This window comes from Eschscholzia californica, unplaced genomic scaffold (genome assembly GCF_041429995.1).
Source record: "Eschscholzia californica isolate CP2 unplaced genomic scaffold, dmEscCali1.0.p SCAF_4, whole genome shotgun sequence".
NCBI lineage: Eukaryota > Viridiplantae > Streptophyta > Magnoliopsida > Ranunculales > Papaveraceae > Eschscholzia > Eschscholzia californica.
The window spans coordinates 55098865-55235711 of record NW_028238461.1 but is presented as its reverse complement, the minus strand read 5'-3'; the positions used below and the strand labels follow the sequence as shown (position 1 = coordinate 55235711).

Here is a 136847-nt window from a genome sequence, read left to right as displayed (position 1 = left end):
TAAAAAAAACAAACCCACAACAACAATTAAGGGATTGGCAAAGACGACTCAGACAAGAGTCTCGTAATACCTAACCTCAAATCCAAGGTTAGGACTAATTTCTTCTTCTTCTTCGTTACAAACCCTTTTGTGCTCTTATCATCATCATCTTTATCTAACTCGAATTGGGTATGTTTAGTTTCGCCCAAATTTGGTTGCATTGACTTCCTACCCTGTCTAAAGTCTAAAATGTTGCAGATGTGCAGAGAGAAGAGAAAAGTGTACAGACGGCAATTAGAGACGCTGCCAAAAGAATTGACGTGGTGGTCGTCGTAGTGGAGTTAGAGTGTGGTCAGAATGAAGGTGGCGTGATGCTGGTCGGAGGGGCTAAAATCAAACCTTTCAACTATTAGAAGAATTCTCCCCACATTTTCCTTTCCACGCTGTCAGAATAGTCTCACACGCTCCCATGTGAGACTATTCTCACACGCCCCCTCACGTGCGGCATTCTTTGAGTCTAACACCGTAACACGTGTGTTTTTTTCTTTACGGGTGACGTGGAGCAAGTGTGGCTTTTAAGCCTGTCACGTGTGGACCTAGCTCTGATACCATGTTAAGTTTGTGGTCATCCAACTCAAAACCAATTGGCAATGAGTGGAGAGGACCTATATCTTATATTCTTGATTGCTAGTTACCCATTTTCCCATGTGAGACTATTCTCACAGTAGGACCTCTCTATCTATTACCAATTAGCTTTGAGTTGGATAACCACAAACTTAACATGATATCAGAACTAGGTCTAAAAGTGATAGGTTAAAATGCCACTCGTGCTCTACGTCACCCAAAAAGGAAAAAAAAACAGTTCAAGAACTAGTGGAGGGCGTGTGAGAATAATCTCACATAGGAGAAGGAATGTCTAGCAACCTAAAATATAATGGGTAGGTCATCTCCACCCATTAGTCATTCTCAATTGGTTTTGAGCTAGATGACTACAAACTTAACACACGCAAATCATTGTACACCCCGCAACCAAATCTGTGAAGGAAAAACCCCTTAACAAGTATATTTATGAAAAATTATTTGTTTTCATTGACAATAAGATAACTTTCAACAAAACGAAAAGACAATAAGATAAAGAAAAACAATAGCAAACACAAGAATTCACTTACAAGGACCTTTTATTCATTTTGGGTCCTAAGTTAATCAATTCACACAAAACCAAACACTGACTTCATAATCAGAAAAACAGAGGTTTTTTTTTACTATATGGAAACACTATTAGGAATTCCTTTACCTGTAAGCCCACCAAGTTTGCTAAGATCACCAGTGTTTGGAATCAACAATGTATATGGCACATTTACTGGCCCAATTCTATTCCTCAAGTTCCCTTGTTGATTCATATCTATTATTCTTTCTTCAATCTCCACCAATGTCTTACCAAATTCTTTAAATGCTTTGATTGCTTCTTTATCTGATGTCCAATGCTCTGGATAATCTCTCTGTCCTAGATAAACTGTTGGAATCGGAGCCTATTTTGGCTCGAGCCGACTCGTCAAACTCAGAAACGGAACGCACCATTGCGTTCGTCTCGTCGAGCTCTTCAATTTAGAGCCAAGAATCACTCAAATCCGATTCCGGATGAATGAGAAATTCAAGGTTAAAGTTTGACCGAAGATCGGTTGAAATAGGTACTAAAACATCAAAAGGGGCAAAGTTAAGTGAGGGACCATCTGGGCGAAGCGAGCACGTCCGGATCTGGACGGCTCGCGTTCCACCCGTGTTTTCAAGGGAAGATCTAACGGCCGCGCTTCTCTCCGCGTCAGGACAGAGGCGGGACTTGCAAGATCTCACATATGACGGACACGTGGCTAGCGCGTAGGGCAGATTTCGGTACAGATCTCGGCCATCTAACGGCTGCTGCTTCTCCCGAGCTTTTAAGGCCCATCCAACGGTCTAAAAGCTAGCCGAAAATCCCAGTTATATAACCAACTCTTCTCAAAGAGTTGTGTCCCTAAAAACCAAGAGTTTTGTCCCCAAAACTCTAGAGATGTGTCCCCAAAACTCTAGAGATGTGTCCCAAAATAATATACCTATTCAATTCCTATAAATACCACCCAAACTCACTTCATTTATCATCAATTCATTATCTTCTCTTCTTCTCTTCTCTCCTAACAATTAGAAGTTCTGGTTTGCCTAGAATATCTAATTAAGGGAGTAATTCTAGAAGTTCTGGTTAGACTAGAATATCTAGAAAAGGAAGAAAGAAGTTTTTCATAGGTCGTCTAGAATATCAATTCAATTCATTCTCTTCCTCTCTTCCCTTCTAACAGTTAGAGGTTCTGGTTAGCCTAGAATATCTAATTAAAGAAGTATTTTTTAGAGGTTCTGGTTAGACTAGAATATCTGAAAAAAGGAAGAAAGAAGTCTCGAGTGAAATCTGAATTTCCGAAGCATCTAGAAGATCATCCGCATTAGTCAAAGAGCTCATAATACTGACAAAGGTTCGTCCGCTTTCAGAATATAGAAGTACCATCTTAAAATTCTGAAAGGTTAGTCGTTGTATCCCGAAGGCATTCACCCTAACGTTTGGTACTGTTACGGGGGTGTAAAATGTCTTAAGGAAAGAGAATTTATTCTTGCCTCGACTCCATTAAACACCTATCTCGGTTAGCCCGAAAGAAGGAATATTGATTAATCATTATTCTTTATTAGTTTATCTCTCTATAAGTTAGAGAAAGGAAACTCTGTCCAAATCAAGCCAAGACAGAGAGAAATCGACTTCTCGATTGATAACCAGAGAACAACAATCTTAAGACATTTTACATATATAACAATTATTTCTCTGGTTATAAGATTTTGATCTGGGTTATTTTCTGTGTGTTTCAGAAAAAATGGCAAGAACAAGAACAACCCTACGGGTTCTTCAGCCTAACACCACATACGTGGAAAACCCAGAGATGTTCAAGGGAACGGACTTCGCTCTGAAGCGGAAGCGTCCATCTCGAAACAGAGGCAAGTCAAGAAAAAGGCAAAGGCCTGTCGAATGCTACAAATGTAGAAAGCGAGGCCACCTAGCCAAAGATTGTCGCTCCACATATGACAATCAAGGGGAAAAAGCCGATAACCAAGCTTCATTAGCAAAAGACACCGAAAATCGGAATCACCGTCTAATGATTACTGAATTCGAAAAGGCGTTTGATATACTTCATAAGATGAGCCTCTGTACAGAGGCACATGAAGATAACCTGGTTAACAACCAGAGATGGTGGGTCGATTCTAAGACAAATCATCACGTTTGTAGTGACAAAAGCCTATTCTCTTCCTATACAGAGGTAGCCGAAGAAGAGACCTTAGTCAAGGAAAACGGCTCGACCACCCAAGTCAAAGGAAGGGGAAAGATCGTGTTAAAATTCACTTCCAAAATAGAGGTGACTTTGACCGATGTACTCCATGCTCCAGACAATCAAAAGAACTTGATTTCTGGTTCCCTTTTAAGTGAGAACAGGTTCAGACTAATCTTTCTGTCAGATATCGTTATCATATTTAAGAAAATGATGTATATTGGAAAGGGCCACTTATGTGGGGGGTTATTTCAATTAAATGTTACCCATGTAATGCCGAAGGCACCTATTATTAATAAAATTAATAATTATGCGTATATTTGAGTCTTCCAATATTTGTCACGAAAGATTAGGACATGTGAATAATAAGTCATTAAAGAAATTAATGAGCTTGGAGTTAAATTCCGAAACTCAAAATTTACTCAAAGACGTACATGTCAAACATGTATATAGTCAAAAATGACTAAAACGTTGTTCAAGTCTTTAGACTGAATTCACAATGAACTCTGTAACCTAAAAACGGTTCAACCATGAGGTGGAAAAAGGTAATTCATTACCTTTATCGATGACTCCACTTGTTTCTGTTATATTACTTACTGAAGTGTAAGAAATCGAAAAGTTCGAGCTTTATAAAATCAAAGTAGAAACTCAACTTTGTAAAAGGATTGAGGCTTTGAGAAACGAATAAGATGGAGAGTATGAATCTCCTTTTCGCCGAGATATACGCCAAGAATGGCATAGTTCATCAAACGGCGACTCTTTTGGTAGAATGAAAGCATAGAACATTAGAAGGGATAAAACTCGATCAGTGGAGATTAAAAATCGATGATCAATCTAATCTCGATGGATTTTATGAAGTATTTCACTAAAATCTATTACTAGCCATGAACAGAAATAAGGTTCAACCCATGGTGACCATAAATGTTGACTTAGTTAATGACTCTTAAAATATCTTCTCGATAACAGAGACATCGAAAAACTAAGCGACATCTTGACCACCAAGTATCGACATAAATACTGGGTGTGAAACCGTATATCGAGAATACAGAGAGCGATCAATGATGAATACATGATCCTACAGGTTCAATTCGATGACGAATCGAAGAAGACAGCCACATAAGTAATCAGAAAAGTGTGTCAGGACAAATGTCAAAACCTAAACGGTTAGACAAGGCCGATGACAGAATGTTCTCGTTATACAAATAGCTACGAGACGATGAACTGAGGTAATGAAAATTCCGTGAAACATTCTCGAATACAAGGTTGACGAAGAATGCAAAATTCTGAAATCAAACTTGTCTTCGAGAAAGTAAGTTATTTCGTATAACATATTCAGGCGGTAAATAATTCTCTAGAAGGTCCTTAGGCCTGTCTAAGAATTACAAGGAATCCTCAGATGTGTTAAACGGAAGGACCTTGGCTGAAAGATCTCGAAATCAGGAGTTATTATAAATAAATCCTTAAGTCTTTGTAAGGAGGTCCCTAATCATTATAGAATAGTCCTTATAAATCCTCATAGTAACCTAATCTTCTTGGATAGACAAGAGAGTTAAGGTTGATAAGACGTAAAGTTGAATATTACATCATTCGGTCTAAACGTGACTCGAATAATAAATTCAAGGGTCTTGGTAAGATTTTCGATTCAAGAGTATGAACGAAATCTAGAAACGATAAAGGACAAAATAGGGAATGATAACTTTGAGGATCATGCGACCGTTTAAATCTATCAAGAGAGTATATATGATTACGACATATAACTTAAGAAAGAGTTAAAAGAGGAACTCACCTTGTACTATATCTCAAGGTTCTAATGATCATAAATCATCATGTTATAGAACAAAACTAAACACACTACACTAAAGAAATTGTGTACGGAAATAGTTTTGTTAAAGAGGAGAATCCAATGGTTACCCTAGAACTGTGGGGGCAGATATTATTACATATCTGAACGGTACCCTATATGGAATAGTATTAGATTCCACCCAAGTTGATGAATAAGAGAAAATACTCTTAAAATGTGGGGGGGACCCGAGAAGGAACCGAAAAGCCAATTATAAAGAAATAAAATGGCATATAGAACTGCAAATTCTCCTGAAGATATAACGTCATAATGACGTGAAAAGAGGGAAATTATAAAGTACCTCGGAAACCAGATTTAACCAATAAGAGTGTTTGGTCAATAAGGTTTCATTGAGTTAAGAACTATGGTTATATTCACTAAGTTGTGACAAGAGTCGGAAATCAAGTGTGTGAATATAAGTAATGACGTGAATGTCCAATTCACTCAACAAATCTGGAAAAACACAAATTGAAAGAACTTCTCCTCCTAATCCTAAACTAAGTAACGAGATTCAACAGTGAATCATCTGTTCAAAAGAACAGACAATACTAGTTAGGAATAAGAAAGTGTTTAAGAAGATATGATTCGATGCTTTTCCAGATTGAATCGTTACTCATGATTGATAATCTAAAGTGCATGGTTAAACAGAGAATGGTAGAATAACCACTCAAAAACCACGATAAGCATAAATACTTGAATTTGAACAAATTCAAGAAAGAGTTATCAGAGTAACAAATAGTTCTTAGGTATCTGAGCAGACTCGTATTAATGTTTGTACATGTCATAAAAGAAAATGAAGATATGTGGACAACACTCGAATCTCAGATACAAAACAGTGGATATGACAAACCACTAAGGGCTACGATATCACAAAATCCTCAGAGGCAGACGTGCATAGCTGGATCAACAATGTAATCCTAAAGGCCTTGATGGATACATTGTTTTGAAGAAAGCAAAGGAAGTAGGTGAACTTCCTGGAGGATATTTGTTTGTGATTGAAGCCAGTGCACGTAATAAACCTAAGTAGTTGTTGCGTAGGCACTAATACGGTAAGTCTAGAGAATTCAAAATAAATAGACTAGCACCGTAAAGCAATTGCTCTCAAGGAATGCATAAATTAAAATTATGCTCAATCCTAAGTTACCTGGCGGATCCGTAAAGAACAAGGGTGAACAAGAGAGTTGAAATTGCATCATCAAGGGGAATGTGGCAAAAACGCCTAAAGTAAATGAGTAAAGGCATGGTGAAACCCTACCTAGATGACTGGAGATCCCACGATCTAGGTTCAAAGGGCAACTGAAGCTATATCCTGACTCGACAGTAACACTGTAAGAGATTTCTATCTCTTACCCATTCCTAGGATGACAACAGTGTTACCTGCATTGAGAGGTTAAGCATTAAGCTTTTAATGAATCCGAAAACTTAGAACTTGATTCTAACGTGAGGTATAGCAGGATACCTTATTACGGATAACCTATATGTGTGTGAATTGATGCCGGTTCTATGGGAAGGTCGTCTAGGCCGACTTCTCTAAAGCACACACGAAATCGGGAATGTTCAGGGCCGAAATGAACACAACCGAGAACCTAAGTAAGTAAGGGATTAGCTGTGTGATAGCTATTTTGGATTACAATTCCCAGGACTCAGTTCAAGACGTAAAGTTCACTGCCGTCCTTGTAAACCTTGTAGTTATTCACTTGGAAAGGTTCAAAGTCGAAAGACTACCTTCTTCCGATGCAGCGAAGTTCCGCTTATGAGCTCTGTCAGTGTCAGTATCAGTCTGTCAGTATAGTATGTCTGCATATATCATAGTAAAACCTCAAATTTTCATTCATGTGGGGGATTGTTGGAATCGGAGCCTATTTTGGCTCGAGCCGACTCGTCAAACTCAGAAACGGAACAAACCATTGCGTTCGTCTCGTCGAGCTCTTCAATTTAGAGCCAAGAATCACTCAAATCCGATTCCGGATGAATGAGAAATTCAAGGTTAAAGTTTGACCGAAGATCGGTTGAAATAGGTACTAAAACATCAAAAGGGGCAAAGTTAAGTGAGGGACCATCTGGGCGAAGCGAGCACGTCCGGATCTGGACGGCTCGCGTTCCACCCGTGTTTTCAAGGGAAGATCTAACGGCCGCGCTTCTCTCCGCGTCAGGACAGAGGCGGGACTTGCAAGATCTCACATATGACGGACACGTGGCTAGCGCGTAGGGCAGATTTCGGTACAGATCTCGGCCATCTAACGGCTGCTGCTTCTCCCGAGCTTTTAAGGCCCATCCAACGGTCTAAAAGCTAGCCGAAAATCCCAGTTATATAACCAACTCTTCTCAAAGAGTTGTGTCCCTAAAAACCAAGAGTTTTGTCCCCAAAACTCTAGAGATGTGTCCCCAAAACTCTAGAGATGTGTCCCAAAATAATATACCTATTCAATTCCTATAAATACCACCCAAACTCACTTCATTTATCATCAATTCATTATCTTCTCTTCTTCTCTTCTCTCCTAACAATTAGAAGTTCTGGTTTGCCTAGAATATCTAATTAAGGGAGTAATTCTAGAAGTTCTGGTTAGACTAGAATATCTAGAAAAGGAAGAAAGAAGTTTTTCATAGGTCGTCTAGAATATCAATTCAATTCATTCTCTTCCTCTCTTCCCTTCTAACAGTTAGAGGTTCTGGTTAGCCTAGAATATCTAATTAAAGAAGTATTTTTTAGAGGTTCTGGTTAGACTAGAATATCTGAAAAAAGGAAGAAAGAAGTCTCGAGTGAAATCTGAATTTCCGAAGCATCTAGAAGATCATCCGCATTAGTCAAAGAGCTCATAATACTGACAAAGGTTCGTCCGCTTTCAGAATATAGAAGTACCATCTTAAAATTCTGAAAGGTTAGTCGTTGTATCCCGAAGGCATTCACCCTAACGTTTGGTACTGTTACGGGGGTGTAAAATGTCTTAAGGAAAGAGAATTTATTCTTGCCTCGACTCCATTAAACACCTATCTCGGTTAGCCCGAAAGAAGGAATATTGATTAATCATTATTCTTTATTAGTTTATCTCTCTATAAGTTAGAGAAAGGAAACTCTGTCCAAATCAAGCCAAGACAGAGAGAAATCGACTTCTCGATTGATAACCAGAGAACAACAATCTTAAGACATTTTACATATATAACAATTATTTCTCTGGTTATAAGATTTTGATCTGGGTTATTTTCTGTGTGTTTCAGAAAAAATGGCAATTCCTCTGAATCAACCGAAAGATCAAAAAATTAATGAGAAAAATGAGTCTCTTGACAATGCATAACCGAAATGCTTTTGTTTTGGTTAATTACCTCTTAATGAGATCGTTAGGGAGGGCTTGTTCTGGGAAAACCCACTGTGTTTTATAGATAACAGCAGACATTTCCATGCAAAATTTCCCTTGAAATTGAGTTTTTTCGAGTCCACCATCTGCATTATTGAGAATCTGACGACCTATGGCGTTTAAATTCATTGTATCTCGATAATGAGGTTGTAGAAGCTTGAAAATCGGGTGAATAACACTCAATTGTCTATTAGTAGCAATGATGATTGGCTCCATTGCTGCATGGGTGTTCAACCTAAATCACAGAAAACAGTTAGTATTTGACACTCGGTTAAGAGCATTGAGCAGAGCATTTTTTATCTGACTCTCGTGTGTCTGACTCGTCTGAATAGATGAAACATGTTGGTTTTGAATCAGACATAAAATATTCCAAAAATGACTATTATGCTCCTCACACTCGGTTAAGACCCAGATTCAAATTCAGATAAGTCATACTCGTGCAAGTCAAATTCAGATAATAAAAACGCGCACAGCCTTAAGTCTAAATGCACCGTAGTTACAGAACAGTACCAATGACTGATAAGTTGATGAACACCAGAGTCGTTCACGGCAACGTAAGCTTTAGCAAGCTGCCATATCGAGCCTTCAATTTCGAGTTCTTGTTCTTCTTTGGGTGGTGTATAGACCTTATTGACTGCACCATATTTCTCGCCATCCGGGTGCACCAAACTCAACTCAATAGCTAAAGGCTTCAAGGTCCCATCATTTTGCAATAAAAGGACTGTTCTTGTAGCATATGTTTTTGTAGATGTTGTATTTATTCGGTTCAAGAACGGAACTAATGTGTCATGATGGTCTAATATAAATAGTTTATTGGTGTTCAAAGCCTGCAAAAATAAACTTCAAATTTTCAGCTTTTACCCCATTTGAGTAGCTCAGTAAGTGGGTGCAAGCGAAAGTCTACTAGTAGTAGTACCTCTTCTACTGTTAGGCCATTTAGGTTCTTCTGAATATGTTCTTTTGTTATCGAACTCGTATGATCTATTGATCTCCATATTGTTCAGGATCAAGCTTGCTAACTGGTGGAAACTCCTGCGAATTATTGAGATAAAAACAAGAAAACCATTTCAATATTTCAATCTTGAAATCAAATGGGTTCTATACTTCTATTAGCATTTTAAGTTAAGTTTATGTAGTATATACTTGGAGAAGGCGGATAACGACGGGGTTAAGCCCTGCAAGCATTTCTCGACCGAATTCTTCATCAGAACGCCAACCGAACTCATTTTCTGAAGATAGATCAATACAAAGAATATATTATACAGCATAAGTTGATTTGGATTCAAATAAACGTCGAAGTACCTTTGATGACATGAGGTAGGGGAAATTGTAAGACTTTTTCATTGGTACGAAAAACTTCTCTTAGACTCCGCAATGGAATGGCGTCTCGAATTTTATGCAATATCTTTCCGGGAGAAAGATTAATTCCTCCTTTGTAGAGGTTTAGAATGTCTTCGAAGGTGTCGAATTCATTAGGTGTTCTATCACATATTCCTTTCATTCCAGAGAGGAAGAGTTGAGCTATAGACTTTATAGAGTTTGCTATAAAATCTGATTTCTTCAAGTGGTTAAATTTTTCATCTCTTGGAACATAACTGTCTAAATTCAAAAAGAAAAATCTGCTCTCACAAGAAGGATCTGTTCATACCAAAAAATACTAGTTAAAACCCGAAAACAATATATATATATATATATATATATATATAAGAGACCCGTTTTTGTTGGTTTTCGGCCCGTTCTTCCTCTCCGTGGGTAAGGTAATTCGGTTGAGTTTCCTAGAGTCGGGCGAGCGAAGTTCGGCCCTTTGTCTGGATCTCCTAAATCATTGTATAATGCATAGTCATAGACTCTGTCCCACTCCTTGAGCTCTCCTTTTCCATCTCCTCTGAGGTTTTTAAGCTCATCTTCTCTGTATTTTCGAAGAGGTATTGGTGTTTGAAATGTTGTGTAACTCAGCAAAAACATACATGAATTTCAATCTTAGTTGCTCAAATTTGAATTTCAATAACATTAAAACGAAAATACGACATTTGTAATGAATTCTTTGTTGAAATCGTAGATGTTTACCTTGTTAGTGAAGAAAACACGATTATAGTTGTAACGATAGGCAGGATAGACCCAAGAATCGCAAATAAACTGAACGGGACCGAATCCTGGGACGTCATAAAGAGTGAGTGTCTTGAGGAAAAACTCGTTGTGGTGATGGTTCTTTATTAAAAATGCCCCGGGGAACCCAAACGATTCATCCCACTCGAACGTTACCCCAAACTCGGACGACTCAGCTTTTGCTGATGATATATTCTTGATCCATTCCTCTAAGTAGGCTTCTTTCCCCAATTTTCCTCTCATTTCATTATCTACATCGTTCAAAGTGCAAAATTTTATTAGAAAGTCGTTCAGATCAGACGAGTTACATAATTTTGCTCCGACTATTGGTTTCAGATCAGAAGAGTATCGAAAATAGTCACACATTTGGCTAATCTTGTATAGTGAAGAGAAATAGGCTGACAGAAAGCCCCATCTCTGCTGGCTACTCTAGTCCAAGGTGGTAAAGAGGACAGGAGGGAGAAATAAGACAAATTAATAAAAAAATAAAAAAGTAGACAGAGGAAAATGGGACAGTGTCTGGCCAGAATATGTGGTGGGATAGGATTCAAAGGCAGAAAGTGTTGTACTTTCTCTCTTTAAGTCATGCCTGTCCTTGTACGATAAACTATCACTCTTGATGGTGAAACTACAAAGTGAAAAATAGTCATAAGAGAAACAGAAACATTATTTTCAGTTTGAAAGAGGGAGAGAGAGACCGGGGTCGCCGTAATCGGCACTGATAAGCTGCAAAGAGACACGTTTGCCGAAGACCTCAAAAAGACGATCAATGACAGAAGCACCAAGATCAGTATACTCCATAGCATTCTTCTTCATTAGCTCTACTTTCCCTTTTATGTTTATTATCTTTGTTTCACTTAATAAGTGTTCATCTTTCTCATCGTTCAATCCGAAACACTTATCAAACATCGCCATACTCAGATTCTATTACACTCCGATTAATCTTCTCTCCAAACCAAATAGCCAAGAAGTTGAGGAATTTAGCTAAAACTTTGATTCTTAAATAAAGTAAGCTTAAAACTGTCTCATTCATGTGTTTATTTAACAATAAATCATTAAAGAAACTAATTAATGTGAACCCTTAATTAAATCTGGTTGAAAAGTTCATCTGATGTGGTACGATGTTCATCTCACCTAGTAACCATCATGATGCAGGGGCACCCGGCATGGAGACTAATTCCATGACCGGACCCGGTCATGGTCCAATCGGCCAAAGAGAGAAGACTTAGAAAGTTCTTATTTTAGTGTGTTTATTAATTAATTTTGGTTTAGGAATTATGCTATTTTAATATTTCCAATAATTGGAAAGGTCCAGAGTTAGTCCAGTTATTTAGGCAAGTTGCAGTATTTAATTATTTAGGAATTCTAATTCAAGTCTATCTAGGAAAGTCCAAAACCCTATAAGAGGGATATCTAGTTTGTCTATTATTTTCAGATTTGAAAGAAAAACCCAATTGAAGTTTTAATAAAGTTTATTATTTAGAGTTATTTGATCTTTACTTTCATTGTTCTTATTTAGTTATTCCATATCTTTAATTCCGCTGCGTTTCTACATCAAGTGGTATCTAGAGCCATAATTTTTTTTTTTTCTTCATCACTTTTATCATCATGGTTAATACTACTACTACTACACCAACTAAGGAGAAATCACCAACTTTCTCTTCTGAATGGGACAACATTAAAGAAGGGCTATCTGCAGGAAGAAAATTGGAAGAAGGGTTCAATGAGTACAAAAAGGAAACAACAGAAAAATTCGACAAAATCGATAAAAGATTCGATCAACTCAATGACTCCATCACCATCATCTCCAAACAACTTGAAGGTATGTGTAAAAACCAAACTCCACCTCCTACCACTATCACACATCAACCCTCCCCACTAACGGGCACCACCACCACCACAACCACTCGGTTTTCCCCTCTAGGTTTCTCCTCCGAACCGACTACACCACTCTTCGGCCACACCATTAGCCACCCTCCACCGATTATAACACCACCCTTCACCACCTCCTATTCACCAAACACATTTTTTCCAACACCTAGCTACCCCCCCTATACCCACTCTTCAACACCACCATCATTCTCCTTCCCCGAGCCGACGACAACACCACACAGACCACCACCCGAGAGCCACCTCTCGGCCGATCACAATACCCTCACCACTCCACAAACCAACAACCGAAACATCACCAACCTAACCCAACCAATTGGCCCTTTAGGAACCGTTACAACCCATCAAGACCCACGTACCCTTTACCCGTATAACCGATACCCATCATTCCCAACAAACCCAATCGAAACCAACCCACCGTACCATCAACATCACTACCAATACAACCCTCCTACCGAAACACGATCAACCACCACACCTTTTGATCCGGTCACACCACCTTCACAACACCGTCGCCCCCTTGAAACCGAACCACACCACAACCTCCCTTTCCAACCCGACAACACTACCAACCAACGTCATCAAAACCACCCGGTCAACCGAAACCGAGACCACCTCTCCACCAATTCTCTAAACCGTGACCTTACTACCACTCTCACCCGTCCAACCAACATACAACAACGACAAACTTTGGGAGTACAAAGCAACCAAACCGAACGTGATCACTGCATTCCACCCACCGACATCGAATCTCCAAATCCTAGTTCATCATACCGTATTCGAATGGAGGTACCTTCATATGATGGTTCGATTAATATTGAAGATTTCTTGGATTACGTCTCTAGACTTGAGATATTTTTTGATGTTATGCAAGTTGAAGGCCCTGAACAGGTACGTTGTGTAACTGGTTATTTATCTAAAACTGCTCTTACTTGGTGGAAACAGGAATCTGAGAATCGTCGTTTATTAAACCTTCCACCTATTTCTTCATGGTTAGAATTGAAACCATTAATGTTCTCCCGTTTTCTCCCTCCGGATTATGAGAACCAACTATGTGTTGATTATTTACGTTGCCGCCAAGGAAGACGTTCCGTTGAGGAATATGCTTCGGAATTTCAAAGACTTATTACTAGACTTAATCTCCCAGATTCAGAGTCCATGAAAGTAGAAAAATTCAAGGACGGACTTCGTAATGATATTAAAGATTTGGTTAATTTGAGGGCTTTTAATTCGGTTTCTGAATGTATTAGTGTAGCTCGGTCTTTTGAATCTGATTCACGCTCAATTTTTCGAGGACATAGTACGAGAAATCAAACAGTCAGAACTCTACCAGATGAATTAGATCAATCAAAGCAGGCGGAAGACGGTACTAAATCACTAACAGAAAATCCTTATAAAAGGCCTCCACCAGTTAAGTGTTATCGTTGTTTTGAAACAGGCCACTATTCTAATGCTTGCCCCTCTCGCGGTAAAGCTAATTTGGTAGAAAAGAAAGCTGATTCGGATACAGATGAGGATCAATTTGAACGAATTAACACCATTCCCGACAATGGTGATAGGGTTATGTTACTCACTAGACGAGTTCTTTTCACACCTTTCAAGAGGAATTTATCTCAACGAAAGAATTTGTTCGTTACACGGGGAACAGTACTGAATAAAGTTTGTACTATTGTGATTGACAATGGTTGTGTAGAGAATTTGATTTCTACTAAACTAGTCAATTTCTTGGGTATTCCTACAGTGATTAAATCAACACCATATAAAACAGCTTGGATTCAGTCCGGTACTACTACAAGAGTTGATCATATGTGTACTATTAATCTTTCTATTGGTTCTTCTTATGTGTCTACAGTTAATTGTGATGTTACAGATATGGATTTATGCCACATCATATTAGGACGGCCATGGCAATCTGATGTTGATGCCACTTACCGTGGTCGTTCGAATGTTTATGAATTTCCATGGAAGAAGAAGATTGTGACATTATTACCAATTGAAGATGGATCGGAAGAACTACATTCTCTTCACAAACGGTTCGGGACGAACCTTTTGAGGGAAGAGGATGCTGATGCAGGGGCACCCGGCATGGAGACTAATTCCATGACCGGACCCGGTCATGGTCCAATCGGCCAAAGAGAAAAGACTTAGAAAGTTCTTATTTTAGTGTGTTTATTAATTAATTTTGGTTTAGGAATTATGCTATTTTAATATTTCCAATAATTGGAAAGGTCCAGAGTTAGTCCAGTTATTTAGGCAAGTTGCAGTATTTAATTATTTAGGAATTCTAATTCAAGTCTATCTAGGAAAGTCCAAAACCCTATAAGAGGGATATCTAGTTTGTCTATTATTTTCAGATTTGAAAGAAAAACCCCATTGAAGTTTTAATAAAGTTTATTATTTAGAGTTAATTGATCTTTACTTTCATTGTTCTTATTTAGTTATTCCATATCTTTAATTCCGCTGCGTTTCTACATCACATCATATATAGTACTTATAGAAATAATATAAACAACATTGTAAACTCTAAAATTCCTAGGCACGTTTCCTTCTTGAAAGGGCACTCATAAACTTGAGAAAAATGTTGCTACGCCCCGCCCACTCTCGAGGATGAACCCCACCACTCTCCCAGTTAAATTATCCAGTGACGTGGTCGGGCGAGATTTAGAAAAAGAGAAAGTAAAAAAGTTTTCTCTATTAAATCTCGTCTGACCACGTCAACTGTTCAAGATTCACCCAGGAGAGTGGTTGAAGATTATATCAAAACTGTAAATTTAATAATTAAGATACTTCTTGCTGAAGGAGAATTAAAAGGAGATGTTTTGATCTGGTCAGTCAATCGATTTCAACTGTCAAGATCAAAATAAGAGCGGATATTCAAGTGTAGCTGTTGTATGAGGAAGGACCGAAGCCTGAGTTCCACAGTTTGACTAGACGCAGTTCATATGTGGAGAATAATCGACACGTGTAGTTAAGAATATTTTTCCGTTCGAATTGCTGACCACTTGAAAGGACGCCCGTAAATTTAATAATTAAGCTTGTGAATCATGTGCCCGATAATTCGAATCACTCCATTAATCATTTATTAATCAAATTCATGGTTTGCTAGTTTTGATACTTTTATGTTGATAATGCTAGATGTATGTATGGTCCTCCTAAATAGAGAAAATTAGTCTTCAGTACCCTTATAATCCTCACTTCTGGGTTTAGTTTCGTTCACAGAGTCAATGAGATTGGAGTACAGTCATGTTTGTACGCGTAAATATCCTTGCAATGACAAAAAAAACTATTTTGGTGTGGTTTTGGTCCCACTTCTAATAGTAATACTGAGAATGTCCTTCATTGCCAACTCATATTTTTTTTTTTTGTTGAAAGATTGCCAACTCATATTTATGATCACTTAAAAGTATTTGCAGACTGTGTCCAAAATCCGTATATTTTTGTGCTTGTAAAAGTATTTTTGACGAGTTCGTCCAAACATTTTGATTTTTGCAGAGTGATTTTGCCATTTTGATTCTTATGACGCATTTTCTTGCTAACGCGATCTTATCCTAATTTTTGTCATTCTTGATCCTCCCAAACTATATTTTTTTTGTGGGAATTTGGTTTCAATGTGGGATAGTCATCCTCCCAAACAAGTTGATGATTGATATATGGCTAATTTTCAAATGGTCCCACAACTTAAGGTCAATGGATTGCTTTCGAACAAAAAAATGATCAATAGACAACTTCGTGACATCGTGGATTAGACTATGTACACTTTGGTTTATTTTAAATCGACTGCGTTAATGGAAATGATTGACATGGTTTTTTTTCCGATGAAATGGTTGACATGGTTAATGGTGAGTGGTGACAAGTCAATCGGGACCTAATGAATAAATTACTAGGTTGTGGTCCAGGTGCATTCTTTTACAACATCGACAAATGACAGTATAGTAATTTAAGGACAATAAAATATTTGTTTGTGTATATATGCCAAATTTGTAGAATCCTTCAACCTCTTTTTATAAATGTTTACAAATATTTGATTACATTTTCAAACTTATTAGTAAATGGGGCTAAAATAGTGAGTTTTTTTTTGTTGAACTAACTAAAATAGTGAGTTGGTCTTAGATTTGCTTCATGTACTTTTCAATTGTATTGGGGCGTCTGTATCTAATTGGGTTATTTAAACATTGATCCTCAGTTATTTAGTGATATTAGGGCAATAGGGCTACACTTACAAAATAAAAATATATATAACTTTGATCCTGGTTTAGATTTTCCGTTAAATATTAGTTAAGTGGTTCACGTGCCAGCTACATGCGTGACAATGCCCATCATTAAACAAGTGATCGAGGTTGTGCCCCCCACCCCCAAATTACATATCCAATCTTCTATGCCGATTATCAGCCGGAAGAAATCACAAGTCAGCCATTGGAATGTGCAAATAGAAGGGGGGAAAAGTGGAAAACAGGAATTCTTCAGTTGTAACACAATCAAATTTTTAGCATCTGTAATCTGATTTGATTAGAGAGAGAGAGAGAGAAAGAAGAGGGAGATGGAGAAAGTGAAGAATATGTTAATGCCAAAAACAAACCCACAACAACAATTAAGGGATTGGCAAAGAAGACTCAGGCAAGAGTCTCGTAACATTGAACGTCAAATCCGAGGTGGGAGTAATTTCTTCTTCTTCTTCTTCTTCTTCAATAGAAACCCTTTTCTGCCCTTATCATCTTCTTTATCTAAATCGAATTGGGTAGTTTAGTTTTTGCCCAAATTTGGTTTCATCGACTCCTACCCTCTCTAAAGTGCAAATTGTTGCAGATGTGCAGAGAGAAGAGAAATGTGTGCAGAAGGCAATTAGAGAGGCTGCCAAAAGAAACGACATGGCTTCTGCAAAGGTACCATTTTGTTTCCCACCCTACTTTTAGCTAAGGGTTTCCTCTTAACTAGTTCGAACTTACTATAAACAGTATGGATTCATCAAGGTGGTTTAGTTCCCCCCCCCCCCCCCCCCCCCCCCCCCCCCCCCCACCCCACCCCACCCCACCCCACCCCACCCCCACCCCTCTTAATGTGGTTGTCAGAATGCATATCATAAACTCACATTCTAGTAATTTACATTTTAAGTTCATGGTTTATGTCTGAATTTATGGTTCATTTCCCATTCTGTATGAATCTAGTCGAGGCTCGACAATTGCGTAACTAAATGATGGTAATGTCTTGTTATAAACTATATGCTTGCTAATTGGACTTGAGTTCATAATCTTCCCCGTGTTCGGTATGTATGGTACCTTTGTGATTGCTTGAATTATACTAGCTGTTATTTACTCGGCATTTAAACTTTTGTCTATTTCAAGTAGAAACCTTTTCATGGTTTCCACATTCTCATAGTCTTTATTCTCCTTTTCTAATATATGTTTTAGGCACTTGCGAAGGAAATTGTGAGATCTAGAAGGGCTGTTAACCGTCTTCATGAAAATAAGGCACAAATGAACTCAATTTCGATGCACCTTGGTGAAAGTGTCGGTAAGGTGCTTTATATACTGAAACTTCAGCACTTAGTTAACCCATATCTCCGTTAGTGGAGTTGTTTTTCTTACGTCTGTACAACTGTTACCTTGCGTCCTTACTGCAGCTCAAACTAGGGTTTATGTCTGCGTACCTGGTATTGTATCTTGCTCTACCAAAGTTAGTCATCTTCAGTATTTATATACACCGGTAGTATTATAGTAATCTCAATGTTGAAGCTATAGCAAAACATAGAGGAGTCATCTTCAGTATCTTGTTATTATTGGGTGAACATGTAGAAAACTTGATGACAGTATTGCGCCTAGAGAGAGAACAGAGAACCGTGTGCTCATGGGTAAATCATATCTGTCTCCGGGGAATTTCTTTTTGGGGACCTTAAAAAAAGTGGTCACATGTTTATGTCAGATAGGTTGGTGTTAAAACCTTGGAGGATTTTCCCTCCCCTTTTATTGGCATGGCTTTAGATAGCCTGGTTCGGCTTCTCAGTGATGTCTATTGTGTTGATTCCCCTCTTAACAAGAGGACGATCTGTGTTGGTTCTTTCGGCTTTCTTTAAAATTTTATATCGTGTTTGTATTGTTCTATGGATGTGCAGCAATTGCTCGAACTGTGGGTCATCTATCCAAGAGCGCAGAAGTCATGAAGCTTGTTAATAACCTAATGAAAGCTCCAGAAGTGGCTGCAACGATGCAAGAATTCAGCAAAGAAATGACTAAGGTAATGTAATGCCATTTTTACCATTGAACTTAAATGTTTGAACTCTTTTATGTAGTAGCATTAGGTTAATTGAACTGTAGGCTCACCAAATATAAGTCTTCCAGGCAGGGATAATCGAAGAGATGGTAAATGATGCTGTTGATTCTGCATTAGATTCAGACGATATAGAAGAAGAGACCGAAGAAGAAGTTGACAAGGTTTTGACTGAAATAGCAGGCGAGACTACAGCACAACTTCCTGAAGCAGTAAGAAGAGAGAAACTAAAGCAACCTGCCGAACCCGAGGAAGAGGTACACACTAACGACTAATCGACTATACTGCATTCTCCTTTTCGTTCTGTTTTTGTTCTTCGCGGGTACAGTTAACACAACTAAGGGATTTTTTGTATAACAAATTTCAGGCTGAGGAAGCTGATGATGAAGAAGAACTAGAAGCGATAAGAGCACGACTCGCCAAAGTGAGGTCATAGGTCATTCATCGTTATACCTTCAGTTCTGCTCTCTGCTTTTATTAGTAGTTGAAGTTTGAGTATGTATTTAACCAAATCACGAAACCCTTCAACACGAGTTTGGCAGGGGTTGGTTCAACACTTAACTGATGCAATATATGAATATCTGTAATCTATCAATATAAACGAGCTATCTTATTAATTCAGGAATTGGCCCATTTAGGTTGGGGTTGCCACTGATCATGTTTTAATGGTTGCTAATATGATTTGGATAGACAATAATCCAATAACCACAGTTTCTTCATATAAAGAGATATTATGTTCCTTTTCTCCTTGCTATCGATGTCTGCAATTCATTTACATCACCTATCTGTCAGGATATGAAATTTCGGTTCTAGTGAAAATTTTGGTAGGCATGGAAACAGAAATATTTCGGTCAATTCGACCGAAATAATTCGAAATTTAATTTCTTCCTTTCTCTCTCCACATTTCGAGAACGACTGTGGAGAGAAAGATTAAATTTTTTTGTGAATTAGATCTGAAATCTGACTCAAGGTCCTAATTGACTCGAGTCGGACTAAAATGTTTGTATTTGTATGGTTTGTGATATTGCCCCGTCTAAATAGTTGACTCGTGCTAATTTTGAATCTATTTGAGCTAGATATGAAATTCTCTTAAATCAAGAAGCCCGAGTCAGGTTAACCTAAAATGACTATCTGAGAGTTCGGAGACAACAGACAAGGAATAATTCAGATTCAGACGAGTCAGATTCAATGAGAATTGAATTTGAATATGGAGTCAACCATGCATACAGGGGAATTCTTCTTCTTATTGCTAAAAACTTGAGCTTTTTACATGAAAGAGAAGCTGATAATTCCTGGGAAATGTTTACTCCATGAAAATTCAACACCAATATTGTCTCTCTTGGAAAAATGCTCATCAATCAAACAAGCATTACAAACCCATACTCAAATCATTGTCAATGGTTTGGATCAACACATTTTCTCTCTTAGTCGACTCATCTCCTTCTTTGCTCTCTCTGGTTCTCAACTTGGTATCGATTACTCTCATCGTATATTTTTAACAATCAATCAACCTAATCTATTCATTTGGAACACCATGATTAGAGGTTATTCTCGTAGTGAATTCCCTCATGAATCTCTTATTCTATTCAAATCCATGATTAGTAAGGAAAAAACAGTCTCTCCTAATGACTTCACTTACCCATTTTTGCTCAATTCATGTGCGAGATTATCGAGTATAGAATCAGGAAAACAGATTCATTTACAGATAATCAAGAATGGGTTTGACTCAAATCTCTTCATTATGAATTCTTTGATCAGTTTTTACTCGAATTTCGGTGAATTGGACTATGCTAGAAATATATTCGATGAAAGTCCCGAAAGAGATCTTGTTTCGTTTAACACAATGATAAATGGGTACGCTAGAGGGAATCGATCATCTGATGCTTTGAATCTCTTCGGAAAAATGCGGGTTTGTGGAATTGATCCTGATGAGTTCACAATTGTTGCTCTGCTTTCTGCTTGTTCGTCACTGAGTGATGAAAAAATAGGGAAGCAAATTCATTCATTGCTCTACAAGAATTTGAGCATATCTAATGACTTACTAAAGACTGCTCTTGTTGATATGTACGCGAAGTTTGGTTCGATGAAAATGGCGGATCGGGTGTTTAATACAATAGGAACTCATAAAAGTACTGCAACTTGGAGTGCATTGATATCAGGTTATGTGAGATCTGGAGAAATTGAAATAGCGAGACGACTCTTTAATCGGATGGAAGAAAGAGATTTAGTTGCTTGGACAGCCATGATCGGTGGGTATGCTCAAACCGGGCAGTATTCCGAGGCGTTGGAGCTTTTCGTAGAAATGGAGTCCTTGGGGTTAAAACCAGATGAAGTAACCTTAGCTACTATCCTTTCAGCTTGTGCAAGATTAGGTGCTCTTGATTTTGGGAAAAGAGTTCATCGAACATATATAGGGACTGTATTATACGATCATAATATGATAGTTATAACATCGGTTCTTGATATGTACGCAAAATGTGGAAACATAGAAACAGCAGTTAATATATTCCATGGAGTTCCAAGAAAATCAAGAACTGTTTTTCTCTTCAATGCCATTATATCAGGTCTAGCTCAACATGGGCAGGGAGAAACTGCCATTGAAGTTTTTGAAGAAATGGAGTTTGCAGGTTTAAAACCTGATCAGATTACATTTGTGGGTATTTTATGTGCTTGTAGTCATGGAGGTCTAATCGAAGAAGGTAAAGAAATTTACCATTCAATGCTTGAGAATCACAAGATCAAACCACTGACTGAACATTATTGTTGTATGGTCGATCTTCTAGGAAGAAACGGGTATTTAAAAGAAGCTTATGAATTTATAATTAATATGCCGATTGAGGCAGACTCGATAATTTGGAGATCTTTTCTAGGTGCTTGTAGAATCCACGGAAATATCGAAATGGGTGAGATTTCAGGTAAAAGACTTCTCGAATTAGACCCTAATCACGGAGCTCGGTATGTTCTTTTATCCAACATGTTTACAGATGCAAAAAGATGGGAAGATGCAGGAAGAGTAAGAAAAGTAATGGAGAAGAGAGGCATCAAGAAACCACCTGGTTGGAGCTATATAGAACTTAATGGTACTATAAACCGATTTGTGGCTAGTGACAAATCAAAACCCGAGTACAAGGAGATCGAGTTGATGCTCGAGGAAGTGACAAAAAGATTGAAGTTAGCTGGTTATGTTCCTGATACTGCTCGAGTTTTGTTCGATATCGACGAAGAAGAAAAAGAAACTGTTGTTTCTTATCACAGTGAAAAACTTGCTCTGGCATTTGGACTAATAAATTTGGGTCCTGAAGAGATTATAAGAATAGTTAAGAACCTTAGAATTTGTGGGGACTGTCATTCTGCATTTAAGATTTTTTCTAAGGTTTATGGAAGAGAAATTGTAGTGAGAGATACAATTAGGTTTCATCATTTTAGAGATGGGGTTTGTTCTTGCAAAGATTATTGGTAATAGGAATTGAAGATTTTATCTCTCAATCAAACTCGTTTGAATCAAATAGACTACATCGGACAAAAACAAACAATTTGAAATTTCGGTCGAGTCATTAGACTTAGTAGAGTCGGACTTCAGATCCGACTTTCTGAAAAACAAATACTACTAGAATATAATCAAGTTATAAAGAAAACAATGAGCAAGAGTTTCAATATTGATAAAGAAAACAAAGTTCACACATCTTATCAAAGAGATGCTACCAAATAAATTGGTGCATGACAAACAATAACTGACTCAGAATAAAAACCAGAAAATAATACAATACTCCTAAATGACAATATCTCTCCTTTCTTCTGTAATTGAAATAGGGAATTTAGCTTTATCATACTCTTCTCTCTGACTGAAGTATAATCATCGACTTAAGCCTTTTCGTACTTGAGGGGCTTGACAGTTTCCCAGGTGAAGTCTGGGTCGTCACGGCCGAAGTGACCGTAAGCAGCAGTTTTCTGGAACCTGTAGTTTCCACCTCTCTTCAAGTCAAGGTTAATGGACATCATTCCTGGCCTGAAGTCGAAGTTCTCCTTGATTAGTTTCAGAATTTCCTTGTCGGGAATGGTTCCTGTTTTGTAAGTGTCGACGAACACGGATAAGGGTTCAGGAACACCAATAGCGTAAGAGACTTGGACAATGCAACGACGGGCTAGTCCAGCTGCTACAATACTCTTGGCAGCTTGTCTAACAATGTAAGCACCACTTCGGTCCACCTTTGTTGGATCCTTGCCAGAGAAAGCACCACCACCGTGAGCTCCCCATCCACCGTAAGTGTCGATAATGATTTTCCGACCGGTGAGTCCAGCATCACCATGTGGGCCTCCGATAACAAAACGGCCTGATGGGTTGAGGTGGAAGATGGTTTTGTCATCAAGGTACTTAGCTGGGATGACTGGCTTGATCACGTGCTCTTTCAAGTCCTTGGCGATCTGATCGTTGGTGACGGTCTCATCGTGTTGAGTAGAAATGAGAACTGTGTGGACTCTGATTGGGATCATAGCACCATTGTCGTTCTTGTATTCTACTGTCACTTGGGTCTTTCCATCGGGCCTCAACCAGGCGCAAGTTCCATTCTTCCTCACTTCAGTGAGCTTAGCTCCGAGTTGAGTAGCAAGGACATGAGTGAGAGGCATCAATTCAGGGGTTTCATCGGTTGCATAACCAAACATGTGACCTTGATCACCTGCTCCAATCTCCTCGGGCTTCTTACTGAGATGGCCGTGAACACCTTGAGCAATGTCAGGACTCTGTTGTTCAATGTTGACAAGAACCTTGCATTTGTCAGCATCAAGACCAACATCAGCTGAGACGAACCCAATTCCTCTGCAGGTATCACGAACAATCTTCTCGTAGTCGACCTTAGCCTTGGTGGTAATCTCACCAAAGACCATGACCATGTTGGTCTTGGTACAGGTCTCACAAGCAACCTTGCTCTCTGGGTCTTGTTCTAAGCAAGCATCAAGGATAGCATCAGAGACTTGATCGCAAAGCTTGTCGGGGTGACCCTCGTTGACAGATTCGGAGGTGAAAAGAAAGGTATCCATCTGTTCATTATAAGAAAGTTATTGAGAAAACTTCTAAGCAAACAATTTCCATGTTCTTAAAATCGAATGGATTATAGAATAAAACCGATAACATCACATTTTAATGTAACTACATTGAGCTCAGGTAAGATCAGATCCAACAACCCTAGCTAAATGAATCAAATGTGTGTTTATCGATCAAGGTTTTGAATATCATTTTGATTACTCTTGAAATCAATAATCCATATGAACTCATTTTTATAAATATCAAACCATAATTCAATATTCTTAGACAGGGAGCTATAAATTACTAGATCTGTAACAGATCTAAAGAGACAAACAAAGATAAGCATTCAGATTATACAGATCTAATCAGACAAAAAGATAAAATAAATAAAAAGATTAAAAACAAAAAACAGAAGGAAACTTAAATTTGTCTTAAAGAAGAATAATAAACAATAAATTTTGACGTATGTCTCTTGACGACAAAGCAGAAAACACAATTCAAAGACAAGAAGCAAAGATAAACCAGATTCAACAAGATAGTTTCAGATCCAAAGAATTCTTCAGTTTTTTCGTCAAATTTTCTTACAATTTTCAAGGAAAACTTAGATCGTAAGAAATTAGATCGTAAAATCAACATCATCATGTGAAATGGATTTCAAGTAGCGAGATCTACAATCTCTAGATTAAAGAATGAAGCAATCAAACAGTCTCATACCTATACGAACTACAGATCTAAGAGAAAATTGCAAAATAAACATGAGATTGAATTACTGAATTAAAGAACAGATAGATCAACTAACAAACAATCTGATGAAATGAAAGTGGAAAACTCAAATCAGATCTGAGAAAATACGCACCTCGATGAAGGAAGTAGTGAGACAAATGAGAGGAGAGATCTGTGGTTTTAGAGAGAGAGAAGGCGAAGTGAGAACGAGGAAGAACGAACAAGGAAGAGAGTATTTATAAGGTTCCGAAGAAGAAGGCAACGGTGAATAAAGACGCAATTTCGTCTGACTCGCTCTCCAGTAACTCCCACAAAATATGGGCCCACCACCCCACCTCACACTTTCGTGGGTTTGAAAATTTTCATTGTTTTTCTCTCTCGATCGATCTGACTCATCTAAGTCTGATCTCACTAGTCCACCCGCCTTTAATGGAGTGTTTGGACACCCCTCTTAAACCCACTAAGTCGTGAAATCGAGCTTCGGCGGAAGCAGTTTGTCATCAAGATTTATCTCATGTAATTTAGGCTATAAATAATGTTAATGTAATAGATTGTCGGGCTTTTAGACCTCTTTGTTGTTGGTTTTAAGCCTCTTTCATTCTTGATTTAAATTAGATGATAATTGTGCTTATTACACCTTCATGATGTATCAATGTTTTGTAACGACTAACGTAGATCGTAATCGAATTCTTAAAAAAAATGTCTGATCTCACTCAAACCACGCTAAAATCAACTTACATTAACAGTTCTGAATCAAGCACCCCGAGTCAAAACAAAATTTTATAACAAAAAACTACCTTATAGTCTTACATTTTTATTTTGTTAAAGGCACTAGTTTAGTTTTTACTTTTGTTGGTAGGTAGGTGAAGATGTTTGGTGGATGTCAATATCAAAGGTTGTTTAAAGTCAATTAAGATCATAATCTTCATTAGGTGTTCAATTGTGTAACTAGGCTTAATAATGTAATACCTAAAAGTGATATTATTAGTAAACATAATGGTTAACTTTTTTATTAGAAGATATAATAGAATTTAGTAAACATGTAAATAGGTGAGAATAATTATGTGTTAGGTGAGTTGGGGTAGGTAAGAGGAACAATAAAGATTTCCAATTGATTTTAATTACTGAAAATGATTAATGGTAATTAATAAAAAAAAATAAGTTTAATTTAATCTCTGGTTTGATTTTAAGTAGTACTTTGGTTCTTACACGTGATTTGTGCACTCTTTGTGTAAGCTCACGTGGGAGTGCGGTTTTGTGAGCACGCGCTTGGTGCAGCCTTTTGTATCTTCCCATGTGATGGTCTTGAACCACATGTAGATTTTGATTGGTTGAGAGGAGATCTCTTAATACCCATTTAGAGGCATATTGAAACTCTCAAAAGACATATCTTTTTTATAATTGATCAATGTGTTCCACAACTCTTTTTGTGTTATAGCTTATAAGTACCTCTGCTCCGTCCTTTTTGTTCTTTAGTTCATCTCTCTCTTAGACACTTTTTGTTCGGACCGGGTCTAATCAGTATTGTTTTTTTTTTTTTTTTTTTTTTTTTTTTTTTTTTTTTGAATCCAAGCGAAACATTTCATTTCATAAGTGATAAAAATCACAATTTACATGGATGATAATTCTTATTTCTCTCCTCTGAAAACTTCATGAGAGTTACATACCTTTAAATGCAAAGTACCTCATGAAGAGAAAGAAATTGGACTAGACACCGACTCGATAAAAAGACCCTAAAGGTCGAGAATGAAAAGACTCTAAAGGTCGTGAATGAGAAGACCCTAAAGGTCGCGAATTAAAAGACCCTAAAGGTCAACAAATATTTAATAATACAAAAAAACAGAAAATAATAATTTAAATCCCCGTCGCTTCCGTCGGAAAACCGTCATTGTCGCCGGAAAACCGCCGTCATCACCGGGAAACCGCCACCACCATAGAAAAACCGCCATCACCACCGCCATAGAAAAACCGCCGTCATTGTGTTGAAGATCGGTTGACGATTTGTGATTTGAATTCCATATATGATATGATTCGTCGAAGTCGAACATAGTATCTGATGAATTGATCATTTGATTTTCTCTCTCTATGTGATGATGACTCATAAGAGTGGTTTGTGTCAAGGAATTTCTACTTGCTGCCATTTGAAAGAGAAGAAGAAAAAGAGAGTTTGAAGAGGAATGTTTCTCTCTCTAACTTGCTTTTCTCTCTCTCTCTCCAAAATTGATTCTCTCTGTCACTCTTTCAGTGTGATTGATCTGGGTTTTGAGAGAATTAGGATTTTAGAGTGGAAGAAACATTAGGATTTTTGAGAGAATTAGGATTTCTCTCTGGGGAGTACTTGATCAAAAACGCTGACTTGTTTATCAATTTGCGGTTCCGGATACTTGGAGTAGGCCTATTCCTGGTTGCACTTGAACAATCCGGACATAGCTTCAAATGATTAATGTGAAAACCATTTTTTCTTAATCATCTTCAGCAACTTTAATAAAGAAGGTTTACCCACAACACTAAAGAACAGTAACGTGAATTCAAACAAAAGATGAAATGGAAGATAAAGAAAAGAAAACAGAAAAAAGAAACATAGAAGAGGAAACTCCGGCGAAGGAAGACCCTTCGCCGGAAAAACTAGATCGAACTCACTCTTTCTCTTAAGAAAACGGTTTTTTTCTCTCTCTGCAAATAAAAATATTATTATATATGATCTGCCCTAGTTATCTAATCAGTATTGTTCAAGTTCGACCCAGACGTTAAAAAAGAATGGGTGGCTATAGACACATTGTGTTATGAAGGGCTTGTTATGTTTTTATTCTAGAACTAATTTATGGCATTAGAGAGTTCAATTGCTTCCGGCCCGATTTGAATAAGATCAAATATTTGGGAGACTTCACTAAGGTGTATGCCTTCGCAATCGAGACATATACGTGTCTGTTTTAGCTTACCTCAATTAACTCAAATAATCATGAATCTTTAAATGATTTAGTGCGAACTTTGTTATTTGAGGAATATGTTAAAGTAAACGAAGTTAAGATTTTATTGTCTACTGGAAGAATTTTTCTAGATCCTACAGTCCTACTTGTGATATATTGGACATAATTTATTGAAGCATGTGTGTTTTTTTATTGAAGGATGAAATAATTCAATCAAGCAAGAGAAGTACAACTAAAAAGTGAACGTAAACGCGAAGAAACCCAATACAATCACTTTAAATTGTTGATATATTTGCTAGGGATGATTCAAAAATGCTTGTTGGCCTAACTTTTGGAACTGACCACAACCGGAATGGTGATGTGGGTGGCTCCAAGTGGTCAGCCCACGGAGAGAAGGAAACGGACTGACCAATTGGAGCCGGCCACGTCACCACTCGGGCCGTGGTCGGCTCAAAAAGGCAGGTCGAACAAGACTTCTGCTTATGATTTAAGCCTCTACGTTACTATGTATAAGAGAGGCAAAGTGTTAAATGGAAACAGAGAGAGGCAAAAGTTTGGGTTTTCTTAAAAGCGTCTCAACTTAAAGAAGGCCTATCATAGCTACGAGTACATCAATTCAAATGTGAAACCTAACTAACTCATCACAGTCCTATAATCTACCCTCTCAGGCTATCTTTCTCTTCTCCCTTTATTTTGTAACTTGTTAAAACTAAGCCAGTCAAATGATATCAAATGTATATTAACTTTCAAAATCAAGGGTGATCAAATACTTATGAGTTATGTCTCTAATTAACATTTCTCTCCCAAAAACATTTACCGAGAAAAAAATTTCTCCTCTCTCGCTCTCTAAAAGTATTGGTTGTAATGTTCTATAACTTGCCACCGATTTTGTACAACTGTAGTAGAAGGCTAAAAATTTCAGGTTTTTTCACGTTGTAAACATTGTTCAATTATAATTGAACTTTGAAGCCAACCTAATATTATTGGGCCTTGTTGTGTATGACAGTATTGGTGCAAGGACAATTAAAAAACAATCGAAAAAAAGAGGGTAGGTTAGAAATTTTGAAAGTGGGTTGAAGCAAAAGTCAGGTGAAAAGGTATACATGAGGTCATGAAGGGAAGCAGCAAAAACTGAAACCAAGAGGAGGCCTGAAAAAGATCACACCCGGTGGGACTCGAACCCACAATCGCCTGATTAGAAGTCAGACGCCTTATCCATTAGGCCACGGGTGCTTCTTGTTAAAGGTTGTGTAGTCAAATATATAACATCATCACAATTCTGATCGTGCCTAAAAGCGCCGTTGCTGTGTTCACCCATACAGTAAGAGCATCTCATATGGGACACTTTAACAAAAACTCTAAAGTCTAGTTGTCAAGTGACAAATAAAGATTCTCTTTCCTAAGCGTCAATATAGAGGCACTCTAAATTTTTTGTGTCTCAAATGGAAATCTCTAAAATCTCTCTACTTAATACACATGTCACTCTTAACTTAAATATGAAAAAAGTAGTTGAAAAAAAAAAATTTCTATTGGTTTAAATTTTAAAGTGACACTTAAAGAGTCTCAAAGAAACAGTCCAGTTTCAGAGTTTCTCTCTCTAGACACTCTTCAATAAATGTGTCCACCTCATAATAGAGTGTCTAACAAAGTGTTCTATTGGAGATGATTTTTTAACAAAAATTTCAAAAAATCATATGCGGCACTGTAAGTGTTAGAGATTTAGAGATGCTCTAAGGGTGGGAATGGGGGAGAGTATCAGCGTTGTGATATCAGTTCAAGTGGGTTTAGCAACTAAATCCTTTGGCTATTAGTGTAAGATGGTTTATCTGGTGGTTTTTTTTTTTTTTAACGATCCTTTGGGTCGTTGTCCATCCAAGCCTATTAAAAGAGTTTTTTTTTTTTTTAAGTATCTATTAAAAGAGTTGCTAAAGCGGATAGGGGGCTTTGAGGCAGCCGGCAAAACATTAATTTTGAAGGCACACAGTCATCGAGCACCCTTTTATGCAAGGCTTAAAGGTTAAAGCTTTGAGCCCAACATACAGATAATACTTCACCTGTGCTTAGGGGTGGGAATCGGGCGGGCTCGGTCGGGCTCGGGCGGATCGGGCTCGGATAAGCCGAGTCCGAGGTAGTGAGCCGGGCGGATCGGGCCGGGCGTATCAAAGACTTGAAGTGCCCGTAGCCCGTCCGAGCCCGACTACCCGAACGGGTTTCAACGGACTCGGGTCGGTCGGGCGGGCTCGGGTTTTTGAGGTTTTTTTTTTTTTTTTTCCTTTCTTTTTTTTTTGGGAAGATTTTTTTATTAATTAACCTAACTATTTCTGAAACCCTAGATTCCCACCCCTAGAAAAATGTATTATATTAGTACCACTATCAAGCCATTTTTGAATACTAGATTGATCATAAGCAACTCCATTACATAGACTAACCGAAGATATCATCATGTTCAACAACAAAAAAAAAAACAGAAGATATCATCACGCCTAAAGAGATCGGACATTTCAAGATACTCGGAAAGGTGATGAATAAGTCATTCCCCATCAATATCATCATCAGCTTCATCATCATCATCATCATCAGACCCATCCCCATCAAGAAGAAAACGAAGAAGAAGAAGAAGATCTAACTCATCAACATCCACATCTTCACCTTCATCAACAAGAACAAGGGTTTCATGGATTTTATCAACTTCATCAACCAACATCACTAAATGGTGTTGAATAGATGAGAAGGGGAGAGAGAGTAGAGAGAGGAGGCGGCTAAGAGAGAGAGGCAGAGAGAGAAAGTTAGGTTGATATTAGGGTTTCTTTGTTGAAGAGAGGAGGGTTTTTATAATAGATTTGGGCGGGTTGACGCGGGCGGGTTGACGCGGGCGGGTTGATGCGGGCGGGTGGCGGACGGACCTAACGGGCCGGGACTCGGAATTGAGGGTATGTCCGAGTCCTGGCCCAATAAGCCCGAGCCATCGGGCCGGGTATGCCCGGCTCGGGTAGGACTCGGGCTGCGGGTCAAAACGGTCCGGGCCGGACCCCGGATTCCCGGACCGTTTTCCCAGCCCTACCTGTGCTTTTATAAGAGTTTCCTTACTATTCTCATATTAAATGGTCACGTCACCTTATAAATTTTAGGGAGATGCTAGAGTGCCCAAATTTTTGGGCATTTTAATGCCCAGCTGATGTGGAATCACTAAAAGACAAGAGTTTTTCAAAGTTTGACTACGGTGGGGACCGCTTTTGTTTCTAAATGAGGAAATATGTCACCCTCTAAGTACCAATTTCTAAGTCACTCTATCATTTCCCTAAATTTTAATTTTTCATTGTCTATTTGGTACGAGAGTTTTAAGTTGTGTTTGATAACAACGCGGAGAGAAAGGAAAAAAAATAGAGAAATATTTATTGTAAGCAAGATTTATCCTGAGAAATATCTATTATATAAAAAATTTCAGATTTTCTAATGTTTGTTTTGTTGAGGGAAAATAATATTTTTCCAACTTTTTCTTTTTTTGTTGTTTGGTTATCTTTTTGAACAATTTTTTTCTTTTAAATTTTAATATGTATATACAACAAATAGATAGTTTTCATACCTTAAACTGCAGTTGGAGGCATTCAGGCCGAAGCCTTCAAGATTGGTTACACTACTTGAACCATTGACAATATAATCCAAGCAAATCTTACAGTGTGGGTCTGTCGTGGCCAAATTCGCATATACTTACTGGTATTGCTAAAACTGCACTTGTGATATTTATCTCTAACGGAAAGTTATAGAATTGTCCTTGCGTGGTAGACATGGGGTTGTACCTTCTCGTACTAAAATTGACAGTGACAAATTATCTTGGTGAGGATGACAAACCTTCAATTTCAAGACCAACTTGCTGGATAGAGGACATACACCAGGTGCAGTTGTCGACAAGTCAATCGCCAATACTACTACCCATTTCAGCTCTAATCTATAACTTATCTCATCCCTCCTCTTTCTCTATCTTGATTCCTTTCATCAAAAACCAAAAAGATCGTTTCTTTTATTTCTTGGGTGTCATAGTTCTCCTATCTACTACCCCTATTACCCAACAACCTCCATTTAATTGTGATTAGTTTATCAATTCTTTTAACAAAATTTTACCCTTTTTACCATACATCACTAAGCCATACCTCAGAGATGAGTTCAATACGTATGAAAGTCTGAATTGTTTCTCTCTGATCTTTCGCTCTCTAAGAGCATCTCCAATGCAAACCTAAAAAAAAATCTCTATTCGTCCTATTTGTCAAGTTCTAATTGAGATTCTCACTCCTAGGTGTCGAAAATAGAGATCCTCAATTCTTGTATGTCTCCAATGCAACACTCTAAACTCTTTTATTTTACTTACGTGTTATGGTTATTTTTGTATAAATATAATTAGTTATTTTGGAAATATACGAAGACTTGATTTCTATTGGTTGAAATTTAAATATTGATGAGTTGGACAATTAGAGATATCTCAAGAGGACACTCTGAAAATAGAGTGTCCTCTGGAGATATCTCTATTCCACTCTCGACACATCATCTTTGAGATCTAAGTTGAGTTTTGCATTGGAGATGATTTTTTAAGAAAAACTCAGACAATCCTATGTGGCACTCCGAGTTTCTAAGATTGAGTTTTGCATTGGAGATGCTCTAACTTAGGTTCGAAATCTCAATCAAGTTGAATAATTAGAGGTAGTAGATATGAGAGAGAAACAAAGATAAAATCATGAAGATGAAGTTTGAACGCCACACTTTGAAGAATGAATATAAAAGATTTTCACTCTTTCTCTCTCTATCCTGGCTGGTAACCTACCCATATGGTTAGAGAGAGAAACAAAAGGAGTACAGAGAGAGAGAGAAAGTGAGTGAGGGACACAAAGAGAAAGAAATTGTAAAGGTAAAGAGATAATTTTCGTTTTCACAGAAGAGAGGAAAGTTTTACTCCCATTATATGAGGGTAACAAATTCCCCCTTTTATAGGAAAAATTGGGAAAAATAGGAGATTCTATTTATCCCTCCATTTTGGTCCCTCTCCCAAACCTCTGCCGATGTGGCAACATATCACTGGAGTAGATTTTCTCACAATTCTCTCTCCAATTGCTCCACACTCAAGTGATATGTTGACACATCGGCGGAGGGTTGGGGGAGGGACCAAAATGGAGGGATGAATAGAATTTCTCAAAAATAAGTCACTTAGACATTCTTTTTCCTTTTCCCCTCATTGGCTACTAAACACATGGAAAATCAAAAATTTTGAGAAAATTTTTCTCGCTTTATCTAAGAAAAACGCCTATCCACCACAACCTTAATCTAACATTTGAAACTCAACTTCAATTTTACCTAACGCACATAGTGTTTTGATTTAGGGAATCACCCTTAAAAAAAGTAAAATATGTTACTTTAAGTAAGATCATGGCCTAACCTACAATTCTTTGATTATTAATGTTTAGCTAAACCTGAATTTTTGTCAGAATGGATTATATGTTTGAATTGGTTGAATGAAGACCCCTACATTTCGGACTTCAGAACAGCCTGGAATATGAGCTAAATATCTGAAAAATCACAAAAGACGTTTACACCCCTGTTAAAATTTAAAATACATAACTATAATTATCTTCTTCTCTTCTCCACCAACACACCACCACAACTCCACCACCACAGACCAGAGCACATATCACCACGACCACAACACCACCAGGACCCGAACACCAGCAAAAACCAGATTGCGCCACCATAAACAGATCTTCGGTTAAAGAAAGAAAGGGAGATGAAATCCTCGTCAGATCTGGCGAAGGTTTTACTTTACCTATCTGTTAAAGAAAAAGAAAGACTGAGAATAAGAGAAAAGGAACCATCGTCGGATCTGCGCGAGAGTTTAGTCTACTTATCGTTAGAGAGAAAGACAAAGGGACTAAGAGAGAGAGATAGACAAAGGGACTAAGAGAGATAGACAGAGGGTCTGAATGAGAGACTCAATCTTTGACGGTTCTTTGCTAGTCTTCTCAGAGAGAAATTAAGAGACAGAAAGAGAGGGAGAGGTAGAGGCTGCAGAGAGATGGAGAAAGTGAGGAGTTTAGAGCTTGTTCTTTTTATTTGGGCAAAATGAGAAATAGAAATTAGGTTTGAGGATGTCAAATATGGGTATGAAGGTAAAATTTGATTTTAAGCCAATTCATTCAGATTTAGAAACACAAACATCTAATTCAAAATTTCAATCAATTCAGATTCAACCATTCAAGTTCAGTAAAATTGGATTTAGCCAACTCTAATTTAGACATGCAAAAAAGAAACAAACACAACCTTAGTAATGTAAAATGAAAAACACATGTTGGGGCATTGACACAAGGACGATGCGTTAACTATATATAATAAGGGAGAGTTTTGAGAATGTACCCTCCACTGCAATAACTAAGATTATAAATTTCAAATTTATCTCCAAGAGCTGAGATTACATCTCCCAACTTTAGTAGTTAAGATTACACCTCCCGAACTTGTCTCAAACGACTGGGACTATAGAACTCTTTGCCTCTGGTCGGTATGGGTTATAACCTCGTTACGATCGATTACACGAATTTTTGGGTGAAAAGAATTAATTTTTTAAAGTCAGAAATTTTCAAAAGGTTAGTTTCTTCTACCCTTTTTTCGATTTCGTTGTGAACTACCATGATCACGTTTCGCTTTCTCCCTCTTAAACTCTTTCTATCTCAATTCTGTCTAACGTTGTGAAAAAAGTAAGTGATCAACATTAAGGTCAGGAGATATTTGAACGAAAAAATTGATTTCTTTTTATTTGTATTCAGAAAGATGAAGCTGATGAAATACAACGACGAAGATAAGTAGAGAAAAAAATGATAGTAGTCGAAGGTGGTGATAAAGACAAGATATATCATTTCCTAAGTCAAATCGGATCAACCAAGTCATGTATGCCGGTTCCCTCTAAATCCACTTTCCACCCAAATTCAGTGTGCTCTATAACCAAACTTGTACTCATGCCTATTTTTCTACTGCCTAAACGTCACTCAGTAATCCAACTCTCTTGCCAACAACAGGTAGCCCACTGAGTAAGTAAAGTAGTTTCTACTAAATCTACTTCGGAATTCGGAGGTTCCAAGTTTGGTTCCATGAAAATTCAAATTCAGGAATATAAGAATATTAAATTTGGGTATAAATGAAGTAATTTCTGTGGGCTTTAAGGCATTTAATTTTGTCGAGTTTTAGATATTTTGTCGGGCTTTAATCTAGTAGTAATTCGACAGTTACCGTGCTTATCACATCTAATCAAAGGTCGATGTTTTGAGGAAGTAAGGATATTTTTCGGAGAAAGACAGTTTTGGGTGGAAACAAATTCTTTTTTGTTTCCTCCAAACATTACCCACTTCTTATGATTTGATTTTCTTCTTCCACCTTCTCACCAACATCAACTCCAACAATCATTATTCCCGCGCGACAACAAGTCCGGTCATATATCCCCTCCTCTCTCTTTCCTCTTTTTTTTTATAGTTCCGGCGAAGGGGACTCCCTTTCGCTGGAACCCTCATCTGGCAAAACCAGTCGAAGCTTGTCTGGAAAATTAGACGAAGGAGTCCTTCCTTCGTCTGATTTCCAGATGAAGGGTTCCGGCGAAGGGACAGAGGAGAGAGAGCGACTGAGAAGTGAGCGAGACTGTGAAGAGAGATAGAGAAATGAGAGAGGGAGACTGACGGTGGTGCGCGGAGAGAGAGGGTCGGCCGGAGAAGAGAGCGAGACTGTGAAGAGAGAGAGAAGAGAGATGAGAGAGAGAGACTGACGGTGGTGCGCGGAGAGAGAGGGTCGGTCGGAGAAGAGAGAAAAGAGAGATAAGGTGCATTTGGTTTGAGTTTTTTTTTGTTTTTCATCGTCTTTCCCGGAAATTTTTCTGCTCCCGAAACGGTGGCCCTAATCAAATTCAACAATGATGCTATGCCCGACCCCAATACCGGGTGAAACCCGACGTGCTGACGTGGCTCGCCAACGGGGCATAACATCTAAACGTGAAACCCAAGTTGGGAGGATTTCAAGAGTTTTTAGATCTGGTCCTTTAAATTTCGATTAATGACAATGAAGGACTTACCCTAAAAATGGGTTCAACCCAATCAGAATGAGCAGGTCGACATTTGCTTCATCACCTCATTCCCTTTGTGACCTAGGGTTTCATTGTTCATGCATAGCAAGGACACGAGGTTCTTCTTCGTCATCTTTCTTCATCAAGTTCAAATCAAACGAGGTTTTCTCTATTTCTCTATAAGTATGAATACAGGGTTACCGATTTTTCCAGGTTATCCGTCCATCCCTCTTTCTCTCTGAATCCAAACTTGTTTAATTTTTCATAGTTTCTAATGTGATGATTTAAGATTGTTGTAATTACATGTCATATTACTGATTTTGTTTAGATCTTTTCCTATATTAAACGAAATGTTTGAAATTTGTCTGAAATGGGATCAAATATCCAAATATTGCCACAGAAAAACAATCTAGAGCAACAACCTATGGTAATTATGGTTGTTTTTCACTTTGAGCCTTTGTGTTTGACTTATTTGTGTGGGGTGTCTATGTCTTGATAGATCCTGCTTTCTTGTTTTCTTTCTATTTTTGGCTTATGGTGTGTTTGGATGGCGGAATCATGAATCCGCGGATTCATGAGTCCTTGGTATTCATGATTCCACGGATTCATGAATCCAAGTAATATATTTTGGTTTGTTTGGTAACTAAGAATCCTATGATTTATAATTATTTGAGTATTTTTTAAACGTCTTTAGAAAAAATATGATTTTTGAAAAAAATTATGATTTTGAAAAAAAATTATGATTTTGTAAAAGGGAATATTTTTTTGTTGATTTTAAGTTTGAAATTTAGGTTCATTAATCCAAAATCCTAGCAAATCCTAGGGGGTAGGGTGGGATTTTGGTCCAATACAAATTTTGGAATTAGGAATCCTTAGGATTCAAGAGTCATAGGATTCTTGGTAGCCAAACAGACCAAGGATTCATGATTCCTACCAAATTCCACTTTTGATAGGAATCCTACTTAAAAATCCTGCAACCAAACACACCATTAGTGTTGTTGAATAATGTAAAAAATCAGGCAGGAGAAGATAATGTAAAAACATGCTATTTAAGTTACCACTATTTGGATATGTTTGGAAGGTGTTTGCTATATTTACCCTCAACAGTCATCAAATAATGTGTGATTTAATTTCAGTGCCGTGTGGGTACTTCTTGGAGTAGGATGTTGAAAATGATCATTAAGAGCACCTTATGCTGTTGGATTAGCCGTCGGAGTTTGGACAAAAAAAGATGTATCGATGAAATTAAATCACATTAGATACGAGGAACAAATCATCAAGATTTGTAGGAGAAAATCATCAAGATTTGTAGAGAGAGAAGGAATGGTAAAAACCTGATTTCAATTTAATGGAAGAAACCCTAGATCGATTTATACACATAGAGAAATTTGATCGATTAAAAGACCAATACCCTTGGATTTCAATATTGGATGAAGAAGAACACAACTTTAAGAAGCCCAAAAACCAGACCTGCTTGTTCTCTTTTCCATGAGAATCTCTTTTCTGATTTCTACTAAGGAAATGACAGAGTGCCCAGCTAGAATGCCCACTAAAATGCAGTGGCGGACCCAGAAAATCTTCTTTGTGGGGGCACTTTTAGTCAGAGACGGCACAGACCCAAAGCCACTAAAACGGTCGCTTTGGGCCGCAACGTAGTTAAAGGCCTCAAAATTTGAATTTCGTATGATATTTTCAAAATGATTTTATATTTCAAATATATTTAAAACTAGAGTTAACATGTAGCTTAATGGATAAGAGCATGTGTTTTGTGTAAGAGGTCAGTGGTTCGATTCCTCTTATTCTAAGCACTGTTAGAAATTTTATTTATTTTTTTAAATTTGCACTATATTAGAGACACAAATTTTAACTTTGCTTGGGGACTCCGGAATGTTTGGGTCGACCTTGCTTTTAGTTATAATATGTTGTAAATTGTCTAGAAATCTTGATGTGTGTCCGAGCTAGTGATTTTATACATTACTGTTAGTTCTAAGCCAACTCAACTACTATTTACTTGCGAGTTATGTGACTATAACCAATATAAATAAGTAGTCTTATAATTTGAAATATATAAAGAAGTTAATGAAACAGTGAGTGTAAACTCATTTTAGAAAATAGTTAGAAACTAACACACATGCAATTTAGAAAAATAGTCGAGAAAAAAATTATATATATAAAATGAATTAAAAAGAAGGCATAAAATGGTAGTGCGAAGAAAACGAGCTCTAACAACATTACGGGAGTCAATAGTGAATTTACAAAGAATAAAGGCAAAAAGATGAAATGATTTATAAATAAAGGGGTCAAAGTGGCATAACATTGGGTTAATATGACAGCTAATTGAAAACTAGGGGGCATACAAGAATTTACCCACCAAAAAATCAATAAATGAAAGGCTCCTAGACTCGAACTCGGGTCTCTAAAACCATCACCTTACTCTATTACCACTACACCATCCCATACTTATTGTTATTTCTAGGGTTTATTTGTATTTATAATGGTTCTATTCGGGAAAACTATATAACTTTAGACACAGGACGCGTGGGGGCACGTGCCCCCACGGGTCCCTCTCTGGGTCCGCCCCTGCTAAAATGTCCAATTTTTTTCATCTAGAAATAAAAGCGGTCCCTACTGTAGTCAAACTTTGAAAAATTACGTCTTTTTTAGTGAATCCACGTCAGTTGCCCATTTTAGTGGGCACCGAGCTGGGCACTCTAACATCTCCCTTGTTCTAATGGATAGTGGGAAGTCCTTTATTGTAATTAATTTAAATTTAAAGGAGCAGATCTGAAACTTCTTTAAATCCTCTCAATTTGGCTTCCACGTTAGATGCTATGCCCGGCTGGCGAGCCACGGCACCACGCCGGGTTTCACCCGAGATTGGGGTCGGGCACAACATCATTGTTGAATCAAATTAGCGGGTTTATTGACCCACATACGAGGACTAAGAGCATCTCCAATGCAAAACTCAAAAAAAAAAAACTCTAATTAGCTTATGTGTTGAGTCTTAATTGAGAGCTCTTTCCTATGTGGCTAACTTGAGTGTCTCTAGTTCAAGTCCCTCTCCTATGTAACACTCTAAAAAAACTCTAATAGATACACATGTCACACATACATTTAATAGGAAAAAGTGATTGAGAAAGAAAAGCTTTCTATTGGTCCAAAAATTAAATTTGATGACTAGGACACTTAAGACTCTCAAAAGAGATCTAAAAAATAGAGTTTCTAGTTGAGACATCTTAAAACTTAATGATTCCACATCATTTTAAGATCTCAATTGAGTTTTGAATTGGAGATATTTTTTTTCAAAAAAAAACTCTAAAGTCTTAGGTGACACTTAAGATTTTAAGATTGAGTTAGAGCATCTCTAATGGGACACTCAATCTCTAACACTTTGAGTGTCACATATGACTTTTTGAAGTTTTTGATAAAAAACCATCTCCAATGGAACACTTTGTTAGACACTCTTGTATAAGCTGGGCACATTTATTACAGAATATCTAGAGAGAGAAACTCTAAAATGAAAGTGTCTACTTGAGACTCTCTAAGTGTTACTTTATAATTCCAACCAATAGAAAATCTTACATTTCAACTACTTTTTATCTATTGGATTGAAGAGGGACATATGTATTAAGTGTAGAGACTTTAGAGATCTCCATTGGAGACCAACAAAAATTAAAGGTCGCCAATACGCGGACAACCGTTTTTCTTATATGGACAACTATTTTCGGGCCCGATGCGAGTCAACTATTCTTGACTTAGTTGACTTTGATTTAATAAGGGAACAACTCCATAAAGTCTTAAATACTAATAATTAGTAACATGTGGACTCCTAACAAAAATAATAGTTAAAGATTGAAAATTTAAATTGTCTTCTTCTTCATCTTCTTCCTTCTTCTTAGTCTTATTCTTCTTTCTTCACTTCTACTAAAAGTAAACTGTAGTTTATACCATATTTTTTATTAAACCCTAGATGGATGAAGAAGACAAAATCTCTTCTTAGTCTTATTCTTCTTTCTTCACTTCTACTAAAAGTAAATTGTAGTTTCTATCATTTTTTTATCAATCCCTAGATGGATGAAGAAGACAAAATCCCTCAATCTACACCTGAAAAAGTTTTTCCGGACGTTTCTATAATAGCCATTAATGACATTGATGAGGTAAAACAGAACATAACTTGCGACGAGAATCTGGCAAAATCGGACAATTTTTCAGATTTTCGTAGCAACTTAGCTTCTGTTATGTCATATTTTCGCAGAAAACCGACGAAAATATTGCATAACAGAAGCTAAGTTGCGACGAAAATTTGGCAAGTTTTCTGATTATGCCAGATTTTCGTCGCAAGTGATGTTCTGTTATGCCATATTTTTGCACAACCCGAAGTACCAGATTCATCTTCCTCTTCACCATTGTTTTCAGAGTCGGAACCAACAGATCCATCTTCGTCTTCCACATCTTCTCTGATTTTCTCTGCCATCAGTACCATCTTCTTCTTCATGGTTGGTTTTAGAGTTTTAGGGTTCTAACCTTTGTCTTTGGGAAGATTCTACAACAATTCCCTTGCCTTTGTTTGATGCCATAACCACCAATGCTTCTCCAAGGAATTTCTCTCTCTACAAATTTGAGTGATGATGAAGAACAAGTAATAGAAGAGATGAAGACTAAACTAACCTAGGGTTTATGGAGAAAGAGGGAGGTCATCGAATAATACATCTGATTCTAAGAGGACTTGAGTGAAAATAATAGAAAGTTGTACCCTTAAAAACTGATGTCCATATAAAAATTTAATTTTTTTGCGTTGTCCACATAAGATAGTTGTCCATATAAGAAAAACGGTTGTCCGCGTATTGGCCACCAAATTAAAGTGTCTTTACATTGACATTTAGGAAAGAAAATCTCTATTGACACTTGACAATTAGGATTTATAAAGTGTTTGTTAGAGTGTCCCATTGGAGATGCTCGGGACCAAAAATCATACAGCTGTGAGCTTGTGACAGATAGGAACTCTGATTGATTGACCATTCACTTACCTCGAGATATGAAAAATCATCCCCACGATGGATTTCTCATTTCGGATTCACCTTCTAATTCTCTTTCTCATTCTTCGTCCTTAAATCTCACGTGCCAATCCAATCATCATTTGTTCTTACTGTTTGTTGATTGTTGTTGTTGTTGTTTATTCACTGAATCACGTCAAGTTTCATTAATATTACAAGATCACGTATTTGTGTCTTCCATTAAACTCAGAAGAAAAAGAAAATAAAATCAATTCTCATCTGATTTTTCCTTTCTTCTCTCTCTCTCTCTCTCTTCCTTCTCTTTGACGGTTTCGTCTGGCTCAATCAATCGGTACGATCTCTCTCTCTATACTCTTTTTCTCTCTCTAGGTTTGCTCAACAGTACAAGATCTTTTCTATTGATCACCAAATTATTCCTCTTAGATCCAATTTCGTGAAGCTCTTGTATTCAGATCTCGCGGGAAAAGAGATCGATAGTCCTGTTCTGCATTTCAACTCGGTTTTATAGATTTTGGTTTCGATGACTGATTGGTTGTAATGTTTTGATTTCTCGATTTCATTAGAATTTAAGTTCAGTTTGATAGGTTTTAAGTAAATTCGTGGAGTTTTTATGTTGTAGTTAAATCTAGGGTTTAGTTTGTGTAGGATTTAGGTTAATTTGCTTTTGAGTTTTGAATTTCCTACTTAATCTAAATTGTTGTCTTATTGTTGTGTAGTTTTATGATTTGAAGTGGATTGATCACTCGAAATGGGAATTTTTGATGGATTGCCTGTTTCTTCTGAGAAAGCTGTAAGTTTCTTTGCTCAATTACTCGTTCAATTTACATATAGGCATACATAATTGTGGATGTTAGAAAGTAGTAAATAACTGAAATGCACATTTTATTGTATTTTCTTTGTCATCATTTCTGATGTACTTGACAGACACACACTTAAAGATGCGTAATATTTCTTCTTTGTTCTTCTTGTCTATACTGATCACATTTTAGGGTGAAGAAGTCCATGCTGTTGCTTCCTGTTGTTTCTTCATCGTTGCTTTTGTTTGACCTGTGCTTTATATTTTTGTTCTTTTTTCCTTATGGGAATGCAGTATTTGAGAGAAGAGCTCTCATCAATAGATGAAAGCTGGGCAGCTGCTCGGTTTGATTCGTTACCTCATGTTGTACATATTTTGACATCAAAGGACCGTGAAACTGAAGTCAAGTTCTTGAAGGAACAAAGTGATGTTGTTGAAGAAGTTGTTGATGAAGTTGTGCATGCATATCATAGTGGCTTCAACAAAGCAATTCAGAACTATTCCCAAGTTTGTCTCTATCTTCCTTTTGGATTCGTTGACATCTTCATAATCTTTTGAAATTTTTTATCAAATTCTTGTGTTCCATAATTCTAGGTGCGCATAATTTATTGAATGATTTAGACTAGTGCAGTCACCGGCTCTTGTTCATATAATATAGTTTAACATTATTATTATGTTAGTTAGAATTTCTTTTTTACAATTTACATGCTAATGAGCTAATTCAATGAAAGACGAGTAGTTTGTACAATATTTAGTCCTTATACAGCTGTGAAGTCTTCACGGTACAGGGTAACACAAATACTCCCTTGATTATGATCTTACTTACCATGAAAGCTGGGTAATTCATAATCAGGAGCCTTATGTTAAATACAATGAAAAGGGTTACTGTTCTAGAGAGGAAAGATAGCTATTTACAAATCCATGTAACATGATACTTGTATTGATTTCCGGCACCGGGAGTAGGTGTCAGAATCGTGAGTTAAAAAACAGTCGTATGCGCACATATTCTTTTATCGTAGTTATTAGAGTCTCTATTTTAGTTCCAATTTCTTACTTTTGTATATACATAAAATGTGTCAACCAGAGGACCTTTTATGCACTCTGTGAAGTGCACAGAATATGTACATACAAAAAAACTTACAACATGTTCACTGAGGCGACTACGTATATCCAAGTGTCCTTGCACTAGAATCTGAGACGGCCAGAAAAAGTACGAAAAGGAAGGAGTAACTCTGTGACGTAGTTCAAAGACACCCCTTGCAATTTCATTTCAACTTTTTTTTTTTTTTGATTTTTCTATACACCTTTTCAGATCTTGCGGTTGTTTAGTGAATCTGCTGAGGGCATTAAAGTGTTAAAAGTAGATTTGGCCGATTCTAAGAAGCGGCTCGGGACCCGCAATAAACAATTGCATCAGTTATGGTCTCGGTCTGTTACATTGCGGCACATAATTTCACTACTGGATCAAATTGAAGGCATAGCTAAGGTCTGTATATACTATATGTTTCTCTCTCTCTCTTTCTGAATATAAAGCGCCCCGGACAGGTTCAGTAACTTTTTAATATGGATCCAAGCTTCTATTTCTTCCCACTTAAATTTTCAACACGTTTCTTGGGTTCTTATTTACCATTCTTAGCATGCTTTATAAATTTAAACCAAAACCGTTTCATCATGCAGTTAAAAATGTTGTTAATATTAAATATTCAAATGTGTTGCAGGTTCCGGCTCGTATTGAGAAGTTCATGGGCGAGAAGCAGTTCTATGCTGCAGTTCAATTACATATCCAGTCAACATTGATGCTTGAGAGAGAGGGTCTTCAAGCGGTTAGTACTTATTTTTTGAGATCAACCAACTACTGCGACATTACAAAGTCGTATATTCTTATAAAGTTGTGTAAATCTTTCATCAATCACAGCTTACTTTTATTTTGAGACTGTGGAATAAGAGTTTCATTGCAGTGGTCACATACACTTCTAAGTATTGCCATTATATTTTATAATTAGACACTTCTTTGGTTTCTTTTCATTATCCCTTCAAGTTTTAGAGGTCAACCTAATGTTCCGTTTAATTAAAACTGAGACGTTCCATGTGAAACATACAAATGCTTTTCTTAACAATGTATTTACATTATCTATAAATGGAATTATGGAAATATGGATGAACCAATGCATTTTAAACATTATCTATATGTTGGGATTGCGGTTTTAGGTTGGTGCTTTGCAAGATGTTCGTTCTGAATTAACGAAGTTGCGTGGAACTCTATTTTATAAAGTTTTGGAGGAATTGCATAACCATCTCTACAATAAGGGTGAATACAGGTACATATTCATGCATTGCAAAAACTATCACCATGTACTGTTGATTATCATCATCTTCACTGAATATGAGGCCTCATGCTGCATAGGTTTTGGAATGCATGACGAGTCATCAGAATGTTTCTTTCCTCGATATGTCTCTTCCTTGGCCAGTTTCGGACATAATTCAAAAGCCTTTTCTAGTTCCTAAAATATTAGACTTAAATGTCCCCCTGGGCAGTATTTAATCCAACTCGGGCATTCTGTTGTCATTTATATTCTGAAAGTTATTGTATTGCTTAAAGACCCACTTTATTTGTCCCAGTCAAAATTTTAAATTCACCGTAATAGATAAGAAACATATGCCGTCTTGTCATGGTGGAAGGTTAAGGTCATCAAGTATCAGATTGAGCTTAAAATGCAGAAAAGAAGTGACAGAATGAAAGTGAACTATACAGTAATGGACCTGCGTGCATTTAGTTTGACAGACCACTATATTTTAGTCTTTTTCTTATTCATAGCTTACAGTTAATTAAGTTAACTAACTATTGAAATTAATAGCCTCACTTCCCATATAGTTCCCTGTCGGTTCTGACATGCTACTCTCTGATCAGGGCCACTATAGTCTTCAGAGCATACTTATTTTCTTATTCTCTTTATTCTTTTTCTTCCATATATACTTAGAAGACTAGAAGTTATGCAGTTCTTGTATATGATTACGTTTTCTGTTCATCATCTGAGTCTTGTCATTATTTGTGTGATGGTGCAATTATTCGAAAGTCATTTTTTCAAGTTTTTTTTCTTTCGGCATATTCTTTTGTATTATTGAGCTGATCATCTTCTGCAGCTCAGCTGTGACGAGCATAGATGAAAAGGATGATGACATTCCTACTACCACAGCAGTTGGTTCTTCAACGAATAATCCTCTGTCTCGAAGAACTAGATTACTTAAAGGTGACAACCAGTTTGGTGTTCCGGGCCTTGGGGATGGGTTTTATAACGTGGGTTCTGTTGATGGAGGGTATGGCAACACCGCTTATTTTGCTCTTACTGTAGACTCGTTTCTTTCTTTTCTCTTTTGATTTTGTCCAATTACTGCCCCTGTGTTTTCAGTTTTACTCAACTTGTTTAATTTCTGCACTTCTTACAATCCTTCGTCAGCATTATGCATATGCATGGGTCATCCTCGTTGACTTTTAGATAGACATTAGGAAGAGTGTTACACCAATGCACAAGAAATGCATTATGCATAATCGTTCAGAAAAATGCTTATGTGCTTTTGAAGATTCAATTAATCATTATTTATGGATTAAATATTCCATTTCACATGGTCTTTCATATAATTTTACATAATTTCACTGGGGTATTGTCTCGGCTAAAACCATTCCCACTATATTGCACGTGCAATATAATGAGAATAAATCGTAATTACTTGTGGACTAACAAATCATCAAATAAAATGCAATTACAACTGCAAAAAAGAAGAGATGTGACTTAATAATATGCTAAATATCATAAGAATAAATATTCTTAAAGGAAAATAAAAATAATGAGGGTCTTTTAACCCCGGAATGAGGAATGAATCGATTAATAGAGACTTGTTCATCTCTTCTAGACGATGATGCTCGTTAGTGATCCCTAAAGAGTAAGAGCAGTGTCTACCGAGCGGGGTCTTTAGGCCGTATCTTGGAAACCTAGACTCAATCTCCTTCTTGGAGACCCTTTGTACATATCATTTTCTTTTATATATTCATTCATAGGTTCAAAATAGCAAATTTCTACCTGCTTCTACCACACAGGTTCGCTTGGAAGGATAACGGGCCTTCACATTCAATTGCCAAGATACTATGGTGTCAGTTCGATGTAATATATTAAGAGAAAATTGAGTTAATACTGAACTTCCATGAGGTTCCCATTTTCCTGGAACGGATAAGATGGAATTGGATGTGGGAATTTAAATGATTTAACTTGCGTTTCTGCAGGATTCTGGAACCCAAAAACCTAGACAAGGTTTTGGTGTCTTTTTCTTTTCTAACCTGCTCCCTGTTACCAAGTAAAACTAATTTAATGTTTGTGTTAGATCGTTGTAATGAGACCCTTTAGATCAGGCATTCGTACACTTTCACATGACAGGCTCTGTCTGACCTTGTTGAATTGCATATTTTATTTATTCACATACATTTGTAATTTATCTTCGTATTATGCTGTTGACTCTAAGTTCTTGAATCTGGTATCAGTTCATCGTTTGATGGTCCTGATGACGAAACCGGCATTGAAGTCGTCGATGGATCTTATGACTACAATGTTAATGGTGGAGATGGTAATAGTAAGGATGGCAAAGCTGTTTCTCGTCAAATTCCCACGTGGCTTGCCTATTCCACTCCAAACGAATTTCTTGTATGTCAGCAGGAAGTGTGTATGTTTTGCAATTGTAACACACTTTTTTCTCTATTAGCTGATTTCTGGTATTAAACTCGTTTTAGGAAGCAGTGAAAAAAAGTGATGCTCCCCTTCACCTAAAGTATCTACAGACAATGGTTGAGTGCCTTTTTATGCTTGGAAAGGTTGCAGCTGCTGGTGCTATGATTTGGTACGTTGTTTGGTTGAAAACAAGTCGTGTTTCATTTCAAGCATGCTCTGGAAGAAATTTATTTTCTTTAATTAGTCGATTTAGTGGCATAACTGACTACCGAAGGGAGTAGCTGCCTAATTTTGTTTGGTACTTCTAATTTTGAATTTTTGCATTATAATTGTTTTGTTTCTATTTATGTTTTCTACTGTTACTATTTGAGAATATAACTTGTTGGTTACGTGTTTAGCATGCTGCATGCTTGCTTGCTATTGGCTGCTGTATTACTTATTTGTAAATAAATATTAACTGTATCGATCTCACTCTGAAACAGCCAAAGATTGCGACCAACTATTCATGAGATTATTATATCTAAAATTAAAGCTTATGCGGGTGCTATAAATTCATCAAAACACGGAAGTATTGAGTTATCGAGAAGTGCAGCTCCAGGTTTACATAACTTCAAACAAAAGTTGGAAAATTTCCAGTTGCAGAAACAGAAACGTTCAAATGGGATACTACAGAAGGCTGGCACGCTATTAGCAGTTAGTCCAGTCACACCAGCAATGGCTCCATCGGGGGCGGCACAGTTTGTAGCCAACGAACTTCTGGAGTCGGTCTTGGATGATATCATTGGAATACTTGGTAAGATACAATAATGAGAAATCTTTGGCTTGCTCTTTTTCTTTTGTTTGTTTGAGGTTTATAATTACAAGGACAATATATGCAGAGAACCATGTTATCGTTGGCGAACTTCTGGAATCTAAATCAACACAACAAAGTGATTTGAGCACACCCAAGTCAATAAATGGGGACATGAACTGGAACCCTGATTCTGAATCATCTCAAAGTACTGGAGGTTACAGTGTGGGCTTCTCTTTGACAGTTTTGCAGGTATTCATCACTTTCAGCGTTTTCCACTGAATTATCTTCTTAATATAAGTGATGATGTTGTTTTTAACTGCTAAACTGTCCGTATAATGGTGATTTCTCTTGGGGAAACAGTTTCTAAACCTCTCTTCCCGTAAACTTTTATAATTTGTTTATTTGTTTGTGAAGAGTGAATGTCAACAAGTGATATGTGAGATTTTGAGAGCAACCCCAGAAGCTGCATCTGCAGATGCTGCTGTACAAACAGCTAGGCTCGCTAACAAGGGTCCTTCCAAGGAAAAGAGGCAAGTTCAAGTTCTTGCTTTTTCGTTTCACGTTTGATCTGATAACAATCAGATAGTCTCCTTCAAAATTAAAATGTCACCTATGAGATGATTATTGGATGGTAAATTATGTTATACCTTCATTTATACCAGTTATATTACATGCATTGGCGGACATGCATGACAGTATGTAAACTTACGTGTTTCGATGCAATATAGGTCATTAGAGCTTTTTTTTTTTCAAAAAACCTGACATCACTAGCATACCTAACCCTACTACATGTGCAAAAATTCAAATACCGAAGTTGTTAACTAGGTAAATAATCTCTTGTAACGCTAGGTGTTCAGGACTTCAGGGTTTAACATAAGGATTTAAAGTCATATCTATTCTGGTACATGTTTTTTTTGAAACTTCTATTCTGGTACATGTTCGGACTGGATAGCCCACAAAAATTCATTTGACTTGTCTTAAACTGTGGTCCACGTACATGCCCCAAAGAAGTAGTTATACTTCAGTGAGTTCACCAACTCAGGCACCATTTTATATAGGTGGAGTCACCATTTTCAAGTTGTTTCCATGCTTACAGATTTTAGATTTTGTATCGAATTTCTTGGGTTACAGGGATGGCTCAGAAGATGGTCTTACTTTTGCCTTTCGCTTTACGGATACAACAGCTTCCAACCAAGGTACTGATTGCACATTTATTCTTTCCTTCTCTTGGAGTCACATGTTGTTTTTCTCTATGGTTTGTGAGTAGAGATGCATATTGTTAAAATCCGTTTTCCTTGAATAATTTTTGTTGCTCAGTAATTCAGTATCGTGTCAAAGTTTAAAGTATCATTTGCAATATATAATGTACCCTTTCAAGTAAAGAATGATTCTTAATATTGGTACGAAATGTATGTTTGCACGCTTTTAGAAAGTCTGATGAAGTGTGCAAGATATCAGTTTACATGGTCTATACTCAATTTCTTAGAAATTTCCTTGAAATCGAGCATTGCTCCAAACTACTATTTTTCACCGAACCAAATTTTCCATTTCAGAGTAAGATGAGCAAAATTTCTCCTTGAATGCCTGTTTGTAATCTAACAATAGTCGATTGTGAAGTACATCAGGAGTACATGCATAGTTCTCTACTTGTATCCTTTAAAATAAGTTTTTTACATGAATGGCATTAAGTTCTTAGAGTTGCTCTAAATGAAAGATATGGACTTTTAAATTTTCTGAGAAAACCTTTCTGCAGTGAAGAATTTCAAAAACATTTCTTTCTGTCCCTTTCATTCTTATTTGTCTTGCGGATAACCTCAAGTTTTCTATTCCTATCTTAATTTCTGTCTCTAATAGTTTCTCGAGCCTTTATATCCTTTATAGGAACTGATCTTATTCGCCAAGGATGGAGACGGGGTACAAGTGTACAACAAGAAGGTTATGGTACTGGAGGTGTCCTTCCTGAGCAAGGAATCTATCTAGCAGCAGCAGTATATCGACCTGTGCTTCAGGTTTGTTGTTCACTTCAATTTCTACACATATCGTTTATCTTCCTTTCCCTTAAGTTTCCCTTACCTGTTGGTCTGGTGATTTCTGCAGTTTACTGATAAGGTCTCATCGTTGCTCCCCCAAAAGTATTCTCAGCTTGGGTACGCTAACACTTGTTCATGAGTTCTTAGAGTTGTTTACTGAACTTCACAGTTTCTTGCTATCTTGTAGTCAATTCTGTTACTGAAGGGATGAGTTGTTTCTGTAGAGTATAGATTACGATAAGTGCTTGTTATGATGTTACAGATAGGTGTATAATATAAGACATTGTATCCGTTCTTAAGACGTCTCATTTTTATGTCTCGAATCCTACTCTGATGATGGTGTTGTGTTCTTTCTGGATTTACAGGAATGATGGATTGCTAGCTTTCGTGGAGAACTTTCTGAAGGATCATTTCCTGCCCACTATGTTTGTTGATTATCGTAAAAGTGTCCAGCAAGCTATATCAAGTACGTACCTTTCTCAATATATATATTATATAGATATAAATGTATATTCTATTGATAAGTTGATTTTTAATTTTTTTGCTCTGAACTTTGGTTAGGAGTACGTACAAAGAGTTGGGTAATGGTGAACTTTATGCTATATTAACCTTCTTAAAAGAAAGTGTCTTGGCAATTTTTAGCGATCGCAATTTTTTGAAAAAGAATAATAGAAGTATTTAGTAGCCATAAGCATAAAACTGCAGGATCTTCTTATAGAAAAATCCGGTTTGTAAGATATCCAAATTTAGTTCTGTTTATCTTACTGAAAGATCGATTGTACATGAAAAATATAGCCATCTTAATAACACTTAGCACTTTAACCGGGATCCAATTAGAAAAATAATTTAAACATACTGTAAGCCAAGGAATTAAATTTCGAAATATTTCTGTCGAAATGACTGAAATATTTCCATTTTCGTGCCTACCGAAATTTCCATCAAAAACCGAAATTTAACTAAGTTTATTCTTAACAATGCCTTGTGAAGGAAATAAATTTCGTAAAATTTCTGTCGATATTTTTATTTCCATGCCTACCGAAATTACCACAGAAACCGAAACTGCATTCCTTCCTATAGGCAACTGTAACACTGATTATTTTGACTATCGAGTCAGTTATTGTAATGTTAGTAAACGTCACATTCAAGGAACCCAGTAGGTCAATGATTTTCCTTTCTCAAGTACTAACTTCTTCACCTGTTGTCTCCACTCTTCCAAATTTTTATAGGTCCTGCTGCATTTCGACCACGAGCACATGCTGCTTCTACTTATAGTCCACTGATTGAGAAGGGGCGACCTGTCTTACAAGGCCTGCTGGCCATTGATTTCTTAGCAAAGGAGGTAAATAGACAACTCCTGCTTAAGAAACTTGTGTTTGCTATGGTTCAAACTACAATGATGGGTCCATTATGTTATGACCTAAAAGTAGATCGTGTTTTCCCTTTTTTGAATCCTTATTAGAGTATGATCTAGAATTTCTGATTGAATGATTTATCATGGACTGCAGGTGCTTGGTTGGGCTCAAGCAATGCCTAAATATGCTGGTGACCTTGCGAAGTACGTCCAGACTTTTCTTGAACGGACCTACGAAAGATGCCGGACATCATATATGGAGGCAAGCATATTTCTCGTTTCCTTTTCTACTGTGGGAGTGGCCAGGTCTCTTGCTTCTGTTGAACTTTCTAGTTCCTTAGATACACTTCATATTATAATCGCAACTCCAGCAGTCTTATACCATTGGTCAAGGCACCAATTAGAAGTCAATTTCGATTTGGCGGGAAATGGAATTATGTTCTTTGTCAAGCTCTTTGTATCTTCAGCCTCGGTCTTTACTTACTTGCTTTCCTTAAATCCTTTGTCATAATCCTCTGTCAAATATTTTATTTTAATTGATTTTATAATCCATATTGCATTATGTTTTGTTCATGCTCATCACATATATTATAGGCTCAATTTGTGGTCTTTCAAAGTTGGTGAATCCAAGAGTTTGGGATTACAGTATGACTTTGGCCACTTTCAGATTTTGTTATTCAACCAAGTCAAGAACATGTTATGATATCTTTTGTGGTTTTATCACCAATACATTCTTGGGAATCTGGTTTAGCAAAATCTAGGAGTAAGACTGACTAGTAGTTCTCAAGTTCAGTCGAGACTAATGTGCATAAAGAGTCACTAAATGAGACTGTTGAGTCAGAACATATTCATTTCATTATTAATTCAAATCGTTCAAAAAAAAACGTGAGCTAGTGTTATACATGAGCTCTTGCAGGTGTTCCAATTAGAAATGGTTAAATGGAGAATATTTGTTGGACAGCTGTCACTTGAATGATTTCTTCTGTTTGGAGTTTCGTATTATCGTTCTTATTATTCACCATACTTGGTCGATTATTTCCAGGCAGTTCTCGAGAAGCAGAGTTATATGCTCATTGGAAGGCATGACGTTGAGGGTCTCATGCGAGTTGATCCGGCCAGTGCGTATTTGCCAAATTCATCTGGTCACTCGGTCCTGGAAAACAGTGGTACTGATGCTGAAACTGTTGAAGTTGAGATAGAAATGAGTGATTTATTACTAAATTTGCGGCCGATCAGGCAGGTAAGTGTCATTGTCGTTGCATTGGCAATTGCAGCTCTTATATTGCAAGTATTCTTGGAAGTGTACTTTTTTCTTACTTGTATGAAAAACAGGTGGTTGAAGTTTCCGAAATTAAATATACTTGTTAAAAAAGTCTTTTGAAGTCAAATCAGTGTTTGCTCTAGCCTATAATCCCTAAACAGTTCTTAGCCGCTAATCCTATTCCTTTTGTTTCATCTGCGCTTGTTTTTCAGGAAAATTTAATCCGTGACGATAACAAACTCATTTTGCTGGCTTCTCTCAGTGATTCACTGGAGTACGTAGCGGACTCAATTGAAAGGCAAGAAATATCGTCTTACTTGGAATTTTTGTTTGTAGCTGTTCATTGTGTTATTTGTTCTTACCCTTGGGAACTAGTATTCATTTGATTTCTGAATTTTGTTATCATTTTATCTCCGTGCAGTTTATTTCTGATCATTTACTTCCTTTTATCACATAATACAAATTACTTACAAGTTACAATACCAAATACAATCAGTTTTGAGTTGTTCATTTTATGCAACAAATAGGCTTGGACAAGCATCAAGGTCATCAAATCAGTTGGAGGAAGAAAATCTCAAGAAGAAAGCTCATCACCATAAACAGACCAGCAGCCCACCTGCCAGGGATTTGGCATCATATGCTGATGAATATAGAAGACTTGCGATTGACTGCCTTAAGGTTTTACGTATAGAGATGCAGTTGGAGACGATTTTTCATATGCAGGTGCGTGCCACCTTCATTAATTTCAAATGTTTCTGTAGAACAGGTGCTTTGGAAGTGGCATTTGCCATACGAGTTAAAGAAGTTAATGAGCATTTTCAATTGAAACAGGAAATGGCTAGTAGGGAATATTTGGATGATCAAGATGCAGAAGAGCCGGATGATTTTATTATTTCCCTTACAGCACAGGTTAGTCTTTCCACCATTTAAACCCTTTCACTTCTTGCTCAATGGAAAGGGGTGGATTGACTCGTGGAGTTGGTCATTCAGTTACGTGTTGTAAATTTTTATTAGCATGATATGCCACAAATTGATATTTCAATGTACGACTTCTGTGAACATAAACGTTTTCTCATGATGAGCTTGTGGAATCCTTTTTAGGTCAATGTTTATGTGTTCTTTGACAAAATGTTTGCCAAACGTTTGACTGCTCTAATCACAGGGTTGTTATGTTTATGCGCCTTAACTTCAGTGATATCAATGAATTTATATGCTACACGACTTAGATTACATAATCTATTCACACAAACACATACAGACGCGCACATATGTACATATTTCGATTATTGAAGCGATTTTCAGAGAATGAATTTTTTTACGAGTGCTTACCCTTTCTATATCACAGATAGCACGCAGGGATGAGGAAATGGCACCTTTTGTTGCAGAAGCCAAGCGGAGTTACATATTTGGTGGAATATGTGGAATTGCAGCGAATGCATCAATCAAGGTTTGAATGTATAAACAATTTCTGGGGACATATGAGATCTTTTAGCATTTCTGCTTTATGAACAAAGTATAGATGCATCTGTCGCTCCTGTGGACTTACTGCTGATGACAATTAAAAAAATTATGTTATCAGGCATTGGCTGATATGAAATCGATCAACTTGTTCGGGGTTCAGCAGATATGCCGGAATTCCATCGCATTAGAACAGGTTTTTATTATTTGCTTGAACTCGCATCGGCGATCCTATTACATTCAAGAATTTTTCCCTTCTGTTCAAATGCTGCACCTTCACCTAGGACATTAAAGTATGAGTCAATACATTTGACTGGGCTGTTAGAGCCTTCCCTTAAAGTGGTTAATTATATATTTAACTGAAGAATGGTATAGTGGATTATCCGGAAATCGGTGTGGACTCCGTTGCTTTTGCCTCACTACACATCCTTAATTTGGCTTCTCCAGAATCAGTAAATCTGGATTCTGGAATAAGCAGAAGAAAATGGATCCCTAGTACACATCCTATGTTGTCAAAAAAATGATTTAAATCTCACAAGTTTTCTTGTAACAGGCCCTAGCAGCAATCCCATCTATCAACAGTGAAGCTATTCAACAGAGATTAGATCGTGTAAGGACATATTTTGAACTTCTGAACTTGCCATTCGAGGTAAATACCCCGCCTCACAGCAACATAGAGCAAAATCCCCATACATACACGCCTCTCTTTTGCTCATTATCTTTGTACGCAACTGTTTCCTGTTTACAGGCCTTGCTCGCATTTGTTGCCGAACATGAGTACTTGTTCACAGCTGCAGAGTAAGTTTCTCTACTTTGTCATTTGTTGCTTTATAAGGCACATATCCCCTTGTTTGTAATCACAGGTCTATTGAAGACGCAACTTAAACACCTTTTAAGAAAGAAAAGCTCTTGAACATCTGAAATTCTCAAGATACGGTGTTTTGATTTTACGATTGAATAAAGAATTTGTTGAGCAAAATGCAAAGCTATTGTAGTATTTCTGAGGCGCAGAAATAGTTTAGCTAATAATTCTTCACATTGCCTTCCATCACAGGTATTCGAGTCTTCTAAAGGTCAAAGTACCTGGCAGAGAGATCCCAACTGATGCACAGGAACGAGTATCTGAGATTTTGTCTCACTGAAAACCCCTGGAAGGTTCTTTTTAGGTGTTTTGATGATTCAGAACAGGAATTATGGGCACTCTCCCTATCATCGAAATCAGAAAGAGAGATGGTAAAAACTTGTGAAAAGAAAATAGGATTCCATCATTGCTATCGACGAGAAAAGAAAAAGAGAAGCATGATATACATTGTTTGAGGTCTCAACTCATCAATTAGTTATATCTTCTACTAATACGAGTCTGAGGCAACTCACTGTCTATCTTCTCTGCTTTATGTTTGTGTTTACTTCATGGGGGTCAGTGAAGAGCTAATTTTGGGTTTTAATGTTGATATAGTTATAGATTTTGAATCGAGAATGCCATACAACCATGAAGATATTGTAACATATTATATTGGGTGATTCCAGTGGGAGTGTTTGTTGTTTTTGGAGTTCAGAATATTCGAAACGATTCATTCAGTTTTGTGATCTAGATTTCAATAACCATTCAAGATTTGTGATGAAAGTTTTGATTCATGGGGCTCTCATTCCTCTGTGGGCGTTGACTCAGGCAAGCTGCAATAATAGAGGTGAGAGTTTCCTTGAGGATGTGAGAGATACAAAGTTTAGGCACCATATCATAGTGAATTAGTGATACGTGAGACTGTGAATTGTCAAAGCAGACAATGTCACTGGTAAGAGCCTCCAACAATTATACATTTCTAAGATTTCAGTTCTACATCCAGTTGAGGGTTGTCTTTGTTAATATATTATGTAGGCCAGCGCTTTGGGGAAAGCTAAATAGTTTCCGGGGTGTGAAGACTTGGTCAAAAATTGGTCAATTTTGTTTGGCAATTTTATTTAGGGGGAAAGCAAAATACTTCTCCACCTCAGCTCTCTATCTCTCCACCTCACCTCACTCTCTATCTCTCCACCTCACCTCACTCTCTCTCCACCTCACCTCACTCTCTCTCCACCTCACCTCTATCTTCTCCGATTAGGTCGCCGGACGGAAAATTTTCCGGCCGGCGACCATTAAAAAAGAAATTTTTTTTTTCACTCTCTCTCTAGAAACTCCGGCGAAGGGGTTTGAGAGAGAGTGAATTTTTTTTTTTTCTCAAATTTTTTTTTTTCACAAATCGGAGAAGACAAAGAGGTGAGGGGGAGAGAGAGTGAGGTGAGGTGGAGATAGAGTGAGGTGAGGTGGAGATAGATTGAGGTGAGGTGGAATGTTTTTTTTTTTATTTCCCCTTAAAATTTATTTCCCCGGAAAATCTCTAAAATTCTACATATTCCCTTTAAAATTTCACACCCCGGAAACTATTTAGCTTTCCCCAAAGCGCTGGCCTATTATGTATTAGTATAATTCATAAAGTTCGATTAAAAACTCCATCACTTCTCTTGAGAGAGAATTTTGGTGGGGACCCCCCAACAACAAGAAGAAAATATACTTCAAAAATTGGCATTCTATCTGCACTCCAAAATCTATAGGAGGTATGGGCCTCAGAAATGTTGAGAAGGACAACCTAGCTCTCAGAAGCAACTCAATTGGAGATAAAAACCAAACCCTCTTCACTTTAGGTTAAACACATCAAAGACAAATACTCTATGTCCTCTGGGTTATGGAAATCTATACAGAAAAACCAGCAGAAAGTTAACAATCATATCATATGGGAAATTGGAGACGATACCAAGGTTCACATTTGGTTGGACAAGTGGATCCCAAGAATGGCAGAATTTGGATTACATTCTTCCACTTTTGGATACACCTGGGGTCTCCCAACTCATCAAACCAGATCATACATGGAATCTTACAGCCTTATCTCTGCTCTTCACTCCTGAAGTCCAGACAAGAATTCAAACAATTCCTCTGAGTTCCATCCATGATCATCGGAAATGGTTGCTGTCAAACTCAGGAGAATTCTCGGTCTCCTCTCTATAAAAGCATCTAATATTTGAACATCCATCTCCCAACCAAGCAGGGGACTGGGCTTACATTTGGAATCTTAGAGTTCATCCAAGAATACTCATGCTCATGGAATCCTTTCTCTTAAGCATGTTCTTGCTCATTATCTGCCAAGTATTGATACTCTCTGTCCTCTATGCTCTCAAGAAGAGGAAACTCAAATTCACTTTATACAAAACTGTTCTGTCACTGAGGCAATTATGAGGAATTTTTCTACTACCAATCTAGATGACTTCTCCTCCTCAACATTTAAGGACTGGTCAAACAAACTTCCACACTTGGGAGCAGGAATTGACCACTCATGTGTTTTAAATGAGTTGGAAACAATGGCTACTGATTTGTGGCACTTATTGAAATTCAGATGTGATCTAGTGTTTAGAGGAAAGCACCAACTCTATCCTAACTTAATCACAATTATTCACAGCTACCTACATTCCCAAACAACACTTCTCAAAAGTTTCACACTAGGTGTGATCTAGTGTGTACCTTTTTTACATTTTCTTTAATACCAACATAAAATATGATAAGATATCATTGAGGAAACATAACACATACTTCCCAATGCACTTGGGGTCTACCGTGTGTTTCGACACATACACAAGCTTGTTAGCGAACATTGAGATCTATGCACAAGCTTGTTGGCCAACATTGGGGTATATTTGTGGTGGTATCCTCTCATAGTAGAGAGAGAGAGAGAGAGAGAGAGAGAGAGGATCGAGCAGTAGAGAGAGAGAAGTTTGGTAAAATATTTCTTGTATTGATACAATATGTGTACATCCTATTTATAGAAGTAAAATACTAATCTAAGTACAAGTATGGATCCTAGTTTGATACAAACAAAACTCTTGTGATGGTTATCCTATTAGTGATAAACCATGCAAGCCATGCAAACTCTAACACCTATAACCAACCGGGTCGATGTGACCCAGCCGGGTCGGATAGCCCATACGACTATCCTTAATAATTATAAATAACCATATCCAAACGTCGAATCCTATAGCCGGGAGAAACACAAGAATCTGATACGAATTTCAAAGTGGGCTAGAACAGTAGCATTTAGTTAACATCGATATCAAATTTTCCATCTCAATATTGAACTAAGAACTTGTGGTAAACTAGCAAGTCCAAGATGAGCATATTGAACAAGAACAATACGAAATTTAACCACTAGAAAGGTATACACACTGAATCAGTGATATTAGTTTGGACAATTACATATTACTTTAAAACTGTGATCCTCATTTCATACGTTCCAATCTAGCAAACAAAACTAGGATGGAAACTTGGAAAACATGTGCACCTTTTCCAAAGAGAGCTCTGAAGGACCTTCAACTTATAGCATCCAACTTTTGAAAACCCACTTACAAAATAAGTCATTGAATGGCAAGTCAAATTGAATAGCATCCATGTGAAAATTGGTAATAGAAAACCAACTCTATGATGTGTTTAATTTTGACAATTCTATTTACATAACTAAACTTGGTAATAGATTTACCCGTTATGGGTGTGGTTATAGATAAATTTATGTTTTCTGATTCAAAGTCTAACTTCTGAATCAGTCAAATTACCCTACAAATGCTAAATTTATCCTGGAAACTCTTAGGTTATAAGAAAAAATTTCACTTGTGAAACCAAAGAACAAACAAAAACAAAAACCTACAAGGATTCTGAATAAAAAATAACGATCTTCATACCAATTTTAGGTCATATTACCCTACAAAAACACTGGATTTCTCCAGCAAATATTAGGGTTATGAGCGTTTGAAATAGAATGACATTCCATTGGTATATTATGAGTTGTGTTACAATGGGTATTTACAATCGATATTTATACAAAGTGAGTCAATATAGAAGAATGAAAACTACCAAAGTTTATACGATTTTATACTCTGATATTATATACTAATTGATACTCTCTCTCAAGTTGGAGCGTAGATGTCTTCAAGACCCAACTTGCTTAATGCGTTGGAGAATATTCGACTGTTGACTGTTTTGCTTAGGATATCTGCTAATTGATCTTTAGACTGGACAAACGATACCTTAATAATATTTGCATCAAGTTTCTCTTTTATAAAGTGTCGATCCACCTCAACATGTTTGGTTCTGTCATGTTGCACTGGGTTATTTGCAATATCAATTGCAGTTTTACTATCACAATGCAATTCTATAGCTTGTTTGGATTTAAAACCTAGTTCTTCATCAAGTAGAGAAGAGAAAGCGACCTAATTCCCAAGCTATCAACTAGTCAAGAAGAAGTGTTCTTCGTATCAAACTACCACTAGAGTTCTAGCTAGCTTTCAAGGTGGGAGATCAAGTAGACCATTCAGTGTCCCAAGTAGAGGAGCTACGTTTGGAGCTCTTGGTCTTCTAAAACGATTGGAAAGGTTTGAGGAAAAACTACCGATTGAGGTAATCTTCTAGTTTTACTTAGTTACTTAGTTAATCATTAGTTTATGCATGTGATCTTGGGAGACTAATGTTAGACATGAGATGTCTGAGATTCCGTTATAAACATTAGTAGACTACGAAACCCAACACATAATCTATGGGAAAAGTTGTCCCACCATCAGATACTACCACATCCCTCTCTTTTACTTAACATCCACTCATTCGTCAACATTAAATTAGATTCTACTAATTACTTGATGAATCTTAAAGATATTATTCCATCCACATCAAATAATTAGTAAAATCCAATTTAATGTGTATTTTGTATATCTAAGATAATCCTCTATATCTCAAAATATATAGTTTCCTAATATTGTTAAAATTGTATCTTGTAAATCAAATAATTAACCATAAATGGAGTCTATTGTACATCTACAAATACCGATTGATTTACTTGTTCTTCTTCAAGTGAAGAGACAATAGGTTTTGTTTCAATAGTTTACTAGATCTACAGTAGTATCGATGAAAACAGGGAAAACATCTAGAGGTAATTGACTAAATACTTGAGTAGTTGAGTATATCTCTTTGATCAAATTTAGGGTTAGTTTCGTATCGATTTCATTATGGTATCAATCTAATTGGTTAAATTTTGTACCTTGGATCCTCCAATGCATGATTAATATTTTCAATTAGGGTTTAGACTTTCTTCTAAATACCACTTTTTGATGTATAATGTTTATGTGTACATTGAATAAGCAAGCTAGCTAGTGTTATAAAAATTAGATTCAGATAAAAAGTATTTAGGGTTTGATTAGATTACCCTTCATTTGGTTGACCCATAAAATATGCCACTTATGTTGAAATTTTTTGGAACTCTCGTGATTAGAAAAACTCTCATATACCAAAATATGATTATGAAGATCAAACAATATCTTTTTATCATGTTAGTTTTCAATTTAACTGATTTATTTCATGCTCTTGTTACAGGTGAAAAATAGTTAGAAGATAATAACAAGTATGGGCGATTGGTCACAACTCCCCAGAGAATTATTAGATGCAATTGCACTACTTCTACCCTCTGATATCGATGTTATGCGGTTTCGATCTGTCTGCACATCATGGAGATCATCAGTATCATCATATCCACTCCTCTATCAACTACCTAATTGTGTTCCGATTCACCCCAGCTCTGTTACTATCAACCACACAACTTATTTTAGTATCTTTTTTTTGGCGAGGCGATTAGTAGTACGTGTTTCGTTACCACAGAATGAGCAGATAAGAAACTCTGAAACATCTTCTGAAAGTTGGCTTATCAAGCTCCAACCGGATGATGATGTTCCTAATGTGTTTCATCTCTTAAATCCACTCAACGGAACCCCAATCGATCCATTACCTACGACTATCCCTAAGATATTCAACTCAATGAACTTTCAGATCTCAGTTTTAGGCCAAGAGTTTGTTCTTCAAAGGAGGAATAAATTATATGGTAGTGAAGATTTGGAGAAAATTGCTTTCTCTTCAAATCCTCCTTGGGCCATTGGCCACAATTATGTTATCATGACCATCCATGTACAAGGTTATTTAACATTATTTAGATCAGTAGACAATTCATGGACTATAGTCGACGACAGACTATATCCTTGGTATGATGTGATATTTTATAAGGATGAATTTTATGTTGTTGACCTAGACGGGAGAGCTGCGACTGTTAATTCATCTCTAGTTGTGACAGATATTGCAGCTCCTTTTACGAGTGGTAACAAAAAGTGTTTGGTTGAATCGAATGGCGAACTTCTACTTGTTGATATGTGTACGCATGACTTTCTTGGTGACACTCACGATACAGGAATCTCGTTTAGAGTTTATAAGCTAGGTGAAGGGGGGAGGCAGTGGGTTGAGGTGAAAAGTTTGGGTGATCGTGCTCTGTTTTTGGCTGATAATTGCTCATTCTCTGCTTCGGCTCATGATCTTTCAGGTTGTAAAGGGAATTGTATTTATTATAAGAACAAGTGCTTGGCCTTTTACAGAGGATATGACGTTGGCACGTTCAAGAATAACGACTTGGGTATATTTAACTTGGAAAGTGGAAATATCGGTCTTCTTATGTCTCATCCCGATCATTCTAAGTTATTCTGGCCTCCCCCTGCTTGGATATCAACTTATAATAATACATGAGGACTGTTTTGAAGTAGACATAACTATCCTTATACAACATCAGGAGTGTTTTCAAGTAACATTAAAAAAACAATACATATCAACAATCATATGCTTTTCTTCATAAGTTTAAGTGGGATTATTGTATTTTTGATATTATATCCATGAATATTCACAGTATGGCTTATACTAACTTGTGTGTACTTTTTTTTTTTACATTTTCTTTAATACTAACATAAAATGTGATAAGATATCATTGAGGAAACATAAAACATACTTCCCAATGCACTTGGGGTGGGTCTACCCTATGTTTCGATACATACACAAGCTTGTTAGAGAACATTGAGATCTATGCACAAGCTTGTTGGCCAACATTGAGATGCTTGAAGGGGTATATTTGTGGTGGTATCCTCTCATAGTAATTGATTATTGTGAATTATCGATCTTGAATGATCGGGAGAGAGAGAAGCTTGGTAAAATAACCATATCCAAACGTCGAATCCTATAGCAGGGAGAAACACAAGAATCTGATACGAATTTCAAAGTGGGCTAGAACAGTAGCATGTTTAGTTAACATCGATATCAAATTTTCCATCTCAATATTGAACTAAGAACTTGTGGTAAACTAGCAAGTCCAAGATGAGCATATTGAACAAGAAGAATACGAAATTTAACCACTAGAAAGGTGTACACCCTGAATCAGTGATATTAGTTTGGACAATTACATATTACTTTAAAACTGTGATCCTCATTTCATATGTTCGAATCTAGCAAACAAAAACTAGGATGGAAACTTGGAAAACATGTGCACCTTTTCCAAAGAGAGCTCTGAAGGACCTTCAACTTATAGCATCCAACTTTTGAAAACCCACTTACAAAATAAGTCATTGAATGGCAAGTCAAATTGAATAGCATCCATGTGAATTGGTAATAGAAAACCAACTCTATGATAATATAGGCGTTTAATTTTGACAATTCTATTTACATAAGGGAATTACTGAAACAGGAAATTTCATGTTTTTTTTTGTCAAAAAGACAAGTTATCTTTTTGTCCTTTTGGGCCTCATATATAGTTTGGAAATAGTCTTGAAGGACAATTCTAAAAGCACTCCCATTTCTAATGCCGAAATTGCCCTTAGAATCTTAGCTTGCGAAGCTTTGCAAACTGGTTTGCACTGCTTTGTAATCTAGTTTACAGAGCTTTGCAATCTGGTTTGCAGAGCTTTGCAATCCCGTTTGCATTGCTTTGCAATCTGCTTTGCCTTGCAATGACTTTGCACACACTTTGCAATCTAGTTTGCAGAGCTTTGCAAGCTAGTTTGCACTACTTTGCAATTTGATTTGTCTTGCAAAGCTTTGCAATCTGGTTTGCAGAGCAGAGCTTTGCAATCTGATTTGCAGAGCTTTGCAAATTGGTTTGCAAAGTTTGCACTCTCGTTTGCAAACTGATTTGCAATAAGGTCAGTTTTGTCTTTTCCCTATATTAGATTATTTACAAAAAATGTCACAGGGAGTTGTAGCCTATAAAAAGTTGATAAATCCTTTTTAACCAAAACTCAAATTTTTTAGGGAGTTTTGGCCAAATTTCTCTAATAATCTATCTATCATGTTTACAATCATAACAAGTAAAGTTTGGCTCAATAGTTCTGAGCTTGTGGCTTTGATTACAAATGATAACAAGTAAAGTTTGGCTCAATGGTTCTGAGCTTGTGGCTTTGATCTGTGGACGAGTGGGAGCTTGAATTTGTTGGTTCAAGCCCGACAGACTATAGGTATTTTTAAATATTTTATGTTTAAATTCATTCGATCCAACTATCTTTATTGATATTCAACATCAAGAACTAAATGCTCGCTTCAAGAGTACCGAGTTGCTCAATTTTATCCAGATTTCATTAGCATGATAATTACATTTACGGTACGAGGAAGAATGATGATTTTCCAAATTTAGATGTGATTGAATCTCTTGCTAGAACATTGGCGGATACTAAGAGAGATAAAAACATAACATTTAGTTTATTTGTTTATCACTTTAGCACTAATTTTACCGGCTGCAACTGCTTCTGTTGAAAGAGGTTTTTTGAAGCTAGTTAAAACACATTTAAAAAACAATATGAGTGACCGATGGTTGAATGATAGTTTAGTAGTCTTTATTGAAAAAGAATTTTTTAATAAAATTGACAATGAGTCGATTATCAGAATATTTCGAAACATGAACTCTCGTAGAGATTAATGCGTTTGTAATTGTTGATGTATTAATGTAATTAATAAAGACAAGCATTTTGTTAATTACTTTGCTTACAAAAAAGAAATTTACCTATATAAACTCACACCCCCTGAGTGAAATTTACGTATATAAAAGAACTTGTTGTGAACAACTTTACTAATGCAAGTTATACTAACAGTTGTTCATGGCATTTTCTGTATTTGTTATTAGCAGAACCTTATGACATGGAGGCTCGTTAGAATATAGGTTGTATCCTAACATTGGACCTTGATGCTAACATGACTTAGTCAGATCATTTTTTCCTCTTGTGTGGCAAAAACATTCGCTGCTAATGTGGTACATGAGAGTTCAAGTGATGTTTCTATAGGAAAACCGAAGGAGAGAATCAAAAGAGTAAGTGATGAGCGAAAAATGAAAATAAAGAAGAGTTTTTCGCGAACTGCGAAATGTCAAATCAGACAATATCAGTAGCCCTTGCCGCGGGAAAATCTGGTACATGGAAGCCCTTAACGATCTCAAAGATTTCAATTCTATATCTAGTTAAGGGTCATCTCTTTGTTAATATATTATTTATCACAATGATTCATAAACAATTGCAAAATTATATTATCTTTGTCTTTATGGTTCATTAATTTTCTTAGAAATAAAATAACACACCAACGGTTTACCTCGTGGACTTCTTGTCTTTATAAAGCCATGGGTCAGACTGAAAATTTCCAGAAATAAAATAACACGCCAATGGTCTACGTTGTGGACTTTTTGTCTCCACGGTCGGTCCTGGGCCTAGGCGACTCAGGCGGTCGTCTAGGGCTCCCAAATTTAGAGGACCCCCCATTCATAAAATATTGTATATATAGATAATATTGTATATATAGATAGTATTATTATATGTTTTATTCTATCCACATGTGTATCAAGCTTGATTGGGTAGTAGAGTGGGCAGAATATTTGATTAGTGAACCTAAGGTGAAGAATTTACTCCCACCACAGATATTATTTTTTAGATAATTTTTTCAACTTAAAGTATAGGGGCCCCATCAATACATTCACCTAGGGCCCCCCAAAATTCAGGACCGGTACTGCTTGTCTCTATAAAGCCATGGTTCAGATTGTGAAAATTTTCCAAAATAAAATAGCACGTCAAGAATATAACTTGTGCACTTCTTGTCTTTATAAGCGGAGTAGCGTACCAGTAATTTCCACAAATTATGCTTTTTTCCAATTCATAGATCATAAGAATGTGCAAATACTCAGACTAGTCAAATTTGTATTCCAGTTTAAACTTAAAACAATAATACTAGATTGTCCGTTTACTTGACCTCCACTTGACTATCTAGCTAATTAGATGAAAGTTAAAATAAGTTTAAATATGATATAATTATTTTGATATTCTTTTGTTCTTTTATTATCATACGATCAATTAAAACGTTAAGTAGGAAAACAATCTACCTTTATTAAATTTAAAAGCTACTTTTCTTAGAGACACCAGAATGATTTCGAATCGATCAGTCCAGAGGCGGCGTAGCTATGGGGGAGGGTAGGCTCTCACCCATGAATACAAAGAACCAAAATCAGCATTAGCCGCCCCTAAAGTGATTAAAAGGGCCATTGTAGTCAAATGACGAAAACTCTAAAACAACTCAGTTTAAAGCTAATTGCATAATGATGAGGTGGATGTTTTCCGTAAGTAAAAAAAGGATGAAAAATTTGTTTTAATCTGAGTTGTTCGATTTGCACGGTTCAGATTTGAGTCATCCACTATTTTACTTATGAAAGGCATCCATCTCATCATTATGTCAAACCCTTTGTCAACCTCCTTGGGAAAGTAGCATTTCCCTTAAACGGGCTAATTGCTTTACAACCTCTAGGTCATCAAATCAAATCCCATGCAACCAAATTCTCCTCTTATCTGATTTTCTAATTCAGTTTTTGAGACTAGATATTCGTAATATAATAAATAGTTAGATACTTTTTGAGAACAGCCGATTAAGTTGAAATTGAAATACAAATCATCATATAACCAACTTAGTATAATTGATTCCTGTTGACTTCATAAAAAAAAATTGATTCTTGTTGCGAATGTTATGTACAATTTTATCGTAATATTATCTTACTTCTAATCGGACTATTTCATACTTATGTTTTTAGAGCAAGTCCAACCAAGAGTGGTAGGGGCCCTAAATTTGAATTTAGGACACCTTCCCCTGGTCCAACCACACCCGGCCCTTAATTAAGGGCCGACTGTACCCCACAACATAATCATTAGGGAGCTCCCAACAGTAATGTTGGAGAATCACATCCAACGGTGGATGTGATCCATTGGCCAAATTTGGTCGACGGAAAAATTCAAAAAATAACTCATTAATAAAAATTTAAAATGCATTATATTGATAATCCAACTCATTAATTCAAAAACTTTAAAAAACTTAAAATAATCTATTCGTTGACAGTAGATTTATAAATTCGACAATATTTGTCTTGTGAATCGGCCGGACCTCCAAATGCAAGCATCCTCATTATAGATGTAATTTTTTGATGAGGTGACAATCCCTTTCGACCCAATGCATCCATTCTTTCGGTATATTTGGTGTCGTATTCCCGACAGCATTGAGAATACACAAAAATAAATCACGATTCATCCTTTAGCGTGCGCGAAACTTTGTATCATCATACGTTCGAGTTTCATTCAAATAGTCTCTCATAATGGTTTCATGACCGAGTTTGTAGAGAAAGAAGAAGATGAAATTGATTCGAATTTGTAGAGAAAGAGAGTTGTATTTATAGAGAAAAAAAATTGATAAGGAATTTAATATGGTGGTTAGAAGGGTAGAAAAGAGATAAATTCAAATTCAAATTTTAGGGCTCCAAGAGAGGTTGTGGTTGGAGCTGAATTTTAGAGGATGAGCTGAGACTGTAAAATTTGGGTGGAAAAATAATTTTTAAGGTCTGAGACAGCCCTGATTGGACTTTTTTTTTTTTTTGTTGAAAGTTAAAAACTTGCTAGTAGTATATGTAGGATAACTTTTATATTGATATTAGGCTTTTGTCGCATTTGTTGTTAATTTAGTCTACCCCTTGTATAAATACTGAATTTGCCACTGCCGACCATTGAATAAGAAGAAAAAGAAAGAAAGCTAAGAACCCGTTTAAGCGAGAATTGTTTGCTGAATTCTACTTATTTTCTCGACTTTTCTCTTACTTTATACGAACTTTTGGTTTATCCCTATCTTTGTTTTTTTTTAATTATTTAACATGAAGCTAAAAGAACAATTCTTTACATTCCAATGATCCAAATTGTTCACATGCACACACATTTGAAATTAGGGAACTATTAATCATGGACTTCCCAACTATTGATTTTGAGAGATCATATTTAGTAAGAATTGACTAGCAAATCAATCTCATACTGGTTCTTTATTAGGGAGTAATTAAAAAACTTCGGAAAATGATTCAGTCATGTTTAGGCCAAATTACCAAGTAGAATTCTATAGTTCGTTATTTATAATTCACCACATGTAAATTAATCGAATTTGGACGGTGATTGAGTTATTATATATGTATATGTATCTTTCATTCTCTTTCGTATAATAAAAAATGATTATGCTAGATTACAAATCTTTTGCTTGTGCCCCTTTTGAAAATTCAATGTGTTTCATGGTTTTCACTAATATATTAGTACGTACAAAAGATAGTTCATTATTTTAGTGGAAGTTCAAATTATTGTTCCAACTTTTGAATTTTTCCACATAGTTTACATGAAATTTAACTTGTATCAAACATTTTTCCTACATTCAACCTAGAGGTAAGACTTTAATTTCAATCAAAAGCTTTGGATTCTTTAGAGAGAGAAAAGTCCAACCCCATAGCCATGGGAACCCCATAAATGCAGAAAGTGTATTTATTTTGTACTACGAAAATATTTTATGCTGAAAAGATGTATCAAGTTCTTTTTGAAAGTTTGACTGAATTTGGATCGTTATTTCTATGAGTCATTCATCTTGACAGTTAGTTTTACGAGCATTCATCTTTTAACGACCGAATTTCAGTCAAATTCCAAAAGGAACTTGATATTTGTCAACATAACATTGCGACCTAATCCAGTCCACACATAAATTTCTACATAAATAATCAATTATAAACGTGAAAAGTCATATATGTCACAGTATCTCCATGTATGTCACTCGCTTGACATTTGGGGTTTGTAGATTGATTTTAGGACCTCGGTTTACGAGACCTCATATATTTGAGATGACAATATACAAATGTTGTTTTTTCAACGCATAAGTACTCTAGATCTGTTCATATCTTGTATTTTACCCTTTTTCTGTTTCGTCAATTTAAATTAAGTTGTTATGTGAGCGGCACGTAATAAACCGAGACTATGTTTTAATTAAGACAAAATCGAGAGAGATAGTAATCTCAACTCTACCAGCAGAAACAACACATGACATGACCCTAAATAGACATATAGATGTATATATTATTTAGAGTTTTTATGTGTATAGAAGGAGAAAATGATAGGAGAGTTCTAATCCACCAATAAGCAAAAATGAAATTTTTAGGAGGGTGAAGTGTTGAAGTGGACTGAAGCTATAGTCAGGCCTAAGCTTTGACTTATTATGGTTTCTCTCTCTCTCTCTCTCTCTCTCTCTCTCAAGTATGTCCCTTTATTCCTAGCTGCCTTGGTCTCTTGAAAGTTTGTAATATCTCAACAAAGGCAGCTGTTTTCCTTTCATTTCAGAGATATAGAAATTGAAAGATTTGTGATCTCCTCAAAATAGGGTGGTGGGTATAAACACCAACCAACCAAATAGAGAGAAGCTAAAACTATCATCAGGAAAAGTTGAGAGAGAGAGAGAGAGATGGGGAGAGCTCCTTGTTGTGACAAAGCAAATGTGAAGAAAGGACCATGGTCACCTGATGAAGACTTGAAGCTCAAGCAGTTTATAGAGAAATATGGAACTTGTGGGAATTGGATTGCTCTCCCTCAAAAAGCTGGTGATTAATACTCCTTAAACTTCTTCCTTAATCTCTTGTTTTTAGCCTTTTAGGCCACTAATTTGGTGGTTTGGTTTTTCTTTTCTTTGTTGGGGTTGGGGGACAATCTTTTAGGTTTGAAAAGATGTGGTAAGAGTTGCAGATTGAGATGGTTAAACTATCTCAGACCTAACATAAAGCATGGAGAATTCTCTGATCATGAAGATAAGATAATTTGCACCCTCTTTGCTACCATTGGAAGCAGGTATACCCCCATTGACCTTTTCTCTTATATCAAACCAACTCTTTCATTTTCGACATACCAAAGTTCGAATTTTATAGTTCACTTGCATCCGAGAGATCAGAGTTCGAATCTTACTGTTTTAAAAAAAAATCAATTGATATACTTTATGTAGATCCATTCCATGCTAATTTTTTTTTCATTTATGACTACCAAATTTATAAGATGATTTCTTCTAGTAGGAACTAATGATGTAACAAAATTGTCATTGAAGGTGGTCAGTAATTGCAGCACAATTACCAGGCAGGACCGATAACGATATCAAGAACTACTGGAATACGAAGCTCAAGAAGAAACTTATGATAGCATCATCATCAAAAATGGTAGTTCCTTTCCCTCATCACCATCATCAACCACTACCCTTACTCCAATCTTTATCTCTTCATCATCAAACTACATTATCACCATCACCACCATCAACATATTTCTTCACAGATTCAACTAAACCTAATTTAGAACTTTCAAATCCTCTGAACAACACTAGTATCATCACTTGTCCTAATTTTCCTCTACAAGTCATTCAAGAGAGCTTACTGGTTCCTAAAACCCACCACCAATACACTCCTCACATGATGGGTAGTGATCAAACTAGTTGCAGTAATTCTTCTGATGGAAGTAGTACTTCTAACCAATTTAGCTTTAATGGTGATCATTATCAACAAATGGGTAGTATAATATTTGAGGGTAATTACTTCAACAACTCTGGGTTATCATCAAATCATGAAGATCATCAACATCAAATCATAGATTTTGGTGAAGATTATGGATTTAGTTCTCATGATGATCATGAAAGACAAAATGGGTTATGGGGAGAATTAACTAGTAGTACTTCATCAAATCATCATAATCATCTTCATAATGATCATTATAGTACTATTGAGGAGATTAAACAACTTGTTTCTAGTACTACTAATACTAGTAATAGTAACAACTTCTTCATGTACTATTAACTACTCATGACTTGGTAAGTGATCAAAATCAGAAGATTTGAAAGGGTAAGGTGATAAGTAGTAAGTAGTAGTAGTATTGAATTCAGATTAGAAATTAGGGTTTACCCCATTTATCTTGGGGGTTGTGTTTGAACTTTGGTGAACCACTTTTGATAGTACTTGGGTAAGTGAAAGTTTCTTCTTTGTGTTGCATTTCTTTTTGTGAAATGATTGATGTGTTTTTTGTTGTACTTTTTTCACTAGTTTTCCACACCATTTAAAAAGGAAAAAAAAAAATGAAAAGTCATGGAAACTGAGGAAGCAATGTCTGGCCATCATTCAAGAATCAAACACCCCAAAAAAAAATTACCCACTTTTTATTCTAAATTATATATACTTTAAGATTGTTTTTTTTATTGGGAAGTTGGTCAAGATAATGCTAAAAGAGTTTTGGATTTTATGGCAATTTGATGAGTATAATATCAATGACTTATTGCTAATTCCAATCCAAAGTCTTCTTACTTGTATAAACTAAATAAGTATAAACTCATTTAGTAAAATACATCAATTTCCAAAGGTCTATTCTATATAATGAGCTAACCAAACAAGTTTGGGAATATGGTCGAGTTAATACCCAAATGAATCACACCCAAAATGAATTAGGTAAAGATGAATCAGAATCATATCTACATTATCTACCGATTGATGGTCAGGCTTGTCTTTTCTCATGAATCATGATGCTGATCGTGATCGAAGACCATAACGATGTCGACTTAGGGACGACAATGATAGTAACATTATTCTTAAAATAGTTAGTACTTTTGATTAGCCAGCTGTTAGTATTGTTTAAGAAAATAAGTTAAAATTAGGGTTAATTCCGTTTTGGCCCCCGATTTGTGACCAACTAGCCGTTTTAGCCCCGAATTGTGTCCGGCAGTTCGTTTTGGCCCCAAAAAATTCCTAAATGGCCCCAAATTTTTTCTTACCCCCCATGGCATTTCTGTAATTATCTTTTTTTCTTTTTCTTTGTCCACCTCATCTAACAATCACCACATCACTCTGTCCACCTCACCCTTCTTCTCCGGCGAAAAGTTGCCGGCCGGAATAAAAAATTCCGGCCGGCCACCTTTACCAAAAAAAAAAAAAAAATTCTTCATCTTCTTCATTTCTCTCACTTCTTCATCTCCTTCTTTCTCTCTCTTCTTCTTTATCTCTTCTTCCTCTTTCTTTACTTCTCTCTCTCTAACCCCTCTCTCTCTCTCAATATAACTCCGGCGAAGGGGCGGAGCCCCTTCGCCGGAGAACCAGACCTTGAAGGTCTGGTTTTTCTACAACCAGATCCCGATCTGGTTTCAAACCAGACCGGGATCTGGTTGTTGCAACCAGATCTTTTCTTAGTACTATTTTGGAGTTGAAAAAGTATTTTTCTAATAGAATGTCTTTTCTTAGTACTATTTTGGAGTGCAATAAGGTCAAAAGCTGTGGGTTCCTCCTACCTACACTAAAAAAAATTGAAGAAAAATATAAGGGATATTTTGTTGGACTATCTTTGGTATCAAAAATCATATCAAATGAATTTTTTTTTTTTTTTGTTGAAGCATATCAAATGAATTAAGTAAGAAATATAATTGCATGGAAAAAAGATCAATAAAAGAGATTTTTTTCAATAGAGCTGAGAGATAGTGTGATAAATGTTCTACAAATGTTAAATTAGGTCAATTTGAGAAAAAGAAAAATTATGGCCAGTCTCTCCGTAAATTAACGGTTCTGATCATAAAAAAAGGTCACATAAATAAACAATTAAAACATAACTATTAAAGAATCTTTATAATTAGTAAAAAGGATATTAATTACAAGAAGGTAGTTGGTTCAAATCATCAGTCAGGTTGTTCCTAAGACTTCTTTTCTCCTGCAGTATGTAATACTTGCATAGAAAGATCAGAGTTCGAAACTTACTATTTCCAAAAAAAATTGTTCTTACATGTTTTGAAGTGAGAAAGAGCTAAAATTAAAGACAGACGAAAACAACTTTGCTTTATAAGAGAATTTTACGAATCAATGGCGGTATTTCCATCATCATAGCCAGTATAATGGCCAGCTCTATTCATGAATGAGAGGTCTGGTCATATTGTTAGTGTATCAGCTTGAAAGGATGGATTCAACTTCAATGTCTTTTTTGCTAAGCTGCGTATGTCATCTCTTGTTGATTCAGAAGATATTCGAACGAGTTCCTTCACTGATCCACTGCTCACAAAATCTGCTGCATTTTCCTCTGTGCAGAAATCAGATGGGTATTTATACATTAGAGAAACAAGTATTGGCTAGAAGCATCACAAAGTATTTTGTCATATACATCGACGTTTGAAGTTTAAAATGTAAAAATGTTAAGTGGGCATTGCATAATTTGATTAGCAGTCCTAAAGACTAAGTTCATGGTGATTGGAAGACGCAGAACTCCGTTTTTTTGTCTCTACGAAACATGCTGTTATATATATATAATATAAAGTAGCTATTAAACACAATCTTTTCCGAGCAATCTTCTGCTCGATTTCAAAGGATACGAGAAACTTGATCCTCAAAACAATGATAGCCTTGCCATTTCTCAACTAATTGTGGTTTCTAATACCAGAAAGTGCAGAGACTTTCTTCTGAACACTTAAATTGACAGTTCGATTCTCTTCGAAGGAATGCTCTCTATATAAGCTGAATATCTATAAAGTTCTCTCAAGTGTTAAGCGTACCGTCTAACATGAACTAAGGCTATGTTTGCTCTGTGGGTTAGTTTACCATGTATGGCTTTTTAAGGATAGCGACATTTCATGTTTATTTGGCTTTAGTAGAAAACTGAAAAGAAACTCATTCATTGAAGGTATAGATTAACTTGACATGGGATGATATGGAATTTATGAATTATCCCTGAACTAGTTTCTGATTTTGTTATAAAAGATCAGCAATTAACAGAAGGGCCATAAAGTTATCAATTGAGGAAAGAGTTCTAGAGTTGGGAGAGAAGCAGAAGAGGTAGCTTACCATTCTGAGCTAGATGGCAAAAGGCGAGCTCAATATGACGTCTGGTTGAAGTCGAAGTAGTACTACAGTTAGAAATTAACCATGCAAGTGCCCCGTCGTCCATAAGAAGTGAACGTCCCTTTCTGTATCCTGCATCGATTAAGGAGACGGTTAAATTCTTAGAAAGGTGACCTGAAAACAGAATTGCAATTCTCTAAAGGTGAGATCACGTTTATTGACCTTGAACTGTACCCCGTGCTTCACATTTAGCGAAGTTCGCCATTCCTCTTGCAATCTGTGCTATGACATCAGTATTACCAGATTGGCCCATTCCCAAGAGTGCATTGATTGCACCCTCTTCTTTCAGCATCACGTGTAACTTTTCTGTGAATAAAACTTGTTCATTAGCTTACAGGCATAAACATCAACATGAACAATTGCTAGTCCTTACAAACTTCTCATAACATAGACAAGTTGCAACTTCATGTAATTTACAGGCTCCCTCTACATAAGGGTGATTGGAAAAATGAAATAGAGAGTAAAATACAGGATCTTTACAAATGAATCACATCAAAATGTTTTCCACAAAATATGGAGACTTCAGCATGAATAGATCTGTATTGATGATTAATTTACCATAAAAGGGAACCTGGTCGCACAGGCAAGAGAGCATAACAAGGATTGAGCAAATGAGGTATATACAAAGAAGGTTATCTCAGCTTACGGTTTCCACATAAATTTGCAATTGCTCCAGCCACCATTCGAAGCGTTTGAGGATCGTCAGTCTTGGATGCTATATTTGCTAATAAATGAGCACCCCCTTTGCTCACGATTAAAGCTTGATTCTTCTCTGAAAATATATGCAAAGGTTTTAGAATAACAAATGCTCATAATTCGAACAGAACTCAATTCAAGTTCAAATTTAGTCAGGTTATAGCTATGAACTAATAAATTCTCTTTAAAATCGTGGAGTATGCTTGGTTTTTCACATTGCAACATAACAACAAGATACATCTTTAGAAAAGAATAGTAGGATGCTCAGTGGAGATATTGACCACATTAAGTAAAACAGAATCCCAGCCCTATAGCAAAAGAACACTAGAATTGGAAGGAGTACCACTCATCGCCAGGTTTGCAACAGCTCCTGAAGCAACACGGTAAATTGTCGTATTTTCTGATGACCCCAAAAGCATGAGAAGAGCATCTAGGCCCCCCTCTGCGACAATCTTCTCCTGATTCGAGTCTGCAATTAAAACGATATAGGTTTCACATCCATGAAATATTTTTTTTTGAATCATTTGAATTAATATTAAAAAGGAAAAAAAAAAATTACAAGGGGAGGAAGCTTATTTTACATAATGCTAACCTCCCAGTTAAAAACAAAACCAAAGAATGACATAACAAATTTCATTCTCCTACTCCAAAGGTATAACTATTACATTCCTTTAACCTCATCCTCATTGATAATACAATCTAAATGCTTGTCTTTGAAGATTTTGCTGTCCCTCTCTTTCCATATGCACCAAACTATGGCCGCCAGAATCATGTTCCACACATGTTTCTTTCTTTTCTTTTTCCTGATAAGGTCCCATTGATCCATGGCTTCTTGGATGCCACTATTTATTTTATTCATTTACATTTACGACTTAATTTACTTTTACTATTTTTTTGATACTGAGTATCGATACAATTTCTTATTTCGAGGTGAAATGCTTCAAGAAAAAGTCGTGGTTGGAAAGGTCATAGTAGCAAAAGCCATTAGAATTTTTATTTTATACACCGGAAGAATCAACAATGAAATTTATAGTAAGAGGAAAATCCGTCGACTTTAGAAATCGTGAGGGTTCAAGTCCCTCTATCCCCAAAGGCCCCTTTTACTCCCTAAGTCTTTATTTAGATTCATACTCTTTTTTTTTTATTCAGCACTTCAAAATTCGCTATGCTTCTCATTCACTCTACTCTTTCACAAATGGATCGGAGAAGAAATGCTGGGCTAAATCGTCGTATCTTTCTTCGATTCCTTATGAGAGATGTCCAGTCGATTAGAATAGAAAGTAAAGAGAGTAGTTTTCCTCGTCGTGTCCTTTATATGGAAATCAGAGGCCAGGGAGCCATTCCTTTGACTCGGACTGATGAGAATTTGACTCCGCGAGAAATTGAACAAAAAGCTGTTGAATTGGCCTATTTCTTGCGCGTACCAATTGAAGTATTTTGAAATGAACTGAAAAGAATGAATGCTTTATTAGCATTGGGGAAGGAACTAAGGAATCTTCTACGGCTTGCACCATGACCATGAAATATTATTTTGCGTTTCTTACTTCCTAATTCAAAGTGAAGTCCATCAAATTTGAAGAATTATCTTAACTACCCTGAGTAGAGTGGACAATGAGGCTGTGCTGGCCTCTTTGGATAGAGGAAGAAAGCTGGTCCTCATGAGGCTGTGCTGGCCTCTCTTTCAGTTCATTTATGTCTCTTCCTAACATTTCTGCAAGTGTTTTGAAAAACGTGGAAGCTAAGATTAGGAACTTCTCGTGGGAAGAAAAGGAGGAAGAGAAGAGAATCCGTTGGGTGGCCCACAATAGTATTTTAAGCCCATGGATGACAATGGACTTTGTCGACAAAGTGGTTGCAGCGTGGAGTGGACAATGATGCTCCGTGGAGAAGAATAATTATCTACTAGGAAACCTCGGGACTTGTATAACTGCTAGGTTTGGCGAGGATAACTAACTGGAGAAGTTCAATGGCATTACTGGAATGAAGTTGGGGGAACGGAAGTCTATAAACTTCTTCTGGGCAGACACATTTGGTGTTACATAAGGCGCCTGAAGAACATTAATCGTTCTTTTTATAACATTACACGAGGAAGTCAAGAAGTGTAAGGGAGTATAAAGAGGAGAGTGGTACTAGTCGGAATTTACACCTCAGAAGAAATATAAACTATTAGGAGATTGATGAAGTTATTCATCTGATGACAATATTGGAAGCTAAGAGAGTTTCCAGCGAAAAAGATAAAGCCTCTGGCAGGAGAGGAAGGCAATTTGTTGGTGAAAGGTTGTTATACCAGGCTTTTTGGAGAACTGCGTAGAGAGTTCCAACAATAGTAAGCTTATCTGGAACAGGATACTTCCGACCAGAGTGAGTTCCGTTTTGAGGGCTGCTGCTCTGGAGAACTTCATCCAGAAGATATACTAATTAGAAGGATTCTTGCAGACCTAACAGATGCCTTCTCCGCAACCATTTATTTCTGCCTCGTGACGTAGCAAGGGGAGTTTTGAGCTTCTTCATGACGAGTTTAAACTTATAATGGCGCATGCCCCAAAAGGTGCACAAGTGCTTTGAGCAATGGGGAGGGCTTCTATTAAAAGGCTAGCATACTTGGTAGGTGATTCCTCGTGCCATCATTTGGGAATCCGTAAAGCAAGGAATATATTATGTTCAACGGGAAGTTGGTGTCATTGACTACTCTGGTAGAGAAGATCCAAGGATAGCTCTACTTCTGTAGCAGGACAGACAAGTAATCTAACTTATTCTCCTAGTTGGAATTTCCTTTGTTCCAAGAAGCCTTAATAGAACATTTTGTCTTTGGGTTTGCAGTGCTTTATTAACTCAAGTCGGGAAACTGTGGTTTACCGATTGTTTTTCCTCCTTCAATATCAATTCAAATTGTTCAAAAGGAAAAGGTGAGATTAATGGATATTAGCTACCAGTGAAGTGATGAACACAATTTAGAAGTGAGACTTTATCAAATAATAACATACTACGTACCTTCAGCTGCGAGGTTGGCTACCGCTTTCACAGCATGGATTTGGATATCTAAGTCCTGAGATTGTAACATAGCTATAGTCTTCTCGAGACCGACTGGAATGTCAAGTCAAAAAATAGTAAATCGAGATATTCCGAGGAGTTAGCACAAACAAAATTATTCTGTTAAAGTTTAAAGTGGTTGTAATCTTGCCTTCCTCAAATATCCTGGCAACCCTTGGTATTGACTCTCTGTACTGGAATGACCTGCGCAAACTCATTGAGTTTCCCAAGACTGGATGTACTTTTCCATTTTCATTCAAAATTTGACTCTTATCCTGATGAACATCAAAACATAAGGGAACATGAAACGCATGTTACAAGAATGTAATGCGTAGTTAGGGAACTAAAAGATGTACCTCTATGTCATCAACGTTTTCAGACACCAACTTTTTTAGTTTGACGAATTCATCTTCTATGTACTTTCTTTGCTTCTCTTCAACTGATAGTTGTTGCGTCAATTTATTAAGTTCTTCACTTAGAGTTACCTTACATAAATATTTGAAGTGTCAAGAAACAAATTGTGCAAAAAGTAGTACTCGTGACAAAGCAATGTGAAATATCAGCACTAGATCATTTGCAAAGCAAAATAGCGCTAAACAAAAACATTTTTCGCCATATGATAACCATACCTTCTCCGATAGTAGCTTCACATTTTCTGTTTTTAGAGATTGGAAGTCATTAGCGGTTTTCTCATGCAGCTGGCACGTTTTCTGCAACTTAATCCTGAGATCATCAATCTCCCGTTGACTCTGACTCTGAAAAACAAGAATATTTGCTTTGGGTAAAAAATAAACGCAACAAGTTATGAAATTCAACAAAAAGTGCAAAACAAGTATTTAAATATTGGCAACATGGCACTTGCAGATAAGTTGAGAAGAAACCAAGGAACTTCGGAAGAAAGTTTTAGTTATACAAAAGGAAAACATGATACAAAAAGGAAAACTAACTCAATCAAATGGTACGCAGAACAGTCTTAGAGGTACACGTTGACCGAATGTTGCCCTTTTAGGCATCGATTGGCACGTGATGTAACTTGTATGTTGAAAATATAACAGCTTTGAAGCACAGCCTTACAAACCATTTACAATTATATCGACATTAATTTAAACTTTACATATTCATACTATTCTTTTGACAAAACCATGTTCATGCGCTATTTATACATCAAGAAGCATAACTTAGTAATAAATATTCAGGACATCCAACATGTAAGTACTTTTAATTGTGAATGGGTCGAAAAAGTAAGTATAACAGTGAGAACGTTTTAAAGGATAATCATATAAAGGCCACATTATGACAATTGGATATCAATTGAAGCACATTATACCTAAAGTCAAAAGATAATGCAGTTGAAACAGAAACAAGTTGGAAAAATACTATCTGTAATAGTTCAAGAAAACCAATATTTTCATTGAGTCCAACGACAATGCAGCTGAAGAAGAACATAGAGAACATAAAATCAATTATAGCCAAAAAATGAAATTAACCTCAGTTGATTTTTGTTGATCACTTAGAACTTGCTGGACTACAGCCAATTGTTCTTGTGCCTCTTCAAAACGGGCATGCTCATCTTCTATTCGCTCAACCAAATCAGAAATTTTCTTCTCATACATCTGAGTAGTGTCTGCTAGTAACTTCTGGTAAGAAGAGCCTTCAAGCTGATTTTGCTACCAACACCAAAGAAAAAGTTCATAATGAAGTTCAGAAAGATCATGAATAATAACAGTTAAGCGAATAGAAAATGACAAAGAGAACATTTGTTAGTAGTATTTCAGAAAAGTGAAATACCTTGCTCTGCTTTAAACTCATTTCCAGCCGTGCAATTTGGGCATGCATCATCTCGTTACGTTCTTTATGAAGCTTTAACTCATCCGACATCTTCTTATTCTCTGATACCAAATGGTTATTATCCTTTTCTAACAGCTGCATGCAAAGTGTACATGTTTAGACAGAGTAAGCCCCCACAGATAATCTTGACCACAAGTATAATGAAATATAGAGATCACTGGAAACAAGAACACTGTAAATAAGGACCTAGGCATTTTTAGTATTTCATATAAAAAATACAAATAATGAACCAAAATAAAAGGTAAGTGAATATTAAAACTTGGGCACGTGACGCTCTCTAATCACATAAAAGCATTAGATCTAGTACAAGACTGGATGAAGACAGGAACCTAATAAATTTGGAGAAACGTATGCATGCATTTACAAAAGAAAAAGTTACCCGGAATCTTGCATCCAGGCTTTTCTCTACTTCAGCAAAGGAGTTTCTATACTCTATGAGCTTCTTTTCCATAGCTTCCTTCTCATCGTCTCTCACTTTCTGCCGTCTCTCATTTTCTGCAGTTAGAAAGTCGACCTGATTCTCAAGTTTCCGGCATAGGCTTTCGTAGTCAAATTCTTCCTTGAGCTTCAACATGTTGACTACTTTCATAGCCTGCATCAGAGTGAACTAAGAATAAGAGGGCTTTCAATGACAAAGATTACTTACTGCTTCTTAGTTGTAGAAATACTTTGATTGAGTTTATAATAGCAAAACAAGAAGACGCAAGGCTGGTTCATGTAGCAAAAGAAGCTAGTCCAAAATTTCCAACATAAGATATGAACCCACTAGGGTAGGCTAAGTCTAGGAATGTCCATTCCATCCGCAACTATACACATTAGGTGGACGATGCTTCACCCATAAGTATCGAAACATCAATTTTTAGAGTACTAACCCGTTGTCCAAACATTATTGTGCTAGAGGTTTCTGCATGATGGCGTGCAGATGGTCCTATCGTAATTATAAGGGAGGTCCTCGCAGAACCTGTTTGATAAGAACGATCATGAGTTGCTGTGCGAGTTCAACTGGCAGCAGGATAACATATGTTGATGCATAAAATTGTTTGAAGTTTTGTTTGAGAAAAATGTAATATAGGAAGATTTTTTGAGTAATTTCTTACTAAAAGAATGATTCACACAAAAATTATACTGTAAGGCAAAAATGTCTTATCTATTTAATTTTACTGAGTTTTTATCTGAACAACATTCTGCTCTGATCCATTGGGGAAACTAGCTAAGAAGGGTACTTATGACCTACTTTATAACAAAGTTTCACATCTCAACAGGCAGCATACATCAACAAGGAAGGTGATTTTCGTAAATGAAAGATGATAGAGTTCCAACAGTGTGCAGTTAATTTGCAACAAAATGCATTAAAAAAGAAAATAGGTAAGTATAGGTGGATCAGTCAAGAATTAAGTCTACAAACTTCGCATGTTTCTACATTTGCTACAGTTATACCAGTAAATCATTAAGATATAGAATAGGAAATAGATAACCTCCAAATGAATCACGAAGCATTCTTGTAAGCTTGGAATCTCTTGTTGGTATATGTGTACTGTTCTCAGCTAATGCATTTATACACTTCCCGAGAGAGGTGAGAGAAAGATTAATGGATTTAGCTTCTTCAAGTAAGTGACCGTCGCTGCTGCCTGCAAAATAAGTATACATGCAGTGAACTGAGAAAAGGAAGATACTTGGAAACTCTAATTTACCATGTAAAACTCCCTTATAAATGTAATCCCTCTCTGACATATCTTCAAGGATATTTTGTTTTCTTAATTCCTGAAGCCATCATTTGGGCCATTTGGAAGGCCAGGAATGAGGTCATCTTCCGTGACAAAATTCGCTCAGCAGAGCATATCATTTTCTCTTCGAAGTGCTTCCAGTTCCATTGGAGCAGATCCATCCCGGGCGTTAAGATAAATTCTTTTGTGGATATGGTTGAGAATTGGGATGCTTTTATCTTTTTCTTGTAAATTTTTTTAGCTTTTTTAACCCCTAGGGGTTTGTAAATTCGTTTCCCTTCTCTTAATTCAATCAAATTATTCAAAAAAAAAAAAGGATATTTTGTTTATATCCCTATAAACTTCATAGTAAACACAGAAACCCATTTAAAGTATGGTGAGTTTCCTACCACTAGTTATCTAATGTAACTAAAAGCTCCCAACCCAACCCCGATTCTGTTCCTTAAAAACTTGATAAAAAAATCAAACAACCTTGTATACACTCACTTTTCTTGGAGAAGGATAAGAATGTATTACAGATCAATTACAAAAAATCCTAGATGCACTCACTAAATATTCAAAGTTTCAAAAAAAACAACAAAAAAGAATAATTCTATTTTCAAATAATCCACACACCATATTACTATGTTAATGCATCTTAAGTTAACTAAATATAGGTTTTAGAACTGAACCAGATTTGTCAATTCTTTCAGAGCCTGCAAGATCCACGATCAGCAGCTTGCATTTATGAAGAGTATTTAAGCCATTGCCAATATTATGTCTGGTTTCCTTTTCCTGAGGAGGGACCTCATTTTCAAATTTCTGCTGAGTCGATCTTTGGATATAAACCTACAGGAAAAGAAAGACAGCTTCTCAGAAAACAAATAAAATATTAGTAAACAAAACAAAAGACAGATTTACGCAGTAATCAGTTTCTTGCACAATGAGTTTGCAAATTTGCAACAAAGAGGAAATGTTTTAAGTACGAGATCCCCACCATAAGAATGGCATGACTACGTGAAGATTCTGTGTTCATCTTTGTATTCGCTGCATGGCGGTTCACCTCACCAATTTGTAGCAGTTGCATGAATTGGTTCAGATCTCGTACTTTGACAACTGCGGCACCAGGCAATGCCACTTCACCAGTCTTGGGGTCCTCAGAAATAGGAATATTGTTTCTTTCTGGTGCTAACAAATCTTGTATAGATTCCAAGTACAACTAAAGCCACAGACAATAGCTATAATGAGTAGCAGAACAGCAAAGGAAGAGCATCCTATACAAATCATATGGAGAAAGTGGAGAAGAAACAGAACTTAAGTATAATTTTACCAGACATCATATATTGATTATTATTTATTTATTGGACTAATTGAGACCAGACATAATATACATTAAATACTCGTTTTCTATAATATAACATGTAATAGAAGTATAGAACCATATACATGTAATACGCTCACCCAGATTTTCACCCTTGACAATCTCGCAGGGTTATAAGATGAAGCTGGAAAGGCCAAGTAGATACATTCTAGAAGATTGTTGTTTTTATGCGGTCTAAGGTGAGTACCCATTCTTTGGTCATAATCTTCAAGAACAAACTAATCCTAGAATAAAATTCCAAAAACAAGTTGTATCGAGTCTTAAAATCTTCCAAGTTATATTGAGTATTACAACAAAAGGCTATACCTGCAAATAGGATATTTCAACAGTATCAAGACCAGGAGACGTGTTGGCAAGTATGTCTTCCATTGCTCTAACCATGATTCCACGCTCGGATGGATCATGTTTGCCTAGTCGGCCAAATGTATATGTTTTACCTGTACCTGTTTGACCGTAAGCCATCACGGTCCCGTTATAGCCATTTAACACACTCTGCAAGAGTATTTCAAAGGGAGAGAAATATGTTTTAAAGCTCAGACGTGCAGTCAAAATTAGATGTTCACTTGAAAATGAGTAATTACAGAACCACGACTTCAAATTAGTTATCAGTTGTAATAAAGATTAAAAGATTTTTCATTGTTACCACAGATCAAACATAACTTTCATGACAAAAATAGTGGGCTGTGAGTGTTCCAGTATCTAAAGATCTAGAATAGTGGCATGCTGAGTGTTGATGTGAACACTTCTGATGCGAACCAGAAGGCTCATATGTATTGCAATCAGTCCTACATTGCTCTGGAAGATATTTCCAGACATAAGCTACAATGTACCAGCTTGACTTGCACATTGGCTAGCTAAACAGTCAAGCGAGGAAGCTTGGGGTGGTTTGGGATAGGTCCTATACCAAGATAGAACATTGTGTCAACCGTTGGAACTGAGATGAGTGGGCCTGGTTGATTCCTAAATAAGAGAACATATGGCTGGTTTTGCAAAGAGGTGTAAGGTCATGTTGGGTGTGTGCCAACTTCTTTTAAAACGGAAGACTAAATATCCTTTTCATGTAGTTTGTTATAAAAAGCAGACAACGATTTTGAAGAAAATCTTGCTTCTTAATCACTTACCTCCACCACAGGTTTCGCCACCACCTCATAAACACGCCTCTGAGAAGCAGTTTCTGTAAAAACTTCATCAAATCTATAAGAGTCAGAGTTCCAATTGTTCTTCTTCAACATCAACCTCTTGAGCTGCGCAAGACAAGAAATTCATGTTAACAGAATTTCTAATGGTATTCAACTAAATAAATCATGTAGATAGTGCCTGATGAAAATGGAAAGAAAAGATTCTTTGGAGGCTCTCTAAGGAAATCCTAACACCTCTGGCTGTAGTTCAATGCAATCAGCAGCATCAGACTGAAGATCTTCAGCATTCCTAGGCCGAACTCTGACAGCAACTCTGACTCTCGAAGGCTCTGATGGAAATAGTAACAATAATTAACAACATTCAAAATAGTATCACGGTTTTTCTGTAACGATTCTTACCATATCAATCTGTTGTAAAAAAAATACCCTGCTAGTTATCACACAAACAATAGGACAGAACAAACATTGGTTGCAGAATCTATTACTACCAGAATTGATGATAAAATACTGTACTTTTTCCTATTCCAAATTCCATTAAAAAAACCCATTTTAGGTTACATATGCACATCTAAATACCACACCTAAGTCACCCACAAATACATGGCATGACAAGTAATCTCTTTCGAGTATCAGTTCAAACTAAATGTTCTTGAAAAATGAAGGTGTTTCCACATTATTGATTCAAATGAAAATTTAAAAACACAGTCAGGGCAGTAGTTCAGTTCAATGTGAAGAAATCAGATAGGATATACTAGTTTCCAAGTCTAAAGTGCTTCACCTACATAAATAAGATAGTCAAGAAACAAGAAGATCACTAGGTAAGCAAGAAGAGGAAAACCTGAATCGTCGTTAATGGAGGAGGATGAAGAAGATCGTGAGTTTGGGGTGACAGAACGTCGGGAAGAATTGGGCTTGGAGCGAAGAGGAGGGTGACCGGTGCTACTTCCGTTCTTGGAGTGAGAAACTGGTTTATCAGAAGACCGATTTAACGCTTTGGTGGCGGAATTCGACGCCATGGAAGAAACAAGGAACCACAATCGAAATGTGGAAGAAATAAATGAAAGGAGGGAATGGGGAAGAGAGAGAAAGTAGTAATAAGACTGCACAGGCACTCCATCGAGTTGATGCAGGCACGATCACAGAAAAATTACTATAATATTAGAGAAAGAAGACAGAGAAAAGTTCAGAGAGCGGAAGAACTTTTCCCGCGTTTTTTTACTTCTCGCGTTTTCTTTACTCTCACTTTTTTGATCAATTAGATCGAAAAATTAGGGCATATAGGGTTTAAAAGGTGAAAATTATAATTTACGCCCTTCCTGTGTAGGTGTTCGGAGAATACCTCCTAAAAAATTGATACTTACGGTTTTACCCCTCCGAATAAAATTTCTATCATCATAGGAACCTAGAAAGATAATTTTTATCAAGGTATATAGAAGAAGATTTGAAATTTCGCTTTCACTGAAATCATATGAAAAATAAATAAACAACTTATTTATTGAGTAGACTTTTCTTAATCATATACTAAATCTGAATTTTTTAAAATAACGGTTGATATGATCTTTTTATTATATTCATATAAATTGGTGCATTATAGAGATTCTTATGAAAGAAATAGAAAAGATTTATTTCTTAATAGAGATCCATAACAATTCAAGGAGTTCACTTCCAATGAAAACGAATGCAATTCTTGAGTTTGTACATAGAAATTACAACAATTTTTTATGTACAAATAAACAATTGGATGTGATGGATCTTGGGTGATTGACCTACAAGAAATCCCACTGCCAATAAACCTTGTCAACAATCCCTCCACCACTTCGAACCGCGACATGAAGTGTTTCAGAAGCAGGAGGTACACCCCAAAGTAATGGTACAGCAACTGTCATGGTTAGCTTTTCGTGCAGACCTCCCCTGCTCGCCTTCTCTGCAGCCACAACCTAAGGAGAGAGAACACCGAAAGCTCAGCCAAAAATTAGAAAATCGAGAATACCAACTTATAGAGGCATTTTTGTTCAAGAATGGTCGGTAAATATCTATAAATCACGGATCACTAATTTGCAGATCATAATGCTATTTCATCTTCTCTGGTACCTTCTACGAGTTAAGTTTAAGTGAAATAATAGCGGAAAGTTGAGTTCACGCGTTGCTCGTAAGAAATTATGGAGTTTACGTACTTGCCTGCTGAAAGTTCAAACACATAATGCTGAAAAAATAATGGAGACCTAATACGTCCAACTTAGAGGTTGGTCTGCTGTATCATGATTTTGAGTCCACAAGGTTAAGAGGACGTACATATATATGTATATATATACATAATCTTAGAGAGAGAAAGAATCTGAACACAGTGTAGTGCAGCCTACGCGAATAGCATACCTCTCCACCATGCTCCAAGACTGTGTCTTCCACAACATCACTTAACATCTCGATGGAGCGACAAAACCCAAATATGCAGAGCCTTCTGCCCATGTCAAGCCCCTACAACATGTGGTTCTTATATATCGGTAAGATGTTAAGGCACACTAACAATATCCATGTAGTAGTAGAGAAACAACAAATATAATGGTCGCTTACATTTGTTGCTGCAATATCAAAAAGTGCACCGAGACAAAGTACTTGGTTAGGGTCCATGTAATCACTCTCCTGAAAACGCTGGATCCTTCGAGAAGCCTTTGATCTTCCATGCTTCTTCTACACATAAATTATGCAAGCGACTCAATGCAAGTACTTTCCAGATGAAAAATCAGAGTTCAAATCAAAAGCAACCTCAAAGTCTATAGTTAGTACCGATATGTTGTATACTCATCGATATGAAAATATCACTTCTAATCCTAAATTTAATATTGGACAGTAATTAAGAGACAACATACATCTGAAGAAGTGATTCTTTGAGGGATCAAAGAACCTCCAATTTGAACAAGCCCATCAGTTGTAAAAAGTGTGACTCTATCCTCCGGTACCCATTCAATAGCTGCAGATCCATGTGAAGCAATCAACACGAAAGTCTGAAGATAAGATGTTTGTGTATTAAGAAAAATAAATAAATCGTGTAGCTAGTTTTTAAGTAATTTTCTCGAACTGTCAAACATTCCAAATACCCATAGTTAACTTGAATGTGTACTAAACCACAATATTTTTTTTTAGCAATGTGGACGGATCGCTGCCTCAAAAACACACAAGTACATCCCAAACAACAATACAACATGCTCAAGCAAACTCATTCCGTTAGAGTACGCAGCCATCTTGGGCTACAAACTTCTCTTTCCGGGAATTTCTACTTCTTGGGAAGCAATGATCCACACATTATATATATTCTTTTTATCGGAACATTCACTTAAGGGCTGCCTGTTTATAAGCCCTCTAAGAACTTCGTTCAACCCTTGTTTTCTCCTTCAATCTAATCAAAACGCTCAAAAGGAAGTATCTGCTAAACCCATAAATGAGCTTGTTAAACTTTCAGGCAAAAGGAACAATTAACAAAGCCTCAAGTTTTCCAATTAAGAATCCATGAAAATTTATCTATGAATCCAAAATTTAAATTAGGGCATTAGGGAGGTCGCTCAATAACACCCAAAAACTTGAATTCCTGCAAAAAATCATGCTTCCCATTTCACCGAACTCCTCTATTAGTTGGAACAAGGTAGACCCTTTTTATGTTCTTCTGAAAAATTTCTCCAATTGGTATCCTAAATCCTAGATATCAAAGGAACCCACAAAATTGTTCGTCTAAGATTTCAATCGTTCTTCCTATCTATGTTGATACCCTAAATCATTTCACACTACATCTAGGTTTTTCTCCTAATTCAGTTCTCTAAATGTATAATCATCATACAGTTTAAATGAAAATCCTCAATTAAATTGATACATTAGAAATCAAACATCACTAATAATAGGACATATAAAAAGATCGATCCAAGAATAGAGTAGTTCAGGAAGAGTTAATTACCGCTATCTCCATCAGGGAATGAAGACTCCCAAGGATAGAAACCGAAAGAATCGTCTGAATCTTTCCCAGCAGCGCAACGAACAAAACGAGATGATCGAAGATTATTATGAGATGTAAATTTAAATTTGTCTAAGAAACAAGACGATTGTTTATTATTGGCGGGAGAAAAACGACAACTGTTGGTTGGGGTTCTTGAGAATGGTCGGAAAGTTGAGAAACAGAGAGCAGAGGATTCCGCCATAATCTTCAACAAGATCTAGAGAGAGAGTTTTAGAGAGAGAGATGAAGTGTTGACAACAATGACCGATTCTCATATGAACTCTGTTAAAAAGAATCTTTAACGGCGGCACGGGACAAGATTACGTGAAAGTATCTCCCAACCAATGAATATATGAGGGGGGATTGACCGTTAAGTGGCCCGTCAAGTGGACGGTGGAAGATAATAATGGAAGGGCGTCTGAAGGCGACCTTCCTCTTTTTTTCTTTTTACTCGCCATTCACTCTTGCCACTTTTTGTGAGATTTGGAATGGTCTCAGTGTGTGTTGTTCAAGCTCGCCTGAATAAAAAGGGAGAATCGGGTATGTCGCCGTTTAAATCATATGACTTAGATTTTGGAAGAAATGCACTACCTTTAAAAAATATCTGAAGTGCATGACAAGTTAAATTCTAATATTTCATGGATAAATATCATTTTTGGACACGCGAATCAGGACGAAACATTCTTTAAAATCAACACGGAGCAGCCACTATGGGACATGAAAATGCCACAAAAAGTAAGAACTTCCATATATTTTGACTAATTAGGGATGGAAAATGTGTTGCCCTTTCGTCAAAATTTGGACAACCTCAAGTCAAAAGTTACTGGTTCAAGATAAATTCGTGCAGAAGTGAGGTATCTTGAGTACCTACTTCAGCATCTAGAAATTGGTTGATCAGTAGAGAAACATTTGTCTGGTGCCCTGCCCAAGAGACCTGCATCCTAGTAAAACCCACAACCTAATAGTAGTAGTTTTTTTTTTGTTGTTTGCCTCCAAGGGTGGGATCTCTTATAGGTGAATACACTAAAGAAGTTGGACATTAACTAAAAAACTTTGCAAAGATGATAAAGATAAATAGAATCTGATATATTGTTTACAACTTTATTGGCTTGATCAAGCTACATTCATGTTTCTATCTTTTATATCCCTTTATGGAAACAGCAGAAAGAGTGATGAACCGAGAAACTCAGACGAGAAACAGCAACTCAAATGACCTGCAACATACCAGATCAACGATGTCTAAACTTTTTGAAGGAACCCATAAAAGGAGAACGACAAAGAAAATGAAATGGAAAATCTAATTGACATTAAGGAATGGTGGAGAAAACTAGGACACAAAATGATTGAGAGACCTATTAGCTTGTATCTCTCAAATATATAGTATGATTTGAACTAGGTTATACCAAGTGTTGTCGACTTTTGCTCAAGCAGCGACAGAAGTTACATTCCGAATAGTATTCAGATCAAAGATCTCAATCCAGTAGCCATCGGGATCCTTAATGAATGCTATCCCTTTCATTTTTCCTGCAACCAACTCAATCAATTAAACATGGGACTCCGTATTTCTTAGCTATGAAGTTCACAAAAGGAAAAATATATATTGCCGAACTTGAAAAACTAAACCAAATACTATATATCCCTCTCCTTTTTATCCTCGCTGATCGACAACTGCCTCCACATCCTTACTTTCCTACCTTAAAGAATTGGAAACATTTCAACCAACACTACATAAGATATGATAAGTTGATCTTTGATACTACCCCCATCCTCCATTAGTTTGAACATTATTCTGGTGTGATCAGACAATGGGAATACTCGGTCTGGCGAGTACTTCCGCACTAAAATTCCTAAAGGTGGGGATTCTGACTGCACTCATCAGCCCTGGAAAAACCACTCATTTTATGTCGTATTCAAACAAGAAGCCGAACCATACCAATCTGGACCTGTTAGATGATGGTTTCATTTCAAGTTCCTATCACTCAGATGGGAAAAAGTTCTCTCCAGAAGTTCAAGGAACTCAACATTAAGGACTGAAGGAGAAGAGTAAAGAATGAGATGTAATAATAGGTTTCCAACTAAACAAACCCAAGTCAATACTTTGCTTTGACTGCCTTTCTAGTCGACAAGCAAATTCCAAATTACCCTTGCAGATTAGTTCTTCAATGGAGTTCAGTATCTGGTTAAAGTTCGGTTTTTAAGTAACTAAATTCGGCGTGTCTCAAACTCTAACATCAATTAGTTGTTAGAAGTCATAGTAAATCTCAGTAAATACAGATAGTTTGTGGTTGCAAATACAAATGTAAAGTTATTAACATAATTTGTTTGAGCAGAGGGTGCACGTGGACTCTACAAACTACAGACAGAATCAAAAGTAAGATTTATGATGTTTATCAATGAGAGTTAAAGGAGAATTTGAAGCATGTTTGAAGTTTAAGTAATTTTATGAGCTAAATTAGAAGTTACCATCATCGGGTTTTTTCACAAACTCCACCCCTAGACTTTCAAATCTCTCACATGCCTTATATGTGTCATCCACAGTGATACCTATATGGCCTGCAAGAAAAAGAAGCATCAGGTCAAAATCTCTAATACCATTTAGCGCCACACCCTAAACGAAGTAAAAAAAAAAAACTATTCATATAACCCCAATTGCAACAAATATATAATAAGATTCTTTTTCTACGGACACGGTTGATCTACTTCATTTTCATTTATTGTTGTTGTAGAGCTTGTTGAACATATACTAACCACATAGATAGAATCTGTTGTATAACTGTCGTGTTATTTTTGTATAGATAGAATCACTGGAAGCAAAAAAAAAAAATTGATCTTGCTGATGAAAACTAGAACGTAATAACAGTTGTACAGACAGGGAGTCAAATGTACCATCTACTACGTCGTAAAGCATATCTAAATACAATCAGACAACTGTAACAATCAACACAATGGCATTCATGGATGGTATACAAAGGAAAATGATAAAACAGATTGAAGTTAGCCATAGCCAGTTTAATAATAAGATAATAGGGCTTAAGAACCAAAAGAACTGCAACCATACTCAGATTATTGATGGTATAAGCATGTCAACAGTGGCACCTTCAACAAGTGATTGTTATTGACAAACATATGTAAACAAGACTTTATTTTATTTTCATCTTTTGCCACATCGAAGACTTGTGGGCACTTCAATGAGTACTTCGTAGCGAATGTTAGGATTTTTATATACAACTTACTTGCACATAATTGTGTTGAAGACCATAAATATTGAAAGCTAAAATAAAGAACCTAATAACGCACCAAATCCTCGAGGGTCAGAGTTCCCGTTGTGGTATCCTTTGAAGTCAGGATCACTCTCTGTACCCCAATTACTGTAACAAGCATACGAGTATTTTCAATGTGCTAAACCAAGAAAACAAAAGAACAACGAACAGGTAATCCAAGAAATATGATGCCCAATAATAAAAATTGATTGCCCCATCCACTTACTGGGTAAGCTCGATTGTAGCCTTTTGACCGAAGGTCCACACTGTTCTTTCAGTTGGATCAACTGGAGGTGCTTCTTGATTCTGAAACAGAAAAATAAAAAACATTAACTTCTGGTAAAACTGAATGCATATTCATAGACGTAAATTTATACACTTTACCCCGTATCCCATGAAGTACAAACTGAACTTCATATCAGGAAAGTCAAGCCTCTTCAGTAGCCTGAAAAGCACAATAGAAAATGCAAAACAGTAAGATCACTTTAACATTCATAATCAGAAAAAATTTCACTTAATTGGCACTAAACTCAACTTCCTTCTCCCACGTGGGACTATTCTCACACACTCCCTCACGTGTAGCGTTATTTTTTACCCTAACACGCTTTTTTTCTTTTCGGGTGACGTGGATCACGTGTGGCTTTTAAGCCTATGTGCGGGCCTAGCTCTGATATCATGTCAAGTTTGTAGTCATCAAACTCAAAAGTCAAAACTAATTGGGTATGAGTGGAGAGACCTAGACATTATGTTTTTGGTTGCTAGATCTCCCTTCTCCCATGTGGGACTATTCTCACATGAAGTAACTTACATTCATCGATTTGCGAATTTCATTATCTTATAAAATTGTAAGGTTATAATGCAGAAACATTCGAAATTTTAGTCATTCATCATCAGTAAAATCATAGTGCCTATAATTTGTTCACTTCACTTAACAATAAACAAATCAAAATTCAGTTAAAATCATAAACCGATAGAAAGGAAGAAGAAATCAACTTACGACATTCCTAATACACGAGAGTAGAAATCAAGGCTAACTTTAGGATCTTTGATTCTAAACATCTGTCAATCAAATTCAATCTTCAATTACTAGTACTATCAAAACAACTAATCAGAAAACAAACAAATGATTCAAAGTTTATGACAAATAGTTATTACAGTTTGTTGCATGAAGTATCCTTTAGTAGCTTCATCAGGAATTGCGTGAAGACCAGGATTATTGGACGGTGAATCTTTCGAGTCGGAAGCCATTGATGAACAAAATAACCTAAATCTGTTTAAATTCTGCAAAAATCAATTTCAGAACAAAGAGATAAAGATAATCAATCAGTTGGATTAAAAGAGACTATAGTTTTAGAGAGAGATACAGAGAGACCTTAGGTTTGTTGTTAAGAAAGGAAGGGATCGGAGATGAAGAAAGTTTAGTTTGGAAACGAAAGAGAGAAAGACGTAAGAAAGGGGAGGATATCAAAGAGGAGGCCATCGCCGCTCTCTTCTTCTTGAGAAAGAGAAATATCTAGAGAGAGAGAGAGAGAGTGAGTGAGAGAGAGTAAACTAACCGTTGGATGCTGATCACTGATGAAGCCGAAATGGTTTCCCCGGCTTTACTCTTTCCAGTTTCTTCAAAGACACTGTTTACGAGTGGTTCTTCTTTCACCAAGAGGTAGGTGTGGGAATCCGTCCCGGTCGCCTGGCCGCGGGTTATATCATTCATCGGGCGACCCGGTCGGACTTTGAAATTCTCTCGCTATTTGGATTATCCGCCTCTCAAGATTAATCATTGAACATTGAACCGGTGATTTTAAAAATTCTAGTGTCCAGATTCTTCAAATTTTATGAGCTTATGGAAAAATATCAGGCGGTCAGGTCTCGATTTCCAAAATCGAAGTACATTTAATATCTACAAATTTATTAATCTATTTTATATGTTCTTTTTAACGGGTCACCACCATATTTTATTATTTTGCTCACCATATCTTCGGCTCACCACCATATTTTGTTATTCTATACTAATATTTATGTAAATTATACATGCACGCATGCACACAAAGTACATAAGTGCTATCGGGTAAATGGATGACATTATTAAGCAGGTTATATGGAACAAATACGGATGGGTCGGGCACAGGCGGGATGTTGGGACTAGCACCTCAAACCCTGAGCCCAAGTCGTTTATTTCATCGATTGGGCTGAACTCGAGCCCAATCCGAGCACATTAGAAGCTCAAGCGGTCTAGTTTCAATCACAAATTAAGGATACATAAATAACAATAGAACTGAACACATCTCTTAGAAGTTGTTTTACTTAAATCATCTCCAGAAGAATAATGAGAATGATATCCAGAAGATCCAATCATGTGAGAATTTTGTTGACTTGTTTACCAAGTCATCGTTATAACACTTCTCTTGGAACCATCGCTAGAAATAATTGTCTCAATAAAACTGTATCAGAAAAATCCAGTGGGACAAAAATCTGAAAGAAAAAAGAGTACAATAGTATAGATTATGAGTGGCGCTGGATACCCGAAAAGATGTGTCGTTAAAATCATGCCAGAAAAACTCATTGAAACCAACTGAACGAAGAAAAAAAAGTACAGAGCGTTGATATCCAGTACTAGCAGTGCAGCATGTTCATATCATAATAACGATGTAGACTTGCATCACCAGATTACTCAAACATCTCATTTTAAAGTCTTCTATTAATTTTCTAAACATCATAGTAAGAAATATTAGTTGGCTGCCCATAGACTAAATGGTTGGCACTACATATATAGACTTAAGCATTGGGTGTCTTCAGTCTTATATTTTTTGCCTATTAAATTTCGTGTTAGAATACACATATTCTACGACTAATTGTATGTGAAGGCTTATGTCATTAAATGTTTTGAGTGAAGTTTTTGTGCCATCGGAGCTTTAGGGCCATAAGCACCTCCACAATTCACCTCCTCATTGTACTATTAGTTTTTTTTTTTGTGATGAAGGCATTGTACTATTAGTTAGAAATGTAATTTCTCTTCCTTCCTCTTATGTGTTTTGCGAGAGATAGTTCTTTTTAGTTAAGCCAAGTTTTCATCATATGTAGAAATTCAATCCAACGTATTACATGATTTTGAGACTTTTGACTTCTTTGAGTACAGCATAAGATTTACAAAACTAAATTATAAAATGAATCTTACAAAAGTGAAGTACAAAATGAAGCTAAAGAATTACAACGTTACAATAACAAAATAAAAAGACTCTAAAAGTCACAAAATAAAAATATCCTAAAAAAAAAATGAGAAGACCCTAGAGGTCTTAAACTGTATTATACTTCATTATATGTTGGAAGGATGAACTAACTAGAGGTTGTTGATTGAATACAATGTTGTCTTCTTGATCGATTAGATGTGTATCTTCAGTGTGTCTCGTTTCCTTTTCTTGTCAACCAGAAATCATGAATTTGGTGAGAGATTCTAAAATTCAACTCCTTGTGTCTCAACAACACAATTCTATCATGCTCTTTTTTCAACGCTGCAAAATGTTTTATAAAGAAAAACTTCATGCAAAACATAAATTGTTATGGTTTGAGTCTTCCTCTCGAAGATCAACTATCTAGGACTTGTGTTTAGTTAGGTCAGAACATGACATTCAAAATAAAAGTTTCTATATGAAGCCCATCCCTCTCTCCTTTCCTTAAGAAATCTTCAATTTTGTTAAATGGAAGAAGATCCCCACGAAGATCCAAGGACGGCCACCATACTAACGGTGTCTATTCTGATATAAAAGACTTAGAAAGCTGTAAAGATTAAACTAATACTAAAATAGTAACTCCCCTTCAATTGTGAAGGAGATTCCGGCGAGAAGGAATGAATTCTTCCGCTGGAAATAGATGATCTACTTTGGTTGGTACTCTCCTACGGACGGTTTATGGAAGAAGCGAACAGTTAAAGTTACAAGAAAATTGTTCCATCCCTCCGTCTATGTTATTCTATAACAACATAACTGATATTGTTAATGGCTTAAAAAGATGCATTACAGATAGAGTTATTAAGTTTTAATGGCTTAAAAAGATTCAAATGCCAATGCAATAAAAAGAAAGAGGATTAGATGCGGAATTGTAAATACTAACAAAATGGGGGTGGGCTGGCTGGTATCCTCACATAGACAAACAGTATTTAAAAGAAAGAAAAGACACTCATAAATTTGGGCGATTCTTTTTTTTTTTTCACTTACGTCAAGTGGATCTAGTTTGGTTAGAGATTACATAAAAAAAAATGACACTTAGAAAAAAAAGGCACACCTAACTAACTACTCTCAAATTTTAACCAAATTCAAAAGAATGCAAAGCTTCATAAACTCCTCTACCTGGTAGATCATCTTCAAATTTACATTTTTTCGATCAAGGGATAGAGACATTTTGCCGTAAAGTCAATTAATCTATAAGTAGGCAAATATGTCACATTCATAAAATTATGTCAACGTAACTAACCGATCATTTTTCTCTAACCCTAACGCATTAAAAATAGAAGTTATTGATTTTTGATAGGGTACACAACCATCATGCTGAAAGTCCATGAGTTGTTGCCAACAACTCTTGGCTGGAATGGTGAGAGGTTCAGTCTTCCACTGTATAAGTCTTGAGTTCGAAGCACGATGACACAAAATGGTAAGAGGTATTGTCTTCCACCTTAGAGAACAAAGGTTCGAGACATGCTGAACAATTTAAAAAAAAAAACATGTTTTGTTGGATCTCAATTATTCAATTTACGTAGCAAAAAAAGTATTGATCGAGATCTTCAGAGAAACAACACAATGATTAAATTAAAAGAATTGTACCTGTCAATTTGAATCATTCCTTCCAATTCCAGTTACAATTCGTCATCATTTCTCAATAGACATTCTGATTTCGTTCAGTTAGATAATACCGGAATCCATATCAAATAAACAAAAAGGACAAAAGAACAAGAAAATAATAAATAATTACACAGAGAACTAACTACCCATAACTACCCATAACTACTCTAAGCCTCTAACCCCACTTGATCTTCGAGGATTACATTTCTTTCTATCGAAATGATACAATTGCTGAAAAGTCAAAGGGTTATAATAATATTTTTAGTAGACATTCAAGAACAAAAAGAACTAACTACCCATAAGGCCGTAAATACTTTAAGCCTCTAACCCCATTTGATCGTCGAGATCTACATTTATGGCGATAAAAAAGAACTAACTACCAATAAGGCCATAACTACTTCAAAACCAAATAATTTAGGAAAGTTTTTATAGACGCACCTTAAGTATGACAGGTGCCTCCCTCCTCCACAAACTCTCTCAAATTTGCCTTGATTGAGGCGCTTATAACACTTTTAGAGGGCGTGTTTAAAACTGCCCAATAATTTATCATCATTTGAGCTCTAATCAATTGTCAAATCTGTCACGTTCATGTAACTAGGTCAACGTAACTAACCAATCATTTTCCATTAACCAATCGATTCGTTTACTTACCAAATTAGGGAAAGGCTAACGACGCTCATAATAATTACTGAAGGCGCTTGATTTACACCCAAGATGCCTTCAGAATTTGATGGTAAGAGAGCGCTTACAACAATTATGCTGGGCTCCATTAGACCTTCCCACTAAATTATAACACGACACTTATAAATCAAATCTCTGTTACAAAAACTTTTTCTCACTCATCAATTCATCATCAGAATCGATCTTCAATCGTTCTTTCTCTCTCTCTCTCTCTCTAAAAACTTCAATGGAGAAATCCGGCTACGGAAAAGATGGTATTTTCCGATCCAATCGACCTCCAATATCTCTTCCTACTGACCCAAATACTTCAATGGTTTCATTCCTTTTCAGAAACTCAAATTCTTACCCTAATAAACTCGCACTTGTCGATGTAGATTCAAATGAAACCCTAACTTTTGATCAGTTTAAGTTAATGGTTTCTAGGGTTTCTCATGGTTTAATCCAATTAGGTATTAAACAAGGTGATGTTGTTCTCATTTTAGCTCCAAATTCTATTCAATTTGTTCTCTGTTTCTTAGGAGTTATCGCGATTGGAGCTATCGCTACTACTGTTAACCCTATGTATACAGTAACCGAGATTTCTAAACAAGTAAATGATTCTTCCCCAAAATTAATAATAACAGTTCCTCAATTATTTGATAAAGTCAAGGGTTTTGGAATACCAGCTGTGGTTTTAGGATCAAATTCTTCTAAAATTGAAGAATTTGGTGTAAAAATTACAACTTTTTCAGAGCTAGTTGAATTAGCTGGTTCTAAATTAGGGTTTCCTCCAGTTTTGATTAAGCAAACTGATACAGCTGCACTTTTATATTCATCTGGTACAACTGGTACTAGTAAAGGTGTAGTTTTAAGTCATGGGAACTTCATAGCTGCAGCTTTAATGGTGGTTTCTGATCAAGATTTCTATAAAGAAAAGGATAATGTGTTTTTATGTTTCCTTCCAATGTTCCATATATTTGGGCTTAGTATTTTATCATATTCACAATTACAGAGAGGAAATACAGTGATTTCAGTGGGGAAATTTGATATGGATTTGGTTTTGAAATCAGTAGAGAGATATAGGGTTACTTACTTGTTTGTTGTTCCTCCTATTGTGATTGCTTTAGCTAAGAGTAATTTTGGGAAGAAATATGATTTGTCTTCACTGAAAGTTCTTGGTTCTGGTGCTGCACCTCTTGGGAAAGATATAATGGAGGAATGTTCAAAGAAATTCCCTCATGTTTCTATTGTTCAGGTTATTTAATCACAATAATTTTGCTTACTAAATTTCATGTCTTTGTTTGGATGTTAGGTAGATTTGGTTTCTCTCTTTTTTGCATACTAAATTAGAATGATCAACTAGGGTGGGGTTTCTTTTTTGTCATGGTGTGAATATGACTCTTTTGAATCCGAATCATTTGAATATGGCTTGTCTTAAGCAGTTGTTCGATAGCCGTTCTAGGTTACCTAGACTATGAACTCTTGATTCATAATTATTTTATGTCCGACTCAAATGGATAGATAATCAGCTTGAGTCAACCATCCAGACGAGTCAAACAAAAACAAACATTTTGTAATATGAATTTTTTGCATATTCAATTAGAATGATCAAGTAAGGTGATGTTTCTTTTTCTCGTGGTGTGATATGACTCGTCTCAATCTGAATCATTTGAATACGACTTGTCTTTCGATAGCCATTCTAGGTTACCCAGAGTATGACCTCTTCATTCGTACGTATTTTATGTCTGACTCAAATGGATGGATAATCAGCTTGAGTCAACCATTTAGACGAGTCAACAAAAACAAACACCATCAATTCTTTTATGTTCATCATTTTAACTATTAGACATTTTTGTTCTCTTTCTAGTCTTTCTTGTAGTTATTTTCGCTTAGTGAGAACAAGAATAAAAAATTGCTCGAAAGTTTTATCCTGATTTTTGTATTTTGTGTTTTCCTTTTTGCAGGGTTTTGGTATGACAGAGACTACTGGAATTGTTTCGGTAGAGAATCCGCACGAAGGATCTCGAATTTTTGGGTCAACTGGAACCCTCTGCCCAGGAGTTGAATCCACAATTGTTAGTGTTGACACAATGAAGCCTCTTCAACCTCATCAGCTTGGAGAAATATGGGTTCGAGGGCCAAATATAATGCAAGGTACTTATACTCTGCTATTTATGGGTGCCGCTATTTCAATTGAAGATAGACTTTGAAAGCTAAAGTTTATTAGATTGTGCTTAATGAATTAGGTATAAACACCTACCTACTATCTAGGTAATCAGAAACGGCACTGGGGCAGGGCTCCGAGTCACTCTGCTGAAAACTCGGCTCGTTCATTATCTATAGAAAGATTATATCCCTCTAGTAGCATGATAATTTTGAGAACCTGTAGATATATCTCTTGTTTCTTGTTATCATATCTTGTATGATTTCTGTACATGCTTTATTACTACAAGTTGATATTATTGTTACTGAATTTCAAAATTTCCAGGTTATTTCAACAATCCAGAGGCAACAAAGTTGACAATAGACACACAAGGTTGGTTACATACAGGAGACCTTGGATATTTTGATGAACATGGACAACTATTTGTTGTTGATCGACTAAAAGAACTCATCAAGTATAAGGGATTTCAGGTAAATTATCTATTTCTCTCAACACTTTTAAACTCTTACAACAATTTTTCTCTTCCATTATCATCGCGAAGAAAAACTTATCTGAACGCTTGTTTATTTATTTACATTTGCGTAACATTTTGATAGATAGCACCAGCCGAGCTTGAAGGCTTGCTTCTTAGTCACCCTGAAATATTAGATGCAGTTGTCATCCCGTAAGTTGTTAACTTATTCAAATAGATATTTTCTACTCAACTAGAAACAGTAAAACATTTAAAACTTGGGAAACTTTCATTTAAAGGCCATGTTTAAATTCACTGTTCCAGATTTCCTGACGACGAAGCAGGTGAGGTCCCAATTGCATTTGTTGTTCGCGCTTCCAACAGCTCATTGAATGAAGTAGATGTTCAGAAATTTGTCGAGAAACAGGTGGGGAAATAGTATGGTGTCTGTTTTTTTTTCTCATGATCTGAATCTGATTCATTTGAATCTAAATCATTTGACTCGTATGGGTCTAAAATCTACCCAAATAAGCCATTGAGACAATTCAGATAAAATCAAAAGTTGTAAATTCCGAGTCGAGTCATTACCGACCTTGAGGCAGATTTCAAATCTGACTCAGAAAAAACCACGACGTAACTTGTCCCTTATTCTGCTTTTTGAAATGGACCAATTTAAATGGTATTTTGTGGTTGTTGTGACGGTGAATTAGGAAGATGGAGACAAATTTAACCCAAGTCAGCCATTCAGACAAAAACAACCAACATTCTGAAATCTGTTTCAAGTAAATGTAAAACTCGAGTCAGATATCAGATCTGAGTTCAGGAAAAAACCACTACATTACGTGCACTTATTTTTTTTTTCTCTCAGAATTCATACCTGTACTTTTGTGGTTGTTGTGATGGTGAATGAAGAAGATGGAAACATTGTTGTGGATAATGAAAATATTTTTGGCCATGCAGGTAGCTCCGTTTAAACGATTGCGAAGAGTAACATTTGTGGCTAGTGTTCCAAAGTCAGTTTCAGGAAAGATCCTTAGAAGAGAGCTCATCGAGAAGGTTAGATCGAAGATGTGATGTTTTATGCTCTTGCTTAATACTAATTGTTGTTGAACTACAATAAAACATTTGCCTACTACTTCTAGTTTCTCTCTGTTGTCAGTAATAAAAAAAAAAGCAAGGATTTCCCATTTTAGACTCACTCTTTCTATCTCTGTCAATTTAGATGCATAATCTGCTACTTTTGTCTTTACAATAGTGCCTACAAGTGCAAGTGGGTGGAGCAATAGATTTTAAAGAGTTGAAAAGCCAAAGTTGGGCAATTACACTGATCAGGTTTATGCTGACTGAATACAAACCATTCTAGTTGGCATGCCTTTGAGTCAGACAGTCAGTCAGTCCCATTCAGACTTCTTTTTGTCCTTTTAGTATGTTATACTTTAAAAGCGTGCTAAGAGGGCAGAAAATAGAAAGTCAGGGTGCCATGGATGGAAGACAGGTTGTAGCGACCTTTTCCTGTGCAAACTTCTTTTTCAGTCTCTTCTTTTGTCACCGAGCCACCAACCACCGTCTAGGATTCTAGCCCATACAACACCACACTTGTTTCTTAATGGCAGATCTCAAACTAGGGTAATCTTAGTACCAAGCCTAACTATCACCAGTCACCACCACCCTCTAGCAAGTTGTAGAAGGTTGTGTTCAGTACTTCTTGGTGCTCTTAAATTTACATAGGAGAAGGTTATTCGTCGAGCCAGGATGAATAGCCCAGGATAAAGCTGGACCTTCAGAAAATTTAAACCATAAAACTTATATAGAAGCCACCCAAATTGCTATGTGCGACTGCCTTAGAATGAGCATCTGTTGCTCAATAATTTCTTTTTTTTTTCTCGTTCGGACTTTTAGTATTCACATGGTGCTAAAGGAGGCAGAATTCATGGGCCTCATTGCGTTTAAAGTGAGATTCCATAATCATATTCGAAGTCTATCTGGATCTAAGTCCCATCTCAAAATATTTTTTGTTTTGACTCATCTAAATGACTAATTTTGATTGATATTCGGTTCATATAAACCAGACAGTTCATGTTTAGACGAGTCGGATTCAGATACTCATCATCAGAATTGCAAAATTATGTTGGTGGTAATAGATTAGGAGGAAGAAACAAAAGAGAAAAACCAAAGAAAAAGAAAGCAAACCTAATTGATGGACACACCAATGAAAAGAGATAGGAAAAAAGGAAATAAACACAATTTGTTTGTTTGATTGGTTAGGAAAAAGCAAGAGAAATGGCCACATCTTGCCAAAAGAGATATAAAGATATATAAGTGTATAACCCACCACCACCACCAAAGACAATTAAGAAGAAATATAAAGAAGTTATTTTTGTGTGTGCTCGTGTGTGTGACAACCGTGCGGTTCAGGTGAGACACAGCTTGCACCACCTGCCCCACGTTACCACATACATACATACCCAATCAAAACCTCACCTCTCTCTCCCAAAATCATAAAAAAGACGACAAAGACGACGATAAGAGAGTTCTTAAGGTCTTCTTAAAATGTACTCAGTAACAAATGAAAATAATAATAACTCTGACTGGCACACAAACAAGTTGACTCCGAAGTAGACTATATACTAAGACTAAGTTTTGTGAAAGTTGCTTATGGGATTGTAGACCGATTACATGTTGACAAAGGAAAGAAGATGTCCATATTGAGAACCATAAAATAAATAAATAAAAAGTATAAAAATGAAGAACTAAAGATAATAAGATGAAAAGGGACAAAAAGGGCCATGGGTCATATACATATTATATATATATATATGAAAGATGTAAAGTGGTAACAAACATGTGATTATGTGGATGTAAGATGTAAATGTGAATGTATGGACATATGTAAGACCCAACAAACAAAGACACCTTTCAACAAAAAAAAAAAAAAAAAAAAAAAAAAAAAACAAACAAAGACACATGGTAACCTACTCCCACTAAGAGCAAACCATAATCATAACTCCCTCATTATTTACTAACACACTTCCTTTTTCTTATTTTTTTTTTTTTTGTTGAAAACTTCCTTTTTCTTATTGGCCTTTAGGTCAAATTACTTTAACCTCTAACATATATACCTTATCTACCCTCCTCCACTAGGGTCAATCACTTATAAATTACTTCAATTTTGAATTCAACCACTTTGTTTCTTGCTTGTGGTAAATTTTATACTGGACATAGATTTAGTTATTGTGAATAGTTCGAGTGAAACATATGAACTAGTGAGCTAATTTTTTTTTTTTTTGGTGGAATAGGTCTCAGCCTTTCTTTATTAGCATTCCCTCTCTTTAGAGAAGTTTGCCTTATCAATGGCTAGTCCTTACGAAGAAATCAAAGTAACAAAGAATTTTGCACTGAGTGAATAGTTGCATTTGGGTCATTTATAAGTAACATGTATCGTATCTACAAATTCTTCGAAATCTACAATTAGATAATTTGATATAACTATATTATTAATTTAATAAACTTTATCAAAACATTGAATGTTTATAAAATTAAAAGAAAAATTAAATAAACGATCAAGGACAAAATATAGTTAAATAAACAAAATATTTAGATTCTTTTTGAAAAATAAATAAATTCCCTAATTATTTGCTTTAGAGATGCCTTGAACATGTGGTTTGCACAATTTTATGTTGTAAAGTTGAAATCGAGAGATAAAGGGAGAGATTGTGGAAAACCACTACCCTTGGGGTCTTGTAGTCAATTTTAAACTTGAACAATAATAGAAAAATTGAAAAGTTAGGGCTAACCAGTATAGATTGATACCATTAAGGATACCAAAAGTCATTACTAGCCCACTGGATACCCAATAGGAAGACCATTCATAACATAGATTACTAGCCCTAAATAATTTCATGTTACACACTTCCACTACTCTAATTCCAACCCTAATTAGATAAGAGATTGATTGTTCATTTTACTTAAAGAAAAATACCCATAGTGGGTTATCCCTTGTGTTTGTTAGATAAGGGATTAATCGATCATCATACACATTAAAAACATATCAGAAAGTGTAGAACCTGTCTATTTAACTATCCGGAAGAGACTCTTCTTGTTGGCTTAGCATCAAAAATATTTTTATTTCTATTGGGACTATCTTAAAATTTGTGAGTTTCAATAAAAGGTCTCACATCTAAGAGCCTCTCCACAGAACTCAATTTGACACATAAGACTACTTGAATTTTTCACAAAAAACACTCTCCAATGCAACACTCAAATATAGTCTCAATATGATGTGGCAACAATAAATATTGATACACTCAAATAAGAGTATCTCAACATTTATTGTTGTATCTCAATCGGTCTACATCAACATTTTATATATTAAAATAAGAACCAAAAGTAAATCTAAAGTAAATGTTGAGTTTTTCTGAGTATAGCATTGGAGATGAATTTTGAATTGAGTATCTCCATAGTGCAACCTAGGAAAGAGAAACTCAACTCATAGTTGACACATTGGATTAATTGAGTTTTTGTTGAGTGTTGCATTGGAGATGTTCTAAGCTCGAAGGATCTAATACTAATCCAGATTAGTTTAGAGTTACGAGCGTTTTTTTTTTTTTTTTTTGTTGAAAGAGAGTGAAGAGCTTAGAAGAACAAAAAGGATTGCCTATATGTGAACCTAAATCATATACTAAACATTAATCATGAAAGGCATGTAGGAAAATGAGTTTCTTTATTTTATTGTGAGACAAATTGTTGATTTTGCTACACACCATTGTGGTCATGGATCTATAACTATCTATGACTTAATTGATGATTTCTAACCTAACCTTTTGTTTAAACATTATATAATCTTGATTATTCTATCATAATAATCTCCCTCCATTATACAACAATACATAATCACAAACCCTAAAAAGAGAAATTTCATCTAAAAAAACCCTAAAAAGAGAAAGAAGAGAGAGACAATTGATGAATTCAGTGACATAATTGGGTCACATGCACCACTTTTTCACAGGAATTTTAGTGGAAATCAAGTAATGTGATATTTCAACAAAAATAAAAGTAATGTGATATTTTAATTTTACATCTAAAATTTTGAGTACTACTATTTGGTTCGAAAGCCAACTATAAATGGATGACTGGTGTAGTCAAGTCATATTTTTTAAGACATTTCTCTTTTGTACATGACTTGACCAATGGGAACGACCACATCAGGCTCAATAAATAATATTTTTTCAGACCAAATAATATTTCTTCGAAATTTTCAATTCATCTAGAGATGCACATTATACAAAAATTAGCGGTGAGATGGTCTCAGCCGATCAATAAATAAATTAGAATTTTATAATTTTTGGAAAATCATCATTGTATATGTGAATTTCTTTTATTTTTCCCAACATTAAGGCCTAATAACAGGGGTATAATCTAAAAACTATCTCACTTAACAAAATGCATATTTAATTAAGTTATTTTATGGAATATTTGACCATCAATCCTGGTCGTAAACCTAACTTTCAACGACTTTATTGGACTTTCTTGCTTGAATAATTGAATATATTTAACCGCCCATTGACTACTTATTTCGCTCTCCCTCTTTTTCCCTTTATTTTCTAGAATTTTAGTAACTTATTAGTCCAAATTTACTCTCTTAATCATGACAAACTCCACCATATGGATCAAATTATTGTAAAACAAGTTTTGTTTTGTGGGGTTTTCAAATTTATGCCATGGCTTATTAGTCCAAAAGAATAGATTCAAAACAAACATTAGTTTATACTTATTTAATAATTATTTTAAATAGTTATGATGGAGTTTTATCAAGTATAGATATTTGTTAATGCACTGATATTTTATCTTATTTAAAGACTAATTATGTAGTTGTCTTTAATCTTGATCAATAATTTCAGTGTTCACTTTTCTTATCTATATTAGGGGTTCTCGTATGAACATGACATGTTACATGTTGTAGTTGTCAAAATCATGGTAGTTTGGGCTGCCCATCAACATCCAAAATTTGAATGATTAAATGATATTATTTACTTGTTTCCAAGGGAAAAAATTGTATGGACTATAAGTGTTTTTTCCCCAAATACTCTAAGGTGAGACTATTTACTAATTAAAGGGTCAAATCAAATTGCCAATTTTGTTTTCAACCCACTCTAAGCTAAAACAATTTTAGAAATCGAAAGCCAAGAAAGTTGATATTGTTTATAACAGGACCAGAGATTTTGGCTAGTAATTCGTATTTATATTTTGAGTTAATTTTTTTAATGTGTGCTGATTTATTTTGATATTGAAATGTCCCATTAGTCCCATTAGATATATTGATATCACACCACACAATTTTCACTTTGTCTTGTAGATGATGAGACAAAACGTCTTTAGTAGGTTGGTGTTTAAGGATTAGGGCCCTCAGATTCTCATATTTGGCCCACCTATTCTATGATGGGAATCATTTTCTTGGCTTGCTCTCTATTAAGGTTTTGGGCCTATTGGCCCCTCAAGAGATTCATCCCTTTCTCTACATTTCTAATGTGAAAGTGCTAAAAGTTACAACTTTGGAGGGTTAATGTCCCATATACCCTTGTAGAAAATGATACTCAACCATGGCTACTACGACAAATGATCCAGTTGGTTGTGCACCTTTTTTTTAATGGTAGATTATGTGTTTATAGATTCTGTATAATGTATGCTCTCTAATTTGTCTCACTGATCGATCTAGAATTCTTTCTGACAGTTTTTAAACAAACTATAGCTGTATATGTTTATTACATCCTTATAATACATCAATAACATATGTATCATGGTGCTATAACATGATGTAACGTATTTTTGAAAGAGAACAATAGGTATTGTCCCAATAAATTTGTGATACTTATACACATGACATCCAAAGTGGAGATTTCCACACGTTATCATTCAACCAAAGTAAATTCGAATTACGTATAATTTTTTTCTAAGTTAGGGTGCTTGAGGAATTTATCATAAATGAAACGAAAATTTTAGAACCATCCAAAAATTCAAGAAATGAAATTGAAGGACGAAATTTTCTTTCTTTCTCTTGATGAATTTTTTGTCTGCTTTTTTTTTTGGGGGACTCCCAATACATCACTATTGCAAATCAAATACACAGACAGACTTTTCCTTGTTAATCCGACAAAATCAGTTAATTTGAGATTTGTACAGTACAACTTCTGATAAGCTTTTTCTTCTTCCTCAATATCTTCTGGATCGCACTTCTCTCTCTCTACCTGAAAAACAGTAATGGTGAATAATTCTGGGTTGTACTGTACCTTAGAAGAATCAAACTTAAAGAACACATCTGTCCTAATTTTCAGGCTAAAAAGTGATTAAGTGGAAGTTTAGTTGGTGAAGAATCTCTTTTTTAGATCATCTAGTTAGTGTGGGTTGTAAGTAATTTCTGACATTAATTAAACTGATCTGGTTAGGAATGAAGGAATTACAGGTAAGGATGATTTTCCAGTTCATCCAAAAGAAAGAAAGTTCCCCCCGACAAATTTAAGTGGAAATTCTCTCTGTTTTTTTTTCTGACATATATTTTCCACTACCATTTTTTAGTTAATCAAAAGCTTAATTTCACTGTAAAAAGTTCAAAATTAACTTAACCCCCCATTCATTCTTAACATAAATTGAAGCTGAATAATCAATAAGTTAATAAATTTCCAATCAATTTAACTTTGGGTAGCTGTAAATCAAAAGAATTAGCAGAAAAAAAGAACAAATTATGATTTCTTACTTTTACAGAGAGAGAGAGAGTTCAATAATAACCCTATTTCTGTTAATCTTTTACTGTTAGTTCTAACTTGTAAAAGAAGTTAGAAATTGAAAAAAAAAAATCAAACAGTTAATCAAAATTGAGTTTTTTTTAATCATAAATTCATCTTTTGGTCAAAAACCCGCATCCAAGTTTCACTCAGTCCTTTCCTTGTTGTCGGGACGAAAGTGATTCTTCACTGCTCTCTGTTTTTTCTTGTCTTCCTTTTTTTTTTACCCACACTCAAAAGCAAAAAATCCATTTCATCTAATCTGTAATTCATTTTGATCTTCTTTTACAAACCAAGAAGAAGAAAACCCATTTCATCAAAAACCCAAGTAAGAGAAAGAAGAAGAAGAAGAGATTGTTAATTAAAAGGATGGGGGTAAAAGCAAAAGTTTGATTAAAGAAAAACATAAATCCAAAACAAGAAAGAGAAAAAGAAGAATAATAAAGAAAGGGGAGAGAGAGGTTGTTGTTTATAAAGTGAGAATCATTGTTGTCCAATGTCACAAGATCTTGAACAAATAAATTCAGTAGTAGAAGAGAAATGGAGATGGTCTGAAATGCAAGGACTTGAACTCGTTGTTTCCGCCGATGAACACGAAGAAGAACAACTTTACTTAGAGATGAAAGAAGAAGAAACCCAACAAGGAAAGAGAAAAGTTTTAGTACAAGAAACTATTGGTACTGTGATTAGTAGAAGAGATAGTGTCGAAATGGAACGTGGAACTACTAATATTTCTTCTTCTTCTTCTTATCAAGGAAAGAAGAAGAAAGATGATGATGATGATGATAATGGGGAGAAATCGAAATCGAAATCGAAATCAAATTCAAATTCAATTCCTCCTGTTTCATTTAAAGAGCTATTTAGATTTGCAGATAGCTTGGATTATGTTTTAATGGGTATTGGAATAGTTGGAGCTCTTATTCATGGATGTTCATTACCTGTTTTTCTTCGGTTCTTCGCTGATCTTGTCAATTCTTTTGGTTCTAATGCTAACAATGTAGATAAGATGATGCAAGAAGTTTTAAAGGTAAGAAACGAATCCAAAATCGAAAAATTTCTTTTGCTTTTTAGCTAAAAATGGGAAAAATCTTACAACTTGTTTAATTAAATCTGTGTGTTTTTTGTAGTATGCCTTTTACTTTCTTGTAGTTGGTGCTGCAATTTGGGCTTCTTCTTGGGCTGGTAAGTGATTCATCTCCTTCTTCTTCCTCATCTTCTAACCTTAGTTCTGAAACTTGTCCTCATCGAACAAAGTCGAATTACTTATAGAAATATCATGTTGGATGTGGACGGGAGAACGACAATCAACCAAGATGAGAATCAAGTACCTAGAAGCTGCTTTAAACCAAGATATTCAGTATTTCGACACAGAAGTTCGAACATCTGACATTGTTTTCGCCATTAACAGTGATGCAGTAATGGTCCAAGATGCTATTAGTGAGAAGGTAAAACCCACAAAAAATTTAATTAATCTAAGCTTCGAGTTGAATCGCCATTAACTGATCTTAAATCTTCCTTTCATACAGTTGGGGAATTTCATCCATTATATGGCAACTTTTGTGTCTGGATTTGTTGTGGGTTTTACTGCTGCTTGGCAATTAGCCCTAGTCACACTCGCCGTTGTTCCTCTCATCGCTGTGGTCGGAGGAATCCAAGCAACCACTTTAGCCAATCTTTCTTCAAAAAGCCAGGAAGCTCTATCAGAAGCAGGAAACATAGCAGAACAAGTAATCATAACTTATCAAGAATTCATTGTTTTACTTGATTATCTTCTTCAAATATCATCGAATTTAATTTCGGTTTTAGTTTCTTCATCTAAGTGTTACTGAGCTAAATTTAAATTGTAGACGATAGTTCAAATCAGGACAGTTTTATCGTTCGTCGGGGAATCAAGAGCTTTACAAGCTTACTCTAAAGCATTAAAGGTATCTCAAAAGATCGGTTATAAGACAGGATTCGCGAAAGGAATGGGGTTGGGTGCAACTTACTTCATTGTTTTCTGCTGTTATGCTCTTCTGCTCTGGTATGGTGGCATTCTCGTTCGACATCACGATACTAATGGAGGATTAGCTATATCTACCATGTTTGCTGTTATGATAGGCGGAATGTGAGTTTTGATTACGATTTTAGCTACCCATTTTTCTTAATTTGTTGAATTGAGATCATGGTTTTCTAAAATTTGGAGTTTGATTGACAGAGGATTAGCACAGTCTGCTCCAAGTATTGGTGCCTTTGCTAAGGCAAAAGTTGCTGCTGCGAAGATATTTCGAGTTATCGATCATAAACCAGCTATTGATCGTAAAAATGAAACGGGTTTGGAGTTGGATTCTGTAACAGGTCATATAGAACTGAAAAACGTCGATTTCTCCTACCCATCAAGGCTAGATGTTAGAATCCTCTCCAATTTTTCTCTAAATGTACAGCCAGGGAAGACTATAGCTTTAGTTGGAAGCAGTGGCTCTGGTAAGAGCACAGTTGTGTCTCTCATTGAAAGGTTTTATGATCCTACTTCAGGTAAACTAATCAACAACCGAAGTACTCGCCGAACAATCATTATCTTCAAACTTAATTTAATTGACTTTATTTGCTTATGGTATAATTTTGTCCGAAATGAATCTATCACAGGACAAGTTATGCTAGATGGGCATGATATAAAGACGTTGAAATTGAGATGGTTAAGACAACAAATAGGTCTTGTGAGTCAAGAACCAGCCTTGTTCGCGACCACCATTAAAGAAAACATGCTCTTGGGAAGAACTGATGCTGCCCAAGTTGAGATCGAAGAAGCTGCCAGAGTCGCCAACGCTCACTCGTTTATCATTAAGCTTCCTTTAGGCTATGACACTCAGGTCAGTTTCATTTTTAAGATAATATTAGTAGTATTTTTTATTGGATTTCTGAGCTTCTATTCTTTCTATGATTAAAAGATTCCAAAGATACAGCACAAGAAACTGATAAAGATTAAACTAAATGACCTGAAAATTGTGCTTATTGAGGTCTGCCACTTATTATTAATATAGGCTAAAAGTTAGGCTTATTGGATCTAGATTCTAGACTAAGGAACTGAAAATTAAGTAGTAATTATTTATCGAAGAAATGTATGCTTTTGATAAGTTTTTTTCTGTTCAATAACAGAATGAAATTCCTTTTTGCAGAAATCTAATCTTCGGGTTAGATTAATAAAAAGAAGTTAGTTAGTATAATCAGTCAACAGAGCTAACATGTGAAGAATAAACAAAGTTTAAGCTAATTAGAAATAATGAAGTTGGTTCAAATAATTAATCATCCCCCACTTGGTTGAAAATAAAAATTTAGTCAGAGTTGAATGATGGAGTCATATGATTCATGTTGCCGACCCCGATATTCAGGATAAGGCGTTGATTAGGGTGCTTAAGGCTAAGGGGATAGATACTTAATTATCTTAAACAAATAATTAAGAATTTTAAGCAAAGAGTAGAACGCAAGTTAAGATTAATAATTTCACTAATTTTTTTTTTTCAAAATGACAGGTAGGAGAGCGAGGATTGCAACTTTCAGGAGGACAGAAGCAGAGAATTGCTATAGCAAGGGCAATGCTCAAGAACCCAGCAATCTTGCTTTTGGATGAAGCAACAAGTGCATTAGATTCGGAATCGGAGAAACTGGTGCAGGAAGCTCTCGATCGGTTTATGATTGGGAGGACGACTCTTGTCATTGCTCATCGCTTGTCGACTATCCGAAAAGCTGATCTTGTTGCTGTTCTTCAGCAAGGAAGTGTTACTGAGATAGGAACTCATGAAGAGTTACTTGCTAGAGGTGAAAATGGTGTTTATGCCAAACTCATCAAAATGCAGGAAACTGCACATGAAACTGCTCTAAGTAATGCCAGGAAGAGTAGTGCCAGGTAACTTCTATAACCTAAACTACTCCCATAGTTCAACAGTTGATTCTTTGGCTAATTATGAAGTTATTTTTCGACAGGCCTTCAAGTGCTAGAAACTCGGTAAGCTCGCCAATTATCGCGCGTAATTCATCCTACGGCCGCTCACCCTATTCTCGTAGACTGTCAGACTTTTCGACCTCAGACTTCAGCCTCTCTCTTGATGGTGCACAACCCAATTACCGAGTCGAAAAACTTGCTTTCAAGGAGCAAGCTAGTTCCTTCTTGCGCCTTGCCAAGATGAACTCTCCTGAATTGACCTACGCTTTGATTGGTTCCGTTGGGTCTGTTCTTTGTGGCTCTATGAGTGCCTTTTTCGCCTACGTCCTTAGTGCTGTCATGAGTGTCTACTACAACCAAGATTATGCATTTATGCGTAGAGAGATCGGTAAATACTGCTATCTTTTGATTGGAGTTTCATCAGCAGCACTTATCTTCAATACTCTGCAACATTACTTCTGGGATGTAGTTGGCGAGAACTTGACTAAGCGGGTTAGAGAAAAAATGCTTGCTTCTGTAATGAAGAATGAAATGGCATGGTTTGATAGGGAAGAGAATGAAAGTGGTAGAATTGCAGCAAGGTTATCACTTGATGCAAATAATGTTCGTTCCGCGATTGGAGATAGGATTTCAGTAATTATGCAAAACTCATCTCTCATGCTTGTTGCTTGCACTGCTGGTTTTGTCTTGGAATGGCGCCTCGCTCTTGTTCTCATTGCAGTATTTCCTGTTGTAGTTGCTGCCACTGTTTTACAGGTTTGTTGGCATCACAAATTTGATTTGAAGTTGTTAAAACTCTCACACTGTAGGTGGTGATTCTTTTGTTTCAAAACCTAAATCTGACTCGAGTAACATTTCAGAATAATTGTTTTCAGTTGACTCGTCTGAGAATGACTTGCTCGCACAGAGTTTGGGTCCATCTGAGGCATACATAATGCAACTCTGCTCTAAGCATCTGAACTATTGAGCTCCTAACAAAAAAAACAAATGAAACTCAGATTTAGACAATAAAAAAACACACACCACCCACGATATATGAAACTGACAAAACTGGCTTTCTTGGTTGATATTTGAGCAGAAAATGTTCATGAAAGGATTTTCGGGAGACTTAGAAGGTGCACATGCCAAGGCTACACAACTAGCAGGTGAAGCAGTGAGCAATGTTAGAACTGTGGCAGCTTTTAACTCGGAAGCAAAAATCGTCGGCCTTTTCTCTTCAAACCTAGAAATACCTTTAAAACAATGCTTCTGGAAAGGACAGATTGCTGGAAGTGGATATGGTGTAGCTCAATTCTTACTCTATGCCTCTTATGCTCTTGGTTTATGGTATGCTTCATGGCTAGTAAAACATGGAATCTCCGATTTCTCAAAGACAATTCGAGTCTTTATGGTTCTAATGGTGTCTGCAAATGGAGCTGCTGAGACACTAACACTTGCACCTGATTTCATCAAAGGTGGACAAGCCATGAAATCTGTGTTCGATCTCCTAGACCGAATAACAGAAATAGAACCCGATGACGCAGATTCCACACCTGCTCCTGAAACTATCCGAGGCGAAGTTGAATTAAAACACGTAGATTTCACTTACCCATCTCGTCCCGATATTCAGATCTTTAGAGATCTTACTCTTCGAGCTCGTGCAGGAAAGACTCTGGCTCTTGTTGGACCAAGTGGTTGTGGTAAAAGCTCGGTTATCGCTCTAGTACAGAGATTTTATGAACCAACATCTGGAAGGGTGGTGATCGATGGGAAAGATATACGAAAATACAATCTCAAGTCATTGAGGAAACATATAGCAATGGTACCTCAAGAACCATGTCTTTTCGCTGCAACAATACATGAAAACATCGCTTATGGCCTAGATAAAGCAACTGAGGCAGAAGTTATCGAAGCAGCAACTTTGGCTAACGCCCATAAGTTTATATCGGCATTGCCAGAAGGTTATAACACATGGGTAGGAGAGAGAGGAGTACAACTATCGGGCGGACAAAGACAGAGAATTGCTATAGCTAGAGGTTTGATAAAGAAAGCAGAAATAATGTTACTTGATGAAGCAACAAGTGCACTTGATGCAGAATCAGAACGAAGTGTTCAAGAAGCACTTGAACGAGCTTGTTCAGGAAAGACAACGATTATAGTTGCACATAGATTATCCACGATAAGGAATGCTCATGTGATAGCAGTTATCGACGAAGGGAAGGTAGCTGAGCAAGGATCTCACTCTCATCTCTTGAAACATTATCCGGACGGATGTTATGCCAAGATGATACAGTTGCAGAGAGTTGCTCATGGGCAAGTGGTAACGGCATCGAGTTCATCTACATGAGTGTCAAATGATTATGGGTTCGGACATGGAAGGAAACAAAAGGATGGAAGAAATCTTGGCCAGAAGCAGCCAGATCCTGGTTTTAATTTTAGTTAGATTCTATTTCCTCTTTTAAGTATTGTATGTCGATTACTTAATATATAGTAGTTTCTTATCTCCTTTTTGTGTAATTAGGAACTCCCAAGAAAATGAAATCAGGTGAAACAAACCACCTCCCCTCAAGAAATCCGGTTTAGATCCAAAACTAAATGAACTCAGATCTACCGATTTTTTTTCGAAATAAGTTTTTCATCTAGAAAAGAACTTAGAAGTGGGATTGTAATGATAACGGGAACGAAGAATAATATAAAGTTGGGAATGACCAAGCAAATATAAGATGAAAAGAATGACAGTTCGATACCATATTCAAGCTATTTCTAGGAACAGGTAAAACTAAGCAATCAAAAGGGATCAATATTCATTTCAAACTATAAAAACGGCATTTGATCGTCTGTCTAAATTATCTTTTCTACAAACTAATCGATAACAAGCTTGGATAAACTAAGCAATCAAGTGAAAACATAAATCATAACATTATGCTATTTAGCTCTGACACAAATAGTTTGGTTTGGTAGAGAAATGAAGCCAGCAGAATCGGTCAAGAGGGAAACATAGACGTCACAAGATGCAGGAAGCTCACATTGACATCAGCTTTGGGCCGTTGTCAGGCATTCCCATTCCAGCGGCCAAGTCTGCATGGAGTTGGTTGTGTGGTTGAGGTCCGTTCATTATCTTCACACTGCACAAGTAGTCAATAGAACTCATTTAAGATGAATGATGGATCTAATCACTATTTCACTACATTACTCTGATAACATACAATAATTTGTGATCATTCCCGTGCTGGAAGTAAGAATTCAAACGTGAAAACAGTGTGTACGAGGTTTTGGTTTAGTGATCTTAAATCTCAACAGATATCACGGCATGGCCGTAGACAAACCCATCTTTTTAGAAAAGTTCGTTTCCAAGATACTAAACTTCTAAAAAATAGTCTCCTACACAAACTCTTAATCACCAACAAAGCGACTTTCTGTCCATAAAGCACCAACTCTCAGTTTTCAATAATAAGAAACGTGCAAATATAAAAGGTTATTATCCGTGTTTATATGTGAAACGCACTATTTAACCTGGAATCTTCTCTTACAACCCATAAAATACTGACAAATCAAAAAATTCGAAAACAGCCAATTCCCACAAATATCAATAGAAACTCAACAAGACAATTAGATTTTAGCCGTGTTTAGCACTGAGTAATAGGACAGTGGCGATTAAGGACTAACGAGAGATGGTTGAATACTCCTCCGAGCTCTAAAATGCTGGCAAAAAGGACATATTAACTTTGTAAGAACACAAGTTCCGGTTTCAACTTTCCAGGACCTCCTCCATCCAGTATATGGCTTACAAACCAGTTAAATCAGCTCCAATCGCCCCGACTCAAACCCCTCAAAACACTAATCCCTTCAATTTAACGTTGCTTTGGAATTTAAGGCATCTATACTATTTCCCTTACTTAACTATGGTTTAAAAAGAGAAACCTTGTAAGATGGTCCCTTACCTTTTACTACCTAATTAGCAAACATCTAGCTTTAGACTTTTAGTCACAGCCGGGTAACTTGTTTCTTCTTTTCCTACTAAATACAAGCCATGATACGGAAAGGGCAGTAGGAACTAGAAAGCCTTCCACCTTGCGAGATCGAACATCAATATACTAACCCTCCTTGAATCTACCCATCAAACTACAGACTATATGGTTTTTATCTTCCTTTAATCCCTTGACAAATTGACCTTGAAAAAGGTTCAAAATCACTCTCCAATCCATTTCTAATTTTCGAATTTCGCTCACCCAATTCAATTACTATATACGTAAATGGAATGCTCAGATCTCAAAGGCATAAACAAGCTTGTATTTGGAAGTTGGAACCATGGGGGATTAACAAAAAAAAGTGTCATTTTTCAAACATGTATCTTCTTTTAATCAGAATATAACAAGGAATGGAATAAGTTGAATCTACTAACCGTTTTTTGTGCTTCTTAGTTTTAAAGTGATCATCCCTAACCGATGCATTCGAGAAGTAACGACTGAAAAGAAGAAGAAGAAGAAGAAAAAGACAATCAGCACAAAGATGAAGCAAAATAAACAAAAACCCATACCTAATTATTTGCCCTAAATAGGAAAAAGAAGAAGATTTACTCGCAATGAAGACAATAGAATTGACCCATTCCAGGAAGATCGTCATCAAAAGGTAAGGGCTTTTTATCACCTTCTGGCTTACGAAGCTCGTCGTAAACGGCGTCGTCACGTAATCGAACAAAAAAGTTAGGGAATTCAAAATAACATGATTCGTATTCAAACAAGAAACTTAAATTGAAGAGCAATAATAACTAATAAAAACGAAAAATATTGGAAAGTAATAGATGAAAAGGATATCCATGAGTTCGAATTTGGTACGGCGAGCAGTTTTGTGAGAAAGCCTTCTCTTCTTGATTTTCCTGTGAGGGCACTTTCCGCCCATTGTTTAACTTTGGTTAATTTGCTTCCTCCCCTCTACTGCTTCTGCCAAACGCCTCTGAACCCTAATAAAACCCTAGAAGGAAAAGAGAAATTTTGCCGCGAATATCTTTGACCATTTATAGATGTGTGAGGGCGTGACGGCCGTGGTGCCGCAAGATGTCTTGGGTGGAATGACGAAAAAACCTTTCATTTGGGAAGTGTTAAAGAGCCACATAAGGTTTTTACAAGGGGCACACATAGTTAAAGAAAGGCACACCAGCCAAATTCTATCCGTGTTGCAGAGTCGGTGTCCAACCACTATACCGAGAGGTAGTGGAAGACACACGTTACTTAACATACTCACTTTTCTTACTCGCTTTTATCTTCATCGCCTCTCGTAACCACCACAATCAAGTCATCTTTCTCTCTTAACTCTCTCGCTCGCTCTCTCAGTTAGTGGCGAAAAGGAAAGACAGAGAGCGATGATAGTGTGTAGCTGATGAAGAAAATACTTGTGCCACCCTCTCGGCTCTAGCAGAGAGTACTTGTATCAATTAAGAAAAACAAATGGGGACGGTGGATCAAGTCCGAAAAACACCAGACTTGTTAAAAGTTCAAAATTATGTAGTCATAAAACACGACTGTTAAATCCATAATAACATGCCGTGACAATGCTGGTGGTAGACAAGAATAATATAATCAAATTCCTTTGTGTAAAAAGATGAACAATTTCTGAGTTATCACATGTGAAACAGGTGATGGCTGGCTTTACCAGCAACTAGATTAAATTATGCATGTCATTTATAAATATTTTGTGGTTGGAATATTCGTTGCAACAAAAATAGTTCATTTTATCTTCCTACCAACTCCCCATTGGCCAAAGAACTATATCATTGATGAATTTTGAACCCGTTAATCTCTTCAAAATCCATCCAATCTTCAAGTCGCCTTCTCTGCAAAGTGAAACAAAAAGGTATCGGACTGAGTTATGAAAACGAAAAGGTGCTGATAGTTAAAATCAAGAAGAGACCATAATAAACTAGAACTTGCCTGTGTGTTTTCCATCATGGAATTGAGCATTCTTCGATGACTTGAAAGTTTCTAAGAATTCTTTACCCTTTTGAAGCTCTTGCTTCTGTCTTGATTTATCCCATTTGTGTTCAGCAGATAATATCTGAACAATACGAGGCAGTGCTCGACCTGCTGCATCAGTGTCAAGAAAAGCAAGCCGACATCTCCTAGCAATGAAATCAACAGCAGACTCACAGTACTCATTCCGCGCACAATATGCAACTTCTGCCTCCAGAAACGGGTACCCATGGGCAAGCCGTTTTCCTAGACCTTCATTCTATAAAATGGAAGAACAGATATAACGTTAATTGAGTGATGCGCAAAATGGGCCTAATGCGGCTAAGTTCAATATTTATTTTTTCAAAATTCAAATTTGAAATGTGACTTGAAGTCTGAACTGATTGAGTCGTATTTCAGAATATTTGTTTTTTATCTCAATTGTATGTCTGTGCGACTCGGTCTAGTTTTCAGTCTACTTGAGCAAGGCAAAAATGAATGACCAAAACAAATCACAATGATGTGATTTAGATTGAGACGAAGTCATACTCAAACGACTCAAATCCAAACAACAAAAAAACACCAGTTTAGATGCACGATCGATTTGCAATTGAGCAATATTAAAACGTAGGTAACTACTACTAGATGTCCATTACTAACAAGCCTGGGTAAAGTTGAAATCCTACATAGGAACACGAAAGACAAGGAAATATGAAGAACCTGAGCTATAGCAGCCACTCTGTCAGCCATAGTACCATACGCATGAGCTAGATGTTTGGCTACAGCACTATCCATTACTCCTGGAACCACTTTACCACCATAGCTCTTCTTCATTCGTACGTATTGTTGAGCCAGCACTGTAAATGATGCTGGATCGTATCCATCTCCACCAACAATTCGTAGATTGTTAGTTAAACAGCCATTGGTTGGGCTCAGTTTTCCAGACTTAATTGCTGCATCAACTGCATCCTCTGCCATGCTGAAACTAGATTCTGTCAGTAATTCTCACCTATTTGAGTTTTTTTTAAAACGTATAATTAGTGTTCTTGTTCAAAACCCAATACTCAGAGTCTAGTGCTTTGTGTGAGCCATGACGAGATATCATTAGAGTGTGATGGTGGTGTCACCGTATTTTTAGGCATGGGTTATGGAGCTATCAAAGTAACATTGGGTGAGCAAAAAGCAAATCTAAACTTTGTATCATATATAGTTCCACTCCAAATGAACTATACCTTCGGTACGTTGTCCATTTTCCACCCGTGATTGTGATCAAACCGGGGAAATCTTCACATACAACGTGGTCTCTAGATATGCTTTCAGTGTTCTTTGCAGTAGGGTCCATGGCCAGTGGGCGAATACCACTCCAAGCAGAAAGAACATCAGAGCGCCTTACCTGATTTTCATATCACAAGTAAACTATCACTTGGAGTAAACTTCATATGGATCTCGAACGCATAAAGATTTCAATATAGCTTGTACCAAGAGTATTTAACAGTTTCCTTCACAACACAAACTTGACATAGACAGCACAACCCTATCTATGAAAAACAAAGTTTGTAACTGCGTGAGGTTGTAAGAGATAGCCAGAATATTTCTAATTTCCAAAACCATGTTTTGCTACTTTGTCGCTAAGAAGCATAAAGTAGTCATGAATAACATGAAAGAAGTGGAGAAACTGAATAATGAGATATTGTGTCGTCAAAAACAGGAAAGTAATAAATGTGAATTAGTGTGATGCTGTAAGAGCTCACTATTTCAGTATTTAGACTAAAAAGAAGCCTCAGATCATTTTAGGAAGATAAAAGTGTTTACATTTTATTTTTGTGCGGGCGGGTCATCAAAATGCTAGAAAACAAGACTAGTAGCAAATCAGGTTTCTAACATTAGTGACCACGTACTTACTCACACAGTGCTTGAGACTTGAAGGTATTAAGAAGAAGAAAAAAATGTTTGTACAAACTGTGGTGCCTTGACAGCTTCGACGCAAACCACATGTAGAAACAAAGATATTTTGGACAGATATACCAACCTTAACATTAAGGTAATCGCTGATAGCATCTAGTATAAACTGTATCTCATCTTCATGTGGTTCAGGAAGCATCGTAATTTCCGTGTTTGAGTCAGTAGTTCCTGCAACTGTTCGTCCTAACCATGGCAACATGAAAACTACTCTTCCATCCTTGGTCTTGGGAACAATTAATCCCATACCTTCAGGAGAATAATAATCCGGAAGAACTATGTGCACTCCGCTGCTAGGAATGATCATAGATGGTGCTTCTTTTTCAACCAATTTCCTCACGGAGTCACAAAATGGTCCAGCTGCATTTACTACTACTTTCGCGTACGTAACAAACTCTTTACCTGAAACACTTTGACATACATTAGGATAACAAACTATACATAAAAACACCAAAATAAATAAACTGTAGTTACATATACTGCAGAAAGGCTCAACATAAGTTGCTGTACAAGTACATGCCAACGTCTATACCTAGATGAAACTTGAAAGTTTGAAAAACAAAAAAAAGGAGGGGAGAGAGAGGGAGAGGGGAAATGACAAAAGAAGGAGCAAACATTAGTAGAAAAATCTTGGCAGCTTAAGCATCTATTGCAGAGAATGTCTTTGTAGTACCTGATAGATTGTCACGAATTCGTGCACCTATAATTCGTTCACTTGTCTCGTCCTTGATAAAAGATATGACTTCTGCATGGTTAAGCACAGCTGCGCCAGCTAATGCAGCAGTGCACGCTAGTCCAACATTAAGTCGAGAATCATTCATTTGTCCATCGTAATATACTACTGTACCCTTCAAGTTTCTATCCTTACCCTTACTTGCAAGGGTAGGAAATAGCTCAACAGACTCTTGAGCAGAATAATATCGAGATAAATGTAGAAGACGTCGTCCAGCAACTAGGTCATATAGCTTCAAACCTGCCCAGTAGTAAACTACCTCAAACCACTCAAAACAGGGGGTCATACATGGCAATGCATGACATAAGTGTGGAGCATTCTCAATAACCTGTTTACGCTCTTCAAGTGCATGGAATACCAGTTTCAACTGTCCGTAGTCAAAATTAAAGACAGCTTTCTCCAGGTAACGAACACCTAGTATGAAATAAATAAGCTTCTATAAGTCTTACTATCAAAAAATAGGCAAGTCGTAATTATTCAAAAGACGTTATGCAACTTGATAATCGTTGTTCTTTTTTCCAATATTTTCTCGATGAGTTCAATTGCTGGTTGTTACTCAAGAAGAGAATACAACTAGCTGAGCGAATTGAACAACTTCAGTGAGTACCTAAATTATCAACAATTAAACTAATATTTTCTAATTTCAAAAAATTACTCCCTGCCAAGTATCTAACCAAGTGACTAAAGTATCTAACCAAGCGAATACTTGATAAGCAAACAAACATGTTTTCCTCTGACGCACTTCAGTACTTTAAGTGAGACGAAAACAACTTCGACCTCAAAAGTTTTAGGATGATTAACAAATTGAAGCACAAAAAGACAAGACTGCTCTTCCAGACCTAAACACCGGTGTCATGGCATTGACAGAAATTCCAATCGCTTAACCAGTTTCTTGGTTCAGAGCCCTATGTCAGACTATGATTCTCTTGCACTAATAAGTGAATGGGCTGAAAAATGGACAACCCTCTGTCCTTTTGTTGGCCGTCTAGCTTGATTGTTAATACTCTTTGATGAAATCTAAAGATAATATCGAGGCATCCGGACTCGGTAATTCTTCTAGTAACCAAGGCTACACCCAATGTCTTACCAACCATCTACACCCAAGGTACTCACAGGAAAATCACTCATATTTTCATGGAAGTGCAATTTAGAAAAAACAACAGCCAAGTTTTTCTTCGAGTAAAATTAACTACTTTATCAAATTTCAAAGCCACAAAAACATCATAATTCTAATAACACAAACTGTGAAATATTCTCTAATCAAATAGCAAAGAGCAATCAAATTGAAGATTAAAAGAAAAAAAAAACTAACCTCCATGAATAAGCTTGGTTGACCTAGAAGAAGTACCAGAAGAGAAATCCTCTCGTTCAACAAGACCAACACGAAGTCCTCTAGACGCAGCATCAAGCGCCACACCACAACCGGTGGCGCCACCACCAACAACAAGAACATCAAGTGGATTAATAGCACTCGTTCCCATTAAAGCGGATTCTTGAATCTCTCTCGATGGAACGACACCATTACTATCAGCGATCTTTTTCTTGATGCTATCAACGTTTCCTCTATCATTAATTGAGAAAATTGGATCTCTGATACTCAAAGCACCGTAAGCTCCCGCTGCCGTTAATACCGCAGCACCAAATCCTTTAAGACGATTGGCTGTTGCCATGAAGAATTTACTGATTCAGTTAGAGAGAGAAAGAGAATAGAGAGAGAGAGAGGTTGCGGGGGGAAATGGAAACGAAGAAGAAGGATGAAATTTCCGATGGGTATTGTTGTCAGAGATTGCGTTGGGAATCGGTGACTTTCTCTTTTAAATAAAGAGAAAATGACTGTTTAGGATGAAAAAAATATTATAATAACTAAAAAAGCCTACAATTTTTTTCTATCGACTAAAAGTTGCTCAAATATTATAGTTAATGATACACAAAATTTAAAATAATATGAGTAATTGTCATTAAGGTCATTTTCTATATTTTTTGTTCCCAAAATACCCTGCCCATTAAAATTCTCTTTCTTTTCCACAAAAACACATCACGATTTTTTTAGGGTTTCTCTCTCTTCTACTTCTTCATGCTTCTTCTTCGACTGTTCTTCAAATCCTTCTTCTTCGATGTTTTTTCTCCGATTTTTCTTATTTTTCAATCTTCTCCAACATCTGTGTTCTTTAGCCATCAATAGACGTTTGAAGAACATGCTTAATCAATAGACGTTTTATTCTCATCTGTGATTTTGGTAAGTTATTAGCTAGTTTTGGCTTTATGGGTCTTCTGATTTTAGGATTTTAAGATACCTAAATTGATATGATTGCTTCATCTGTATAGTGATTGATAATTTCGTCCTTGATAAATTGTAAGTGTGAATGAGGAATTCAGATTTCAAATGATACCTGAAATATTTAATTATGGGGTCATAACAAACTTTTTAGTAGGAATCTAACAATTGAATTTGGTTCTTGTGATTTGGTCATCTCAATTAATATTGAAAAGTTTGGAGCTGATATGTGTCACTTAGGGTTTTGTAGTTCCTGTAAAGGGCAAACGAGTGAATGTCAGTAAAAAAAAGTGGAAGTTGCCCAAATTCGTATGCAGTAATGGGTATGTTTAAGAGCTCTTCCATCATTTTGATTTCTTTTTTGATCACTCAGTACACAAGATGGTGAAGGTGGGTACGGAAACCGAGTATGTTTTATATTGGATTTCTGACCTAGCATGGTGAGATTTCAGTTAGAAATTCCACAAGAGACTACTCATTTAATGTAGATTGGATAGGCATTTGATTGCACGAACACACACATGTTATTCGGTATCACGGTGTTGAATATAGAAAACTTTTTCAATTCATAGTCATTTTGACCGTTCACTTTCCATAAGCCTATATCGGTTCTTCAACACGGTACAAGCTTCTCAATTTCGAGCTCTCAACCACAAAATTAGGGTTAAGTATAACAACAAATATTAGGTTGTTGTATAGACGACAAGTGTTAATTTTCAGGTGCTTATCATGTTGGAGGTTATGTAGTGGCCCCTAATATTAGGGTGTATTCATGACAGTGAGTTCAATCCATGTTAGCATGGATAAATGCTCTCACCTTCTGATTGTCCAAGAGATTAACAAATGGATAATAGAGCTCATTTGGTTATTATTGGTGTTTCAGTTGCGTGGTTATTGGCTTGTTAATTGCAGTTTGTGCGTTTCCCATGAGGCAAAACTGACCGAAGACCCTAACAAGAGAATGTTTGTTGTGCGCATGAAGGGTGAAAGGCAGAAGTGGCTTCTAGCCATTAATACAACTTTCAGTCATATGGAAGGTATACAACTAGTATCTTTGGTAATTGTAGCAACATTACTTGGTAGGTTAATCAATTATCCTTCTGTTCTTAACTATCTTAATCCATAATAAATGGTCTTTCTATGGTGTCCCTAGAAGTGTCAATGACTGAGAAGAAGAATGAGAACAAGGACTACATATAAAGTAGAGTTTCCATTGAACATAGTCCGGAAACAGAACTGCAATTTCAAAACCTTATCAACAAAAGTTCGATTTTCATTTTTCTTCTAATCTCAGCAAGTAGCCAAGTACAAACTCCTTCAAAAACAAAATACGGTGTGGTCTAATGATTGAGTATAAAAGGTTAGAGTAAGTTGTTGCATTCTGCCAAACAGTTTATGCTCTCACTAATGTTGCAAAAAGGATCACAAAAAGGAAAAACAAAGTGCAAACCTGCTAGAATTCTCTCGTTTCTTCGATCTATTTTCACTATGTACAATTGTATTTTCTTTGTGAGCTTTAAACTGCAAGAATGGTCGCTATTTGATTATGAATACGGTTTCTCTTGTTTCTTGTACATGTTGTCCTGCTTCCTATTTGGCCCCAAGTTTCCAACAGTTGGGTCCTCGATATGTATTTTATACGACTTCCAAAATTCTTTTAAGGATTGTTGCAAGCATTTGTTTGCAAAACAGATTGTTGCAAACGCATGTTTGCAGACATTTGTTTGCAAAACAGATTACATTATGCAAACACATGTTTGCAGTTTACATTGTTGCAAACACATGTTTGCAGATCAGATTGTTGCAAACACGTTTGCATAACAGATTGTTGCAAACACGTTTGCATAACAGATTGTTGCAAACACGTTTGCAGAAAAACGTAAAGGAAAAAAACGACGTTTTTTTCTAGGTTTTTTTTTTTCGAAAAAAAATATTGAAAGTGGATCTTGTTAGAAAGCTAATGAAAAATCATTTCTAAATATATAATTTTTATAGAAATCCGACATCTCAAACAAAAGTTATATCGATTTAAAGTTTAAAGAAAAATAAAAGAATTTAGTTACACAAAATGACAAAAAGGGGTATTTTAGTATTTGCACACTTTTTGACCTGAATAATAATTTTCAAATGTTTTGTGCTTTTTTACTCATTTTCAATATTATTTTGACCTTTTTAGAAATTATCTCTTAAATAAATTATTCATATTATCATACCATAATGGTAATATAGTCATTAGTCAATAACTTTCACTAAAATCACCGTTAACAATTTTCAATTACAATGTGTTTTATTTATGGGTCTCAAATTAAGAAAATGATAGGGCTTTCATTTGAGAGTCAATTCTCTCTAAATTTGTGTGTTTAAATTAAGAAAATTTTAGTCGTTCATTTCGTGTTCTCTGTAAATTTAACCGGATTTTTTAATAGTTGTATCACTTCTGTTTTAGAATAAGAAAAATACGTAGTAAATTATAGTTGTGAACCATTTAACCAAATTGACCGAACATATTTTATTATTTGTGAATATGTTTACCGTCACCTGCAAACTTTTTGGATAATGAAAAATACAGTAAATCAACTATTAGACAAAATCACACTACGCCCCCTTTGAGATTATTTACCATCTTCCATACGTGAAAAATAGATTTGGATTAGCATTGATAAATTTAGTTTTAGAATCACATTCTGAAGATGGTTGTTATGTTTTGATGAATACATTTCGGGTTATGTTTAAATTTTAATCATATACAATACAATATGAGAGAAGATTGGGAATTTATATATTTTCCAATGGAAAGTGAATCTGAATCAGATTCCTTATGATCAACTAGGCGTCCATTAAAGCTGGTATTCTATTTTGGTTGGGATGATGAAGCCACGTCCTTGTATGGCTCGTGACTCTTTATCACGGATGCCTTGAGTCTTTTTTACATTATTTACCTTGTCATATTCCCCTTTCTCATACGAGTAACCCTCTCATCAAGGAAATTTCTTTAAAGAAAAATGGGTTAATTTTATCCCCACCTCCTAATATTAACAATTCGCTAGAATAAAACCATAAAAGTGATTAACTTTCAAAATAGTCCCAACAATTGGGTTTTGTGTCAACAGTTGGTAGTCCAAGTAGTTCCAAGGTGTTGACATAAACTTCAGAATACCCTGGAAGTCTCAGGTTCGAATTCCAGAGAAGGTGGAGTCTTTGGTTATTTAAATTGTGATTATTAGGGTATAAATAATTTAGTTGGGCTTTAGGTCATTGACTAGTTGGGCTATAGGTCTGGTTCTGTTAGAGTTTGAGTGGGGGATTATCGAGCTTATCACATTTTTGATGTATCAATGTCAAATGTAACGACGTAGATCGTAGTCGACTTCCAAAAAAAAACAATTCGGTTTTGTTTTTCTTATTCTTTTATCCACTTTAAAAACAAATAAAACAAAATAAATATAAGAACTTTTCTTATAAAAGTATCAATCGTCCATCCCCCTTTGGTGTGCAGTTGGACAACAGCTCGTGAAGTCGTGGGATCGAGTCTCAGTGGAAGTCGTTTGGCGTCAAAGTTTATCTCATGTAATCTATGCAATATATAAAGTAAATAATATAATAAAGTTGTCAGGCTTTTGATCTCTTTCATATTGTCGGACTTTATGTCTCTTTCATTATGAATTAAATTAGGCGGTTATTGTGCTCATTATTCATTACATCTTTACAATGTATCAGTGCGACTAACGTAGATCGTGGTCGATTGCTCAAAAGAAAAAGAAAGAAAAAAGTACCATACAATCATAATTTGTAAGTTTGACAACATATGATGACCAAATTACAAAAACTTGGACACATCCCCGACTATTTAGTCACAAATTAGAAACTAAAATAAAATTAACTTTTGAAATATTAATTGCAAGCAAACAATCTGTTGAATGAACAAATTTTGAAAAAACTTATAGAGGACCCTCTCAACTTTATAAACAAAAAACCTAATTAAGTTAGTAAAGATGAAACAATCATCAAAGAATTTTTTTTTTTTGAGATAGTTTATCCCTAGAAGATTTTGATTTAATTTGCAATTTAGTGACTCACTTTCACTAAAATAAACAAAAGAATTTCTTAATTACGATTTGGACGTTCTTTTATATGAGTAAGTCATCATGCCATAAAATAAGTCGAGATCTTTTTTACATTTAACATTTCCTTATACCTAATGTTGTGTCAAAATTAATATAATTTGACAAAGAGAATGAAACTAGATTTTCATAAATTGCATTTGTGAAATAGAATCTTCAATATTTTTTTAGCTATTTTTTGGAAATTGAATATGATAGTCATTACAGTGACATTGATACGTCAATAAGACGTGATAAGCATGATAAACGTTGAATTTAAACTTTGAAATAAACAGACCTAAAACCCAACTAAACTATTGCCCTAAAACCCATCTAAATACATTATGGGAAGTTTTATAAGGCCTCCCCAATTTTGTTAAAAGATCTCCCCATGAACCATTTTACTTGCTAAATTATCACTGAGGGGAGGCCTTTTAACAAAAATGAAGGGGCCCTATAAAATCTGTTGGAATCGGAGCCTATTTTGGCTCGAGCCGACTCGTCAAACTCAGAAACGGAACGCGCCATTGCGTTCGTCTCGTCGAGCTCTACAATTTAGAGCCAAGAATCACTCAAATCCGATTCCGGATGAATGAGAAATTCAAGGTTAAAGTTTGAACGAAAAACGGTTGAAATAGGTACTGAACTGTCAAAGAGGAACAGTCATGTTAGGGGGCATTTGCGCGAAGAGGACGCGCGTCAATCTGGACGGTCAGCGTTCATCGCGCGGGTTTACGCGCGATCCAACAGATGGCGTTCTTTCCGCGTTCGGGATAGATCCGGGCTAGCATCTAACGGTAGCTGCCTTCATCTGCGGGCTTCTCGCGGGCACGCGTAACCGGATCTGACGGCCAGCGTTCCGTCCGCGTTTTCAAGCGCGATCCAATGGCCCAAGATCAAACCGACTATAATATTCAGTTATAGCCCCTGGTTTCGAACAGCTATGTCTTTTGAACCCAAAAGACATTATACACCTATTCAATTCCTATATAAACCCATCAAACCCACTTCATTTTTCATCAATTCAATTCATTCTCTTCTTCTCTTCCCTTCTAACAATTAGAGGTTCTGGTTGGCCTAGAATATCTAATTAAAGAAGTTTTTTCTAGAGGTTCTGGATAGACTAGAATATCTAGAAAAGGAAGAAAGAAGTCTCGAGTGAACTTGAATTTCAGAAGCGTCTAGAAGATCATTCGCATTAGTCCAAGAGCTCATAATACTGACACAGGTTCGTCCGCTTTCAGAATATAGAAGTACCATCTTAAAATTCTGAAAGGTTAGTCGTTGTATCCCGAAGGCATTCACCCTAACGTTTGGTACTGTTACGGGGGTGTAAAATGTCTTAAGGAAAGAGAATTTATTCTTGCCTCGACTAAATTAACACCTATCACGGTTAGCCCGAAAGAAGGAATATTAATTATTCTTTATTAGTTTATCTCTCTATAAGTTAGAGAAAGGAAACTCTGTCTAAATCAAGCCAAGACAGAGAGAAATCGACTTATCGATTAATAACCAGAGAACAACAATCTTAAGACATTTTATTATTATTTCTCTGGTTATAAGATATTAATTTGGTATACTTTCTGTGTGTTTCAGAAAAGGAAATGGCACGAACAAGAACCACTCTGCGAGTTATTCCGCCTAACACAAATAATGGGGAAAAACCAGAGAAGTTCAAAGGAACTGACTTCAACCGATGGAAGTTGAAGATGATGTTCTACCTAACGACATTGGGTCTGGTTAAATACTTAACCGAGGAGAGACCCACCCATGCAGAAATAGAGGATGAGGCACAGCGTACCGCTGAAATAGAGGCATGGAAACAAGAAGACTTCTTGTGCAAGAATTATATCCTGAACAGTCTAGATGACGGACTCTATAATCTATATTCGGTTATAGAAACGTCTAAACAACTGTGGGACACCCTTATCAATAAGTATAAGACTGAGAAGGCGGGTGTCAAGAAGTTCATCGTAGGACGATTCTTGGACTACAAGATGACTGATTCAAAACCAGTTATGATCCAGGTCCAAGAACTGCAGAGTCTCCTACAGGAACTACAGGCAGAGAACATGATAACGAATGAACCTTTCCAGGTCCGAGCCCTAATTGAAAAATTACCCACGGGGTGGAAAGACTTCAAAAATTATCTCCGCCACAAGAATAAGGATATGAGCCTTGAAGAACTCATCCTAAAGCTTCGAATCGAAGAGGACAGTCGCATTGCCGAGAAGAACTCTGAAAGACTCTCGAATGTGAACGTCGTAGAGACCGGTCCGAGTAAGAAGCGTAAGCATCTGTCTAAAGACGGAGGAAAGCCGAAGAAAAAGACGAGGTTCGGCCTATGCTACAACTGTGGCAAACGAGGTCATATGGCAAAGGATTGTCGTTCCAAAACCGGCAACAGACAAAAGAAGCCGAATGACCAAGCCTCGCTGATAGAAGATACCGAAACTCAGAACCTGTGTGCTATGGTTACTGAAGCCGAAGAAGTGACTGAGAAACTTCAGAACTTGAACCTCTGTGCAGTGGTATCTGAAGTCAACCTGGTTAACAACCAGAGAGAGTGGTGGGTCGACACCGGAGCTACTCGTCACATTTGTGGTGACAAAGGCCTCTTCTCCTCTTATAACGAAATAAGTGAAGGAGAAACCCTGTTCATGGGAAACGACTCAACCACCCAGGTCAGAGGAAAAGGGAAGATCATTCTGAAGTTCACTTCAGGAAAGGAAGTAACTTTGAACGATGTACTTCATGCTCCAGATATCCGAAAGAATCTGGTTTCTGGTTCTCTTCTAAGTAAGAATGGGTTCAAACTAGTCTTTGAGTCAAACAACTTCGTCCTGTCTAAGAATGGGATGTATGTTGGGAAGGGCTACTTATGTGGGGGGTTATTTAAACTAAATGTAACCTCTGTAACGCCAAAGGCGTCTATTATTAATAAAGTTAATAATTCAGTTTATATTGGTGAGTCCTTTAATATTTGGCATGAAAGACTAGGACATGTGAATAACAAGTCATTAAAGAAATTAATGAACTTAGAGTTAATTCCAAAAGTCGAAATTGATTCAAAACGAACATGTCAAACATGTGTAGAATCAAAGATGACCAAGACATCGTTTGAATCTGTAGAACGAGATACAGAACCTCTAGACTTAATTCATAGTGACATTTGTGACTTAAAGATGGTTCAAACCAGAGGAGGTAAAAAGTACTTCATCACTTTTATCGATGACTCCACTCGGTTTTGCTATGTCTACTTACTAAGAAGTAAGGATGAAGCAGTCGATAAGTTCGAACTTTATAAAACCGAAGTGGAAACTCAACTTAATAAAAAGATTAAGGCTTTGAGAAGTGATCGAGGTGGAGAATATGAATCTCCTTTCGCCGAGATATGTGCGAAGAATGGCATAGTTCATCAAACAACGGCTCCTTATACACCTCAACAAAATGGTGTAGCAGAGCGGAAAAACAGAACCTTAAAGGAAATGATGAACGCTTTCTTGATAAGTTCTGGTTTACCTCAGAACTTGTGGGGGGAAGCGATATTATCGGCGAATCACTTATTAAATAAGTTACCCCATAGAAAGACCGGTAAAATTCCATATGAGTTATGGAAAGGAAGGATGCCATCCTTTAAGTACACGAAAGTGTGGGGGTGTCTGGCGAAGGTATTAGTCCCTCCTCCTAAACGGGTCAAGATAGGACCTAAAACTGTGGACTGTGTATACATAGGGCCCGCAATAAATAGTGGCGCCTATAGATTTCTAGTACAGAAGTCTGAAATCGAAGATATACACGTAAACACCATTCTGGAATCGAGAGATGCTAAGTTCTTTGAACACATCTTTCCTTTCAAACAGAATTCAGAAGTCTCATCTGAAAGTAGAAAACGTGTAAGAGATGAGGAAGAGGAAAGTCTAGAAACATCTAAAGAATATGATATGGAAATCGAGGAAACAACACTCGAACCTCGAAGAGGGAAAAGGACAAAGAAAGCTAAGACATTTGGTCCTGATTTTCTAACCTATATGGTAGAAAATGAACCTCGGACTTTCACAGAAGCAATGGCTACTCCAGAAGCTCCATTCTGGAAAGAAGCTGTTAATAGTGAAATAGAATCCATCATGGGAAATCATACATGGGAGCTAGTAGACCTCCCACCAGGTTGCAAGCCTCTAGGCTGCAAATGGATTTTCAAAAGGAAATTGAAAACAGATGGATCTATAGACAAGTATAAAGCAAGACTTGTCGCACAGGGATTCCGACAAAAAGAAGGGTTAGATTATTTCGACACCTATTCTCCAGTTAGTCGAATCACCTCAATAAGAGTGTTAGTAGCTATAGCATCCTTATATAATCTGGAAATTCATCAGATGGATGTGAAAACCGCTTTCTTAAACGGACAACTCGAAGAAGAGATATATATGAACCAACCAGAAGGGTTCATAGCTCCGGGACAAGAAAAGAAAGTGTGTAGGTTAGTGAAATCACTATACGGGCTAAAGCAAGCTCCGAAGCAGTGGCACTTAAAGTTTGATGACACATTATTATCAAACGGATTTAAGATCAACGAATGTGATAAATGTGTCTATACAAAGGTAACTGCTAAAGGATGTGTTATTCTATGTTTGTATGTAGATGACATGCTAATTATGGGAAATAATTTAGATGTCATTAATACAACTAAAAAGATGCTTTCGAAAACTTTCGATATGAAAGATTTAGGGAAAGCAGAGGTCATTCTTGGAATTAAGGTTTCCAAGACGGCTGAAGGGATAAGTCTATCTCAAACGCATTACGTTGAGAAAATCTTAGAAAAATTCAGCAAAGATGACCTCAAAGTGGCGAATACTCCGATAGATCCAAGTATTCACTTAATGAAGAATACAGGGAACGCAGTAAGACAATTAGAGTACTCTCGGATTATTGGAAGTCTGATGTACCTAATGAACTGTACTCGACCAGACATAGCCTACTCAGTTAGTAAGCTAAGTAGATTTACGAGTAACCCGAATAACACACATTGGAACGCCATAACGAGAGTGTTACGGTATCTAAGAAAGACGAAGGAGTACGGACTCCATTATACCACATATCCCGCAGTCTTAGAGGGATATGCAGATGCAAATTGGATATCAGATACCGACGACACTAAGTCAACCAGTGGTTATGTGTTTACACTGGGAGGGGCTGCCATATCATGGAAATCTTCGAAGCAAACGTGCATTGCTCGATCCACAATGGATTCAGAATTCATTGCTCTAGATAAAGCAGGGGAAGAAGCAGAATGGCTGCGACAATTCCTTGAAGATATTCCAATATGGCCAAAGCCGGTGCCTGCAATCAACATACACTGCGATAACCAAGCAGCGATTGCACTGGCACAAAGCAAGATGTACAACGGTAAGTCTCGACACATTCGTCGGAGACATAATACCGTTAAGCAACTTCTCTCTGAAGGGATCATAACTATAAATTATATAAGATCCAAAGATAACCTAGCGGATCCATTTACAAAAGGGTTATCTAGAGAGTTAGTAGTTGCATCATCAAAGGGAATGGGGCTAACGCCTAAGTAAATGAGTAAAGGCATGGTGAAACCCTACCTAGATGACTGGAGATCCCACGATCTAGGTTCAAAGGGCAACTGAAGCTATATCCTGACTCGACAGTAACACTGTAAGAGATCTCTATCTCTTACCCATTCCTAGGATGACAACAGTGTTACCTGCGTTGAGAGGTTAAGCATTAAGCTTTTAATTAATCCGAAAACTTAGAACTTGATTCTAACGTGAGGTATAGCAGGATACCTTAGTACGGATAACCTATATGTGTGTGAATTGATGCCGGTTCCGTGAGAAGGTCGTTTAGGCAGACTTCTCTAAAGCACACACGAAATCGGGAATGTTCAGGGCCGAAATGAACACAACCGAGAACCTAAGTTAGTAAGGGATTAGCTGTGTGATAACTATTTTGGATTACAATTCCCAGGACCCAGTTCAAGACGTAAAGTTCACTGCCGTCCTTGTAGACCTTGTAGTTATTCACTAGGAAAGGTTCAAAGTCGAAAGACTACCTTCTTCCGATGCAGCGAAGTTCCGCTTATGAGCTCTGTCAGTGTCAGTCTGTCAGTATAGTATGTCTGCATATATCATAGCATAAAACCTCAAATTTTCATTCATGTGGGGGATTGTTGGAATCGGAGCCTATTTTGGCTCGAGCCGACTCGTCAAACTCAGAAACGGAACGCGCCATTGCGTTCGTCTCGTCGAGCTCTACAATTTAGAGCCAAGAATCACTCAAATCCGATTCCGGATGAATGAGAAATTCAAGGTTAAAGTTTGAACGAAAAACGGTTGAAATAGGTACTGAACTGTCAAAGAGGAACAGTCATGTTAGGGGGCATTTGCGCGAAGAGGACGCGCGTCAATCTGGACGGTCAGCGTTCATCGCGCGGGTTTACGCGCGATCCAACAGATGGCGTTCTTTCCGCGTTCGGGATAGATCCGGGCTAGCATCTAACGGTAGCTGCCTTCATCTGCGGGCTTCTCGCGGGCACGCGTAACCGGATCTGACGGCCAGCGTTCCGTCCGCGTTTTCAAGCGCGATCCAATGGCCCAAGATCAAACCGACTATAATATTCAGTTATAGCCCCTGGTTTCGAACAGCTATGTCTTTTGAACCCAAAAGACATTATACACCTATTCAATTCCTATATAAACCCATCAAACCCACTTCATTTTTCATCAATTCAATTCATTCTCTTCTTCTCTTCCCTTCTAACAATTAGAGGTTCTGGTTGGCCTAGAATATCTAATTAAAGAAGTTTTTTCTAGAGGTTCTGGATAGACTAGAATATCTAGAAAAGGAAGAAAGAAGTCTCGAGTGAACTTGAATTTCAGAAGCGTCTAGAAGATCATTCGCATTAGTCCAAGAGCTCATAATACTGACACAGGTTCGTCCGCTTTCAGAATATAGAAGTACCATCTTAAAATTCTGAAAGGTTAGTCGTTGTATCCCGAAGGCATTCACCCTAACGTTTGGTACTGTTACGGGGGTGTAAAATGTCTTAAGGAAAGAGAATTTATTCTTGCCTCGACTAAATTAACACCTATCACGGTTAGCCCGAAAGAAGGAATATTAATTATTCTTTATTAGTTTATCTCTCTATAAGTTAGAGAAAGGAAACTCTGTCTAAATCAAGCCAAGACAGAGAGAAATCGACTTATCGATTAATAACCAGAGAACAACAAAATCTCCCATACATTATTTATACTTTTAATAACTCGAGTTCAATAAACCGTGAGTTTCACATCCGCTGGGAATCGAAACCCTACACCTCCGTAATTTAAGAGTACATGCACTACCAACTGAGTTATCAGTTGCTGGCAGAATCCTCAATAATTGTAATTTGACATTTAGTTTATTAGATTTCAAGTAAAACTAATAGAAGGATTCAAACCACACTCTAATTTTATCTAGTGTTTTGTTAAACATAATTGAGATAATCCTACATTAGTCGAGAAATATAGGTAGTTGGTTTATAAAAGTTAAAGTCTTGTCATCTTGATCCAACTTTTGAGATAAAACAGAAAAACACGAACCCATATAACACTAGTATCAAAGTCTCACATGAAAATAAATTTCAATTGAACCAAATTCCGTACTCCAATAAAAGGGCTGGTTAAGATACTAACATAGTGGTTGTGGAAGAGACATGTGGTCGAATCATAAAGGGTGAAAGAAAACCTCACCCCATACATGCTAGCTCTATTAAAAGTAAATAGGAAATCATATAACTAATTTTTTTTTTTTTTGTTGAACTGGAAATCATATAACTAATTAATCTACAAATATATACTTATACATGCAAAAAATTGTTTAATTTGCATAAATGATAATCTTCCATACATACTTATTGGGAAACTTCTAATTAAGTGAGAAGGGTTCTAATTGTAAGAGAAAACAAATGCCAACAACATCAGCAGGACTTTATAAGAATAAAATAAACACATTCAAATATATTACATGGTATTATTACTAGCTGGTCGCCTGGTCCTTAAGGTGAGAAAGGCTGAATAATCTATTTAAAAGAAGCTCGTAGAGCCAAAAAAAATTGTTAATATATATGCAAGTTAGGTGAGAAGGGTTTTCATTGTAAGAGGAAACAAAACTAGCATGACAACAACATTCGGGAAGTTTTCAAAAACCAAATAGTGGCATCTAAAATTACTACATGATATTTTCTCCTTCTATGTTTATACGTGAGAAGGGGTAACTAGCAACCAAGAATATAGTGTATAGATCATCTCCACTCATTGTCAATTTGGATGACCACAAACTCAACACTATGTTATACTAGAAATGTTAAATGGCCTGAAAAATGGAACTGGTCACCAAATGTTGATGTGGCGGGTTCGCGTTTTTTGCCGTACTCTGTTGGGAGAAAAATCGACCATCCAAGGGGTGCTCTTGGGCGTGTAGGCCGGACTCATTTTTTAGGGTGTTCAGCATTAACTACTGATATTATATACGTATGTACGTAGGAGAGTTACGAATAATGAATGAATGAGTTGATTTCATATACCTGTGGCTGTGGAGGAGAGTATTAGCTAGCTAGGTAGCGAGAAATATATATAGTCAAGATGGTAATCGTCAGCACCTGCAACTGCACCTTATAGCCAACTCTCTCTCTCTCTCTCTCTCTCTCTCTCTCTCTCTCTCTCTCTCTCATGATTCCAGGGGGAGACAGAGAGAGGGAGATAAAGAGTTTGTAGATGAAGAAGAAGAAGGTGCAGGTGCAAATGCAGACGAATACCATGTATTGACTTTGAGCTTTTCTGTTTTGGTTAGAGAAAGTAGTGTATTTTATATACACATCTATCTACTGCCACTACTATCAATATGAAATATCTTCTTCTATATATGACGCAGAACAGAGAAGGTACTACTTACTACTACTATAAGGCAGCTAGGTTGAGGTAGGAGACAAATGACATGACCACGTGACACAATGTCATTACCCACGTGATATATTTCAAGTTATTCAATTACAAAAAGACACGTCTTCATAACCCACCTGCCATCCCCATGGGACATGCTCTCATTCTCTATTTTGATCTTTACTGTTGGAACTTCATCACACTCTCCTCCTTCAGTTACCTACCTTTTTACAATTATGGAAATAACATTATCAACTCCTTGTTACTTGGTAACAAAATAAGTATACTGTTATGACAATAATAACACATACTATTGTCCCCACCCTTGTTTTATTGTTCTTCTGCCAAAACTTGAAAAAAGAGTTTGTATATGTTCTGTTATTATTTCTTTTCGTTGCCATTCTATTAAAATCATGTGAATTATATCATCAAACAAGTAGCTTCGAACAACCCCCAGTCTCAACAGTGTTATGCCTGTCCCAGGAGCAAGCCTGCCAATACCGCCACCATTTTGAACAACACTATTTCCATTTTCCGCTCCTAGACTCACCTTATGCCTAGTCATATATATTTCACATGTGTTGTTTTCTCAATAGTTTAAATGACAAAAACAAATATTCCATACACTCGAGTAACTAACCCAGGTTGAGACAGTGTAGACAAACATATAAGATGATCAAAACTCCTCCCTGCAATCTGATGCTCTGAGTCGGAAAACAAAAACTGGGGGAAGTCGGTTGGGTTCCCCCCATTCAAATCCAAAAAGTATACTCAACCCGCCTCCTAGGACTCTCACTTGAACCCCGCATATGAGATAAGCCCTGGTTTCTCTCTCCACGTGACTGAACATGTGAGAGGAGAGAGAAACCCTTGGTTCTCTCTCATGTGGTTCAAGTGGGAGTTCCTAGAGACGGGCTCTTGTTGATTCAGATATATCAGACCTGTGAAGCTTAATGCCAAAGACACAAAACAGAAGAAAGATAAAAAAAAAAAAAAAAAGTCAAACTGTTTAATTCATAAAAACTTCATTTCATCTGTTTGTACTATTCTTTTTAAGAAGGAATGAACCACGGTAAGAAGAGAATACGAAGTTGAACACTGAGACAAGCTTTGTGTATGTTGTATAAGACAATACAAAAAATAGTTGCAGAAGATGCCTACCCGTTTGTTCAAGAACCAATGACTTGAGTAATTGCATAATCTTCTTCAGAACCTGGGTATTTTTCAAGACTAGACCCGCCTCTGAAAATTTTGGAGAGCTATCTAAGAGGATAGCTTTCAGATGTATGAGAATCCACCCAGTTTTCCCAAACTAATTTACATAATGCACAAAAAGAAAGAGAATAGCTGCTAAATACCAAGATGAAAGAACTTCAAGTTAGACCTCTTCATACTTGGCACGGGATTTTAGTATTCCAGGAAAGGGAGGAGAACTCGGATGAGGCCTAACTGCAGTGTTTGAGTGCATCGGACGTGATGGTATTGAGGGTTGGTATATGCCAGGCACATTTGAACCCTCACCTCCGTTTGTAACAGATTCTTGAGTACCACCGTTCGTCTCTGATATTTCATTGAATCGCATTGACTTGAGGACATAAGTGTCATCATGTAGCTCAAAAGGAGTTCTGCATATTATAACCCAAGAAATTAGTCATTGAATTAGACTTGCAATTATAGTTGGAAAGACAATGAGGGTGATGGAATGGTTCCCGAAATGCTAGATTGTTTGTACGTACGTGTTGAAGTCGAAATGCACCAACTGCATATCCTCTGAGATTTCCACCTCGACAGTTGCATGTGGGCGCGTCTAAAATTCAAATACATAAAGAAAGGAACCAAATATCAGGGATTCTAGTTTTCGTAGGCAACATAAATTGCAATCACTAAATTTGGGAAGACTGTTGTCTAGCATCACATAGCACACGAGTGTGTTCCATAACCATGTTCGACTAGTTGTCTTCCACCAAGAATCTTGCATGCTCTAGCTCTCAACTTCAGCACTCAAATTTGGTTAGACTACATTGTCTAGATCTGCTAGTGTATGTGTGTCAGGAAAGATGTGAACGGCATTTATTAGGTTTTGCCCAATCTCCATGAATCACTCAAGTGGAACTGTGGAAGAACATCCTATCATACCTCTTCTCTCTTAACAAATCTCACTCTTATGAATAAAAAACAAGGATATAGTTATAGGTATGGATGCTGAAACCTGCAAATATGGTTGAACCGTTGAAGTTCAAGATAGAAAAAACAGCAGTGCCAAATAATGATTTAAAACGTTCTTTGGACAATTGGATGTGAACTAGTAGATATGCCCATGATTGGAGGTTAGAAGAACATACAATTATATAACCACGGGAAAACGAAAAAGAGCAAAGGAGTAACACCTGAACAAGTATAAATGGTAAAGGCACACCGCCGGAAGGTTCATTTCCTGAACAATATAATTGCTCATTCCGTTGTATCAGGTTCTGAAGGCCTACAAACTTAAAAGACAGCATTGACAGGTTAGTGAAAAGCCACGGTCATCCAGCTACTTTTCCAAAAGGGAATCACATTAAATACCATTTATAACAAACATCAGAACAAATAAAAAAGCAGTTATATATAGAGAATACAATCATTAGGGATATGTTTAAAAAAGCGATTTTCTGTCTCGATGCGGTTTTCTTCGACTGCGCGAGGCAGTTCCTCGTTCCATTAAAGGGACGTACCTTCAATTTCATATATCTTAATGTAATATTCTACACAATAATAGTACTTTATTGTGTCAATACTATATTTATCTACCCCTGAGCCCAAGCCAAGTTCCAAGTTACTCGGCCGAGTCAGCCGAATCTGACAGATTATGCGGTACACTTGTATTTCGCCTCGAGGCATGCGCATCTCATGCCACTTTTTAAACATAAAAGCAAATAATGTTTATTGGATATCTTACTTGTTCCTCTAGTTCTTGCAGATATGCAGCTTTCTTCTCTGTCCTACTTCTTAGCGCAAGACGTTCAGCCTACAATATTTAAAGTTACGATTAACAATCATGTAAAGTAAGATATACCAAGGCAACCAACATCCCATCGTTGCAAAACTTATGCTCATACCTTGAGTTCTTCAATATCATTTGGGCCAGTGCGAGGCAGACCTTTCCATTGTATCTCTCTACTTTTATCCTTAGATATAATATCCATTGCCATAAGAACATTTAGGGCATCATAAACCCTACGCCTTATATTTTTCTCGTCATATTGGTGCTGCAAAGAAACGGACTTTAATTAGGCGGTACTTGCCATGAGATAATAACATTTCGATATTGGTTCTTATATTGGTCTAGTCGTACCTGATCTGGGGTTCCCACACCATTGCTAGGATCTGAAAATTCAGCTACAAGTTCATCTGCAACCTGGGATACGTGTGAACTCTCAAGTTAAGACACATATACTAAATACTTTAATGAACAGTTAAAACCATCCACGACAATAGGACTGCCTAATAATAAAATTAAAAATTAATACTGGATCGGATTAAGGACATCAGGTCATAGAAGATAATGTAATTAGACAACAGCAAAGTAGTAACTTTTTCGAATTTAAGCACGTAGGTTGTTGTCTAAACACCACGTATGTATGTCAGCTAATGTACGTACACTTGAACATCCTGGTGATGGAAATTAAAACTGCATAAAATTTTTACTTTCTATGTCTTTACTACTTTTGCACATATAAGGCGATCAAAGTATCTTGTTTACTTTGAAATGCACATACTCAAGAGTTGTTTAGACTGATGGATGTAAATCGGGCCCTACGCCAAAACATAGGACGTCCATGCTACATATTCCGTACCTATACATCCAAAATAGTTTCAAATGCAAAAGGTTTAAATCTTGACTGCCTATCCTCTCCTGTGTCGGTTGTTAGGGAAAATTGTGACCATTCAGTGTAGCCACAAGGTCTGTCAACTAAAATTGAAACTATCAAAAGCTTTATCAGTTCAGTGTGTCCACAAGTTTAT

At 36.5% G+C, this 136847-nt stretch overlaps 13 protein-coding genes, 1 non-coding gene and 2 pseudogenes across 22 annotated transcripts in view; 7 read left to right on the top strand and 9 right to left on the bottom strand.

The window, feature by feature from the left end:
• Nucleotides 1-8477: 8477 nt before the first annotated feature.
• On the bottom strand, nucleotides 8478-11528 carry LOC147546408 (putative linoleate 9S-lipoxygenase 5; annotated as a pseudogene).
• Nucleotides 11529-16843: 5315 nt separating this feature from the next.
• Nucleotides 16844-19423, top strand: LOC147546407 (vacuolar protein sorting-associated protein 24 homolog 1-like). Its single transcript, XM_086637390.1, has 6 exons — nucleotides 16844-17158; nucleotides 17313-17389; nucleotides 17915-18017; nucleotides 18616-18737; nucleotides 18842-19027; nucleotides 19138-19423. Exons 1-6 carry the CDS (start codon nucleotides 17047-17049, stop codon nucleotides 19204-19206), a joined length of 669 nt encoding a protein of 222 aa, XP_086493516.1. The 5' UTR covers nucleotides 16844-17046; the 3' UTR covers nucleotides 19207-19423.
• Nucleotides 19424-19994: 571 nt separating this feature from the next.
• Nucleotides 19995-22256, top strand: LOC147546406 (pentatricopeptide repeat-containing protein At5g66520 pseudogene; annotated as a pseudogene). Its single transcript, XR_015239672.1, has one exon. The product of XR_015239672.1 is annotated as a pentatricopeptide repeat-containing protein At5g66520 pseudogene (transcript).
• A 140-nt stretch (nucleotides 22257-22396) lies between these two features.
• On the bottom strand, nucleotides 22397-24724 carry MAT3 (methionine adenosyltransferase 3). The gene is made up of 2 exons (XM_086673027.1): nucleotides 24650-24724; nucleotides 22397-23807 (listed from the first exon to the last, which is right to left on the bottom strand). Exon 2 carries the CDS (start codon nucleotides 23805-23807, stop codon nucleotides 22632-22634), a length of 1176 nt encoding a protein of 391 aa, XP_086529153.1. The 5' UTR covers nucleotides 24650-24724; the 3' UTR covers nucleotides 22397-22631.
• Nucleotides 24725-28603: 3879 nt separating this feature from the next.
• TRNAR-UCU (transfer RNA arginine (anticodon UCU)) lies at nucleotides 28604-28676 on the bottom strand. The gene has a single exon. It is a non-coding gene; the product is annotated as a tRNA-Arg (tRNA).
• A 6797-nt stretch (nucleotides 28677-35473) lies between these two features.
• On the top strand, nucleotides 35474-54566 carry SEC8 (subunit of exocyst complex 8). Of its 2 annotated transcripts, none has more exons than XM_086674021.1 (27): nucleotides 35474-35736; nucleotides 41255-41328; nucleotides 41629-41841; nucleotides 42647-42820; nucleotides 43053-43157; nucleotides 43543-43652; nucleotides 44476-44649; nucleotides 45866-46025; nucleotides 46112-46218; nucleotides 46532-46842; nucleotides 46928-47091; nucleotides 47257-47372; nucleotides 47974-48038; nucleotides 48724-48851; nucleotides 48940-48989; nucleotides 49238-49338; nucleotides 50099-50211; nucleotides 50378-50485; nucleotides 51266-51463; nucleotides 51697-51782; nucleotides 52012-52207; nucleotides 52316-52393; nucleotides 52830-52931; nucleotides 53064-53138; nucleotides 53496-53591; nucleotides 53691-53740; nucleotides 53997-54566. In XM_086674021.1, exons 2-27 carry the CDS (start codon nucleotides 41287-41289, stop codon nucleotides 54082-54084), a joined length of 3210 nt encoding a protein of 1069 aa, XP_086530147.1. In that variant the 5' UTR covers nucleotides 35474-35736; nucleotides 41255-41286; the 3' UTR covers nucleotides 54085-54566. The 2 variants fall into 2 exon arrangements, with proteins under 2 accessions (XP_086530147.1, XP_086530146.1); XM_086674020.1 differs by lacking the exon at nucleotides 35474-35736 and adding an exon at nucleotides 40386-40869.
• Nucleotides 54567-58751: 4185 nt separating this feature from the next.
• Nucleotides 58752-60823, top strand: LOC147546402 (F-box protein SKIP23-like). Of its 2 annotated transcripts, none has more exons than XM_086674023.1 (2): nucleotides 58752-58941; nucleotides 59382-60823. In XM_086674023.1, the coding sequence occupies exon 2, from the start codon at nucleotides 59412-59414 to the stop codon at nucleotides 60570-60572; it is 1161 nt and encodes a 386-aa protein (XP_086530149.1). In that variant the 5' UTR covers nucleotides 58752-58941; nucleotides 59382-59411; the 3' UTR covers nucleotides 60573-60823. The 2 variants fall into 2 exon arrangements, with proteins under 2 accessions (XP_086530149.1, XP_086530148.1); XM_086674022.1 differs by having other exon boundaries at nucleotides 58822-59020; nucleotides 59393-60823.
• A 6458-nt stretch (nucleotides 60824-67281) lies between these two features.
• On the top strand, nucleotides 67282-69233 carry LOC147546401 (transcription factor MYB17-like). The gene is made up of 3 exons (XM_086634435.1): nucleotides 67282-67773; nucleotides 67888-68017; nucleotides 68268-69233. The coding sequence occupies exons 1-3, from the start codon at nucleotides 67638-67640 to the stop codon at nucleotides 69001-69003; spliced, it is 1002 nt and encodes a 333-aa protein (XP_086490561.1). The 5' UTR covers nucleotides 67282-67637; the 3' UTR covers nucleotides 69004-69233.
• A 1569-nt stretch (nucleotides 69234-70802) lies between these two features.
• MRH2 (Armadillo/beta-catenin repeat family protein / kinesin motor family protein) lies at nucleotides 70803-83238 on the bottom strand. Its single transcript, XM_086632792.1, has 20 exons — nucleotides 82705-83238; nucleotides 82101-82195; nucleotides 81849-81971; nucleotides 81034-81219; nucleotides 80344-80565; nucleotides 80039-80195; nucleotides 79119-79271; nucleotides 78516-78604; nucleotides 78023-78235; nucleotides 77584-77718; nucleotides 77283-77462; nucleotides 76425-76550; nucleotides 76152-76280; nucleotides 75947-76070; nucleotides 75757-75849; nucleotides 73109-73234; nucleotides 72716-72841; nucleotides 72232-72375; nucleotides 72013-72141; nucleotides 70803-71254 (listed from the first exon to the last, which is right to left on the bottom strand). Exons 1-20 carry the CDS (start codon nucleotides 82880-82882, stop codon nucleotides 71106-71108), a joined length of 2877 nt encoding a protein of 958 aa, XP_086488918.1. The 5' UTR covers nucleotides 82883-83238; the 3' UTR covers nucleotides 70803-71105.
• A 231-nt stretch (nucleotides 83239-83469) lies between these two features.
• LOC147546399 (D-tagatose-1,6-bisphosphate aldolase subunit) lies at nucleotides 83470-86220 on the bottom strand. Of its 3 annotated transcripts, none has more exons than XM_086637411.1 (5): nucleotides 85810-86220; nucleotides 84734-84834; nucleotides 84438-84554; nucleotides 84240-84341; nucleotides 83470-83803 (listed from the first exon to the last, which is right to left on the bottom strand). In XM_086637411.1, exons 1-5 carry the CDS (start codon nucleotides 86048-86050, stop codon nucleotides 83633-83635), a joined length of 732 nt encoding a protein of 243 aa, XP_086493537.1. In that variant the 5' UTR covers nucleotides 86051-86220; the 3' UTR covers nucleotides 83470-83632. The 3 variants fall into 3 exon arrangements, with proteins under 3 accessions (XP_086493537.1, XP_086493539.1, XP_086493538.1); XM_086637413.1 differs by having other exon boundaries at nucleotides 83470-83936; nucleotides 84179-84341; nucleotides 85810-86172; XM_086637412.1 differs by having other exon boundaries at nucleotides 84438-84551; nucleotides 85810-86130.
• A 660-nt stretch (nucleotides 86221-86880) lies between these two features.
• Nucleotides 86881-90933, bottom strand: LOC147546398 (lactoylglutathione lyase family protein / glyoxalase I family protein). 4 transcript variants are annotated; one of them, XM_086674024.1, is made up of 9 exons: nucleotides 90665-90933; nucleotides 90264-90378; nucleotides 90106-90167; nucleotides 89493-89553; nucleotides 89335-89414; nucleotides 89146-89216; nucleotides 88312-88401; nucleotides 87252-87372; nucleotides 86881-87062 (listed from the first exon to the last, which is right to left on the bottom strand). In XM_086674024.1, the coding sequence occupies exons 1-8, from the start codon at nucleotides 90817-90819 to the stop codon at nucleotides 87272-87274; spliced, it is 735 nt and encodes a 244-aa protein (XP_086530150.1). In that variant the 5' UTR covers nucleotides 90820-90933; the 3' UTR covers nucleotides 86881-87062; nucleotides 87252-87271. The 4 variants fall into 4 exon arrangements, with proteins under 4 accessions (XP_086530150.1, XP_086530152.1, XP_086530151.1 ...); XM_086674026.1 differs by having other exon boundaries at nucleotides 90264-90389; nucleotides 90665-90924; XM_086674025.1 differs by having other exon boundaries at nucleotides 90264-90389; nucleotides 90481-90737.
• Nucleotides 90934-94164: 3231 nt separating this feature from the next.
• Nucleotides 94165-98404, top strand: LOC147546397 (putative CoA ligase CCL7). Its single transcript, XM_086636795.1, has 6 exons — nucleotides 94165-95852; nucleotides 96562-96751; nucleotides 97086-97231; nucleotides 97358-97425; nucleotides 97537-97639; nucleotides 98173-98404. The coding sequence occupies exons 1-6, from the start codon at nucleotides 94845-94847 to the stop codon at nucleotides 98284-98286; spliced, it is 1629 nt and encodes a 542-aa protein (XP_086492921.1). The 5' UTR covers nucleotides 94165-94844; the 3' UTR covers nucleotides 98287-98404.
• A 6375-nt stretch (nucleotides 98405-104779) lies between these two features.
• ABCB1 (ATP binding cassette subfamily B1) lies at nucleotides 104780-111390 on the top strand. Its single transcript, XM_086674017.1, has 10 exons — nucleotides 104780-106014; nucleotides 106115-106169; nucleotides 106257-106432; nucleotides 106514-106714; nucleotides 106835-107094; nucleotides 107185-107501; nucleotides 107613-107836; nucleotides 108497-108870; nucleotides 108948-109662; nucleotides 109985-111390. The coding sequence occupies exons 1-10, from the start codon at nucleotides 105484-105486 to the stop codon at nucleotides 111230-111232; spliced, it is 4101 nt and encodes a 1366-aa protein (XP_086530143.1). The 5' UTR covers nucleotides 104780-105483; the 3' UTR covers nucleotides 111233-111390.
• Nucleotides 111391-111665: 275 nt separating this feature from the next.
• LOC147546395 (zinc finger (C2H2 type) family protein) lies at nucleotides 111666-113958 on the bottom strand. Its single transcript, XM_086674019.1, has 4 exons — nucleotides 113700-113958; nucleotides 113463-113571; nucleotides 113288-113350; nucleotides 111666-112010 (listed from the first exon to the last, which is right to left on the bottom strand). Exons 1-4 carry the CDS (start codon nucleotides 113782-113784, stop codon nucleotides 111908-111910), a joined length of 360 nt encoding a protein of 119 aa, XP_086530145.1. The 5' UTR covers nucleotides 113785-113958; the 3' UTR covers nucleotides 111666-111907.
• Nucleotides 113959-114440: 482 nt separating this feature from the next.
• SDP6 (FAD-dependent oxidoreductase family protein) lies at nucleotides 114441-119345 on the bottom strand. The gene is made up of 7 exons (XM_086674018.1): nucleotides 118835-119345; nucleotides 117463-117936; nucleotides 116860-117191; nucleotides 116063-116223; nucleotides 115551-115809; nucleotides 114813-115110; nucleotides 114441-114715 (listed from the first exon to the last, which is right to left on the bottom strand). Exons 1-7 carry the CDS (start codon nucleotides 119190-119192, stop codon nucleotides 114702-114704), a joined length of 1896 nt encoding a protein of 631 aa, XP_086530144.1. The 5' UTR covers nucleotides 119193-119345; the 3' UTR covers nucleotides 114441-114701.
• Nucleotides 119346-133850: 14505 nt separating this feature from the next.
• LOC147546393 (transcription factor-like protein DPB) overlaps nucleotides 133851-136847 on the bottom strand; it is a 4258-nt gene continuing 1261 nt past the window's right edge. Inside the window, exons 4-9 of the mRNA XM_086634124.1 lie at nucleotides 136177-136239; nucleotides 135941-136090; nucleotides 135781-135849; nucleotides 135230-135328; nucleotides 134579-134649; nucleotides 133851-134467 (exon numbers count right to left, since the gene is read on the bottom strand). Of these exons, the coding sequence (XP_086490250.1) occupies nucleotides 134221-134467; nucleotides 134579-134649; nucleotides 135230-135328; nucleotides 135781-135849; nucleotides 135941-136090; nucleotides 136177-136239 (699 nt within the window). The 3' untranslated portion in view covers nucleotides 133851-134220. The remainder of the gene's footprint in view (nucleotides 134468-134578; nucleotides 134650-135229; nucleotides 135329-135780; nucleotides 135850-135940; nucleotides 136091-136176; nucleotides 136240-136847) is intronic.

Coding starts and splice junctions, on each gene's coding strand:
- ABCB1 (XM_086674017.1), top strand. CDS start 105,484: ATGTCACAAGATCTTGAACAAATAAATTCAGTAGTAGAAGAGAAATGG. Junction 107,837..108,496: donor CTTTAGGCTATGACACTCAG/GTCAGTTTCATT, acceptor TCAAAATGACAG/GTAGGAGAGCGAGGATTGCA. Junction 108,871..108,947: donor GCCAGGAAGAGTAGTGCCAG/GTAACTTCTATA, acceptor ATTTTTCGACAG/GCCTTCAAGTGCTAGAAACT.
- LOC147546398 (XM_086674024.1), bottom strand. CDS start 90,819: ATGAATGATATAACCCGCGGCCAGGCGACCGGGACGGATTCCCACACC. Junction 88,402..89,145: donor CTCTGACCCTCGAGGATTTG/GTGCGTTATTAG, acceptor TTTTTCTTGCAG/GCCATATAGGTATCACTGTG. Junction 87,373..88,311: donor TGTGAAAAAACCCGATGATG/GTAACTTCTAAT, acceptor AGTTGGTTGCAG/GAAAAATGAAAGGGATAGCA.
- MAT3 (XM_086673027.1), bottom strand. CDS start 23,807: ATGGATACCTTTCTTTTCACCTCCGAATCTGTCAACGAGGGTCACCCC.
- LOC147546407 (XM_086637390.1), top strand. CDS start 17,047: ATGGAGAAAGTGAAGAATATGTTAATGCCAAAAACAAACCCACAACAA. Junction 17,390..17,914: donor ACGACATGGCTTCTGCAAAG/GTACCATTTTGT, acceptor TATATGTTTTAG/GCACTTGCGAAGGAAATTGT. Junction 19,028..19,137: donor CTGCCGAACCCGAGGAAGAG/GTACACACTAAC, acceptor AACAAATTTCAG/GCTGAGGAAGCTGATGATGA.
- LOC147546402 (XM_086674023.1), top strand. CDS start 59,412: ATGGGCGATTGGTCACAACTCCCCAGAGAATTATTAGATGCAATTGCA.
- SEC8 (XM_086674021.1), top strand. CDS start 41,287: ATGGGAATTTTTGATGGATTGCCTGTTTCTTCTGAGAAAGCT. Junction 48,852..48,939: donor TATATCGACCTGTGCTTCAG/GTTTGTTGTTCA, acceptor TGATTTCTGCAG/TTTACTGATAAGGTCTCATC. Junction 53,592..53,690: donor TTCTGAACTTGCCATTCGAG/GTAAATACCCCG, acceptor TCCTGTTTACAG/GCCTTGCTCGCATTTGTTGC.
- LOC147546395 (XM_086674019.1), bottom strand. CDS start 113,784: ATGGGCGGAAAGTGCCCTCACAGGAAAATCAAGAAGAGAAGGCTTTCT. Junction 113,351..113,462: donor TTCTATTGTCTTCATTGCGA/GTAAATCTTCTT, acceptor TCTTCTTTTCAG/TCGTTACTTCTCGAATGCAT. Junction 112,011..113,287: donor ACTAAGAAGCACAAAAAACG/GTTAGTAGATTC, acceptor CTACTTGTGCAG/TGTGAAGATAATGAACGGAC.
- SDP6 (XM_086674018.1), bottom strand. CDS start 119,192: ATGGCAACAGCCAATCGTCTTAAAGGATTTGGTGCTGCGGTATTAACG. Junction 115,810..116,062: donor AAATGGACAACGTACCGAAG/GTATAGTTCATT, acceptor ATCTAGTTTCAG/CATGGCAGAGGATGCAGTTG. Junction 115,111..115,550: donor GAGTGGCTGCTATAGCTCAG/GTTCTTCATATT, acceptor TCCATTTTATAG/AATGAAGGTCTAGGAAAACG.
- LOC147546399 (XM_086637411.1), bottom strand. CDS start 86,050: ATGGCGGAATCCTCTGCTCTCTGTTTCTCAACTTTCCGACCATTCTCA. Junction 84,835..85,809: donor ATTCCCTGATGGAGATAGCG/GTAATTAACTCT, acceptor ATGGATCTGCAG/CTATTGAATGGGTACCGGAG. Junction 84,555..84,733: donor AAAGAATCACTTCTTCAGAT/GTATGTTGTCTC, acceptor ATTTATGTGTAG/AAGAAGCATGGAAGATCAAA.
- MRH2 (XM_086632792.1), bottom strand. CDS start 82,882: ATGGCGTCGAATTCCGCCACCAAAGCGTTAAATCGGTCTTCTGATAAA. Junction 82,196..82,704: donor CTCCATTAACGACGATTCAG/GTTTTCCTCTTC, acceptor TATTTCCATCAG/AGCCTTCGAGAGTCAGAGTT. Junction 77,719..78,022: donor GCCTGGATGCAAGATTCCGG/GTAACTTTTTCT, acceptor CTTTGCATGCAG/CTGTTAGAAAAGGATAATAA.
- LOC147546401 (XM_086634435.1), top strand. CDS start 67,638: ATGGGGAGAGCTCCTTGTTGTGACAAAGCAAATGTGAAGAAAGGACCA. Junction 67,774..67,887: donor TGCTCTCCCTCAAAAAGCTG/GTGATTAATACT, acceptor ACAATCTTTTAG/GTTTGAAAAGATGTGGTAAG. Junction 68,018..68,267: donor TTTGCTACCATTGGAAGCAG/GTATACCCCCAT, acceptor TTGTCATTGAAG/GTGGTCAGTAATTGCAGCAC.
- LOC147546397 (XM_086636795.1), top strand. CDS start 94,845: ATGGAGAAATCCGGCTACGGAAAAGATGGTATTTTCCGATCCAATCGA. Junction 97,232..97,357: donor TCAAGTATAAGGGATTTCAG/GTAAATTATCTA, acceptor ACATTTTGATAG/ATAGCACCAGCCGAGCTTGA. Junction 97,426..97,536: donor TTAGATGCAGTTGTCATCCC/GTAAGTTGTTAA, acceptor TCACTGTTCCAG/ATTTCCTGACGACGAAGCAG.